Source organism: Carcharodon carcharias, chromosome 24, assembly GCF_017639515.1.
Source record: "Carcharodon carcharias isolate sCarCar2 chromosome 24, sCarCar2.pri, whole genome shotgun sequence".
In the NCBI taxonomy this organism is placed as follows: Eukaryota; Metazoa; Chordata; class Chondrichthyes; order Lamniformes; family Lamnidae; genus Carcharodon; species Carcharodon carcharias.
The window spans coordinates 20,025,414-20,150,674 of NC_054490.1; the positions used below are offsets into that span (position 1 = coordinate 20,025,414).

The 125,261-nt window shown below is 47.9% G+C and overlaps 1 protein-coding gene and 8 non-coding genes across 9 annotated transcripts; 6 read left to right on the forward strand and 3 right to left on the reverse strand.

Moving 5' to 3' along the window:
• Positions 1 to 4,693: 4,693 nt before the first annotated feature.
• On the reverse strand, positions 4,694 to 54,864 carry patl1 (PAT1 homolog 1, processing body mRNA decay factor). The gene is made up of 19 exons (XM_041173978.1): positions 54,698 to 54,864; positions 44,617 to 44,719; positions 43,005 to 43,168; positions 42,740 to 42,823; positions 37,841 to 38,035; positions 34,529 to 34,636; positions 33,198 to 33,275; positions 30,552 to 30,727; positions 28,681 to 28,776; positions 25,774 to 25,954; positions 22,257 to 22,380; positions 20,749 to 20,846; positions 19,146 to 19,205; positions 16,452 to 16,603; positions 15,949 to 16,108; positions 12,942 to 13,085; positions 11,366 to 11,457; positions 6,587 to 6,736; positions 4,694 to 4,886 (listed from the first exon to the last, which is right to left on the reverse strand). Exons 1-19 carry the CDS (start codon positions 54,749 to 54,751, stop codon positions 4,865 to 4,867), a joined length of 2,241 nt encoding a protein of 746 aa, XP_041029912.1. The 5' UTR covers positions 54,752 to 54,864; the 3' UTR covers positions 4,694 to 4,864.
• Positions 54,865 to 58,795: 3,931 nt separating this feature from the next.
• Positions 58,796 to 58,868, reverse strand: trnav-uac. Its single transcript has one exon. It is a non-coding gene; the product is annotated as a tRNA-Val (tRNA).
• A 443-nt stretch (positions 58,869 to 59,311) lies between these two features.
• Positions 59,312 to 59,384, forward strand: trnak-uuu. The gene has a single exon. It is a non-coding gene; the product is annotated as a tRNA-Lys (tRNA).
• A 12,491-nt stretch (positions 59,385 to 71,875) lies between these two features.
• trnan-guu lies at positions 71,876 to 71,948 on the forward strand. The gene has a single exon. It is a non-coding gene; the product is annotated as a tRNA-Asn (tRNA).
• An 8,687-nt stretch (positions 71,949 to 80,635) lies between these two features.
• Positions 80,636 to 80,708, forward strand: trnak-uuu. The gene has a single exon. It is a non-coding gene; the product is annotated as a tRNA-Lys (tRNA).
• A 9,138-nt stretch (positions 80,709 to 89,846) lies between these two features.
• trnak-uuu lies at positions 89,847 to 89,919 on the reverse strand. Its single transcript has one exon. It is a non-coding gene; the product is annotated as a tRNA-Lys (tRNA).
• A 3,960-nt stretch (positions 89,920 to 93,879) lies between these two features.
• trnav-uac lies at positions 93,880 to 93,952 on the forward strand. The gene has a single exon. It is a non-coding gene; the product is annotated as a tRNA-Val (tRNA).
• Positions 93,953 to 95,001: 1,049 nt separating this feature from the next.
• Positions 95,002 to 95,075, forward strand: trnak-uuu. Its single transcript has one exon. It is a non-coding gene; the product is annotated as a tRNA-Lys (tRNA).
• Positions 95,076 to 123,430: 28,355 nt separating this feature from the next.
• Positions 123,431 to 123,503, forward strand: trnak-uuu. The gene has a single exon. It is a non-coding gene; the product is annotated as a tRNA-Lys (tRNA).
• Positions 123,504 to 125,261: the final 1,758 nt, after the last annotated feature.

Genomic DNA, 125,261 nt, shown 5'->3' on the forward strand with positions numbered 1-125,261 from the left:
GGAAACTGAAGAAAAAGAAAATGAGATCCCAGCACAGGCTGTGTGTGTTTGAGGGCATAACAAATATCGCCCTAGGTTTAACCAATGTCACCTTCACACACACAGGTAAGAGGTTAAGGATTCATTACCAGCTAAACCCTACATCTTTCTAACCCGTCCATAAGGTACTTAAAAAGGCAACTTGTTAAAATATATTTTAATGATCTTTTCTCTTATAAAGTGAGAGTTCACATTCCCGATAAAGAATCAAGTGTACAGTCACTAGGAGTGGACTAACCTGGCGGGGCGATTGTGGTTGGGGAAGGAGCCAAGAGATTAGAGTCTCGTCTTTTCTTCTCTCCTTCCCCCTCAGAGGTTGCTTGAGCAAATCGTCTCCACATCTGAGTCAGGCCACTTTGAGGTGGGAGGACCCTGGAAAAGTGGGTAACAGCCACCCCAGTTGGGGTTCGAGAGAGAGAGTTGGTATGGGGACATAGTGACGGCGGGTGCAGAGGGACAGAACACCTGCCAGGTTGGGACGGGGAGGGATGGCGAGAATGTGTGTATGTCCGAACATGGTATGCCACAAATAGGCAGAGTGCAAGGCCAGCTGCTACTGGAAGGGCACTGACAGACAGACAGGGAGTTATGGGAATGGAAGGTCACTGTTCGAGTTAGCGCAGGAGGGAGTGGGATGGGCCGCTGCCAGCTTCAGTTGCACGACCTGCTTGCCTGGGGTTACCTAGGGCGTCAGATGATGGCAACCGGGTAAAGCATCCGTAACTGACCTAGCTCACACTCCCCCACCCACCCAGGCAGTGGGACGATCACATCGCCGGCAATGGCAAAGTGAGATGTTACCATTCTCGGCAGCTCTGCAGCCTTCCATGCCCCCCACCCAACAATGCATCGAGTGCTGGGCAATGCTACAGTGGGGCATCGGGGGGGGCACCTGCCCCCTATCAAAGTGAGCAACCCCCCATCTGGGAGTGGCTGCAGCACAGGCTGTCAAGAAGGCACCATTGTTAATGACTGAAACTCTACTGATGTTAATCCAGCTCCCCTTCACTGTCACTGAGTGACCCCTCTCCCCAGCCACCTGTTACTGACTATCTCTACTGATGTTAATCCAGCTCCCTCATACTGTCACTCAGTATCCCCTCTCCCCAGCACCCTGTTACTGGCTGTATTTCTACTGATGTTAATCCAGCTCCCTCACACTGTCACTCAGTAACGCCAGCACCCTATATTACTAACTGTACCTCTGCTTTGGTTAATTCAGCTCCTTCAGACCGAGCCCAAGCCAGAAACTAGATCGGTGCATCCCCCACGCCCCTCCCCGAACTGGCTCCGAGAGGCTGAGGATTGTTCGGGGTTATTGGGAATGCGCTATGCAGGAGACAAACAGGCTGTGCTTAAGCAGCAGTCCCTTTAAAATTTGTGCAGCGCAAGGAACAGGCTGCACTCAGCGAAGCAAAACTAGAGAGAGCATTATTCCTTGAGGCCTGTTGATATTCAACACAGGCCCGGATTGGAGCCTGGGCCTTTCTTAGGTCTTGGCCTGATTCTGAGATGGTGGAAACAAAGGCTGGACAGGCCAGTTTTTGAGGTGGGTGGGTGAGGGGGCAGGGGAGGGAGTGACATTTGGTAACACTTAGGATTCCTGGCCACTGAGAAGTCCAAGTACAAACTCGATAGCAGATTTCAGACATTCCCGGGTCAGAAGATGCAATTTCTTCAGCAAGTGACACAATGTCACACTGAGTAAAGTCCAAAAGGAGATATATAATAGATTTGTGTATTCATACAAGCAGCCCAGTGACATATAATCCCAATAATACAACGCCTTATCAATCGGAGCCAGTTATACAACTCTGACCTTGAACAAGCCCAATGTAACATAGCAGCCTACGTAACAAATCCACCTGCCGACCAAATCGCAAAATGCTTTATCCCAGAGCAACAATCTGGAAACCTGCACCGCCCTGTTCACCACCCCAACTGCCCCCACCCCACCAATAACACCCCCCGCAGGTCTCCCCATCGGTTTGACTTCCCCCCCGCCGCAGCCCCCATGGAACTCGGTCGATTCGGGGAGACGTTACGAAGCTGAACCCAGTGGGCGCCCTCAGGCTCACTGGCCACTCTGCCCGGTCCGGGGAGGTGGGTACGAGACTCTCACGGTGCTGAAGTGGTTGCCCACCCATCCTACCCCAACAACCTCCCCACTTCAATCTGCAACGCCCACCACCACCACCCTCCCCCCAACCCTGAATCCAGCTCCCGCTGACCTCTGCAGTACCACATGTCTGCGGTGAGATCAAGCATCCCCAGATTTCTGCACCTAGGCTCTACACAATGGCAGTGCGTTGGATCACTGGGATCATGGCACCCGCACAATGGGAAGGATGGGGGGTACTAACTGTTGGTTTTGTGGGGGGCGGGGGTGCGGGCATGTTTGTTACTCAGCAATCATGAAGCCGGAATGCTTCCTACAATCAAACCCCAAAGACGCCAGGACAAATTGCAGCAGTCCACCACCGCAACGACCATGCCCCCCCTGGGTACTTGAGACTGCCCGAGTCCCGCTACTTCACTACCAAGCTGAGACTGGCACCTACCATGTATGGCAGTGGGAAGGCAGTGGAGCGGGGCGGGGGGGTGGTTGGGGAACAGGGGAACGATGGGTAGACGAGTTTCAGAGGACCCTTCAGCCTTACCCGATTCAACTGAGGCGAGAGCAGCTTTCGAAAAGGGAGCTGCCCCCTCGTCCCCAATCGGACGTGTCTGAACATTTGTGGGTGCAGAGGCTGCCGTGTGCAGCGAGTTAAAGATGCTGTGCGGATTATACCTGCAGGAATGCAGCGGGTTAATGGGTGTCCGCTTAAAAAAAGAAAAATCGCTTCATATATATAAATATATATAAAAAGCAGCTCAAGTATCATCACTGCTTCATATCCTGAAGACACATGACTACCCAAAACAGCACAGCGTCGGAGGGGGTGGGGTGGCGGGGTGGGTACGTGTTCCAATCCAAAGACCTCCGATCAAGCTGACACGCCCGTCTTGCAATGTCTCGAGCGACAATCTCCCACGTGCCCGGCTTCGGGTTCCCCGCTGCATAATCCAGCGCCTAACCGAGCTGTGCCCCGGCCGCACCCCACCCTCTTCACCTCAAGTGCGAATTTCATTATTTACAACACCGCCCCCCCCGACCCTAACCCCACCCCACCCCACCCCCCCGCTTTTAATTAAAAAGACAAACAGCTTAGAACTGGCCGAGTACCAAGTGACTGAAAAGGTCCCCCCAGCCCGATTGAGGGAATGAACGCAAAGGAGGCCAAGCACCGCGTTTTTCACTGCGTCTGGAGCCGGCCGGGACAGCACAGCTTCTGTCTGCGGGTGAATCCGTTGGCACTGTGAGCGTTTGCCAATCAGGCAAATACACACACACACACAGACACCCTGACTGACAGAGCCCTCTTGTGACTGCACCAAGACTGGCGCCCACCCTTGGCATCGGCAGAAATCCAACCAGGAGGTTGGTTGGGGCGGGGGGGGGGGGTGTTGAGGGATTAGATGGAGGGGGCGGGGGGGGAACAGAAAACTCCCATTTCTCTCTCTCTCTCTGCCTCCAGAGCGGCTTAAACCCCACCCCCCCTCCCCGCCGCTGCTCTGTTTAAAAATGACGAACGCAGGGTGGGGCGGGAACGAAAAAGGCAAGGAAACTGGGAGGGAAAAAGGCCGAGAGGACAGGGAAGTTACACACGTCTCCTCCTCCTCCATGCCCCTTGCTCCTCCGCCCACAAAGCACCTGCGACAGATTATACCCCGCCCAAGATTTTTGGCGCCATGTCAGGGAGCACGACATTCGGGCTGGTGCTCCGGGAGAGGCTGACAATGTGAAGGCCGCTGGGGTTTCACCGCACCAGCCTGCTGCCGGTCGTGATTCAACGGGAGCCGAAACGAAGGGCGAGCCGGGCGCCAACGTGCTGTGAACTGTTACCGACGGTGACGTGTGTTTGCTGGGGTGGGGGCGACAGTTCATTCCCACCCCCCTTGGAAACTCATGGTGAACCGGACGCAAAGTCGACGTGAACGGATATGATACGCAGGTTAAAATTCCTTGCGGATTGGATATGAATCCAATGCGAACTGAAGTTCATTTGCGGATTTGGCTGCGAATTCAACGTGAAAGGGGCGTGAATTCATTGGCAACCGGAATTCCATGCCAGCCGGGCGCGAATTCGGAGCTCGCGCACTGGCGCGAGTGAACATGGCGTGGGGGGTGGGGCGCTTTTCGTGGTGCCTTAGCTCATGGCCTGCGGCTATCGGCTTGGCCACCTGCTCTTCGCCTCTCACTGCCGCACCCAACAACCCGGATTCGCACGTCCCTCCCTCGGCTCCCAAAAGCCATCTCGCCCCATACATCTCGCCTTAAAGGGGGCAGCGTCCCCATTCCGCGAGCTGCCAACTCCCTTCTGAAGCCAGGCCTCACCGCAACACTCGAAATACGCCGCCGGTCGCTTACCCACGACCCGCCAAACCCACAACGCATCACCACGCCCCACACCCCCACCAAACTCCTCTTCCACACCATGTCAGCACTGGGGAGAGGGGGAGGGGAGAGGGAACAAGCCTCCTCCCTCCATTCGCCGACACCACCCTCTCCCCACCCCCGCCCGCCCACCCGCCCACCCACCCACCCGGGATCTTAGAAAAATAAAGTAGGAAAGTTCGGTTTAACTGGAAGCCGCTCGGCGCTTGTTGCCTGCTCCTGGTCGCCGGTGAAGACCATGCGCCCGGGGTGCCATGGCAGCTGGTGGGAGGGAGGGGCGGGGGGTGCCCCACATCGACTGGAGGGGCACCCGTTCTGTGCCCTCTTCTACCGTGGCTTTCCAGAGAGCCTGCCGGGTGGGGGAGAAAGAGAGAAGAGAATGAGTGTCAGAGGCGTTCGACCGAGTCAGGCGATCAACAAGCTGAGTCAAACAGCTGCCATTTTACAATGCGCGAGGAGTGGGGGAAACAAGGGCCCACTTGCTCTCTGACCTTTCACCCCCTGGGGCCTGGAGGGTCAACTCAGACAGAGGGGAGGAAGGGCTCCTTTTTCTGATGGTGGGAGGGGGGTTTGGGGGGTGGGGCCAGGGCGGAGGCACGTTGGGAATAGGGTCGAGCAGTGGGTCAGCCAACAACGTCAACAAGTGTCTATCTATACAGCAGCTTTAACTGAGGAAAACATCCCAGGAAGAAAATGTCAAGCAAAACAAAGACCAAACTAAATAAAGAGACAAAAGCAAAATACTCCAGATGCTGGAGACCTGAAATAAAAAAAAGTGCTGGAAAAACTCAGCAGGTTTGGCAGCATCTGTGGAGAGAGAAACAAGAGTTCATGCTTTGTCTCCAATGCAACTACTCTTCAGTACAAAAGGCGGCGGTGGGACATAAGAGTCAAACAGGTTTTAAGGAGCATCTTAAAGGGGGAAACAGATTGAAGAGGAGAGGTTTAGGGGGGGAATTCCAGAGCTTAGGGCCCAGGCAGCTGAAGGTACGGCCGCCAACAGCGGAGCGTTTAAAATCAGGGGATGAGTAAGGAGCCACAATTGGGGGAGTGCAGAGATCTCAGAGGGTTGCAGGGGGCTTGAAGGGATCACAGAGATAGGAGGGGGGGTGACGCCATTGAGGAATTTGAAAATAAGCACAGAATTTTAAAACTGAGGTGCTGCTGGGCTGGCGGCCAACGTTGGCCACCAAGCATGGAGTCTTGGGGTGGTGAGTTAGGGTTAAGGTGGTGCTGAAGGGCGAACAAGACTTGGTGCGAGTTAGAACATGAGGCAAAAAGTTTTTTTTGACAAGAGTGGAAGATGGGAGGCCAAGAGAGCAATAGAGTAGCCAAGAGGTAACCAAGATGAGAATGAGGTGATGAGGCTGAGCACCTGTGCCAAACAGCTGCCATTTAATAACATGATTAGGTCAGGTGTTTCTCACATGTCGGCGCAGACTCGATGGGCCGAAGGGCCTCTTTTGTGCTAAGAGATTTTGTGATGGCGCAGGGATGGGATTGGAAGCTCATCTTGAGCGCAAACAGGACACCAGGGGTGCGGCCGGTCTGGTCTTTCAACCTCAGGGTGGTTGGTTCATTCCCATCGAGCAAAATCCCCAAATGGCCCAAAACCTTCCTCATTCTTTACCTTTCACACTCACGTGATGAATGGATGCTTCAACCCAAGTGGCCACTCAGGGTTGTGCGCATTTTTGGAATTCCCAACCCAGCAGACTGTGAATATACTCAGCGGCTGGGTATATTCAAAGAGTGAGTGATAGATTTAAGGGAATCAAGAGACATGGGGATAGGGCGAGAAAGTGGAGCTGATGCAGGTCAGCCATGATCTTAACTAATGATGGCACCGGCTTGAAGGGACAAATAATTTACTCCTGCTCTGGTTCCTTGAGTCATAGTCTCCATGAAGTATTTGCAGCTGGGAAATGCTTTGGGACGACCCAAGGCTGCAAGGGGCGCAGTTTGAAAAGACAGTCCCCTCCTTTCTGTCCGCAGCCAGTTTGCATCGCCAGCAATTCTGGTGCTCTCTTGTCCTTGCCTGATACTTACTGTAATTTGGACTCCAGCACATTCAGCGTCTGCCTGTCGACATAATGGGAGAACAGCGCCAGGAGATTCGTGGGCATGAACGAAGGTTTGGCCAGCGATGCCTGTGGAACCTTCAGCAGCTCCCGGGTCACGGCAAACACCAATTCAGTCCTGAACAGTGGGAGAAGAGAGCGATCAGAAGAACAAGTCCACTGAGGCTAAACTCGAAAAGATCATACATTCACCAGCCGCCAAGAACGCAGCCCTCTGAAAGACTCCCTAGGACAGGTACCACATGGGTTAGATACAGAGCAAAGTTGTTCCCTCTACACTGTCCCCATCAAATATCCCAGGCCAGGTATAGCACGGGGTTAGATACAGAGTAAAGCTCCCACTACATTGTCCCACCAAACACTCCCAGGCCAGGTACAGCACAGATTGAGATACAGAGTAAGGCTCCCCCTACACTGTCTCATCAAACGCTCTCAGGCAGATACAGCACAATGTGAGATACAGAGGAAAGCTCGCTCTACATTGTTCCCATGAAACACAGGGCAGGTACAGCATGAAGTTAGGTACAGAGTAGATCTTCCTCTGCACTGTCCCCATCAAACACTTGCAGGACAGGTACAGCACGGGGTTAGATACGGAGTAAAGCTCCCTCTACACTGTTCCCATCAAACACTCCCAGGACAGATACAGCACTGGGTTCGATATACAGTAAAGCTCCCTGTACATTGCCCCATCAAATACTCCTAGCACAGGTACAGCATGTGGGGGAAGAGTTTTTTTTATTCATTCATGGGATGTGGGCTTTGCTGGCTAGGCCAGCATTTATTGCACGTCGCTACTTGCCCTTGAGTGTTGGTGAACTACCTTCATGAGCCGCTGCAGTCCATGAAGTGTAGGTACACCCACAGTGCTGTTAGGAAGGCAGTTCCTGGATTTTCATCCAGTGACAGTGAAAGAACGGTGATGTATTTCCACGTCAGGATGGTGAGTGACTTAGAAGGGAACTTCCAGGTGGTGCTGTTCCCATCTATCTGCTGCTCTTGTCCTTCTAGATGGTACAGGTCATGGGTTTTGGAAGGTGCTGTCTAAGAAGCTTTGGTGAATTCCAACAACCACAGACGTCTTCCTTTGTGCTAGGTATGACTCCAACCGGTGGAGAGTTTTTCCCTGATACCCATTGACTCCAGTTTTGCCAGGGCTCCTTGAAGTCACAGTCAAATGCAACCTTGATGTCTAGGGCAGTCACTCTCACCTCATCTCGTGGGTTTAGCTCTTGTCCATGTTTGACCAAGGCTGTAATGAGGTCGGGAGCTCAGTGACCTTGGTGGGACCCAAATTGGGCATCAGTGAGCAGGTTATTGCTAAGCCGCTTGGTAGCACTGCTGATGACCCCTTCTATTACTTTACTCATGATCAAGAGTAGACTGATTGGGTGGTAAATAGTCGGGTGGATTTGTCCTGCTTTGTGTACAGGACATACCTGGGCAATTTTCCACATAGCTGGGTAGATGCCAATGTTGTAGCTATACAACAACAGCTTGGCTAGGGGCGTGGCAAGTTCTGGAGCACAAGTCTTCAGTACTATTGCGGAATATTGTCAGGGCCCATAGCCTTTGCTCTATCCAGTGCCTTCAGCCGTTTCTTGGTATCATACAGAGCGAATCAAATTGTCTGAAGACTGGCATCTGTGATGCTGGGGAGCTCCGGAGGAGGCTGAGTTGGATCGTCCACTCAGCACTTCTGGCTGAAGATTGTAGCAAATGTTTCAGCTCTACCTTTCGCACTGATGTGCTGGGCTCCCCCACAGTTGAGAATGGGGATATTTGTGGAACCTCCTCCTCTGGTGAGTTGTTTAATTGTCCACCACCATTCACGACTGGATGTGGCAGGACTGCAGAGCTTTGGTCTGGTTGTGTGGTCGCTTAGCTCTATCACTTGCTGCGTATGCTGTTTGGGGTGCAGGTCGTCCTGCATTATAGCTTCAACGGGTGGACATCTCATTTTTAGGTATGCCTGGTGCTGCTCCTGGTATGCCCACCTGCACTCTTCATTGAACCAGGGTTGATCCCCTGGCTTGACAGTAATGGTAGAGTGGGGGATATGCCAGGCCTTGAGGTTACAGATTGTGTTCGAGTACAATTCTGCTGTTGCTGATGGCCCACAGCGCCTCATAGTTTTCCAGACTTGAGCTGTCAAATCTCTTCGAAATCTATCCCACTTAGCAAGGTGGAAGTGCCGCACAACACAATAGGCGGGACTTCGTCTCCATAACGACTGTGTGGTGGTCACTCCTACCGATCTTGTCATGGACAGATGCAACTGCAGCAGGATGAGCTATATTCTTCCCTCCTGTTGGTTCCTGCACCACCTGCTGCAGACCCAGTCTAGCAGCTATGTCATTTAGGACTCGGCCAGCTCGATCAGTAATGGTGCTACCGAGCCACTCTTGGTGATGGGCATTGAAGTCCCCCGCCCAGTGTACATTCTGTGCCCTTGTTATCCTCAGTGCTTCCTCCAAGTGGTGTTCAACATGGAGGAGCACTAATTTGTCAGTGATTTTCGATGCTGGGTGGTCTGTCCGGTTTCATTTGATACAATTGAGCGGCTAGACCATTTCAGAGGAATTTAAGAGTCAACATTGCTGTGGGTCTGGATCACAGGTAAGGACAGCTGATTTCCTTCCCTCAAGGACATTAGTGAATTCCAGATTTTTATTTCATCTGTCGTGGCGGGATTTGGACCCAGGTCCCCAGGGCATTACTAATCCAGTGACAATACCACTGTGCCATCGCCTCCTTCTGCACTGTCCCCCATCACACACTCCCAGGGCAGATACAACATGGGGTTAGACACAGAGTAAAGCTCCCTCTAAACTATCCCCATCAAACACTTCCAGTTAAGGTACAGCATGAGGTTAGATACAGAGATAAGCTCCCTCTACGCTGTCCCCACCAAACACTCCCAGGTAAGGTACAGTACGAGGTTAGATACAGAGATGAGCTCCCTCTACGCTGTCCCCATCAAACACTCCCAGGGCAGGTACAGCACAGGGTTTAATATAGAGTAAAGCTCCAGCCCACTGTCCTGTCAAATTTCCCAGGGCAGGTACAGCACAGGTTAGAAAAGTTTCATCTGCACTGTCCCTTCAAACATCTCAGAGAAGATACAACATGGGTTGGAGACAGAGTGATACTCCATCCACACTTGCCCAGCAAAAGCTACCAGGGCCGTTCTAGCACAGGGTTAGATATAGATTCAAGCTCCCTCTACACTGTTCCATCAAACGTCCCCAGGACAGGTACAGCACGGGGTTAGATACAGAGTAAATCTCCTTCTACACTGTTCCATCAAACTCTCCCAGGACAGATATAGCACAGGTTGGATGGAGTAAGATTCCCTCTACACTGTCCCACCAAATACAGACAGATACAGCAGTTCTGAAGAAGAGTAATATTTAAGTTAAAACTTTAACTTCTCTCCACAGATGCTGCCAGGTTTGCTTTTTCCAGAACTTTCTACCATAGTATGTTTACAGTGTAGGAGGCCATTCGGCCTATCAAGTCTGCACTGGCTATCTGAAAGATCATTTCACCTTGTCCCACTCTCCTGCCTCATCCCCATAACCTTGCACATTCTCTCCCTTCAGATAGCAATCCAATTCCCCTTTGAATGCTTCATTTGAACCTGTCTCCATCACCCCTTCAGGAAGTTTGTTCCAGACTCCAACCATCCTTGGGGTGAAAAACTTTTCCTCACATCACATTTACTCCTTTTACCAAATATTTTGAATCTGTGCCCTCTTGTTTTTTTTTCTGATTTTATTTCAGACACACCATGTTAGATACAGAGCAAAGCTCCCTCGACACTGGCCCATTCAACACTTCCAGGGCAGAAATCGCATGGTTACTAAGATAAAGAGTAAAGCCTCCTCTACACTCCCATCAAACACTCCCAGGACAGGCAAAGCACAGGGTTAGATACAGAGTTAAACTCCCTCTATCGTGTCCCATCAAACACTCCCAGAGCAGATACAGCTGGAGTTAGATGTGAAGTAAAGCTCCCTTTACACTGTTGCAGTTTTTAAGTCACTGCTGCGTATCTTTTGTATGAATGCACGAATACGAATTAGGAGTAGGTCACTTGGCTCTTCGAGCCTGCTCCGCCATTCAATAAGATCATGGCTGATCTTAATGTAGACTCAACCCTACATTCCTGCCTACCCCCAATAATCCTACAACCACTTGTTAATCAAGGATTAACAAGGGGGTGAAAGGTTATGTAGAAAGGTTGTGCAGATTAACCACCTCAAAATCTTGATTAGGTTCCAGCTTTTTGTGCACTCATGAGGCTGACATAAAACTTCGAAATGTAGTAAACAGCGAGGAACGGGATGATATGGAGGTGGAAGTTGGGACTCTTGCTAATGCAGTGGTTAGCAGCTCATCACCTGGATGTTCTGCTCAAGACCAATCACCATCCCGACTTGGAAATATATTGCCATTCCTTCACTGTTGCTAGATCAAAATCCTGGAATTACACCCCCTTGCACACCCCCACTCCCAACAGCACTGTTGGTGTACCCACGCCCCATGGACTGCAGCAGTTCAAGAAGGCAGCTCACTACCACCTTCTCAAGGGAAATTAGGGATGGGCAATAAATGCTGGCCTAGCCAGTGACGCCCACATCCTATGAATGAATAAGAAAAAAACCTGAGGTTGTGAATAGTCTGATCCAGTATCAGGCAGTGGAAAGAGATGGAGTCGGTAAAATTTCTGGCTGAGACTCACCACCTGTTGTCCTGCATAAGTTCGCTGGCTGCCTCTGAGCTCTGTAACCTCTCCCCTTGGCTCAGGATCATGTAGAACAATGTCAGTCCGAACTGGCAAAAACAATTCGAGAAACACACTAAAATGAAAAGACCGAGTACTTCTGTCAACACGGCAACTTTCAGGCCCACAGGACATCCCAAAGCACTTTGCAGCCAATGGAGTACTTTACTGAAATGAGTCACTGTCGTAATGGAAGAATTAGCACACAGCAAAGTTCCACAAACACCAATGCGAAAATGACTGGATAATCTGTTGTTTTTAAAATTGATAATGATTGGAGGATAAATATTGGCTAGGGCACTGGAGTATCATTGATTCAAAACTCCTTCAGTCGCACCCCTCCTGGTGTCCCTTTACATGGGTGAATATTTGTCCCTTCCACGTCTGTTAAGTGCTTTGGTGGGGGTGGCACGTCCTTTCCACATTAGAACACAATACAAGTATCACCAAAACATCACTGCCCCATAGCTCAACTCGCACCCTCAAACTGTGGGCCAAACCAGGCTGTGATACCTCGATTCCAAAATTCTCCATTCCTGCGTCTACATCCCTGCATGGCCTCAAACTTCCCTATCTCTGTGACTGATTCCAGCCCCTACAACCCTCTCTATCTCTGTGACTGATTCCAGCCCCTACGAACCTCTCTATCTCTGTGACTGATTCCAACTCCTATGACCCTCTCTATCTCTGCGCCTGATTCCAGCCCCTACAACCCTCTCTATCTCTGCGACTGATTCCAGCTCCTACAACCCTCTCTACCTCTGTGACTGATTCCAGCCCCTACAACCCTCTCTATCTCTGTGACTGATTCCAGCTCCTACAACCCTCTCTATCTCTGTGACTGATTCCAGCCCCTACAACCCTCTCTATCTCTGTGACTGATTCCAGCACGTACAACCCTCCTGATCTCTGTAACCCACTCCAGCCATTACAACCCTTCCTATCGCTATAACCCCCTCCAGCCCCTACAACCCTCCCTATCTGTGACTGATTCCAGCACCTACAACCCTCCCGCTCTCTGTAACCCGCTCCAGCCCCTAAACCCCTCCCTATCTCTGTAACCCCCTCCAGCCTCTACAACCCTCCCTATCTCTGTAATGTCCTCCGGCCCCAACAACCCTCCCTATCTCTGTGACCTCCTCCAGCCCCTAGAATCCTCCCTTTCTCTGTAACCTCCTCCAGCTCCGACAACCCTCTGAGTTCCTCTAGCTGCTGCACCACTCCCTATTTCTGTAACTTCCTCTCGCCCTACACAACCCTCTCCCCATCTGTTACTTTTTACTACACATCCTATCCTTCCCCATTATACTGCCAGCTCACCCTACCCTCTGTCCCCCATTCGCCTTTGCTTCCAATACCCACTTATTCCCCCATTTCACGCCCAACCCCCCACTCATCATTCCCACCGCCACCCCCCCCCCCCCCCCCCCCCGCAAACCATTCCCATCCGTGGACCCCCCCCCCCCGAAACATCACCCCCTCCGCCACCGCCTCCAGCAATTCCCACCCATTTCTCTCCGCCAATTCTTGTTACCTTGTTCTGCAGGATGGACGGGAAGTGGCTCCCGGGTTGGCCGGAGTGAGCCGAGCCGGTCAGCTGCTGAAGGAGCTCGGTCAGCGCACTGGACGGGAGCCGATTGACCAGCAGAGAGCAGGGCTCGGTCAGGCAGGGCAGCGCCTGCAACAAGACAGGACAGCAGCTTGACGGCACAGCGCCAAATGGTATAAACACATGCTCAGATACATGACCCTGACCCCACCCCCCCCCACCCCAAGCCCCCTGCTCTCTCTCACAACTTCAATCCCTCGCACTGAGGAGACGATGAAGGCACCTCTGCATCGAGTCGCTGGGTAAAGCAGCCAACAAGCCAGGATCTCGTCCCAACGTATCTCATTGCCACCCGGCTGCCTCACCCAGCCACATTTCCCCCACCGCCCAGGTTTCCAGCTGTATAGCTCTCAGCCGTTGTTCAGTTGCACCCCTCCCGTCCCCTGCAGGGGTCACTGCACAGGCATCAGAGAGCAAAGTCTCCCGCAGCACCGTATTCGCTCCTCACACAGTCTCAGGGTTAGATACAGGCAAACCAACTCTATACTGTTCTCATCAAACACTCTTAGGACAGGTACAGCACCAGGTTAGATACAGAGTAAATCTCCCTCTACACTGTCCCCATCAAACACTCCCAGGACAGGTCCAGCACCGGGTTAGATACAGAGTAAATCTCCCTCTACATTTTCCCATCAAACACTCCCAGGGCAGATTCAGCACGGGGTTAGGTACAGAGTAAAGCTCCCTCTACACTGTCCCAATCAAACACTCCTAGGACAGGTACAACACAGGGTTAGATACAGAGCAAAGCTCCCTCTACACTGTCCCCATCAAACACTCCCAGGGCAGATTCAGCACGGGGTTAGATACAGAGTAAAGCTCCCTCTACACTGTCCCAGTCAAACACTCCTAGGACATGTACAACACGGGGTTAGGTACAGAGCAAAGCTCCCTCTACACTGTCTCCATCAAACTCTCCCAGGACAGGTACAGCACGGGGTTAGGTACAGAGTAAAGCTTCCTCTACACTGTCCCCATCAAACACTCCCAGGACAGGTACAGCACGGGGTTAGGTACAGAGTAAAGCTCCCTCTACACTGTCCCAATCAAACACTCCTAGGACAGGTACAACACAGGGTTAGGTACAGAGCAAAGCTCCCTCTACGCTGTCTCCATCAAACTCTCCCAGTACAGGTACAGCACGGGGTTAAGTACAGAGCAAAGCTCCCTCTACACTGTCCCCATCAAACACTCCCAGGACACATACAGCATGGGGTTAAATATAGAGCAAAGCTCCCTTTACACTGTCTCCAACAAATTCTCCCAGGACGGATACAGCACGGGGTTAAATACGGAGTAAAGCACCCTCTACACTGTCTCCATCAAACACTCCCAAGGCAGGTGCAACATGGGGTTAGATACAAAGTAAAGCTCCTTCTACCTTGTCCTCATCAAACACTCCCAGGACAGGTACAGCACGGGGTTAGATACAGTAGAGACAAGCTGAGGTCAACAGGGGCTCTGACTGTGATTAACTCCCTTCCCAGAATGTGGTAAATTTATTTTGTCTGGGGCAGCATCCACTCACAATCAGGCAGTTCAGAGAGAGGCCTGTTGGCTGTGTCGCCAGAAGTCAAAATCATGCAACAGGCTTCGACGACTCGCATACAGTCATTACCCCTCAAACTTGTGGCGAATTTAGGGAAACAGGCACAAGTGATGGAATTGAGATGATAAAGGGTGAAATGGGGACTCCAGGTTGCACAGACCAGGCTTGTATGCTCCAAGATTAAGAGGTGGACGAACCCAGGTGTTTAAAGAGATTAATGAAGTCGATAGTGAAAGGCCATTTGTCCAGAACGGGATGCAACCGTAAAATTTCAGGGCCGATTCCAGGAAGCACTTCTTCACACAAAAGGTACTGGGAAGTGGAAACTCTCTCCCCCAAAAACCTGTAGAGGCTGGGGGTGAATTCACAATTTTAACACTGTGACTAACTGACTTTTGTTGGATGTGGTCATTAAGGGTTATGGGAGCAAGAGGATGGACAGAATTAAGATAGCATGCAACCATGATTTATTTGAATGGCCGGACAGGCTCAAAGGGGCTGAATGGCCACCTCTCGTTCCTGTGTAACAGGCTGGAGGGGTTAAATGGCCTCCTCTTCCTACGTAGCTGGCTCGAAGGGCTGAATGGCCTCCTCCTGGAGCTACATCCTTGAAGAAATATTTCCAAATCTTTTGATGTTTGCTGAGGAAGGGAATATTGGCTGACACACTTGAAGAATGCAATGTTCTTCATCCAATAGTGATACAGGGTCTGACGGATAGTGGAAACAGGTTCAATCGTGACAGGAACCAGAGGGGATAGATTTAAGGAGATTGGCAAAAGAACTAAGGAGATGACGAGAAACATGTTTTCCGCAATGAACTGTTTTGATCTGGAAAGTGCTGCATGAAAGGGTGAAGGGAGCACATTCAACATTAACTTTCGAAAGGGGAATTGGAAGAATACTTGAAAGAAAAATATCAAAAGATAGGATGGGAAAGTGGCACTGGGATAAAAGATTAACTATGATTTTACTGACTGGCAGAGCAGACTTGAGGTGACATCTGACTCAATCCTACTCCCAGTTATTATGTCATGAGGAAGGGAGGGGAATAAATTGAAGAGCTCTTTCAAAAGGACCAGTCTGGGCATGATGTGCGGGGTGGTCTCCTCCTGCACTGTGGGTTCTGCACAACCTCAATCCATGAGAAAAGGAAATGATGGCTTGGAATTTAATATTTCACTGAGAGGAATGCCCTTTGGAGTCTCATTTGCGTAGTCACCCCACAGGACGACCCTTGACCCCTGACCTGAAAGCACTGGGTCGCCCCCCCCCCCCCCCCCCCCCCCCCCCCAAACCCCACACCCCCAAACGATTGAGCCACGGATGCCCCATGGTTCACCCCCGAATGCTGCCCGCTCCATCCAGTGGGCAGCCACTCACCTCATCCTGACTGTCCTTCTTGACCAGGTAGGGGAGGTTCCGGGCAGTCGCCAGCACCACATTGGCAGCCTGCTCTGTGCTGAGGAGGAGCAAGACCTTAGCAGCCAGTCGCTTGCCCTTACGTATGCACATGATCTGTACAAAGTGGTCGTCGGTGACTCTGTGAACAGAGGGAGGCGGTTACAACACCTGCCATGGCTCCCCGAAAAAAGAACAACTCCCACCCATCCTCAAGGTTTCCCAACGCCCTTAGTTACTCAGCTTAAACCCCATATGGCCAGCGCCCAGATTCCCTCTCCAGAACACGTCCAACCCTAACCACTATCACCTCCTCTATTCCACGCCCCAATCCCTGCCCCACACACGCATGTACGGAAGCTCCCCCCTCACACACACACACGCGCGCCTTTCCACGCTCGCACCACCCCCACTCCCCACACCCGCACCCCCTCCAGGCCCCACACTCACACCCTCACTCCCAAAACTCACTCACACACACCTACCTCTCCGTGCCGTGAGCCTGCTTCCCTCGCAAATTCTCGTACATCTGAATGATCTTGGCCTTCCTGTGCTCCAAAACGGCCGGCCGCTCCTCCTCACTCACTTGCAGGAACTTCTTCTCCAAGTCCTGCACATCCAGCACCAAACTGTACGTCTGAAGAGAGGGGTGGGTAAAGAGAACGAGACAGGGGGAGGCAGGCAGACAGAGAGGAGGAATCAGTATAGGTTACAAGCAAGAGCCACACCGGGCTGCATCTTTCGGAGCACTAACAATTTTACACAGCCCCCAACCGCACTCTAACCCAGTACTGGAGGGGGGACAATGTTGTAAAAACTGGAGCCGTGGGTCAGGCTTTATCGACCCACAGAACCCCAACCAGGAATCTCTGCCACCGATGCACAGTGGCTGCAGTGTGCACCATGTCCAAGATGCACTGGAGCAACTTGCCAAGGCTCATTCGACAGAACCTACCAAACCCTCAACCTCGACCACCTAGAAGGACAAGGTCAACAGATGCATGGGAACGCCCCCACCTGCAAGTTCCCCTCCGAGCCCAGCACCATCGTGACTTGGGACTGTACCACTGACCTTTCGCCCTCCGCACCCCCCGATCTCTCACGGCCTGGGCGTTGTATCCAGATCCGTGCGTGGGTGCGAAGGCAATGGCATCAGAGACTGACCATGCACCCTGCGTGGCAAATTCAAATCTGACCCGAGAGGTACTGACTGAATATCGTGGACTCTCTCTTTCCGATGCTTCCACAGCCCAGAGAAGACAATTCGCGCTGCAGCCGAGTGGAGGTTTCTAACCAACACTGAAACACTTTAAGGCACAGAAAGGGGTTGCGCGACCCTGCAGATGGTGTCTGTGCCACACACAAGGCTCCCCCGAGACCGACTCTTCTGCCCCTTTTCATTCTCGTGTGTTTATTTAGCTTCCCCTTAAATGCATCCAAGACTTTAACATTGTCATTTCTTAACACAGCTGGCTACATGGAGGAAGAGGGACTGCATCCAATTTGAGTCATCACTCACCTCAGACTGGGTGAGATGACAGTGATCAGCAGCTGGACTGATATCAGTAGGGATATGCTCAGTAACACAGAGTGCTGGGGGAGAGGGATTACTGAGTGACAGTGTGAGGGAGCTGGATTAACATCAGTAGAGATACAGTCAGTAACACAGGGAGCTGGGGTGAGGGGTTACTGCGTGACAGTGTGAGGGAGCTGGATTCACATCAGTAGAGATTCAGTCAGCAACGTAGGGTGCTGGGGGAGAGGGGTTACTGAGTGACAGTGTGAGGGAGCTGGATTCACATCAGTAGAGATTCAGTCAGCAACGTAGGGTGCTGGGGGAGAGGGGTTACTGAGTGACAGTGTGAGGGAGCTGGATTAACATGAGTAGAAATACAGTCAGTAACATAGGGTGCAGGGGGCGAGGGGTTACTGCGTGACAGTGTGAGGGAGCTGGATTCACATCAGTAGAGATTCAGTCAGTAACGTAGAGTGCTGGGGGAGAGGGGTTACTGAGTGACAGTGTGAGGGAGCTGGATTAACATCAGTAGAGATACAGTCAGTAACACAGGGTGCAGGGGAAGAGGGGTTACTGAGTGACAGTGTGAGGGAGCTGGATTAACATGAGTAGAAATACAGTCAGTAACATAGGGTGCAGGGGGAGAGGGGTTACTGAGTGACTGTGTGAAGTAGCTGGATTCATATCAGTAGATATACAGTCAGTAACACTGGGCGCTGGGCATGGAGGGGTTACTGAGTGACAGTGCAAGGGAACTGGATTGACATCAGTAGAGATACAGTCAGCAACACAGGGTGCAGGGGGAGAGGGGTTACTGAGTGTCAGTGTGAGGGAACTGGATTCACATCAGTAGAGATACAGTCAGTAACACAGGGTGCTGGGGGAGAGGGGTTACTGAGTGTCAGTGTGAGGGAACTGGATTCACATCAGTAGAGATACAGTCAGCAACACAGGGTGCAGGGGGAGAGGGGTTACTGAGTGACAGTGTGAGGGAGCTGGATTAACATCAGTTGAGATACAGTCAATAACACAGGACGGGGTAAGACTTGAGGACTAAATTTAACTTCAGCATTTATACCATCTGATCAAAATTCCAAAAATTTTCACAAAAGAGGTGAGCATCCCATCCACCGGGGCGTCGGGATGCAGGTCACCGGGATGTCGGGAAGCAGGTTTCCGGGATGTTGGGACGCAAGTCACCGGGAATTCGGGACGCAGGTCACCGGGGCGTCGGGCGCAGGTCTCCGGGGCGTCGGGACGCAGGTCTCCGGGGCGTCGGGACGCAGGTCTCCGGGGCGTCGGGACGCCGGTCACCAGGATGTCGGGACGCAGGTCTCCGGGGCGTCGGGACGCAGATCTCCGGGGTGTCGGGCGCAGGTCTCCGGGCTGTCGGGACGCAGGTCACCGGGATGTCGGGACGCAGGTCACCGGGATGTCGGGACGCAGGTCACCGGGGCGTCGGGACGCAGGTCACCTGGGCGTCGGGGCGCAGGTCACCTGGGCGTCGGGGCGCAGGTCACCGGGGCGTCGGGGCGCAGGTCACCGGGGCGTCGGGACGCAGGTCACCGGGGCTGTCGGGACGCAGGTCTCCAGGGCGTCGGGACGCAGGTCACCGGGGTGTCAGGACGCAGGCCTCCGGGATGTCGGGACGCAGGTCTCTTACTTGTTCAATGGCAAAAAGTGTCTGCCGCCTCTTGTCCCGCACTTGCTTCTCTTTTGTTTCCTATGGGGAGAAAGGGCAGAGGATCAGAGACTGTAACGAAACTCACCACGGACTTCCAAATATACCCAGGAAGATCAGCCTCAACCTTCCATGATACAACCACGCTTAGTCACAACCAACTTCTTACAAGAAAACAGCAGCTGGGGCTATGACACAGGGGACAGTAGTCTCCAGGTACACAGAAGCCCTTGTTGCTTAGCGTCAGCGTGAGGAGTGGTCTCCATATACACCTGTAATCCTGGTCTCCCAGCATCAGTGCGAGGGGAGTGGCCTCCATATACATCTGTAACCCTGGTCTCTCTGCGTCAGTGTGAGGGGTGTGGTCTCCATATACACCTGTAACCCTGGTCTCTCTGCGTCAGTGTGAGGGGAGTGGTCTCCATATACACCTGTAACCCTGGTCTCTCAGCGTCAGTATGAGGGGGCTGGTCTCCATATACACCTGTAACCTTTGTCTCTCAGCGTCAGTATGAGCGGGCTGGTCTCCATATACACCTGTAATCCTTGTCACTCAGCGTCAGTACAAGGTACGTCTACAGGTACAGCTGTAACCCATGGCCGCTTCCCCATTGTCAGTGCGACAGGGATCTCCAGAAACACTGCAACCATCAGTCCATCTCTCAGTATCACTCCGGGACAAGATCTCCAGGTACAACTGTAACCCCCATCTCCCAGTGTCAGTGCGAGGGGTATCTCCAGATACACCTGTAACCCTCATTTTTAAATTTTAACAGGATGTGGATGTCACTGGCTGGGCCAACATTTATTGCCCACCCCAAGTGTTTTCGAGAAGGTGGTGGTGAGCAGCCTTCTTGAACTGCTGCACTCCATGTGGTATTGGTGCACCCATCGTGCTGTTAGGAAGGGAGCTCCAGGACTTTGACCCAGCAACAGTGAAGGAACAGTGATATATTTCCAAGTGAGGATGGTGAGTGACTTGGAGGGGAACTTCCAAGGGGTGGTGTTCCCATGTATCTGCTGTCCTTGTCCTACTAGATGGTAGTGGTTGTAGGTTTGGGATGTGCTGTCGAAGGAGCCCTGGTGAGTTGCTGCAGTGCATCTTGTAGATTGTACATTGCTGCTACTGTGTGTCGGCGGTGGAGGGAGTGAATGTTTGTGGAAGGGGTTTCAGGGCGAAGGGAGAGCTCCAGAAATACCCTCCCCTCCCTTAGTGTCAGCGAAGGAAACCTGTTGAGCTTGGCCTCTATTTTACCCAATGATGACTTTAAATTAGCCTGGTGCACCTGCACACACACCCCCTTGAACAGTGCAGCACTCTCTCAATGCTAGCAACAGGGGAATGTCCCCCTGGGTTCTGAGGGCTTGAATCCCTGGACTGGGGCCTCCCATAGACAAGGGCCTCTGAGTCAGAGCAATGGAACAATTCCATCAGCTGAGCCACGGATGAAGTAGCGTGGAACTGCAGAGGGAAAGCGAGCTCTTTGTTACAGAGAATAGTCAGTGCCCAGGGACCATGGTGCAATGAAGGTTCAAAAGGAACAAAGAAAAATAAATAAGACAATAGACAAATTTTAGTGCTTACGTCATCATCTGTGCGTGTTGTCACCACGGCGTCGATCATCTTCCGAGGGTTGTTCACACTGGATACGGTGAGTTTACCCAAGGACCCCTCGAACTGCACTGTAAACCAACAAAGGAGCCGTCAGCACCAGCAGGTTTTTTTGGCACGCAAGTGTCGCTCCTAAGCCCAATATTTATTGCCATCCCTTGCTGCCCTCGAGGTGACGGTGAGCTGTTTTCTTAAACCACTGCAGTCCATCTGCTGTAGGTAGACCTACAGTGCTGTTAGGAAGGGAATTCCAGGATTTTGCACCAGACATAGCGAAGGAAGAGTGATATATTTCAAGTCAGCATGGTGAGAGGCTTGGAGGGGAACTTGCAGGTGGTGCTGTTCCCATGCATCGGCTGCTCTTGGATGAGGGAACCAAATGCAATGTTTCCAAGTTTGCTGACGACACAAATCTGGGCAGGGTTAAGATTTGACAGCAGGATGCAAGGAGGCTTCAGGGCGATTTAGATAAATTGTGTGTGTGGGGAAACACATGGCAAGATGCAGTATAACGTGGATAAACGCTTAAACGCTTCGGTGTGAAAAACATAAGGCAAAGTATTGTTTAAATGGTGGTGTATTGGGAAATGTGGATGCACAAAAGAATCTGGGTGTCCCAGTCAATGAAAGCAAATAGGCAGGTGCAGCAAGCAATTAGGAAGGCAAATGCTAAGTTGGTCTTCATTGCAAGAGGACTCGAGTTCAGAAGTAGGGATACCTCACTGCAGTTATACTGGGCCTTGGTGAGACAACACGTGGAGTATTACGTGTAGTTTTGTTTTCCCTACCTAAGAAAGGATATACTTGCCATAGAGGGAGTGCAGCAAAGGTTCACTAGGCTGATATTGGGGATGGTAGGACTGTTGCATGAGATTGGTTTGACTAGGCCTGTAATCACTAGAGTTTCAAATAATGAGAGGGGAATCTAATTAAAACATATAAAATTCTAACAGGGCTACACAGACTGGATGCAGGGATGACGTTTCCCTTGGCTGGCAAGTCTAGAACCAGGGGCCACAGTCTCAGGGTACGGGGCAGTCCATTTAGGACTGAGATCAGGAAAAATTACTTCACTCAGAGCGTGGTCAATCTGTGGAACTTTCTACCATAGAAGGCTTTGAGGCCGGGTCACTGAGTATATTCAAGAAAGAAATTGATACATTTTTAGATATTAGGGGCATCAAGGGGGTATGGAGAGAAAGCGGGAATATGGCGTTGACTTAGAAGATCAGCCATGATCATATTGAATGGCGGAGCAGGCTCGAAGGGCTGAATGGCCTGCGCCTGCTCCTAGTTTCTACGTCCTTCTAGGTGTTGGAGGTCAAGGGTTTAGAAGGCAGCAGGGGGCAGGGAGCTGTGGGCGCTCCCCACAGGTCATGGCTGAGAAAGTAGAGGTCCATGAGGGCCAAGCGTCGGCCCGCTCCAATGCTGACCCTTGACCTGAGCCCGCACTTTGCGTGGAGGCAGCCATATGGAATTACCTGGCCGGTAGGTGTGCTCCAGCTTCGCCACCTGCGGCGTAATCAGCTTTGTCCGCTCCTTCTTGGGGCCCTCATTGTTCAAGTCCAGAGCCGCTTGCTTCTTCTCCAACCTCTCAAAGTAGTTCTATGTTGGGAGAAAGCAATGGCGACAACAGGTGAGCAGAGAGACCAGTGTCCTTAAGCACATGGGGGCAGGGTAAGTCAATAAGGTGATTAAAAAAGCACATGGGTTATTTGGTTTTTAATAATTGGCGGCATAGAATATAAAAGCAAAGAGACTAGTACTTGAATTTCATAAATCACTGATTAGGCTTCGGCTGGAGTATTGTGGACAATTCTGGGCACCACACTTTCAGGAAGATGTAAAGCAGGCTTGTCCAACTTTTTCGCGGTGGGGGTGGGGGGGGGGGGGAATGCCACATGTCAAAATCTTTCTCACCCAAAGGGCTGCTGATCAAATTTTAGATTGGTAAACATTGGCACAACATTAAACATGAATTTAAAAAAAAACCTCTGAGGTATGGAAAAAAAAAACAACTTGCTGAGCAAAAAAGAAACCATGAGTCACAAATGGGGATACAGAGGGGGGTTTACCAGGGATAAGGAACTTCAGTTATGAGCAGAGGTTGGGAACATAGGACCGCGCCCTCCTGGTAACAGAGAGGATTGAGAGGTGACCTGAAAGAGGTTTCACAGTTAATAAAGGGGTTTTTAATGAAGCAGAGATGGAAAAACTATTCCCTCAGGGAAGTAGGTCAATAGCCAGAGAACAGAGGTTTAAAAATCATCGGCAAAGGAGCTAGAGGGGAGATGACACATTTTGTTTCACACAGAAAAGTCAGGGTCTGGAACACTTAACCTTAACAAAAAATGATCCATTTAATAATCCTAAAAGGAATTTGGGCGGGGACTTGAGGATCAGGAACCTACAGGGTTAGGGCAGATGTGGGACGAATTATGACTGCTCTTTCAAAGATCTGGCACAGGCAACCAGGGCTGATTGGCCTCCTTCTGTGCTGTAGGTTTCTATGCAGTTTCCATGGCTGTGGCTACTAGCCTGGAGAGGAGATTGGCTGGCAGAAAACGGAGAGTACACATATATGGGCCTTTGTCCAATTATAAGGATGCGACTAGGAGTCCCACAGGGATCTGTGCTGGGGCCTCAACTTTTTACAGTTTACATCAATGACTTAGATGAGGGGAGCGAAGGCTTGGTTGCTAAGTTTGCAAACAACACAAAGATAGGTAGGAAAGTATGCTGTGAAGACAACATAAGGAGTTTGCAGACAGATATCGATAGCTTGAGTGTGTGGCAAAAACCTGGCAGATGGGGTAGAATGTGGGAAAATGTGAAGTTGTTCACTTTAGCAGGAAGGATAAAAAAAGCAGAGAATTACTTAAACGGGGAACGACTGCAGAATTCTGAGGTGCAGAGGGATCTAGACGTTCTCGTGCATGAGTTACAAAAAGTTAGTATGCAGGTACAACATGTAATCAAGAAGGCTAATGGAATGTTAGCTTTTGCTATGCGAGAAATTGAACATAAAAGTAAGAATGTTACGCTTCACTTATACATGGCATTGGTGAGACTGCACCTCGACTACTGTGCGCAGTTTTGGTCTTCTTACTTAAAGGTGTAAATGCATTGCAGGCGGCTCAGAGGAGGTTTACTAGATTGATACCTGGAATGAGCGGGTGGTCTTATAAGAAAAGGTTGGACAGGCTGGTTTGTTTCCACTGGAGTTTAGAAGAGTGAGGGGTGACTTGATTGAAGAATATAAGATCCTGAATGGTCTTGACGAGGTGGATGTGGAAAGGATGTTTCCTTTTGTAGGTGAGTCCAGGACCAGGGAGCACTGTTTTAAAATTATGGGTCATTCTTATAGGGCAGAGACGAGGAGAATTATTTTCTCTCTGAGGGTTGTGTGACTTTGGAACTCTCTGCTGCCAAAGGCGGTAGACAAAGTAGGGGAGGGCGGTCACTGAATCTTTTTAAGATGGTGGTAGATAGATTTTTTTTTTGTTTTTATCGTAGATAGATTCTTGTTAGGTAAGGGAATCAAAGGTTATCAGGAGTAGATTGGAGTGTGGAATTTGAAACACAAACAGATCAGCCATGATCTTATTGAACGTCGGAGCTAGCTCGAGGGGCCGAATGGCCTACTTCTGCTCCTATTTTAGCAGGTCTGGCAGCATCGGCAGAGAAGAAAAGAGTTGACGTTTCGAGTCCTCATGACCCTTCAACAGAACTTGTAGTTCTGTTGAAGGGTCATGAGGACTCGAAACGTCAACTCTTTTCTTCTCCACCGATGCTGCCAGACCTGCTGAGTTTTTCCAGGTAATTCTGTTTTTGTTTTGGATTTCCAGCATCCGCAGTTTTTTTGTTTTTATCTCTGCTCTTATTTTGTTTGTTTGCGGCTGGAACACTGCCAGAGATGGGGAGAAGCCTCTTGCATTTCCGGGCTTCAGTTTCCAGCCAGGATAGTCAATTTGATCGATCGAGCCGGACGGAATCGGGGGTTTCCTCCCATCACGTTCTCTGCAGGCCTCTGGGTCTCATTGCCCCACCTGCTGGACTGGGAAACGAGAGGGCGTTCCGCTAAAGATCCAGACTGTTGACGTCTGCCCCCTTGTGCGTGAGTGTACACAACACGGGAACAGGCCATTCTACCCACCAGTCCATGGAAGCAGTTGCCTTTCCTGTGAGCTCTCAGTCCAAGTCACATTGAAACGGAATTACACTGAATTTTACCACACAGGAATAGGCCATTCAGCCCAACCGGTCCATGCCAGCATTTTTGCTCCACACCAGCCTCCTCCCTCCCACTCCATTTCATCTCACCCATCAACCGATCCTTCGCTTCCTTTCTCTTTCATGTGCTTATTTAGCTTTTCCTTCAAGGCAACCAACACTATTCACCTCAATTACTCCCTGTGGGAGTGAGTCCCACATTCTCACGGCTCTCTGGGTAAAGCAGTTTCTCCTGAATTCCCAACTGGATTTATTAGTGGTTATCGAACACTTATGGACCCATGCCCTGGTCTCACCCATGACTGTGAACATCACCTCTACATCTACCGTCTCAAACTCTTTCATAATCTGAAATGTCCCCATCAGGCAAAAAAGATCCCCAGTGTTCAATCTTCCCTGATGGGTCTAACTGCTCAGTTCTGGCATCCTACCTCTAAGCCTCTTTGCATCTTCACCAATTCCTTTTTATCTCTTTGACAAAGTGGAGGCCAGTAGTGTGCAAAGTACTCCAACTGCGGCCTAAGCAAGATTCTGCACAAGTTTAACGTAACTTCTCAGGTTTTGAATTGTGCGCTTGGGGCTCATTACCACACTGGATGAGATTAACTATCACAGGAGTTGTGCGCGCGCGGGTGAGAGAGAGAGACACTCAGTACCACGCCTGGTGCATCAGGCTAGTGTAGCACCAGGCCAGGGTTTGAGCCTGGGTCCTGTCTGTTGATGCGGCCTGAACCGCCAGCGACAACCGCCCCCAGCCCTACCTACCTGATAGTAGTAATCATCCAGGTAGGGGTCTGCGCTCTGTAGCTGCATCATTTGGATCTTGCTGACCCACTCCTTCTCCCGCTGGGTCATCAGGTTGCTGTAGGGGTCCTTCTTCATCTGCTCATGATAGCTGCCCCTGCTGTGCCTGTCTCCTCCAGATCCATTCTGCCCTCGGTGTTGGCTGAGCGAGAGAGAAAGAAAGAGAGCGAGCACGGGGAGGCGCGAGAGAGAGAGGGAGAGAAGACGCGAGAGAGAGAGGGAGAGAAGGCGCAAGAGAGGAAGGGATAGAAGGCGCGAGAGAGGGAGAGAAGACGTGAGAGAGAGGAGGAGAGAAGATGCGCGAGAGAGGGAGAGAAGGCATGAGAGAGAGCGGGAGAGAAGGCGCGAGAGAGAGAGAAGGCACGAGAAAGAGGGAGGGAAGGCGCGAGAGAGAAAGGGAGAGAAGGCACGCGAGAGAGAGGGAGAGAAGGTGTGAGAGAGAGAGGGCGCAAAAGAGAGAGGGAGAGAAGGTGTGAGAGAGGAAGGGAGAGAAAGCGTGAGAGAGAGAGAGAAAGTGCGAGAGAGGGAGGGAGAGAAAGCGTGAGAAAGAGAGGGAGGGAGAGAAGGTGCAAGAGAGAGGGAGGGAGAGAAGGCGCAAGAGAGAGGGAGGGAGAGAAGGTGCAAGAGAGGGAGGGAGAGAAAGCGTGAGAGAGAGAGAGGGAGGGAGAGAAGGTGCAAGAGAGAGGGAGGGAGAGAAGGCGCGAGAGAGGGAGGGAGAGAAGGCGCGAGAGAGGGAGGGAGAGAAGGCGCGAGAGAGGGAGGGAGAGAAGGCGCGAGAGGGAGAGAGAGAAGGCGCGAGAGAGAGGGAGGGAGAGAAGGCGCGAGAGGGAGAGAGAGAAGGCGTGAGAGAGAGAGGGAGGGAGAGAAGGCGCGAGAGGGAGAGAGAGAAGGCGTGAGAGAGAGAGGGAGGGAGAGAAGGCGCGAGAGAGGGAGGGAGAGAAGGCCGAGAGAGAGAGGGAGAGAAGGCGCGAGAGAGGGAGAGAAGGCGCGAGAGAGAGGGAGAGAAGGCGCGAGAGAGAGGGCGAAAGCGCGAGACAGGAGGAGAGGGACAGGGAGAAAAAAAAATAAGTGCAAAGAGTGAGGGAAAGCGTGTGAGACAGGCAGTGAGAGACACAGAGACCAATCATTGCTCTCTCGGTCTTGTGATTGAGGTATGATTCCACACCGTATCTGTAGTATTGAGATAGACTGTATGTTCTGCTATTTATCTGTGCCACTGCTCTCACGTTCTGCAATGCTCGGGGCCAGGCGCAGGTACATGGTGGTGTATTTGTAATGTCACTGGACTCATGATCCAAAGGCCCAGGGTATTGCTCTGGGGACATGGGTTCAAATCCCACCATGGCTGCGAGCAGAATTTAACTTCAGTTAATAAAGCTGGAATTGAAAGCTCGTCTTAGTAATGGTGACCATGACAACTATCACTGATTGTCATAAAAACCCATCTTGTTCATTAACGCCTTTTAGGGAAATAAATCTGCCACCCTCACCCGGTCTGGCCTACATCCGAGTACAGGCCCACCGTGATGTGGTTGACTCTTAATGGCTCTTAAGTGCTCATTTCAAGGGCAATGAGGGATGGGCAACAAACGCTGGCTTTGCCAGCGACGCCAACGTCTTATGAATAAACGAAGGAGAAAAAAACACTATTGTGTCAAACGTTCCCCGGGCTGGTTCAGCACGGTTTCGATATGGAGTAAGGCTCCCTCTATTCCTTCAAACACTCCCAGGGCAGGGACAGCACAGGGTTAGAGAGTAAAGCTCTCCCTACACTGCCTCCTTCAAACACTCCCAAGACAGGTACAGCACGGGGCTAGATACAGAGTAAAGCTCCCTGTACATTGTCCCGATCAAACACTCCCAAGCCAGGTACAGCACGGGGTTAGATACAGAGTAAAGCTCCCTCTACACCATCCCCATCAAACACTCCCAGGACAGGTACAGCACAGGGTTAGATACAGAGTAAAGCTCCCTCTACACTGTCCCCATCAAACACTCCCAGGACAGGTACAGCACGGGGTTAGACAGAGAGTAAAGCTCTCCCTACACTGTCCCCATCAAGCACTCCCAGGAGAGGTACAGCACACAGACACAGGGTAATGCTTGTTCTGCAATCCCCTGTCAATGTGCCTCAACGTGAATCTAAGAACCACCCCAAAATCAATCAACATAACACTGCTGTTCTCTCACCAGCACAAGCACTTTCGGCTCCTCTGCCTGAGACTGGTTTGATCGAAAGTCCCCAGGGAGGCGAGGAGGCAGTTTCTGACCCACTAGCAAACCCCGACCATCGCTCATTCCCACAAATTTCCACATTTCATGCATTTATCCAAGGGTCTTTCAGAAGTCAGTATTGAATCAGTTTCCACTATCCTTTCAGACAGTGCATTCCTGATCGTGACGACTGGCTGCATTTAAAAAGAATTCGCACCTTCCCTCTCTGATTCTTTTTGCCAATCATCTTAAATCTGTGTCCTCTGTTAGCTGACTCTTCTCCTACTGAAAACAGTTTCTCCCCATTTAACCTATCCAAATCTCTCATGATTTTGAGCATCTCTGTTAAATCTCCCCTTTAACCTTCTCTGCCCTAGGGAGAACATTTCCAGCTTCTCCAGTCTCAACACGTTAACTGAAGTCCCTCAATCCCTGGGACCGCTCTGATCAAGCTCCTCTGCACCCGCTCCAAGGACCCATGGCAACCTCCTGAAAGTGTGGTGCCCAGGATTGCGCACACACCCCTCTAAGCTGCAGTCCCTCATCCCCAGTGCTATTTCCAGTAAATCCCCTTCTGCACCTTCTCCACGATCCTTGGCTGCCTTGCTAAAGTCTGGGGCTTGCAATAGGACGCCAAGGGAAGGAGCCACTTACTTCCTGGAATTCTGCAGCTGGAGCCGCTGGTTGAGGAGGCGTCGATGCTGGGGGTGGAGGTGGGTCGTGTCAGCTCGGAACATGGGCTGGGAAGACCTGAAAAAGGTGAGAAGTTGAGCAAACGTCTCAAAATAGCGAGCATTGATTCTGCATCATTCAACACAGTAGAACCGAGGCATTTCGCAGGAGTGACTGTGGGCCGGAGTGAGAGGGTGGGCGGCGGGCCAAAGAGAGGGGGGCTGTGGCGGGCCAGAGAGTGGGTTGGGGGGGGCGCCCAGAGGAGCGGGCCAGGGAGGGGCAGAAACTGCGGCGGGCCAGAGAGGGGGTAGGGGGCAGGCCAGAGAGGGTTTGGTGGGAGAGAATGAGGTCCAGTTTAGGGAGGGAATTCCAGAGATGAAGGCTGAGATTGCGGAAGGCATGGCTACCAAGGGTGGAGTGATTGAAAACGGTGGTGTGCACTGGGGTCAAGGTCAGGGAGCAAGGCTGAATAAAGTTAGAGGGGTAGGAAGCGATGAGGCTAGGCAGAGAATTGAAACAAGAATGAGAAGATTAAAAGTGAGGCGCTGATCAGGGCCTTGGTGCAATTTAGTGCAGTAGAGTTTGAATGAGGTCATGAAGGGCAGAGGTGGGAGGCTGGAAGGGAGAGTGTTGGAGTAGTCCAGGCTGGATCCGTCTAAGGCATGACGAGCAGTCTTTAAATATTCCTCTGACCAATGGGGCTCAGAATAAATTGCACACAAACTAATGTCGTTACAATTCCAGACCAGACCGCCGCCCTGCCAAATGTCAGTACAATCCTGGGCGAGACCCCCAAATCTAGGTTCGATCTGGTTCGGGGCCAGTAATCGTTTTTTTTTGTTGAATTAGATGAAATTTGAAATCTCAGTTACTCACTAAGAGAATAAAGCCACGAGATTCCATGGTTTTAAGCCAACAGAAGAAATCTTACTGTACATGAATTGACAAAGCAAACAGTCAATAATATTTATCTTATGCTCTATAACATGCAGACTTAAACATGAGGTAAACATGAATTAGCCAGACAAACTGTGGTCGGACATACCACAAACTGCACATGAAACGGCAGAGTCAACTAAGACAGGTCCCATACATTTCTCAGCAACCCAACCAGACATCAGTCATCGCTGCATGCCACAAAAATTCTCTAAGGCTGTCTTCCTCATGAGGGATTTCAACTCCTCTCTTTCAAAGAGCTGGGTCTGAGCCACAGCCGACAGCAGGTCTACCGTTTCATGGGTACAATCTTAACTCAAAAGGTGAACTAATCTAGATTTCTCTCAAATCTGATTACAGGGCCAGCCTTTTCGTTCTCGTGCTTAGCTGACCTGCTACCGAGATCGTGCTCCTCTGTTGGCTAAGCTACACTTCAGCATCTGAACAGGGCTATGCTCTCAGCTTCTCAGCCATGCCACTGCCAGCAACTGCTTCTGGGCTTTTCTGAGCACCAAGGCTTAGCAGCAGGGAACCACCGAACAGCTCCCAGGGTTTGTCTGAGCCTCAGCCCCTACAGCATCACGGAGCTAACAGCAGCCCTAGTTACGTGGAGCCGACCTTCCCCTTCGTCTGCTCTTGACTAACTGTTCGCTAACCGCTGCTCGCTGATCCTCGAACTGACGTGTGACATCTCCCAGCAGGGGTTCAACCCCCACCTGCCCTGAGGCAGAGTCAAATGGATCAACCCTTGGTATATTCTGTATTCTAAATGTTACAATCGCCAGTCAACCGAAGCTCACTCCCCCACAGTTGCAAATTTACAAAAAGGCAGATCCAAAATATCCACAAAAAAAAGATTTTATCACAGTGCCCTCAGCAGACTGTCACAGACCCCGCCTTCTCCAACCCCAAGGTACCTGATATTCTGCAGGTGTCCTGCTGCAGTCGGGCTGAAGTACGGCCGGAAACCGGTGACGGGCGGTATTATCTGTCCCATCCTGCTATGCAGCAGGTTAGCGTTCATGGCCGTCAGCTGGCTCCCTACCAGACCTGGGACTCGGGCAAAGTGACTGGGGGACATCCTCCCTGTTTGCTGTTGTGGGGGGTAACAAGGCACAAAGTCAAACACACAGACACCTTTGGGTGGGGGGGGCGGGTCTTGTCTGCTCGGCGTCAACAACAGGCAAGGTCAAACACACACCCCAAGGATTACATCTGCAATGAATTGACAAGGCACAAGGTTTTACACACACAGGCACACACGTCTACCCACCCCAGCCCCCGATAGTCCTGTCTGCGAGAGGTCAACAAGAAACAAGGTCGAAAACAGACTGAGGGCCTCATCTGCTCGGGGTCAGCAAGGTCCAAAAACACACAAACACACACTGCGAAGAATCAGTAACGTGTGCCAAATACATGAGGGTTTAGCCGCTTCAGCAGAGGAGGCCGCGCAGGTTTGGTGATCCCACCAAATCAGGTCCAACTGACAAATGATCCATTGGGTCAGCAAGTTACGTCAAGTTCCCACTGCAATGTCCCGATCAAACACTCCCAGGACAGGTATAGCACGAGGTTAGATATAGAGTAAAGCTCCCCTTACACCGTCCCCATCAAACATTCCCAGGGCAGGTACAGCACGGGGTTAGATACAGAGTAAAGCTCCCCTTACACCATCCCCATCAAACATTCCCAGGGCAGGTACAGCATGGGGTTAGAGACAGAGTAAAGCTCCCCTTACACCGCCCCCATCAAACATTCCCAGGGCAGGTACAGCACGGGGTTAGAGACAGAGTAAAGCTCCCTCTACACTGTCCTCATCATACAATCCCGGGACAGGTATAGCACGGGGTTAGAGACAGAGTAAAGCTCCCTCTACACTGTCCCCATCAAACAATCCCAGGACAGGTACAGCATGGGGTTAGATACAGAGTAAAGTTCTTTCTACACTTTTCTCAAACACTCCCAGGACAGGTACAGCACGGGGTTAGATATAGAGTAAAGCTCCCCTTACACTGGCCCCATCAAACATTCCCAGGGCAGGTACAGCATGGAGTTAGATACAGAGTAAAGTTCTTTCTACACTTTCCCCAAACATTCCCAGGACAGGTACAGCACAGATTATATGTGGAGTAAAGCTCCCTCAACACCATGGTGCTTGGTGGCAAAGCCCCCATCACAGCATGCAGGCAACAGTGTAACTCCTACATACTTCAAACCTTGAGGGTGGATTGGGGTGGTGGGAGCAGTGAATTGCTCACCGGTCTCGTGTTTGATGACGACCACCGCTCAGGTTGCAGGTGACAGTATAACTCCAGACGGGCTCTGTGGCATCTGAAAGCAGGGGCCATGAATTGGAGAGCCTTACAACTCTCTGGCGGCACGCAGGTGACAATATAACCCTGCTCTGCTGGAACTCGGGCATTTTACAGGGCCCTGTGGTGAAGTGCTCATCTAACAGTTTCATTTGCACACTCTGCACCAGCAATCTGATCCTCTCACCATTTCAGGCCAGGAAGAAACAGTACAACCGGGTGGCAGTATAACTCTAGTCTGAGTGCAAAAGGTGCCAGGCTTTCTCAACCAGAACAATACAGTGTTCATGAAGTGCACTGTACAAGTTCAAAACACCCAAAGCACATGGCAGCCAATGAAGTACTTGTTTTATTTTCAAGTAGAGTCTCTGTTGTCTCACGGGAAACATAGCAGTCTACTAGCGCACAAGGCTTTAATGCCCAGGGAATCTGGCTCAGTGATGGTGATTGAGGGATAAATATTGACCTTAGCATTGACATTGGGATAACCTCTCTGCTCTTCTTCCAGTCAGGACTGAGGGAAGTTTTATGTCTACCTTAAAAGGGCAGATGGGACCTCTGTTAAACATATCAACCAAAGACAGGACTTCTGACAGTGCGGTACTCCTTCAGTACTGCCCCTCTACAAACTACAGCTCCCTCATGACTGACCCTCCGATTGTGCACTGCTCCATCTGTACTGACCCTCCAACTAGAGTTCTGTCATTACTGACCCTCTGACAGTGCAGTGATCCCTTTGTACTGACCCTCCAACTAGAGCACAATCAATACTGCTCTCCAACAACTAAAATGCTCTCATCACTGACTGACAGTGGAGCATCCTCTCAGTGCTGATCTACCAACAACTAGAGCTCCTTCATTACTGACCCTCCAACACTTGCGCTCCATCAGTAGTGCCCCTCTGACAGCACAGCACTCCCTCAGTACTGCCCCTCTGACAGTGCAGCACTCCCTCAGTCCTACCCCTTCAACAACTGGAGCTCCCTCATTACTGACCCTCTGGCACAGAGGGGGTGTCAACCTCCAATTTGGGGTTCAAGTATCCCAAGTGGGGCTTGAACGCATGACCTGGTGACCCAAGAGGACAGGAGAGTGCCCCCAGTGGCTAACACCTGCTCTGTATTATAAGCCCTGCACCGTGCGAGAGATGGGAGACACAAGCTGAACATGAGCGATAGCAGTCAGGAGTTAAGGGAAATACTAAATCATGTTGCCCATTCCAATCATCCTTTCATTCCCAACATGTTGTACCTGTGCCGTTCCAAGTAGAAGTGGGTTCAGCACTTGTGTGACGCCGCCTTGGAAATGGTGGGCACGCAGCGAAGAATTCTGGAGGAGTGGGAATGGGGTAGTGGAGAAAATAAACAGCCAAGTAAATGACACAGTCCAAAGACATTCCCACAACAGTTCATCCAGAGGAATCAGTTCCCGGAGAGATCGGGGTGGCAAGAGCAAAGGTCAGGCCCATGATAGGTCCATCCAGACAGCGCCCGCAGTTGCTCGGACGAACCCTGCGCCACCCTGTCATGATCATAACCCACCTCTTCCTGACCCAAAGCTGAACACTCGCCACAAACCCAGTGCTGCCACCTCACCACCCTCGACTCCGACCACAATCGCTCCCTCTTTCTCAACTGTCTCACTTCCACACCCGTGCCACACACTTTCTCTCTTCCCCTCCCTCCGTGTCTTCCCCTTCTCCTTCCCAACCCACCTCCCTCCGTGTGACAGCCCCTCTCCTCCTCGTCCCACCTCCCTCCGTGTCCCCCTCTCCTCCTCGTCCCGCCTCCCGCTGTGTCCCCCTCTCCTCTCGTCCCTCCTCCCTCCTTGTCCCCCTCTCCTTCTTGTCCCGCCTCCCTCCGTGTCCCTCTCCTCGTCGACCCACCACCCTCCGTGTCCCCCTCTCATCGTCCCGCCTCCCTGTGTCCCCCTCTCCTCCTCGTCCCACCTCCCTCCGTGTCCCCCTCTCCTCATCGTCCCACCTCCCTCCTCGTCCCGCCTCCCTCCGTGTCCCCCTCTCCTACTCGTCTCGCCTCCCTCCGTGTCCCTCTCTCCTCCTCGTCCCACCTCCCTCCGTGTCCCCCTCTCATCGTCCCACCTCCCTCCATGTCCTGCTCTCCTCCTCGTCCCGCCTCCCTCCCTGTCCCCCTCTCCTCCTCGTCCCGCCTCCCTCTCTCCTCCTCGTCCCGCCTCCCGCTGTGTCCCCCTCTCCTCCTCATCCTGCCTCCCTCTCAGCCCCCTCCCCGTGTGTCCCCCCTCTCCTTCCCGACTCCCCCTTCCTTCTCGACCCCCTCCAGCCATGCATCCGCCCTCTCCTTCTCGACCCCCTCCCTCCATGCGTGCCCCCTCTGCTACTCGGCCCCCTCCCTCAATTTCCCCCACTCCATTTCCCCCCTCTCCATCTTGCGCCCCTCTCTTTTTCTCCCCCTCCCTCCTTATCCCCCTCTCCTTCTCGCGCTCCCCACATGTACCCCAGCCTCGATGTCCCACCCTATCATTCCCTCCTCCTCCATGACAGCACCCCTCCCCATCAGTGTGCTCCGGAGCCCCGCCCCCCTCCCCCCCCTTGGCACCCTCCTCACCGCAACATTCAACAGCTGGGTTGGCGACATCCTCTCGTTGAAGGGGGCTGAGTATCGCTGGTGAATGGGAGCTCGCACGTGAACGGGGGTGGGGCACAGAATGGACGGCTGAAAGAGTGGAAAGAGCACAGTTACACTCAAAGTCCAGTCCAGAGGGGAATGGATACAGCAGCCTGCATTTAACATTGCAAGGGTGTAAAGCCATTATACTTCAGTGATCTCTGTGTGCATGGCACAGTGGATCTCTTTAGGTTGCCCAGGTTCCTAGCTTCTCAGTAGTTTAACCCTCCTGACCTGCGCTTTATTGGTCCAAAATGGATGATCTTTCAATCAGCTACACCGAAATCCATTTGTCACAGTTTTGCCCGCGTGTTTATCAATTTTGTAGTTTTACGCTCTTGTTTGCACTGCTCACTGCGCTGCCAAATCCTTACACCATTGGCAAACTTGGAAATGTGGGCAAAGCTGAGGAAGTTGGATGAATTGGGTACCGTTTTTAAAAATTGGCAAAGGTACAATGGGCCGCAGGGTCTGTATAATGTCACAAGGGCCTAAATGCAAGGATCAATCCAAATTAGACAGGCCATGCAATTTCGTAACAGCATGAATTTACATGGTGTCTGCAATGCCATAAGACAACCAGGGTAATTCAGAGGAGCGATTAACAAATGATATTGGCGCTGAGCCACATAAGGAAATGTCAGGAAGTGTTAGGCCAGAGGGCAAGGTTTCAAGGAGCGTCTTGAAGGGGGAGGGAGAGGATGAGGGAGGGGGCTCCAGAGCTCAGGGCCCATAGCAGCTGAAGGCACGGCTGCCACTGGGGAAGCCATTAAGATCATAGCTGCGGCAGTGGCTAGAGCTCGAGGAGCGCAGGACGGGGTTACAGAGATAAGGGAGGGTTGTCGGGGCTGGAGGAGGTTACAGAGATAGGGAGGTTGTTGGGGGCTGGAGGAGGTTACAGAGATAGGGAGGGTTGTAGGGGCTGGAGGAGGCTACAGAGGTAGGGAGGTTGTAGGGGGCTAGTGGAGGTTACAGAGGTAGGGAGGGTTGTTGGGGCTGGAGGAGGTTACAGAGATAGGGAGGGTTGTAGGGGCTGGAGGAGGTTACAGAGATAGGGAGGGTTGTAGGGAGCTAGTGGAGGTTACAGAGATAGGGAGGATTGTAGCGGCTGGTGGAGGCTACAGAGGTAGGGAGTTTGTAGGGGGCTAGTGGAGGTTACAGAGGGAGGGGGGAGGTTACAGAGGGAGGGGGGGTTGTTGGGGCTGGTGGAAGTTACAGAGAAAGGGAGGGTTGTTGGGGCTGGGGGAGGTTACAGAGATAGGGAAGGTCGTTGGGGCTGGAGGAGGTTACAGAGATATGGAGGGTTGTAGGGGCTGGAGGAGGTTACAGAGATATGGAGGGTTGTAGGGGCTGGAGGAGGTTACAGAGATATGGAGGGTTGTAGGGGCCAGAGGAGGTTACAGAGATAGGGAGGGTTGTAGGGGCTGGAGGAGGTTAGAGATAGGGAGGGTTGTTGGGGCTGGAGGAGGTTACAGAGATAGGGAGGGTTGTAGGGGCTGGAGGAGGTTACAGAGATAGGGAGGGTTGTAGGGAGCTAGTGGAGGTTACAGAGATAGGGAGGATTGTAGCGGCTGGTGGAGGCTACAGAGGTAGGGAGTTTGTAGGGGGCTAGTGGAGGTTACAGAGGGAGGGGGGAGGTTACAGAGGGAGGGGGGGTTGTTGGGGCTGGTGGAAGTTACAGAGAAAGGGAGGGTTGTTGGGGCTGGGGGAGGTTACAGAGATAGGGAAGGTCGTTGGGGCTGGAGGAGGTTACAGAGATATGGAGGGTTGTAGGGGCTGGAGGAGGTTACAGAGATATGGAGGGTTGTAGGGGCTGGAGGAGGTTACAGAGATATGGAGGGTTGTAGGGGCCAGAGGAGGTTACAGAGATAGGGAGGGTTGTAGGGGCTGGAGGAGGTTAGAGATAGGAAGGGTTGTTGGGGCTGGAGGAGGTTACAGAGATAGCGAGGGTTGTAGGGGCTGGAGGAGGTTACAGAGATAGGGATGGTTGTAGAGGCTGGTGGAGGTTACAGAGATAGCGAGGGTTGTAGGGGCTGGAGGAGGTTACAGAGATAGGGAGGGTCATTGGGGCTGGAGGAGGTTACAGAGATAGGGAGGGTCGTTGGGGGCTGGAGGAGGTTACAGAGATAGGGAGGGTCGTTGGGGGCTGGAGGAGGTTACAGAGATAGGGAGGGTCGTTGGGGGCTGGAGGAGGTTACAGAGATAGGGAGGGTCGTTGGGGGCTGGAGGAGGTTACAGAGATAGGGAGGGTCGTTGGGGGCTGGAGGAGGTTACAGAGATAGGGAGGGTCGTTGGGGGCTGGAGGAGGTTACAGAGGGAGGGGGGAGGTTACAGAGGGAGGGAAGTTACAGGAGCATTTGGACACAAGGGTAACAACTTGGAAAATTGATGATTTGTCAGTGAGCATGTGATAGGTGAGCAGGATTTCCTGTGAGCTGGGCCAATTGAGTCAGATTGCCTCTCCGCTTGTAACTACTTAGCTTGAAATGCAGCTGCTCCTCTCTCGCCCAATTCAGGCTGGGTGATCTCTGTGTTGCAGCAGATTCCGGAGGCGACAGTTGAGGGCAGCTCCGTCGGAGGCAAGTAAGCCATGCACCCCTTTTTACGGTGCTAGCCGGGCTGGCTCAGGCCTGGGGTAGTGGGGATGGGGGCTTACGGTGGAGTCCTGTGGTGGCTGGGCTGGCCGGAGTGGAGTGGTGGTGGGTTGGCGGCGGGGGGTGGGGGGGGGTGGTGTGGGGGATTGCGGGCGATGGGGGGGTGGTGGTTGCAGTGGGCTGTTGGGTGAGGCCAGTACAGTAGTTGCCCAGCAGCTAAGAATGGTTTTAATTCTTCTAACTTTTCCTGGGTAATTGTTGCTGTATCACAGCCCAATGTTTGCGAGTTAACTCACATTTTCAGATGGTTCTCAGAGCACGGCAATTGCCCAGGGGAAGTTTGAACTTCCCGGCCAATTGCTGTGCAATCCTTACCTGTTAATATCTGGCCGGGGAGGGAGGTGGGTGGATTCCCCAGTGCATCTTTGTGGTGGACGACCACCCCCACAGCCCCCCCGCCCCCCCAACCCAGATACACTGAAATTCGGGCCCAAGGAAGCAATGTTTTGGGATGAGCTCAGGCTTATGTAGCATTCAATGTGAGAGGTCAACTGAGGAAATATTGCAGTACTTAAGTTTGGGGTTACAGGAGCCAAAAACAGAAGCAGGCACAAGAGTTTCAGTGGCGGGGGAGCTGGAGGGTGGAGAGGCAACGTACCTGCTGGTTGGTGATGTGGCCCATGTGTTTGGGGGGTGTCCCGATGGGGGCAGTCCGCACGGGAGGGCTCCCGATCACGGGGGAGGAAGACCTGGGAGGGGGCGCTCGGTCTGACAGGTCTCGTTCTTCATCATGACCCATGGCTGGCCTCTTGGGCAGGATGGAGTCCTTGGATCCAGACAGCATCCGATTGTCCTGTAGGAGGGAGGGAACACAAAACAGCTTAGCCAGAGAGCATCACACATTCAGAGCTGCAGTTACACGGGAACAAGAGGAGGCCATTCAGCCCCCTTGCACCTGTTACATAGGAACAGGAGGAAGCCACTCAGCCTCAATGAGTCTGTTTCACAGGTACAGGAAGTGACCATTCAGGCCCTCAAGCCTGTTACACAGGAACAGGGAGAGGCCATTCAGCTCCCTGCAGCCTATTACATTAAGAGAAAAAGCAGATCACTCAAGCCCTTGAGCTTGTCATATTAGGAATAAACTAGACCATTCAGTCCCATGCATCTGTTACATAGGAAAAGGATACAAGGGCATAAGGACATGAGAAACAGGAAAAGATGACAGCACCAATCAAGCCTGCTCCAATATTCAATATGATCATGGCTGATCTTCTGTTCAACTGTACGAGCCTGCCCCTACCCCATATCCTTTGATCCCTTTGGAGACCAAAACCCTGTCTATATCAGATTTAAATATACTCAACAAATGGAGCATCCTCAACCCTCTGGTAGACAATTCCAAAGATACACAACCTTCTCAGTGTAGAAATCTCTCCTCATCTCAGTCTGAAAACATTGGCCCCTTATCCTGAGATGGTACCTGTGATCGAAAATCCCCCAGCTGAAGGAAACAATCTCTCAGTGTCTAACCCCGTCAAGCTCCTTCAGAATCTTGTGGGTTTCAATGAGATCACTTCTCAACCTTTAAAATTCCAGGGACGATCAGCCCAACTTACTCAACTTCTCACTGTGGGACAGAGGTCCCATCTCAGGGACCGATCACGAGTATAACATTCCTTAAATATCAAGACTAAAACTGTACACAATAATCCATGTATGGTCTCACCAAGGCCCTACACAGCGGTAGCAAGACTTCCTTACTCTTGGAAACCAATCCCATTGCAATAAAGACCAACATGTCACTTGCCTTCATAACTGCTCATTGTGCCCGCATGCTAACATTGTGTTTCTAATACTATTACATCCAAGTCATCAGGGAGAATGCCATTCAGTCCTTTGAGCCTGAGATCCCCAGGAGTATGTTAGGGTATCATGGGTATGTCTCAGTAGGTACAGAAGGTCCCTGGGTGTGTCTGAACGTTCAACAAAGGGGGCTGCAGGGCATTCCTCCGGCTGTCAAAATGTAAGGAGGGGAATGGAGGAGTGGGGGCTTGTCCTGGGAATGTGCCAATGTTTATGACAGGGGACAGAGCACTCTCTAGAGTTGCCAATATTTATGTGACAGGGTCAGAGGAGGGGGTGCTACAGGGAGGGAGGAAGGTGTCCTGGGAGGAAGCCAATATTTACAACTGTTAAAATGCTTGTACCCTGCCCTGTCCATTCCTTGTAACTGTCTACAGCTGAGGAACACTGTTCGCAACCTTAGTATTGCATTTTACTCCAAGTTGAGTTTCCGACCACATATCAACACCAACACTAAAGACTGTCTACTTCCGCTACTGTAAGCCGCTCGACTTAGACTAGCTCAGCCCCTGAAACCCACATCCATGCCTTGGTTATCTCTGGGCTCAACCAAACTAACGTTCTCCTAATCGGTCTCTCATCTTCCACCCTCCCTAAACGTGTGTCCATCCGAAACTGGCAGCCTTCTCGATTGGTCACAACAAAGGTTTAAGTTTAGTTTTCATGAGGACATGCCTTTTCCAAATCAGAATGTATTTAACTAATTAAGCTGTGAGCAATAAGGGGCCAAACAAACAAGACTTTCTTGAGTAAAGGAGAGAGAAAATTTATGAATGCGACGTCAAACATTTGGCCCTCATGCAAGCATTCGGACACACACACACACACACACACACACACACACACACACACACACATACACAAAAATAAGGGAGTTAGCTTCCAGTTAAAAAAAAAGTAAACAAATATACGGTTGAGCGTCCTTTGATTGTCCTTGAGGTATATATTTTAAATGGCGAGGCCCATTTGGGTTAGCTGGTTTCTTGGGTGCGGCCAGATGTAGATGTTGCTGCGATTATCACGAGATCTCGATTTGCTGGTAGGTTTCTGGTAGAGTTGGCTTCTCAAATGAGGCGACACTCATATTCCAAAAGAGAGAGAGAGAGAGAGAGGTGGGGGGGAGAGAGCAGCCTTCAGCCCGTTTCCTCTGCTGAGGACTTCCTTTACACACCACCTGTGTCACTTGCAATCTCTTTCTAGCGGCTGGGCAGTCCTGCCTTAAAACATTTCATCCATTGTGTACTTCCAAGATGTTTTGGGTGTCTATGTCTGCGGCAGCCATTGTTTCAGTATCCAGAACTTTGCATTTTTAATGTCTCTTCCTTCGATACGGGTTTTGATGGGTGTCTGGAATATAGGAAATGCCCCTCTCTTCACACTCCCCTGAAGGTGACTTGTTTGTTTCTCACCTTCACGTTGCAATGCGGCCTTGCATTTTTTAAGCAGTTTGCTCCGTCTCAGTTCAAATTGCAAAATTTCCAGTCAGTTGAAAAATCATATTTTCAAAAACAAAGGGCCAGAGCCTAATCATTCATCACCCTTGCTGACTTTCACTGGTTCCCAGCCTATACATGTCTCCATTTTAAATCTGCACACTTGTTTCCAAATCTCTGTATGGCTTTGCTGCTTCCAATTTCTAATCTCCTCTAGCCTCATAGCCTTTGGAGATCTCTGCACTACCCCAATTCTGGCCTCCAATGAATCCCTGGTTCAACTGATCCACCATTGGCAGCTGGGCTTTCAGCTGCCAGTGCCCAAAGTATTGAAATTCCCTCCCTAACCCTGTCTGCTTCTCTCTCTCTCTCTGAAGATGTGCCTCATAATAGAACTCTTTGATCAAGCTTTCGGTCATCTTTCCTGATTTCTCCTCCTGTAACTTTGTGTCAAAATAATTCTTTTTCTTTGCGGTTATTGCTTTGAAACGCCTTGGGACATTTCACCAAGTTCAACACGCGTAATAGATGAACGCTGCAAATCCTGCAGGCGCAAACAGGGAACGGAAATCAGGAAGTCAGCTCCTACTCTGGCACATTGGCGGTTTTATCAACCGCTTTGTCATCTGAAAACTCAGTGCCGGATCCCACCTGACTTCCCTGCTCCACCGCTCTATTCGCACCCACCGCTGCTCTGACCGCCGCCTCGCCACACTCCTGCTGACCACTTCCCGCCGCCCCGCTCCTTGTTCCCGCTCCCCACTGCCGGCACTCTCCCCCACAACACTACCGTTCTCCGTGCTCCTGCTTGCTGCCGCCACTCCCCGCCCCCACTCATGCTACCCTCTGCCGCTGCCCCAGCTCCCGCGGCCAGCCCACCCCTCCCTTCCTGCTAACCCCCGCCCCACCCCACCATTACCCCAGCTCTTGCTCAGCCCTGCCGGTGCTCCTCCCCCCGCCGCTGCTTCTCCCGCTTCCCCCCTGCAGCCATTCTCCTTGCTTCCCCTTGCCGTCGCCCTCCCAGTTCTCCCCCACTGCCGATCCTGCCCGGTGTCACTACCCCCACTACTGCGCACCCCCCCCCCCCACCCCCCCCAAACCCCGCGCTCAGCCCAGCCTCCACCGCTCTCTCCGCACTCCCCGCGCCACTGCCGCCCCACCCGCTCCCCCTCGCCGCTGCTTTCCTCGCTCCCCCTTGCCGCTCCTCTACCCAATCCCCCTCGCCGCTGCTCTCTCCGCTCCCACTGCACCCCCTCGCCGCTGCCGCTCTACCTGCTCCCCCTCGCCGCCGCCGCTCCCCCCACTCCCCCTCGCTGCTGCTGTCTCCGCTCCCACCGCTCCCCCTCGCCACTGCCACTCTACCCGCTCCCCCTCGCCGCTGCTCTCTCCGCTCTCACTGCCCTCCCTCGCCACTGCCGCTCTACCCGCTCCCCCTCGCCGCTGCTCTCTGCTCCCACTCGCCAATGCCACTCACCCTCGCCGCTGCTCTCTCCGCTCCCACCACTCCCTCTCGCCGCTGCCGCCCTACCCGCTCCCCCTCGCCGCTGCTTTCCTCGCTCCCCCTTGCCGCTCCTCTCCCCACTCCCCCTCGGCACTGCTGCTCTCCCCACTGTCCCTTGCCGCTGCTCTCCAAGCTCCCCATCGCCGCCGCCGCTCTCCCCGCTCCCCCTCGCCACTGCCGCTCTCCATGCTCTCCCTCGTCGCTGCTCTCCCCGCTCCCCCTCACCGCCGCTCTCCCCGCTCCCCCTTGCCACTGCTCTACCCGCTCCCTCGCCGCTGCTCTCCCCGCTCCCCCTCACCGCCGCTCTCCCCGCTCCCCCTTGCCACTGCTCTACCCGCTCCCTCTCGCTGCTCTCCCCACTCCCCCTTGCCGCTGCTCTCCGTGCTCCCTCTCGCTGCCGCTCTCCCCATTCGGCCCGGCCGCCGCTGCTCTCCCCGCCGCTTTCCTCGTCCCCGCTCTCCCCTGCTGCGGCTCTCCTCACTCCCTCTCCCCCCCACCGCAGCTCTCCTCTCTGCTCCCTCATCGATTCCCTCGCTAACCCGCCCCAACACACTGCTCACTTCCAGGCAGTATGGAACCTTCTTTATTCATTTTCTCCTCATTCTTGATGCCAAAATGCACCACCTCACACAACCAACTGAAATGAAACTACTTTGCAAATTACACACCCATTCTGCAACTTTACTCATGTAGAGGGGGCAGCCAAGTTCAGTTGAAAGAAATGAAAGCGAACTCAAGAACAGGTGAATGCACATACCTCTAAGTGGGAGAGGAAGGGATTTCCAATTCCTCCAAACACCATGGGCCCTTCCCACATACTGGGGTTCAGTCGAGGAGGTGCCTGTGAGAGAGATGCAGGATCAGTGGGTGAGGTTTAAAACAGGTGGGGACCGTACAGTTGACAAAGCAGCCTGTCCCTTGCAGTGTCAGCATTCTCCCCAAGAAATCCAAAGCAGGACAAGAGTACAATCTGGTCAGAGCCGGTGCTGTGGGGCATTTGGAAGAGGCTAAGTTTGGCTCACCTGCAGCGGGGCGTTGGAAGGCACAGCCCTCATGATGGCAGGATCCTCCAGGTCGCTGTCAATGACCAGCTTGCTGATGCTCTCCGCCAGGTTGTTCTCCTTCAGCAGGTCGTCTGGGTCCCCGGTTTGATCGTCCAGACCCTCATGCTGCTCCTCCCAGTCCTCTGCCAGACCAAAGTTCAGAAGGGTCAGATGGGCCATTGACTTTCTTAGCTAGCTACCTGCCGCGTTAGGTGGAGAATCAAACAGATGTATAATCGCACCTCCCAATTCCTTGCCAACCACTTGCTGAAGGACACTCACCCGTACCATCAAGCAAGTGCCCAGACAGCGATTGGCCTGGAAGCCACAAATCCCTTACTCACTATTGAAAAACTAACGTGACATGAGTATTGGCCAGACCCAAGTGAGAGCCAGGACTATCAGACATGATAACATGCAGGTACAGCAAGCAACTAAGGCAGCAAATGGTATGTTGGCCTTTACTACAAGAAAAATTGAGTACAGCAGTACAGATGTCTTGCTGCCATTATATGCAGCCTTGGTGAGACTGTGCCCGCAGTACTGTGTACAGTTTTGGTCACCTTAGTTCAGGAGAGAAACCATTTGTCTGAGAGCAAGTGCAACAAAGGGTCAGCAAACAAATTCCTGGGATGGAGGGATTGTCCTAGGAGGAAAGATTAAAGAGACTGGGCCTTTATTCTCTGAGGTTTAGAAAAATGAGAAGTGATCTACAAAATTCCTACAGGGCTCAACAGGGTTGATGTTTCCCCTGGCTGGAGGGGGCTAGGACCAGGTCGGAAATAGGGGGCAGGCCATTTAGGACTGAGATGAGGAGGAATTTCTTCACTCAAGAGGGAGGTGAATCTTTCGAATTCTCTGCCCCAAAGGGCTGTGGAGGCTCAGTCGTTGAGTGTGTTCAAGACTCAGATAAATAGATTTAAAGATATTAAAAACAGCAAGGGGTGCGGGGATAGTAAGATGGTGTTGAAGTGGATCAGCTTTGACATCGAATGGCAGAGCAGGCTCGAAGAGCTGAGTGGCCTATCTTACAGAATCGCAGAGTTCAGAAGAGGCCCTTCGGCCCATCGACTCTGCACTGATATGTGAAAAACACCTGACCTACCTACCTAATCCCATTTACCAGCACTCAGCCCATAGCCTTAAATGTTATGACATGCCAAGTGCTCATCCAGGTACCTTTTTAAAGGATGTGAGGCAACCCGCCTCCACCACCCTCCCAGGCAGTGCATTCCAGACCGTCACCACCCTCTGGATTAAAAAGTTTTTCCTCACATCCCCCCCTAAACCTCCTGTCCCTCACCTTGAACTTATGTTCCCTTGTGACTGACCCTTCAACTAAGGGGAACAGCTGCTCCCTATCCACCCTGTCCATGCCCCTCATAATCTTGTACACCTCGATCAGGTCGCCCCTCAGTCTTCTGTGCTCCAACGAAAACAACACGTGTCTATCCAATCTTTCTTCTTAAATTTAAATGTTTCATCCCAGGCAACATCCTTATGTTCTTCGATTGAAAGAATGAGAGGGGTGGAACATCTACACATTAGCATTCAACTAGCACCCAAACAAACCACAAGGACCAAGACTTACCGACTGCTCCGGTCCCAAACGTGTCTTCATTGAACTGGTCGATATCGTGGTCTTCTTCTCGGAGGGCTTCTTCATCTTCCTCGCTTGGGCTGTCATCAAGGGACTGTGAGAAGGGAACATGGGTACAGTTAGAGGCAAGATTATACTTGGGAGTTACAGACTGTGCATAGCTCTGGTCTCTGTATCACACCAGGAGTCACTGTGCACAGTAATTCCCAGCCATACAGAGACCAGAACTCTGCACAGTAACTCCCAGTGATACAGAGACCAGAACTCTGCACAGTAACTCCCAGTGATACTGAGACTAGAACTGTGCACAGTAACTCACAGTGATACAGAGACCAGAACTGTGCACAGTAACTCCCAGTGATACAGAGACCAGAACTCTGCACAGTAACTCCCAGTAATACAGAGACCAGAACTCTGCACAGTAACTCCCAGTGATACAGAGACCAGAACTGTGCACAGTAACTCCCAGTGATATGGAGACCAGAACTCTGCACAGTAACTCCCTGAGTGATACTGAGGTCAGATGTATTTAAGGGGAAGCTGGATAAACACACGAGGGAGAAAGGAATAGGAGGATATAATGATTGAGTGAAATGAGCTGGAGTGGGCAGGGGTTCATGTGGAGCACAGACTAGTTGGAGTGAATAGCCCGTTAGTGTTGTGGACGCATTTTGCAGTCTGCATAGCCACCGTAGCTAGGGGTGGGGGTGGGGGAGAGTGTGGATAGAGTTGGTCTCTGCGACATCAGCTCTCCATTGTAAGCCAATTGGCATAGCAACAGCAGAGGGGAATGAAAACAGCAGGAGGCCATTAAGCCCTCCAGTCTGCTGCACAGGAACTGGAGGAGGCCATTCAGCCCCTCTGCCATTCAATGGCTGTCTGGTACCCTAATTCTGTCAACCTGCTTTTGCCCCATTTCCCGCAATATCTTTGGCAAGGAAAAGTTTACCCATCTCAAATTTAAATTTTTAAACCAACAAAAATCTACTTTTTTTTGGGGGGGTGGAGCGGGAAATGGTGGAACACACTTTTACAATTCTGTATTTGAAGAACTGTTTCCCAACTTCTCTCCTGAATGGTCTGGAATTCTTTGGGCTTCTCTGCGCCAGAGAGCTTTGGATGCTCAGTCGTTGAGTAGATTCACGGCTGAGATCAATAGATTTTTGCTCGCTCAGGGGATCAGGGGATATGGTGAATGGGTGGGAAAGTGCAGCATGTGTCGAAGATGAGCCATTATCTTACTGAATAGCGGAGCAGGCTTGAGGGGCTGACTGGCCTCCTCCTGCTCCTTATTCATGCGTGTTTATGATTCCTTCTCCTAGACAAGCCCCAGCAGAGGAAAAAGCTTCTCCCTAAAAATCCCATTCAAAATCACACAAGTCAAACAAATCACCCTTTAAGCTGCTGTACTCCTTATGTAATTGCTGCAATCGTTTTTCAGTATTCGTCACTCTAAGCTCTCAGACAAGATTATGGATCCTTTCCCTCACAGGTGCCAACTGTGGCTCAGTAGGTGGCACTCTTGCCTTTGGCTTAGCAGGCCTTGGGTTCGAGTCACACAAATTATCACAGAGTCTCGCAGTGCAGAAGAGGCCCTTTGGCCCAACGAGTCTACACCGACACGTGAGAAACATCTGACCTACCTACCTAATCCCATTTACCATTTCCAAAGTCCCTGGATGAGCACTTGACCCATAGCCTTGAATGTTATGACGTGCCAAGTGCTCATCCAGGGACTTTTCAAAATATGTGAGTCAACCCGCCTCTACCACCCTCCCAGGCAGCGCATTCCAGACCGTCACCACCGTCTGGGTAAAAAAGTTTTTCCTCACATCCCCCCTAAACCTCCTGCCCCTCACCTTGAACTTGTGTCCCCTCGTGATTGACTATTCAACTAAGGGGAACAGCTGCTCCCTTTTCACCTTGTCCATGCCCCTCATAATCTTGTACACCTCGATCAGGTCACCCCTCAGTCTTCTCTGCTCCAAAGAAAACAACCCAAGTCTATCCAACCTCTCTTCATAACTTAAATGTTTCATCCCAGGCAACATCCTGGTGAATCTCCTCTGCACCCCCTCCAGTGCAATCATATCATTCCTATAATGTGGCGACCAGAACTGCACACAGTACTCCAGCTGTGGCCTCACCAAGGTTCTATACAACTCCAACATGATCTCCCTACTTTTGTAATCTATGCCTCGATTGATAAAGGCAAGTGTCCCATATGCCTTTTTCACCACCCCACTAACATGCCCCTCCACCTTCAGAGATCTATCGACACACATGCCAATGTGAGGAAAAATTTTTTTACCCAGAGGGTGGTGACAGTCTGGAATGTGCTGCCTGGGAGGGTGGTGGGGGTGGGTTGCCTCACATCCTTTAACAAGTACCTGGATGAGCACTTGGCATGTCATAATATTCAAGGCTATGGGCCAAGTGCTGATAAATGGGATTATGCAGGTAGGTCAGGTGTTTCTCACGTGTCGGTGCAGACTCGATGGGCCAAAGGGCCTCTTCTGCACAGTGATTCACTCAACAGAAACACGGATTATCTGGTCATTTTCACACTGCTACTTGTAGGGAGCGCCCCGTGTGCACATTGGCTGTCCTGTATCCTATATGACCAACACAGGTAGCCAAGCCATGGCTCATGAGCCACATGTGGCTCTCTTGCTGATATGATGCAGCTCCCTGCTTTTACAGATTAAGCGGGATGGCTGTTGAGGCAGGGAGATTAATAAGGATCATTCTGAAGAACGGTGCATGGCCATATCCGCCAGCCAAACAGTAACCTGACTGGCCCCATTTTTGCAATTTGGTGACGCACAGGCAACACCGACACACAAGCGCCCCAGCACCAACCTCAACACCCCCCTCAACACCACCAGGAGCTGCTGCGCCGACATGCTGCCTGCAGAGAGCCTTCCTGCCACTGGATCATCTCTGCCTGTTGGTTGCTGCCTCAGCTGCTGGAGTCAATACTGCCATGTTGGGGTAAGAGTAGGGGCGGAGGTGGACTGGAAGTGAGGGCAGGGTGGGGAGGCTGAGAACGTGCCAAAGATAAAGAGGGATGGGCGAGCGGGGGTGGTGGAGGACAAGAGTTGGGCCGGTGGGGAGGGGCGGGGCATACAGAGAATCAGGGCCTAATGTTCGGGACCTGGCAGCCTCTTCGCTCCACTCCAGCTCTCCCACATCCGAGCAAGGTGGAGGCAGCACCTTCCAAACCCATGGCCTCTCCCACGTAGAAGGACAAGGGCAGCAGGTGCATGGGAACAGCGCCACTTGGAAGATCCTCTCCAAGCTGCACACCATCCCGTTCCCTCACTGTCGCTGGGTCAAAATCCGGGAACTCCATCCCTAACAGCAGTGCGGGTATACGTACACTCACGTGGACTGCAGCAGTTCAAGAAGGCAGCTCAGCACCACCTTCTCAAGGGCAATTAGGGATCGGCAAGAAGTGCTGGTCTAGCCAGCGATGTCCACATCTCATGGAAAAACTACATCCAAGTAGGGGAGAGGGTGGAACAGGAGGAAGAAGTCAATGAGTAGATGTGAGCGGGAGAAGGAGGGCTTGAATGAGTGGGGATGGGAGAGAGGGAAGGCACCGGTGAGGAGTGGGGGTGGGAGGGAAAATTAAGAAATAGAGATACTTTAAGTTAGTTATATTGGTATTTAAGGGTGTTAGGGATGAGTTTTAGCTTTAAAGTTTAAGTTTGATTTATATTTCTATATCTGTATGTTAAGAAAACACAAACGGAGTTTTAGTTTCACTTTAAAAAGGTGCTAGCATTTCTAAGGAGAAGTTTTGCGACCCCTAAAGAGAAGGCAAACATACAAGGGTAGAAGGATTGGACTGTTGCCTAGTGACAGCGGGGTCAGAGAGGCAGGTCCCTCCCACAGGCACACACGCAAGACGAGAACCATTAAGTTTTTTTGGAAGCTGTTTGAATGCATTTGATTCTGAAAGTTGCTGACAGGAGAGACTGGAGCAAAGGGGACAGGTCCCAAGTTTAAAAAAAACCAAAAATCGAGAGGAGTGGAAGAGGGGAAAGTCCCAAGCTGACCTTCTACTTAAAAGGAGGGCAGGAACCTGAGAAAAAGTCCTGTTATGTGAAGTTAAGAGTGAGGGGCAGAGAGAAAGGCTCCATGCTTCAGGCGTAAAGAGACATAAGCTGCAGAAAGTAGATTTAAAGTGAGAACAGCTTGCAAGAGGCAAGAAGGTATAAAGAGACAACTGAAAGTCTGTAACTCTTTGCTATGGGCATGTGGTGTACTGTTGACGGCTGAGCCAGAGAGCCAGGGGGTGTGAAAGGCAGCTGGAATGCATGTAGTGACCCAGGAGAGCGGAACATCAGAAGGAGAGTTTGAAACCCTGGAGGTAAACCCTTGCGCAAGGCATCTGAGAGAAAGCATCGGTTTGGGAGAAGATTCCAAGGCGAGGTCTTGGAGAGTGGAAACCCTCGTGTGAAAGACGGAATTCAGTGAGACCGTTAAGGTATGACAAGCGTCTGGGGGGAGTTGTGGAAAGATCCATAGCATCTGGTTGAGGTGGCATCCGTCACTTGATTTCAGGCTGTGGTGCCCCCAACCACAGGGTGCCATAGATTTACATGGACTGTGTACTATGAGGTAGCTTTTCTAACCTGTGTTATCCTTACAAATCCATATATACATGTAAAGGTACAGATGCGGGTAAAGGAGTATTGTAAGATAGTTCATATTTTCTTGTTGAATAAATATTTTATTCTTTTGTTAAAAGTTCATCAGCTGACCCCTGTGCCTCTGTTCAGTAGTTCCTCTCCACGTGTCTAAACAAACAAAGTTAGGGTCGATCAAGCTGGGTTCTATTCTAGGGTCACCTGGGATCGTACCAAAGTATGAATGAGTGAGTGCGGGCTGAGTGGGGAAGGAGAGCACATAAGTGTGCGTAACAGTAATAAAGATGCGTTTGTAAAGGTTGCCAGTGTCTTGCTGGCTCTTGAGGCTCTGGAGATGAGCGCAGGCAGCTCTAAGGTGCAGATGGTTTGGCCAACACCCCCACCCCCCCACCCCACCCCACCCCGCCTGCTATCACACTTCAAAAGTATTTCATTGCATGTCAAGTGCTTTCAGACATCCCGAAGTGCTGTCCTTTCCCACGATTCAAAATTCAGCCCAGAGGGAAATAGGTTGACAGCAATCGTCGCAACCAATTTCAGCACAGAAAGATCCCAGAGCGCATGTGTCCAGTCTTTCAGGGATATAGGTTACAGCACCAAGCAGCAGGCCCCAGTGCAGTGGTCGCAGTTTTTCACGAAATGCGCCCGATAGTCTTGGGATTGGCTGCTCCCAAGGGGGATGCCAGGTCCCCTATGGCCTGGAACACACCTTAACCTGCACAACATGCGCAACAATCCACATTTACACAGCATCTTTAATGCTGTGAAGTCGCAAGCTGCTCCACAGGAGCGATTATCAGACTAAAAGTTGACCTGGAGCCACGGAGAGAGATGCTGGTGTGGGGTGCCCAAAGCCGGGGTCAAAGAGGTAGGTTTCAAGGGGCATCTTAACAGTGGGGAGTTTAAGGAAGGGAATTCCAGAGCTTTGGGCCAAGGCAGCTGAAGGCTAAAATCAGGGACGCCCAACAGCCCAGCTCACAACGTTTCCCCACCATAAAATAATAACGGACGCCATTCACTCTCTCTCCAAACACACTCTCCTTCCTCCGCAAATTAGGCCAGTCTCAAATTGCTGATCATCACTATTTTCAGCAAACAATTGTTGCTGTTGTTTTGGGAAAAGGGCTGAAATATGAGGGGATCAATTACCCTGAGCATGGCAACAGGACATGTGGCCCTTTGAAGTTGCTCTGCTACAGAAGGTAGGCTGCCTTTTCCAAAATGACATTCAATCAACAGCCTCATGGTTCAACATGTGATAACAGAAAGCAAATCCTTGATCGTGTGCCCACGTCAACATTAGAAATCCCCACCCATCTCATCACGAGATCCTTGCCCCGACTGCACGTTACTGGGTCGTTAGAGAGCCTTACAACTACATACATCCTTCGTGCTCACAGAAAAGCACAATTAACTCCTGTGCATGATTTCTCACAGCAATACAAGACTCTTCCATTCTAAGCCCTCTCGCTCTGTCTCTCCTCCCCATCTCTTCCCTCATCTCGCATTCCACCGTCTTTAACCCCTCCAGCCTGTCTGTGGTTCTCGCTCCACCCCCAATCTCCAACCCCAACTCCCCTCTATCCTATCTGCTGCTCCTGCTCCTCTCTGTCAGCTGCTTCACCCCTCACCTATTTGTCGTCTTCTTCCTCCCCATTTCTCTCTCTACTGCAACCACCCCCTCAGTCTCTCTCTGCCTCCCCATCACTCTCTCTGCCGCTCTCCCTCAACAGCCTCATTCACCCTGCTTCACTGAAAGGTCCCTAACTCGCCCATCTCTCTCTCCAGTCCTGCCCAGTCTCTATCCTGTTGTGTCTTCACCTGTCGTTTCTCTCTCCCCTTTGTCACTTCTCTCCTCTTCTCCTTCCTCTATCCTCTCCAACTTTCCCCCCCTCTCCAGTCTGCATCAAACATGGAGCTTCCACCTTGCATTCTTTATTCTTCCCTCTCCTCAAACAGCCCTGACTGCCAGCACTCCAGAGCAAACCACCTCAAACCGCTCCAGGAATAAAACCTTCAACGTTAACTTCTTCTGAGCTTTAAGGATTTCATTTTTCGGGTCTGTGTATTTGCGGAATGTCTGTTATCAAATCTAACATTCCCAGGGCAGGGTCAGATATGAAGGAAAGGTCCCTCATCGAACATTCCCAAGGGACGGTCAGATATGTAGTGAAGGTCCCTCATCGACCATTCCAGAGCAGGGTCAGAAGCGTGGGGAAGGTCCCGCCATGCTGTCTCATCAAAGCATCGAGGGCACTTAGTTTTGAAAGCACCAACTGACCCCCAAGCACCCAAAGCCGTTTTGGGGGGAACGGGCCGGGCGTGAGGCTGGGGGAGGGGTGGGAGATTGGGGGGGGAGGGCAGGAGAGTGGGGGTGGGGGAACCTTGGCTGTCAAGGGACATAAAGGTTAAGATCAAGAAAAAAGGGAACCTTATGGTAGATATGAAGGGCTCAGTATGGCAGCGTCCCGACAGGAGTATAAAAAGTGCAGGGGGCAATTTAAGATTAGGAAATCTAAGGCAGTGCATGAGCAAGCGTTGGTGGGTAGAATAAAGGAAAACGCAAAGGGGTTTTTTAGATATATAAAAAACAAGAGAATAACCAGGGACAGTTGGAGAGGGGGTCGGGGAGGGGGGAAGAGTCGGGTTGGGTAGAGATCGGGGGGGGGCGATCGGGTAGAGAATGGGGAGGGGGGTGTCAGGGAGGAGAGATCAGGGAGGGGGGTTCAGGGAGAGATCGGGGGGGGGGAACGAGGAGAAATCGGGGGAGTGGGGTCGGGGAGAGATCGGGGAGGGGGGGTTGGGGAGAAATCGGGGGGGGTGGATGGGGAGAAATCGGGGGGGGGAGGTCGGGGAGAGATTGGGGAGGGGGGTCGGGGAGGGATCGGGGAGATATCAGGGAGAGATCGGGGGGGGGGTCGGGGAGAGATCAGGGAGGGGGGGTCGGGGAGAAATCGGGGGGGGGACAAGGAGAAATCGGGGGAGGTCGGGGAGACGGGGTCGGGGAAGGGGGGTTGGGGAGAGATTGGGGGAGTGGGGTCAGGGAGGAGAGATCGGGGAGGGGGGGGGGGGTCGGGGTGAGATCAGGGAGGGGGGATTGGGGAGAGATCCGAGGGGGGGAGGCGGGGAGAGATTGGGGAGGGGGGTCGGGGAGAGATCGGGGAGGGGGGGTCGGGGAGAGGGGGTCGGGTAGAGATCGGGGAAGGGGGGTTGGGGAGAGATTGGGGGAGTGGGGTCGCGGAGGAGAGATTGGGGAGGGGGGGTCGGGGAGAGATCAGTGAAGGGGGATCGGGGGGACGGGGAGAAATCGTGGGGTGGGGGGGACGCGGGGGGGGGGAGATCGGGGAGGGGTTCAGGGAGAGATCAGGGAGGGGGGGTGCGGGTAGAGATCGGGGAGATTTCGGAGAGGGGGGTCGGGGAGGAGGAGTCGGGGAGAGATCGGGGGGGGGGTCGGGGAGAGATCAGGGAGGGGGGGTCGGGGAGAAATCGCGGGGGGGGGACGAGGAGAAATCGGGGGGGGGGGGGTCGGGGAGAGGGGGTCGGGTAGAGATCGGGGAAGGGGGGTTGGGGAGAGATTGGGGGAGTGGGGTCGGGGAGGAGAGATCGGGGACGGGGGGTCAGGGAGAGATCAGGGAAGGGGGATCGGGGAGAAATCGTGGGGTGGGGGGGACGCGGGGGGGGAGATCGGGGAGGGGGGTCGTGGAGAGATTGGGTAGGGGGGTCGGGTCAGGGAGAGATCGGTGAGGGGGGGTCGGGGAGAGATCGGGGAGGGGGTTCGGGGAGAGATCGGGGAGGGGGGTCGGGGAGAGATCAGGGAGGGGGGTCACGGAGAGATTGGGGAGAGGGGGGTCAGTGAGAGATCGGGGAGGGGGGTCGGGGAGAGATCGGGGAGGGGGGTAGGGGAGAGATCGGGGAGTGGGGTAGGGGAGAGATCGGGTAGGGGGGTCGGGGAGAGATCGGGTAGGGGGGTCGTGGAGAGATCGGGGAGGGTGGGTCGGGGAGAGATCGGGGAGGGGTCGGGGAGGGGGGGGTCGGGGAGAGATCGGGGAGGGGGGGGTCGGGGAGGGGAGAGATTGGGGAAGGGGAGGTTGGGGAGAAATCGGTGAGGGGGGATCGGGGAGGGGAGAGATCGGGGAGGTCGGGGAGAGATCGGTGAAGGAGTTCGGGGAGACATCGGGGTGGGGGGGTCGGGTAGAGATCGGGGAGGGGGGGGTCAGGGAGAGATCGGGGAGGGGGGGTCGGGGAGAGATCGGTGAAGGGGAGTCGGGGAGAGTTCGGGGGGGGGTCAGGGAGAGATCGGGGAGGGGGGGTCGGGGAGAGATCAGGGAGTGGGGGTCGGGGAGAGGTCGGTGAGGGGCTGTTCGTGGAGAGATCGGGGAGGGGGGGTCGGCGAGAGATCGGGGTGGGGGGGTCGGGTAGAGATCGGGGAGGGGGGGTCGGGGAGAGATCGGGGAGGGGGGATCGGGGAGAGTTCGGGGAGGGGGGGTCGGGGAGAGTTCGGGGAGGGGGGGTCGGGGAGAGATCGGGGAGGGGGGGGTCGGGGAGAGTTCGGGGAGGGGGGGTCGGGGAGAGTTCGGGGAGGGGGGGTCGGGGAGAGTTCGGGGAGGGGGGGTCGGGGAGAGTTCGGGGAGGGGGGGTCGGGGAGAGATCGGGGAGGGGGGGTCGGGGAGAGTTCGGGGAGGGGGGGTCGGGGAGAGATCGGGGAGGGGGGGTCGGGGAGAGATCGGGGAGGGGGGGTCGGGGAGATTTCGGGGAGGGGGGGTCGGGGAGAGTTCGGGGAGGGGGGATCGGGGAGAGTTCGGGGAGGGGGGGTCGGGAAGAGTTCGGGGAGGGGGGTCGGGGAGAGTTCGGGGAGGGGGGGTCGGGGAGAGTTCGGGGAGGGGGGGTCGGGGAGAGTTCGGGGAGGGGGGGTCGGGGAGAGATCGGGGAGGGGGGATCGGGGAGAGTTCGGGGAGGGGGGGTCGGGGAGAGTTCGGGGAGGGGGGGTCGGGGAGAGATCGGGGAGGGGGGGTCGGGGAGATTTCGGGGAGGGGGGGTCGGGTAGAGTTCGGGGAGGGGGGGTCGGGGAGAGTTCGGGGAGGGGGAGTCGGGGAGAGTTCGGGGAGGGGGGGTCGGGGAGAGTTCGGGGAGGGGGGGTCGGGGAGAGTTCGGGGAGGGGGGGTCGGGGAGAGATCGGGGAGGGGGGATCGGGGAGAGTTCGGGGAGTGGGGGTCGGGGAGAGATCGGGGTGGGGGGTCGGGGAACCTGGTCCTCCCTCCACCACCGTAGGTGGGGGGGGAGCTTTAGGCGAGACCGAGGCCCCGGGTTTAGGCCGCGGCCTTTGGTGGCCGAGAAGCCCCGGACGAGGTGGAAGTTTATTGAGCAGCGACGGCTCCCTGGGGGGGTGGGGGGGGCAGAGAGGGGGTTCTCCTCACCTGGCGGCCCGCTCCTCCTCCTCCTCCTCCGAGGGCGAACATCTCCCGGGACATGGCGCCTTCCTCCCGGATCGCCGCCGCTAACTCATCTCGGGGCCGCCATGGCCGCGCCTGCGCGCATTGCCGGGCCCAGGCATGCGCGCTGGCTCCTCCGTCACTTGGCCTCAGACGGCCGACGGAGACGACGCCTGCGCGTTGCCCTCCGACAGCCTTCAGCGTGCGCACTTTGCTCCAGCAACCGCCCCCCCACTTTTCTCCTTCCGCAATCCGAGCATGCGCAGGTTTCTCCTCACCCACTCCAAACTGCAAGAACGCCGGCGCTCACCGCGCCTGCGCCAGCTGCTCCGCCAACCTTGAGCATGCGCACATGTGCGGGATGTGGATTGGGTGGATCTGCACACGGAACCTGAGCAGCTCAGCGAGGGAGCTAGGTGTGGTGGTTGGGTGGATCTGCACAAGGAACCTGAGCTGCTCAGGGAGGGGGGTGGGTGCGGTGGATCTGTACACGGAACCTGAGCTGCTCAGGGAGGGAGGCAGTGCAAGCTGATAGAAATGACTGTTACCAGCTCCGCAACACTGTGCCTCTATCATTGGAAAGGAAGGACGCAACCTGATGTGCTGGCTTTTTGGAAGAGTCCTCCAGTCATGCCCCTGTCATTTCCGCAGAGCTCTGCACGCACATTCCCTGCAGGCACTCACTCCATTCTCATCAAAGCTGGAATCCCACTCGGGCAGCTGCAGAATTTTAATTCGGTGAATTGAATAAATCTTTCCCCTTGTGGATCCCGAAACTCGCTCCCTAACAGCACAATGGGTTCATCTACACCACATGGAATGCAGCGCTTCCAGAAGGCGGCTCACCACCACCTTGTCGAAGGCAATTAGGGATGGGCAATAAATGCTGGCTTAGCCAGCGATGCCCACGTCCCAGATATGAATTTTAAAAAAGTAAGCTATTAATATGGTTTACAATAGAAAGCTTCCAGGTGCACTGCGTACATAAGATAAAAGCAAAATACTGTGGATGCTGGAAATCTGAAACAAAAACAGAAATAGCTGGAAAAACTCAGCAGGTCTGACAGCATCTGCGGAGAGAAATACAGTTAACTTTTCGAGTCTGTATGACTCTTCATCAGAACACTGCTTACAGTGTTGCTTATCTTTGTGTCATCGGTGAAGGTGGCAATTCTATCATACCACCTTAAATCATTAATAAACACAGTGAATCCCTCTCACACACACAAACGTATGTACACATGGGCTTTGCAGTAGCAGACAGGAGCGAATCATTCAATATTGGAGGGTTTTTCGATTGAAGACTCATTTATTTTTATTCTGAGAGAAAACAGAACTTTAATTCACAACAACCCAGTATGGCAATTACTGTAACATTTATTTCCTGAAACAAATTTGACACATTCCAAACCAGAGTAAGGCCTCACAATTTGGTGAATACCTGCCATCCCTCCTTTCGTATATTACAGTCTTTCTGCTTCCTTCATGTGCCTGAAATTTATGAAATGTCAGACATTACTGAAGCAATTCATTGTCTTGTAGCATTTACTCTAAAGAGCTTCTGCAAGGGTCACAATCAAATTCAAACCATAATCAACCAAAACCGGTATGTCCATTCAGACATCCCTGTATATCAATGCGTTAAGGGTCAAAGCTTTTGACCCATTTCTCCAATACAATGGCTAACACTTTTCAGAATGAAATTTTCAGAACAACGTTCAACTGACAGAACTTCAGCCCCAAATTGAAGCTTGAAGAAGTAGAAAGTAACAGAAATGAAACTGTAGGTTTCTCTGTTCCTGCAGCTGCTTTAACGTTTCACCATTTAGTTTATGTTGCCTTTCCTCAGTCTAACATCCAAAATTTATCACTTCATGTATCAGAGTATTCAAGTTATCTTGCCACTGCCCCTTTAATCCCTGAACATCAATTTTTCTTACTGTTCAAATATGAGACATTATGGCCTGTCCATGATGACATTGGTCCCAGACATACATTTACACTATACCAACAAAATTCCTGAGACAAGAGGAAACTCTCCTTTCACTCACTCTATCAAAACTTTCAGAATTTTGTCAATCTCTATTAAGTTGCATGCTACCCTTCATTTGTCAAGAAAGAGAGCCAGACAGTCAATACTTTCCTGATATGTATACCCACATACTTCTGGCTTCACCATTGTAAATCTTCTCTGCACCCCCTGCAAGTGCCTCCACATTACCTTGATGATATGATGACCAGAACAGTGTGTAGTACACAGTTAAATATAGCTTCAACATAATTTGCATACTTTTCCATCCCTGAGAGAAAAGTCCACATCTTTCTTTGTGGCCTTGTTGACCTGTAGTACAACTTTTAGTGATTGATGGATATGTACCTTGAGATCACTTTGTTTTTGTAGCTACCTAGACTTGCAACTTCCAAGAAATAAGTGAACGTCCCTAATCTTCCAAACAGAATATATTACAGGAGCCCCACTTAAAGCAAGTTATGATAACATTTTCAGTTTAGCACAATTTTTAAGTTATTTTTAATATTCTTTCAATGGACATGGATGCCATTGGCTAGGCCAGCATTTTTATTGTTCTTGAAAAGGTGGTGGTGAGCAACCTTCTTGAACCACTGCAGCCCATGTGGTATAGGAACACCCACAGTGCTGTTAGGGAGGGAGTTCCAGGATTTTGATCCAGCGACAGCAAGGGAACAGTTCCAAGTCAGGAAGCTGCGAGGCTTGTAGGGAAACTTGCATGTGGTGGTGTTCCCATGCATTTGCTGCCCTTGTCCTTCTAGGTGTTCGAGGTCATGGGTTTGGAAGGTGCTGGCAAAGGAAACTTGGTGAGTTGCTGCAGTGCATCTTGTAGATGGTTCACACAGCTGCCAATGTGCATCGGTGGTGGAGGGATTGGATGTTGAAGGTGGTGGATGGGGCGCTAATCAAGAGGGCTGCTTTGTCCTGCTCAGTGTCAAGCTTCTTGAATGTTGTTGGGTTGTTGGAGATGCACTCCAGGGAAGTGGAGAATGTTCCATCACATCCCTGACTTGTGCCTTGTAGATGGTGAACAGGCTTTGGGGAGTCAGAAGGTGCAGAATTCCCAACTTCTTACGTGCTCTTGTAGCCACAATATTTATATGGCTGGTCCAATTCAGTTCCTGATCAATGGTAACTCCCAGGTTGTTGATTATGGGAGTTTCAGAGATGGTTAAGCATTGAATGTAAAGGGCAGGTGGTTGGATTTTCCCTCATTGGAGATGATCATTACCTGACCTGAACATTACTTGCCAGTTGTCAGCCCAAGCCTGAATGTTGTCCTGGTCTTGCTGCATATGGACATGGACTGCTTCAGTATCTGAGGGGTTGTGAATGGTGCTGGACATTGTGCAATCATCAGCAAACATCCCCATTCCTGACCTTATGATGGAAGGAAGGTCATTGATGAAGCAGTTAAAGATGGTTGGGCCTGAGGACTCTACCCTGAGGAACCCCTTCAGTGCTGTCATGGAGCTCAGATGGTTGACCTCATCACCTCCCCCCACCCACAAACTTGCTCCTTGTCATCACCTCTCTTGACCCTCCGCCTCGCTTGCTTCCCTTTCCCGAATGTTCATTGCTATTCTCCTCAGATCTAGGGAGAGGTGGTGAGAGGGAAGAGAGTAAGTGGGAGAGGGGCAGGTGTTGGGAAGTAGGTGAGCCGGAAGGTTGGTTGAAGTGGCCAGTAGGAAGCAGTGATTGGGACAATGGGGGAAGGGAAGCTGTGAGAGGGAGTTGGAAAACTGAACAGGAAGCTAGTAGAAAGAGTTGGTAAGTTATTCAGATTTAGTTTGTTATTAAGACGTAGTAAGAGGATTTTTGGCTCAGTTAAGATCGAGGCAGCAGATTTCTTTAAGTTCACTGGTCATGAGCATAATGCACCCTTATTAAATGTTTTGTTTTGGGAAAGAGATTTCCAGTCAGCATGTTGGCTGTGAGGAACGCATTAAGAGGGCTCAGTGAAGACCAGCTGTTCTTCACAATAATCCTTGCTGAATTTCAATTTTACATTTGAAAATTTCAGCTGCCATTTACTTGGCCAAAATATTCGGCATTGGTTCCACTGGGGCTCGAACCCAGGACCTTCTGCGTGTAAAGCAGACGTGATAACCACTACACTATGGAACCTTGTCCCTTATTTCTTTACTGGCTATGTCAATGAAGTTTATGACTGTATTTTGCATTTGGAAGTATTTCCTAGGCGGCCAGCTCCTTGCTTGTTCCGCAAATGTTTGAATTTACTTTAAAGATGCGGGGAGGGGTTAGCTCAATAGTATCAATTTTTGTTTTCTATCATGGAGCCCCCAGCATCCTCAAACAAAAAAGAGGAAAAATGAGTGCGGGCCAGGAGTTGGCGTGAAATGGAAAAGTGAGGGTGTGTGGAGAGTAACTGTGGAGAGCAAGCCTTTGGGGGTGGTGAGGGTAGTGGTGGGGTGGGGGTTAGTGAGAAAGGATGTGTGGCAGAAATCTGCTGAACAGACTTGGGAAATTGCAGAAGGAAATACACAATTTGGACGATGCAATGTTCACTGTCAGCCAGTAAAGGTCGCTGTATGGGAGAATTTCACGAAGCCCGGATAGCTCAGTCGGTAGAGCATCAGACTTTTAATCTGAGGGTCCAGGGTTCAAGTCCCTGTTCGGGCGATGCTTTTAATTCCGAATTATAGTTTCTCATGCAAATTATTCTGTCTCCGTTCACTCACGCTCATCTCTTTAAGATATTTCAAAGATTTGCGAAAGGGAGAGTATTTTCTGATGCGATATTTTAAGGTACTTTTTTGATTTTGCGTTTTTTTTCGAAATTATCAATCACTATTTTCATCCAGCCCCAAGTGACACGGCTATGCGAAGCTGATTTTCCCTGCTCTCTTTTAATTCCATCCATGACACTTAATTTTCAAATATGATTTACTTTATAACATTTTCTAAATTTATTTTGGAACTTTGCAGGCAACTTGATGTTTTGAAGCGGCCGTTTATAATGACTTTGCTTTAAGATGTAAATTAATGTATTATTTTCAGTGACAAATTTTTCATTCAGTGGCCGTTGTGGTGTACCATCTACAAGATGCAATGCCGCAACTCTCCAAAGCTTCTTGGCATTTTCCAAACATTAAGACGGGTGGGGGGGGGGGGGGGGGGGGGGGGTATTTGCGGTTTTAGCGGGCTTAAAAGTGGACAATCCCCAGGCCCAGATGAGATGTATCCCAGGCAAGGGAGGAGTTGCAGGGGCTCTGACGCTAATTTTCAAATCTTCACTGGCCACAGTAGAGGTGCAAGAGGACTGGAGGACAGTGAACGTGGAACCATTATACAAAGGGAGTAGGGATAAACCAGGTAATTATAGGCCAGTGAGTTGAACATCAGTTGTAGGGAAACTATTGGAAAAAATTCTGAGGGACAGGATTAATCTCCACTTGGAGAAGCAGTGATCAATCAGGGATCGTCAGTATGACTTTGACAGGGGGAGATCATGCCCAATAAGTTCGATTGAATGTTTCCAGGTGGTGACTATATGTGTTGATGAGAGTAGGGCGGTTGATGTAGTCCAAAAGGACATCAATAAGGCTTTTGACAAGGCCCCGCATGGGAGAATGGTCAAGCAGGTAAGAGACCATGGGTTCCAGGGCAATTTGGCAAATTGGATCCAAAATTGGCTTAGTGGCAGGAGGCAGAGGGTAATGGTCAAAGGTTGTTTTTGTGATTGGAAGCCTGTGACGAGTGGTGTACCACAGGGATCGGTGGGATCTTTGCAGTCTGTAGCATACATTAATGATTTCAATGTGAATATAGGATGTATGATCAGTGAGTTTACAGAAAACTCGAAAATTGGTGGTGTTGTAAACAGTGTGGAGGAAAGCCTTAGATTATAGGATGATATAAATGGGCTGGCAAGAGGGGCAGAGCTGTGGCAAATTGTCTTTAATGCTGAGAAGATGCATTTTGGGAAGACTAACACAGCAAGGGAATACACAATGAATGGTAGGACCATACGAAGTACAGAGGATCAGAGGGACTTTGGTGTACATGTCCATATTTCCCTGAAGACAGCAGCACAGGTAGATAAGCTGGTTAAGAAGGCATATGGGATCCTTGCCTTTATTGGATGAGGCATTGAATATAAGAGCGGGGAAGTTATGTTGGAGCTGTATAAAATGCTAGTTTGGCCACAGCTAGGGTACTGTGTGCAGTTCTGGTCACCACACTATAGGAAAAATGTGATTGCACTGGAGAGGGAGCAGAGGAGATTACCAGGATGTTGCCTGGGCTGGAGCATTTCAGCTATGAAGAGAGGCTAGATAGACTTGGGTTATCTTCCTTAGAGCAGAGATGGCTGAGGGAGGGGGCCTGATAGAGGTATACAAAATTAAGAGGGGCATAGATAGGGTAGCTAGGAAGAAAAGTTTCCCCTTAGCAGTGGTGTCAATAACCAGGGAATATAGATTTACGGTAAGGGGCAGGAGGTTTAGAGGGGATCTGAGGAAAACATTTTTCACCCAGAGTGTGGGGGTGGTATCTGGAATTCACTGCCTGAGGGGGTGGCAGAGGCAGGAACCCTCACAGCATTTCAGAAGTATTTAGGTGAGCATTTGAAATGGCATAGCACACAGAGCTACTGGCCAAGTGCTGGGAAACTGGATTAGAATAGATAGGTGCTTGATGGCTGGCATGGACATGGTGGGCCGAAGGGCCTGTTTCGGTGCTGTATAACTCTATGACTCTGTGACCATGCTAACTTGGAACTACATCACTGTTTCGTCACTGTTGTTGGATCCAAGCCTCTGTTCAGTCTAAATCCTGGAACTCCCTTCCGAACAGCACTATGGATGTACCTAAACCCACATGGGCTGCAGTGGTTCAAGGGGGTGGCTTAACACCACCTTCTCAAGGGTACTGGGGATGAGCAACAGATGCTGGCCCAGCCACTAGTGCCCACATCTTTATTTTGATTGACAAGCTTACTCTCCACCCACTGACATTGCTTAAAGTTGTAAACTTGGTACTGCCTTTTTTTGGTGAAAGATGTGTGAAAGATCCCACAGCACCATTGTGAAGAGGGGCGGGGGATTAATGCCTGGGGTTCTATGTATATCTACCCTGTACACTTCAAAATAGTTTAATTGCCTGCAAAGAGCTTTGGGATACCTTAATGCTGTGAAAGGTGCTACACAAATGCCAGCTTTTCCTTCACCTTTAACAGAGCATGAGGCCAGATGGTGAAATGCTTGTGCAAAGAGATAGGGTGAAATGGGAATTTGAAAGGAAGGAAGAGATGTGGAGAGGCTTTGGGAGGTCATTTCAGAGTTTGGTCCCAGGCCGATGATGGTATGGCCATCAGCGTTGGAGCGATTAAAATCTGGGCTGCTCAAACATTCAGAATTAGATGTGTGCAGATGTCTTGGAGTATTGAGGTTTTGCTGGCATTGTGGAAAATTACTGCCTTAGGGAGTTGTGATTTATTTGAATAACTTTTTTTAAAGGAATTTAAAAATCTGCTTTAAGGGGAACCAACGTAGGTCATCGAGTACATGGGACAAGATTTTATGGGACATGGGCAGCGGAGTTTTGGATGACCTCAAATTTATGGAGGGCAGAATATGGGCGGTTGGCGAGCAGTGCATTGGGATAGTCAAGTCCAGAGGTAGCAAAATCATTGTTGAGGCTTCCAGCAGCAGATCAGTCGAAGCAGATGGGGTGTCGGGTCACTGTTAAATACCAGAGAAAAATAATATTTAATATTCCTGTCATCTCTCTATCGTTTCCTGGGCTAATATCCTTCTATCCCTTCATGGTTTTATTCTCATCACTGCCCTCCATATTATAGGGACATAGCAAATAGGGGCACAAGTAGGCCATCCGGCTCATTGAGGCTTCTCCAGAATTCAAACAGACCATGGCCGATCATCTTTCTCAACGCCATTTCCCCCCACTACCCTGATATCCTTGATGTCATTAGTATCCAGAGAGCTACCAATTTTTGTCTTGAAGATACTCAATGTTTGAGCTTCCACACCTCTCTGGAATAGCGAATTCCAAAGATTCACCAACTTCTGAATGAAGAAATTCCTCCTCACCTCGGTGCTAAATGGCTTGCCCCTCATTGTGAGACTGCGTCCCCTGGTCCTGGAGTCACCAGCCAGGGGAAACATTCTATCCACATCTACCTTGTCACGCCGTGGAAGAATTTTGTAAGTTTCTATGAGATCACTTCTCATTCTTCGAAATTCTAGGGAATAGAAACCTAGTTTCCCCAATCACTCCTCAGAGGGCAATCCTGTCATCCCAGAGATTAGTCTGATGAGCATCCACTGCAATCCCTCTATAGCAAATGCATTCTTCCTTAGATAAGGAGAAGAAAATTGTGCACAGTACTCCAGCTGCAGTCTCACCAAGCATCTACACAACTGCAGTAGACATCTTTACTCCTGTACTCAAATCCCCTTGCAATGAAGGCCAACATGCCATTTGCATTCCTAATTGCTTGCTGCACCTGTATGCTAGCTTTTGGTGACTCATGAGCAAGGACACCCAGGTCCCTTTGGACATCAACATTTGCCAAGCTCTCTCCATTTAAAGGCTACCCTGCATTTCTGTTTTTTTCTACCAAAGTGGATAACTGCACACTTATTCATATTATATTATGTCTGCCATGTTCTTGCTCATTCACTTAATCTGTCCAAATCCCCGTATGCCTCATTGCATCTTCCTCACAACTCACATTCCCACCTAGTTTTGTGTCATTAGCAAACTTGGAAATATTACATTTGGTCCCTGCATACAACTGATTTATATAGATCATGAAGAGCCGTGGCCCCTGCTCAGATCCTTATGGTACCCCACTAGTAACACCCTGCCACCCTGAGAATGGTCAGTTTATTCCTACTCTCTAATTTCTGCCTTTTAGCCAATTCTTAATCTATACCAATACACCACCCCAATCGCATTTTACAAGGCCACAAGGCCATAAGACAGAGGAGCAGAAGTAGACCATTTGGCCCATTGAGTCTGCTCCGCCATTGAATGAGATCATGGCCGATCTGACAACCCTCAGCTCCACTTTCCTGCCTTTTCCCCACAACCCTTGATTCCCTTACTGATTAAAAATTTGTCCATCTCAGCCTTGAATATACTTAACAACCCAACCTCTACAGCCCTTTGCGGTATAGAATTCAACAGATTCACTACCCTCTGAGAGAATAAATTCCTCCTCATCTCTGTCTAAAATGAGCGACCCCTTACTCTGAGATTATGCCCTCTGGTCGTAGACTCTCCCACAAGGGGAAACAACCTCTCAGCATCTACACTGTTATGCTCCCTGAGAATCTTATATGTTTCAATAAGGTCATGTCTCATTCTTTTAAACTCCAATGAACACAGGCCCAAACTACTCAAATTCTCCTCATAAGAAAATCCCTCCATGCCCGGGACCAACCTCGTGAACCTTCTCTGGACTCCCGCCAATGGTAGTATATCTTTTCTTCAATAATGGGACGAAAATTGCTCTCAGTATTCTAGGTGTATCCTAACTAGTGCCTTGTATAGTTTTAGCAAGCCTTCCCTATTTTTATACTCCACTTCCTTTGAAATAAAGGCCAATGCCAATTTGCCTTCCCTGTTACCTGCTGAACTTGTATGTTAGCTTTTTGGAATTCATGCATGGTGATCCCCAAATCCCTCTGGTTGTAAATTTCTGCAGTCTTTCTCCATGTAAGTAACATTCAGCTCCTCTATTCTTCCTGCCAAAAAGCATAAGCTCACATTTTTCCACATTATAATCCATCTACCAAGTTTTTGCTCATTTACTTAACCTGTCTGTATCTCTCTACAGACTCTGTGTACTCCTCACCACTTACTATCTCAACTATTTTTGTGTCATCCACAAACTTGGCAATAATACATTCACTTCCCTCATCTAAATCATTTATATACATTGTAAATAATTCAGACCCTAGCATTGACCTCTGAGGCACTCCACTAGTTACAGATTGCAATCCTGAAAATGCCCCCCATCCCGCTACTAACCCAACTCCCTGTCTTCTATTAGTTAGCCAATCCTCTATCCATGCTAATATACTACACCAAACACCATGGGGTCTTAGCTAAAAGCAAAACACTGCGGAAGCTGGAAATCCAAAACAAAAACAAAAATACCTGGAAAACTTCAGCAAGTCTGGCAGCATCTGCGGAGAGGAACACAGTTAATGTTTCAAGTCCGAATGACCCTTCAACAGAACTAAATAAAAATAGAAGAGAGGTGAAATATAAGCTGGTTTAAGGGGGGTGGGACAAGTAGAGCCGGATAGAGGGCCAGTGATAGATAGAGATAACCAAAAGATGTCACAGACAAAAGGACAAAAAGGTGTTGAAGGTGGTGATGTTATCCAAGGAATGTGCTAATTAAGAGTAGAAAGCAGGACAAGCAAGGTACAGATAGCCCGAGTGGGGATGGGGTGGGGTGAAGGAATCAAAAAAGGCTAAAAAGTAGAGATAAAACAATGGATGGAAATACATTTAAAAATAACGTAGATAGGTGTGAAAAGAAAAATCTATATAAATTATTGGAAAAAAAGGGGTGGGAGAATCGGAAAGGGGGTAGGGATGGAAGAGAGAGTTCATGTTCTAAAATTGTTGAACTCAATATTCAGTCCAGAAGGCTGTAAAGTGCCTAGTCAGAAGATGAGGTGTTGTTCCTCCAGTTTGCATTGAGCTTCACTGGAACAATGCAGCAAGCCAAGGACGGACATGTGGGCATGAGAGCAGGGTGGAGTGTTGAAATGGCAAACGACAGGGAGGTCTGGGTCATGCTTGTGGACAGACCAAAGGTGTTCAAACACAGACTGCGTGATCAGTTTGTAGAACACCTTCTGGAGGAACAGCACCTCATCTTCAGACTAGGCACTTTACAGCCTTCTGGACTGAATATTGAGTTCAACAATTTTAGATCATGAACTCTCTCCTCCATCCCCACCCCCTTTCCGATTCCTCCCCCCTTTTTTCCATCAATTCAGATAGATTTTTCTTTTCCCATCTATTTACATTATTTTTAAATATATTTCCATCCACTGTTTTATCTCTACCTTTTAGCCTTTTTCAATTCCTTCACCCCACCCCACCCCCACTAAGGCTATCTGTACCTTGCTTGTCCTTTTTTCTACCCTGTCTGTGACATCTTTTGGTTATCTCTACTTATCACTGGTCCTCTATCCAGCTCTACTTGTCCCACCGCCCCCCTCCCTTAAACCAGCTTATATTTCACCTCTCTTCTATTTTTACTTAGTTCTGTTGAGGGATCATACGGACTTGAAATGTTAACTGTGTTCCTCTCCGCGGATGCTGTCAGACTTGCTGAATTTTTCCAGGTATTTTTGTTTTTGTTTACCATGGGATCTTATCTTATTAAGAAACCTCATGTGTGGTACCAAATTGAACGACTTTTGGAAATTCAAATATATGTCATCGGCTGGTTCCCATTTATCCATCCTGCTTTTTACCTCCTCAAAGAATTCTAATAAATTCATCCAGCATGATTTCCCCTTCATGAAGCCAAGGTAACTCTGCTTGATTATATTATGCATTTCTAAATGCCTTGCTATTGCATGCTTTATAATAGTCTAACATTTTCCTAATGACGGATGTTAAGCTAACTGGCCTATATTTACTTGTTTTTGTCTGCCTCCATTTTTGAAGAAGGGCGTTACATTGGCAGTTTTCCAGTCCTCTGGGACTTTTTCAGAATCTAAGGATTCTTGGAAGATTACTACCAGTGTATGCACTATTTGTGTAGCTACTTTGTTTAATATCTTAGGATGCAACCCATCAGATCCAAGGACTTATCGGACTTTAGCCCCATTAGTTTCCTGAGTACATTTTTTCTAGTGATCATTGTGATATATATTTCCTCTCCTCCTTTTGCCCTTTGATTATTTTGTATTTTTGGTATGCTATTAGGGTCTTCTACTGTGAAGACTGATGCAAATTATTTATTCAACTCCTCTGCCATTTCCTGTTTCCCCAATATTATTTCCCCAGCCTAATTCTGTAAGGGCCCTATGTTCACTTTTGCCTCTCCCTTCCTTTTTACATCTTTAAAAAAGCTCCTACTGACCGTTTTTATACTACTTGTTAGTTAACCTTCAAAGTTTATTTTCTCCCTCTATTATTTTTTGGTCATCTTTTGTTGGTTTTAAAACTTTCCCAATCCTCTGGGTTACCACTAACCATTACCATATTGTCCTCACCCTGTCCATGAGAGCATTCACCACCTACACATGCAAGGCATACTTATCATCTGGCATGGCAGGCATCCTGCTTTTAATCTCTCTATCTCTATTCATGCAGGGCAAGCAGGCACACAACAAAAGGGAGAGGTTGCGGACTGGTGGAGGAATGCCTGAAATCTCGGTTCTCATGGACATTGAAAATAGAGCTACCTAGCTGTCCAGCGAGGATCTGGTCCATTCCTGTGCTAACGGTGAGGTCAGCAGTGCTCTACCAAATGAAGATCCAGCAGTGCAGCATCCATTGGACAACCATGCTGTGAGTGACGTTTCCTATTTTGCAGGACACTGCCATGCACTAATTATCTTGTTTACTAATGTCCCATGTGGCCTTAACAAAAATCCTTCCAAAAACCTAAATGCACCACATCCACTGCTCTCCTTTCTCTGTGCTACAGGTAACATCTTCAGAAACCTCCATCAGGTTTGTCAAATATTATTTCACTTTCATATATCCGTGCTGATTCTTCTTAATCATATCATTATTTTCCTAATATCTAGCTATCACATTCTTTATAATAGATTCTGACATTTTCCCTGCTACTGAAACTAACTGGTCTGTCATTTCCTGCTTTCTCTCTCTCCTCCCTCCTTAAACAGTGGGGTTACATTTGCTATTTTCCAGTCTGCAGGAACCTTTCCAGAATCTGTAGAATTTTGAAAGATAATCACCAATGCATCCAGTATCTCTCAAGCCACCTCCTTCAATAAGCTGGGATGAAGGTCCTCTGGCCCTGGGGATTTATCAACTTTCAATCCAATTAATTTTTCGAGTACTACTTCTTTGTTAAAATTAATTTCTTTCAGTTCCTCATTTTCACAAGCCTAGGTTCCTTAGTATTTCGGGAAGATTTTCTATTTCTTCCTCCGTGAAGATAGGCATTAGTTTCTTCGCCATTTCCCTATTCTCTATTATAAATTCTTCTGCCTCCGCCTGTAATGGATACAGATTTGTCGAAGCTATTCTTTTCCTTTCTGAAAAACCTAAAGATGCTTTTACAGTCCACCTTTATGTTCCTTGCTAGCTTGTGTTCATATTGCTTTTTCCCTTTCTCCATCAGTTTCTTCGCCATCTTTTGCTGGATTCTAAATTGCTCCCAGTAATCAGATTTCTGACAACATTATGAGCCACTTCCTTTGATCTGATGCAATCTGTATCCCCTTTTGTTAGCTGCAGTTGATTCACCTTTCCTGTTGGCTTTTTGTGCCTAGAAGAATGTACATTTGTTGTAGACCATGTAATACATTTTTAAATACTAGCCATTGCCTGTTTACCATCAAATGTTTTCATGTATTTTCACAATACACAACTTGCCCCTCATACTTTCATAATTTCCTTTGTTCAGATTTAGGACCCTAGTTTCGGACTTAACGTTGTCACTTCCAACCTTAATATAAAATTCCATCAGATTAAGATCACTATTTCCTAATGGCTGCTTTAAAGCAAGATTATTAATTAGCCATTTCTCGTTAGATAATCCGAAATATAAAATAGCCGGATCCAGAGTTGGTTCCTCTATATACTGCTCCAGAAGCCCATCCCCAAACACTCCAGGAATTCGTCCTCGGCAGCATTAGTGTTAATTAAGTTCACTCATCTGTAAAAGCGAACCTACGCCATTACAACTGTGTCATGGAAGCAACTAAGAAATGTTTTAAGATTTTCTATCGTGTTCCTAGATTATTTAATTTCAAGTTCCTCTTTGCCTTTGTGTTCTTCGGAGATTTCTTTGAAAGCAAAGCAAGAATCTGAACCCCAGTCACATAGATTCAAAGTCTCAGACGACATTATTGGATCTATTCAACAGTAAACAGTTTTTTGAGGTGGTGGGGGCGGAGACAGGGTGGCGGGGGGTGTCGGGGGGTGGGGGGAGAGCTATTACTCAAGGAGGAGATAGACAGCAGGCAAATCAAAGACATTGCCGCAAAAAAAAACACAGTTCATGTAGTACTCCGCACCAACTCCGTCCCAAGTCAACGTTGAGAGAGGATACAACGTAGAGAGAGGATAAGGCAATACGGCGAATGTTGAGTCAGATACAGAGAACTCCAAACCACTGAAAGACCAGATGAGTGTAGGAACTGGAGCGTTGATAGTGAAAGGGAAATTCTGAAAGCAAACAACAGCAGCAACAATCTGCATTCATGTGGCGCCTGAAGATAAGAGCATCCCAAACCGTGAGGAGTGATAACACCGGACATTGACTCCCACAAGTGCAAAACATGACTCTGTTGGGAGCACAGCTACCTATAACCACCCCTCAGCTGATGAATCATTACATCCGCTAATAAAGAGAGTTTGCAAAGGGCACAAAAGATCAATAAGAGCACAGAATATTCTCTGAGGGGCAGCGGGTGGTGAAGTTCAATGTCTGTCCCGAGAGTGACTTGTTCGTCCAAAGCTGCCCCGAGTCCCGAAGGACACGGATATAAGCCTGGAGGTGCATATGTTCATGACAGTGTTGGTCGGAGTGACAACCAAATAGTGCCGGGGTGAAGGCAGCCTCCCACCTTCACACTGAGGACTCCTTCTTTCATCTGTTTTCAAATGAAGTTACATTGTTTCATAGTTTGCCATTGTGAGATTTGAACTCTTGATCTTGGGGTCACAAGCCCAGTACCATAACCACTTGGCCATTTAGGCCACTCCTTCTTTCATAGTGCGTGGCCCAGCCGCTGTGCTAAATTGGTCAGAGTAACCGTTCAAATCTGGGCACCCATGTGGAGCTGGGATCCATCAGTAGCCGCACAAACCAATATATCCACCACTCACCATAACTCGCCTTCGCATCCATATCTCCTCCATCGGCGGCTGTCAAAATTTCATTACATTTCCTCTGCTCTTCAGCCCCGAAGTCGGGTCATACGGACTCGAAAAGTTAACTCTGTTTCTCTCTCCAGAGTTGCTGCTCTAGACCTGCTGAGTTTTTCCAACACTTTCTGTTTTTGTTTCAGATTTCCATCAACTGCAGTATTTTGCTTTTACCTTAGTGTTGAATTCGCTGCCATTTCTCTACCAGGAATATCTGCCTTGAGATTTCCAGCATCTGCATATTTTGCTTACATCCTTCTTTTTGGGGAAAATATACTTTATTCGTAAAATATCTGAAAGAACATACAGACCATTTCACAATCGCCATCACAAAGCGTGCAATCATATCTAACTTTTCCACATAGAGCATAAGGCGCTTCAATACAATTGATGAATAATACAGGCATCTCAGCATGGCCATTACAGACAGTCAGACAGAGTAATGGGATTCACATTTACTACATAGATCATGTTGCACTCTCAGGTGCTTCAATGCAATTATTATACACTTAAGTATTCGCTGCATACATTCCTGCGGAGTCATACAGTCTGAGGGGTCTATACAATTCCCATCCCCTCGGTGCACTATGGCAGAAAGGTCTTAGACAGTGACCTTTCCCCATTGTGCCTTTGCAGTAGCTGCCCCAAACTTTAGTGAGTCCCTCAATATGTAGTCCTGGGCATTGGAATGTGCCAGTCTGCAAGACACTGTCCGAGACAACTCTTTGGACTGGAAGACCAACAAGTTTCGGGCAGACCAAAGAGCGGCTTTCACCAAGTTGATGATCCTCCAGCTGCAGTTGATCTTTGTCTCGGTGTATGTCCCTGGGAACAGTCCGTGGAACACAGAGTCCTGTGTCACAGAACTGCTCGGGATGAATCTTGACCAAAACCAATGCATCTCTATCCAGACCTTCTTTGCAAAGGCACAATCCACAAGGAGGTGAACAATGGCGTCTTCCCAACTACAGTCACCTTAAGGGCAACGTGCAGAGGGGGTGAGACTTCGGACCTGTTGGAAGGATCTGACCGGGAGGGCCTTTCTCACCACCAGCCAAGCTACATCTTGGTGTTTGTTGGAAAATCCTGGCGATGAGGCATTCTGCCAAATGGCTTTGACAGTCTACTCGGGGAACCATCCCACAGGATCCACCCTCTCCTTTTCCCTCAGGGCCTCTAAGACGTTACGTGCTGAGCAGTGCCCGAAGGACTTGTGGTCAAAGATGTTTCTCTGCATAAATTGTTCCATGAGGGACAGGTGGCGCGTACCAGTCCAAATACTTGGAGTGTTCCGCGGCAGCGTGGCCAGACCTATCCTTCACAACCAGGGACAGGTTTTGCTTATATCCACCACTCCACCAGGCCCAGCGAGCCATGGATGCCGGATGCCCGTCATCCATTTTGGTGAAGGTGTGCCTTACCCCGTGTCCTTGTTTGGTTTTCCTCGTCTGCTTTCCAGCGCTGACAGTTGGAAGGGTCTCCTGAGAGGCCCAACTCTTTACATGTCTCGTTAAACTTTGCAAGCATGTTAAATGCTAGGCTGAGGTGACCTCATCTTTCTTCGGTGATAACCAGCGCAGAATGGAACCCGGGCTGCCACCTTCCAGTGGCTGCGTGACTGGACCTCTGTGTTAATGCTTCTTCTGGCACACCCAATCCCCATCGCATGCATTTGGAAGGGTTTCCTAAGCGGACACTCTTTTGGTTCTTGTGCACATGTTTGCATTTACCTTCAATGAGGAGTTAGCTGAATATGATCAATTTTGGCTTTCAATGAACAGCCCCCATTCGCCCATCTCACCACCATCCGCCCCCCTTCCCCCGCCACATAACCACTACAAATAAAAAAAAGAAAATACGAAAGAGCGTTTACTTGGTGCAGGTTGGGAGCTGGCGGAAAGTGTAAGGATTAAGATTTGTAGTGTGTGTGTGTGTTGGAGGTTTGGCGTGTAGAGGTGGGTATGACAGTGATAATACAAATATCAGAAAAATAATCATGTTCGCTGTCAGCCAGTAAAGGTCGCTGTTCCCCCTTATTCCTTGAAGCCCGGATAGCTCAGTCGGTAGAGCATCAGACTGTTAATCTGAGGGTCCAGGGTTCAAGTCCCTGTTTGGGCGGTGCTTTTAGATTCGATTGATCGATTCTCATCTCAATCATGCAGTCGCAGGAATTACGATCGCTTCACGCTCATCCCTTGAAGCTATTTCAAACATGCCTTTCCTTAAAAGTTCTGACGTCGGTGTTTTAAGGTACTTTAAAACTGATTAAATTCTAAATCCTTTCGTGACCCCTAATTTTCAACTAAAATTTATTTTATAATATTTTCTGAAATTATTTGGAAAATTTGCAGAGAACCTGATGTTTTGAAACGGTGGTTTGTAATGACTATTTTAAAGTGCAAAATGAGTGTTATTTCCACTGGCAATTTTTTATTGCCAGTTGTAGCAGTGCGTACCATCGACAAGGTGCACTTTAGCTACTCACCAAGGTTTCTTGGCACATTCCAAAGTCACAAGCTCTACCACCGAGAAGGACATTGGCAGCAGATACATACGAACATACGGACCAGGCGCAGGAGTGGGCCACTTGACCCTTCAAGCTTGCACTGCCATTCAATAAGATCATGGCTGTTCAGATTGTAAGTTCCAACCTAGCCCTCCTCCCGCCCCCCCCTCCAGCGCACCCCCGCTGATAACCTTTCACGCCCCCCCCCCCCCCCCACCCCCGTTAATCAAGAATCTGCACCGGTCAGTGGACATCAGGCTACACTAATCCCATTTTCCAGCGTTTGGACCATGGCCCTGGAGGCTATGGCAACACAATTGAGGAAGAGAGTTCCAAAGACGCACGACCTTCAGAGAGAAAGATATTCCCCTCGCCTCTATCTTAAATTAGCAACCCCTTATTTTTAAACCATGACAACTGGTTCTAGATTCTCCCACAAGAGGAAACATCCTCTCCACATCCACCCTGTCAAGGCCCTCAGGATCTTAAAGATTTCAATCAAGCCGTCTCTTACTCTTCTAAACTCCAGTGGATACAAGCCCAACCTGTCCCCCCTTCCCTCATAAGATAACGGGCCCATCCCTGGTATTAGACTAGGTAACCTTCTCTGTACTGCTTGTAATACATTTACATCCTTCCTCAAATAAGGTGACCGACATTACACACATTACTCCATGTGTCCCCTCACCAGTGCCCTGTACAACTGAAGCATAGCCTCCCTACTTTTGCATACAATTCACCCCGCAGTAAATGTTAACATTCTATCAGCTTTCCTAATTACTTGCTGTGACTGTGACTGCTGTGAATCACCTTTTGTGATTCATGCACTAGGACACTCAGATTCCTCTGAATCTCAGGGCTCTGCAATCTCTCACCATTTAGATAATATGCTTCTTTTTTACTCTTCCTGCCAAAATGGACCATTTCACATTTGCTCACATTTTACTCCATTTGTCAGATCTTTGCCCACTCACTTAACCTATACATGTCACTTTGTGATCTCTTTGCTCCCTCCTTACAACTTACTTTCCTACTTATCTTTGTGTGATCAGCAAATTTAGCAACCATGCCTTCTGTCCCTTCATCCATGTCATTTACATAAATTGTAAAAAGTTGAGGCTCTAGTACTGAACCCTGTGGCACACCACTTGTTACATCCTGCCGACCAGAAAAAAGACCCATTTATGCCTACTCTCTGCTTCCTGTTAGTGAGCCAATCTTCTTTCCATGCCAACGTTACCCCCTACACCATGAACTTTTATTTTCTGCAATAACCTTTGATGTGGCACCTTATCAAATACCTTCTGGAAATCTAAGCACAGCACATCCACTGGTTCCCATTTATTCACACCACATGCAATACCTTCAAAGAACGTGGATAACTTGAATTCACGTTCACAAAACCATGTTGACTCTGCCTGTTTGCCTTGAACTTTTCTAAGTGACCTTTTATAACATCTTTAATAATAGCATCTAACATTTCCCCTATTACCGATGTTAGGCTAACTGTTCTGTAGTTCCCTTATTTCTGTCTGCTCCTCTTTGAATAAAAGAGTTACACTTGCTATTTTCCAATCTAATGGGACATTCCCAGAATCTAGGGAATTTTGAAAAATTAAAACCAACGTATCAACTATTTAACTAGGCACTCCTTTCAAGTCCTTAGGATGAAGTCCATCAGAACCCAGCGATTTGTCAGCCCACAGCTCCAACAATTTGCTCAATGCCACTTCTCTGGTGAAGTGATTCATAGACTCAGACGTTTACAGCACAGAGGGAGGCCATTTGGCTCATTATCTCCGCACTGGTCAATGGAGATCAGACTACACTAATCCCATTTTCCAGCGCTTGGACCATAGCCCTGGAGGCTATGGCAACACAAGTGAATATCTAAATACTTCTTAAATATTACGTGAGTTTCTGACTCAAACACCCTTTCAGGCACTGGGTTCCAGGCTCCCACCACCCACTGGGTGAAAAAGATTGTTGAGGATGCGGGCTGTCAAAGCCCCTGGTCCTGATGGGCTTCATCCATAGGAACACCACCTCCTGAAAATTCTTCTCCTGACTTCCCAAAGCCTTGCCACCATCTACTAGGCACAAGTCAGGAGTGTGATGGAATGCCCTTCATTTACCTGGATGAGTGCAGCTCCAATAACACTCAAGAAGCTCGACACCATCCAGTACAAAACAGCCCTCTTAATTGGCACCCCTTCCACAAACAGTCACTCCCTCCACCACCGCCAACAAACAGTAGCAGCAGTACATCTACAAGATGCACTGCAGGAACTCACCAAGGCTTCTTGGACAGCACCTTCCAAACTCACAACCACTACCATCTAGGAGGGCAAACGCCACAGACGCATGAGAAGACCACCACTTGGAAGTTCCCTTCCAAGCCACTCACCATCTTGACTTGGAAATATATCGCCGCTCCTTCACTGTTGCTGGGTCAAAATCCTGGAACTCCCTTCCTAAAAGCACTGTGGGTGTACCTACACCTCATGGACTGCAGCAGTTCAAGGAGGCAGCTCACCATCATCTTCTGGACAACAAATGCTGGCCCAGCCAGCGAGGCCCACATTTTGTGATACAATTTAGAAAGTTCATTTTCGTTTACAAGCTTATTTTCCATCCAACGACAGTGCATATGGATGTATAGTGGGTGTGGCCTTTTTCGATGAAATATCAATAAAAGATCCCATAGCACCGTTTTGAAGAGGAGCAGGGGAGTAATGCCTGGGTTTATCCTTCAATTAACAAAACAAAAGCAGATTATCAGGCCATGATCACCTTGCCCTTTGTGTGAGCTTGCTGTGTGCAAACTGACTGTTGAGATTCTGACATTGGTATGGTACGTACACTTCAAACTAATTGAATTGCCTGAAAAGGGTTTTGTGATATCCTAATGCCGTGAAAGTTTCTACAGCAATCCAAGCCTTTACTTCTTCACCAACGTTGGATGAGTGCAGGTGGTGAAAGCTTGTCCAAGGAGATGGCATTTAATGAGCATTTGAAAGGACGGAAGAGCTGTGAAGAGAGAATTCCAGAGTTTTGGTCCCAGGCCAGAGATGGCACTGTCATTGGTGCTTGAGTGGTTAAAACCTGCGACACTCAAGAAGTCAGAATTCAATGAGTGTAGATATCTTGGAGTATTGGAGTTTGGTGGTGTTGCGGGAAATTATTGGTTTTAGGAAGTGCAATGGATTTTAAAAAAAATAGTTTTTTTTTAAAGTTAAAATCCAGGAATGGCTTCCAGGGGAGTCAATGTAGCTCATAGAGGACGTGAGATCTGCCTGTGCCTGACACTGCCAAATTTGTCAATGGAAATAACATTCAGTATACTCTTTAAAGCAAACTCTTTGAAAGCTGCCGTTTCAAAACATCAGGTTCCTGCAAATTTTCAAAATCAGTCCTGAAAAATGGTTGCAATATAAGTGCCATTGATGGAATTAAAACTACATTGGATAAGATTTGTTTGAACAGCAGGAAGGATCAGTTTGAAATAGCCGTGATGTTTGGGGCTGTATGAAAATCAGAATTGATCATTTCGAAAATACAATTACAGATACCTGGAAACATGGAAATCAGAAAATGCCTTCCCCTTCAAATAGAATTAGCCTGTCACAAATGTTCAAAGCATCTTAAAGAGGTCAGCATGAATTGCTTGTGATCCCTGGGATACCAAGATTCTTCATAAGCAACCATAATTACAATTTAAAAGCATCAGCTAATCAAGAACTGAACCCTAGACCTGCAAAATAAATATAGAATGCTTTACTGACTAACTTACCCAGCATCACAGCTGCACATAAGGCGTTGACCTTTGCAGTATGATGTGAACATTGCATCATTCAAATTCTGCATTTCTTTCTGCAGTAATTTAGTCTGCTCAGCATATTTCTCTCTCACACATCCTGTTGGGAAATTGAGGCAGTTTAATAAGTTATATTGGTATTTGTAGGTGTTGGGGAGTGAGTATTAGCTTTGGTGTATGGGCTTGATTTGTATATCTGTATCTCTGTGTTAAGAAAGGTCAAATTGAGTTTTAGTTTTAATTTAAAAAGGTGCCTGCATTTCTAATGAGGTTTACGACTCTCAAAGAAAAGGTAAACAAACAAGGGTGGAAGAATTCGGTTGTTGCCTAGCAACATGGAGCCCGAAAAGAAGGTCCCTTACGCAGAGACACATAGAAGAAGAGAAGCAGCAGTTTGTTTTGTAAACTGTTGGAATTCAGTTGGTTTGGAAACTGCTGTGAAGCAGAAGCAACATAGAAGGGGCAGATAGCCAGCCCCAAGCTAAAATTGGTTGAAAGTAGCTTCTAGAGAGAGACTGAAGCCAAGAAGGGGTCAGATAGCCAGTCCTAAGCTAAGGAAAACCCCAATATCCAGGGCAGTGGAAGAAGGCAAAGTCCCAAGACGACCTTCTAGTCAAAGGAAGGACAGGAACGTGGAAAAGGTCCTGTTAAGTGAAGTTAAGAGTGATAGGCAGAGAGAAAGGCCCCAAGCTTCAGATTTAAAGAGGAAAAAGCTGCAGGAAGCAAATTTAAAGCAATAACAGCTGTCAAGAGGCAAGAAGGCCCAAAGAGACAACTGAAGGTCTATAACTCTTTGCTATGGGCATGTGAAGTAGTGGCAATGTTGACAGCTGAATCAGTGAGAGAGAGTGCGTGGAAGGTGGCTTAAATGCATGTGGTGAGCCAGGGAAGCGGAACATCAGAAGGAGAGTTTCAAACCCTGGAGGTAAACCCTTGCACAAGGCATCTGAGAGAAAGTGTCAGTTTGGGAGAACATTCTAATGTGAGGCCTTGGAGAGTGGAGATTGGAAACCCTCAAGTGAAGGACAGAGTTCAGTGAGACTAGTTGGCTCATGGTGTGGCAAGAACCTGGGGGAAGGTGAGGGGACATCCAAAGAATCTGGTTGAGGTGGCATCAATCACTTGGTTTCAGAGTGTGGTGTGTCTGATCACAGTGTGCCTATTAGTACATGGACTGGGTACTTACTGTGAACATTAGGCTGAGATAGCGTTTGTAACTTGCGTTATCCTTACAAACCTGCATCTATCTGTAAAGGTATAGTTGTAGGTGAAAGAGTATAGTGTATCTTTTCTTGTCAAATAAATGTTTTATTCTTTTGTTAAAAGTTCATCAGCAGACTCCTGTGACTCTTCAGTAACTACTCTCCACGTATCTAAAATAAAAATAAAAGTTAGTATCTATCAAGCTGGGTTCCAGTCCGGTACCAATCTTGTCCAAGGGTAACCTTAGCTGCGATCGTGTCAATCCACGCTTAATATCTGCATAGGTTTCATTCACAATTACTCTTCACGAACCCAAACCATTCCACTTCTGACCAGCTCTCGGCTTGAACCAATTAAACACCCTTTCTTCTTTTCTGTTTTGCTTTGGGGGCAGTGGGTGGGGAGTGGGTCGGAGGGGCAGGGGATCCTGATTTGATAAAATTGATCAAACGGCTGCTTTCAGGTAAATGCAAACAGATGCACAAGAAGCTTGCAGCTGAGGCAATCCTTGCTGCCTGAGGGAAGCTGCTTCCAATGCGTAGTGCTCAATACCTTCGTCTTGCACTCATAATAATATACTGGGTTTGGACCCCACTGATAGACAATGCTGTCACTGGTCAAATAATTGACAAGTGAAATTCAGCACGGATGCTTAGAGCTCTTAACGTGTTCTGAAAAATGATGTTCTAGGTTAAAATATCTTGCCCAAAAGGAAACATTGAACGTGAGTAGGTTATGTTCATGAGATGCAATTTTTAAATGAAAAGCCAATTGGTTGCTTTGCACCCAACCCTCCAAAAAAAATCCTCTTTCTAATGGAGGAAATGTAACTCACTAATCTCACTGCTTCTAACCGAGCAACTCCTTCTCTTGGATTCTGAGCTAAAGGTCATTTTAGGCTAAATACAAACATGTGCACAAACGAGCACTGAGAATCATTCCAAATGCATGCACCGGGAATTGGATGCACCAAATGATACTCAGCCATAAAATCCATTCATGTAGCCACCAGAGCTGCAAGCAACTTGTTCCATGCTGCAACAGAAACAAAAAAGCTGGAAAAACTCAGCAGGTCTGACAGCATCTGCGGAGAGGAACACAGTTAACGTTTCGAGTCTGTATGACTCTTCCTCAGAACGCATACTGTAGTGGTTATCACTTTAGCTTTGAAAGCAGAGAGTCCTGTAATCAAGCCCCAGGGAACCATTGTGAATCCCGCGGGTAAAACTGACAGCAGAGATCAAAGTGAGGCTCTCATGTGCCACATTCAGTGATCTTAATATCCTCCTAAAGAACAACACATTCAACGAAAATTACTCTGACTCACAACTTCCCTTGTATTTTCCGCTATTGCCAAACTATCAAATGGCTTTTCCAGCATCTGGCGCTGAATGAAACAAAATTGCCACCTTGTCTTTGGTCCCTGCTACAAACTGACCAGCGGCTAACTCCCTCCTTCTCCCTGGCTCTCTGAGCTTGAAACAGACTATTCATGCACTTGGAATCGCATTCACCTGCTGAATGAGTTATGAGAATATGAGGTGCAGAAGGGTGTGATTGCACTGGAGGGGGTGCAGAGGAGATCCACCAGGATATTTCCCGGGCTGGAGCTTTTCAGCTGTCAAGAGAGACTGCAGAGGCAAGGGTTGTTTTCCTTAGAGCAGGGAAGGCTGAGGGGGGACCTGATAGAGGTATACAAAATTATGAGGGGCATATATAGGTAGACAGGAAGAAACCTATCCCCTTTGTGGAAGTGTCAATAACCGGGGAGGGGGGCGGGGGCATAGATTTAAGATAAGGGGCAAGAGGTTTAGCGGGGATTTGAGGAAAAATCTGGCCCTTTGACCCATTGTGCCCGTGCCTGCCTTCAAGCACCTATCTATTTTAATCACATTTCCCAGCACTTGGTCCATAGCCCTGTGTGCTATGGCATTTCAAGTGCTCATCTAAATACTTCTTAAACGTTGTGAGGATTCCTGCCTCTACCATGCCCTCCAGCAGTGTGTTCCAGATTCCAACCACCTTCTGGGTGAGAAAATGATGCTCAAAACCCATCGGGCCCTTACCTTAAATCAATGCCAAGATAAGAGCTCACATGCCCACATGTTCATTCTTGGACTGCTGCATTTCTCCAATGAAGTCCAATGCAAACTGGAGGAACAGCACCTCATCTTCCAACGAGGCACTTTACAGCCTTCCGGGCTTAACATTGAGTTCAACAGCTTCAGATCATGAACTCTGTCCTCTATCCTCACCCCCTTTTTCTAATCCCCTCTTTTTCTGCATTCATTTTTACTTTTTATCCACTTATTTTCATTTTTATTCATGTATGTGTGGTTTTATCCCTTTTTATCTCCCCCCCCCTTCTATCTCATTTTCTATCCTTTTTCCCCCCACCACTACCGCCTCCCATCACCCCATCCCCTACAGGCCCACCTGTTATTTGTTCCATGTTGTTCTTTCACACAATGCCACCCTTGTTCTGCTATTATCACATTCTGCTTTCTGACCTTTATACCACGATCAGCACCTTTTTTTCCAGCACTAACCACTACCATTAACAGTCCCTTTGTCCTTTAGTTCATGACATCTTCGTCAATCTCTCCTTTGCCCCCAGATATCGTTGGCCTTCTATCCTGCTCCACCTGCGTCACCCAACTTAAACAGTATAAATCTCGTTACATTTTTACTTCTCTTCAGCTCTGAAGAAGAGTCATGCAGACTCGAAAGGTTAACTCTGTTTCTATCTCCACAGATGCTGCCAGACCTGCTGAGCTTTTCCAGCATTTTCTGTTTTTGTCTTAAATCTATGCCCTCTGGTTATTGACACTTCTGCCAAGGGGAAAAGTTTCTTCCTATCTTCCCTATATATGCCCCTCATAATTTTGCGTATCTCTATCAGGCCCCATCTCAACCTTCTCTGCTCTAAGGAAAACAACCCTAATCTATCCAGATTTTCATTGGGCACATGTTTGCACTTACCGAAAAGTTAGCTCAATATGATCATTTTTTTCATTCAATCAGTCAGCACTCCCCCAACCAAAATTTAGAAATAAAAATGAAGGAGAATTTAATGGATGGGAAGCGGACTTTGGCGGGAAATGGACAGGTTAGGATTTGTGAAGAGCAACTGTGATTGGATTTAGCGAAGGTATTGGGAATGGGTGCGTGAGAGGAACCTGTTGAACGGATGTATCACTACAGAAAGAAATGCAGAATTTGACCGATGCATTGTTCGCTGTCAGCCAGTAAAGGTCGCTGTGCAGAGTACTGCTCAGAGCCCGGATAGCTCAGTCGGTAGAGCATCAGACTTTTAATCTGAGGGTCCAGGGTTCAAGTCCCTGTTCGGGCGTTGCTTTTAAACCCAGGTTATCGTTTCTCATGGAAATCATGGTATCTCGGAAACATTTCGTGCTGATGTCTTTGATATAATTTAAAGATTTGCGGTATGCCGATTCTATTTTAAGTGGAAGGTTTTTTTTTGATGTTTTAAGGTACGTTGAATGGTATTTTTGAAATTATCAATTTTTATTTTCATCCAGCCCAACACACGCGGCTATTTCAAGCTGATCTTTCCTGCTGTCCAAATAAAACTCATTAACATGTTCCATTTTATTCCATGACGCTCAAATGTCAAGTATAATACATTTTATGATACTTTCTGAATTCGTTTTGAAACTTTGATGTTTTGAAACGGTAGCTTTTAATGAAATTAAAAACAGAAAATGCTGGAAAACTCAGCAGGCTTGACAGCATCTGAGATAAAAGCAAAAAAAAAACTGCGGATGCTGGAAATCCAAAACAAAACAGAATTACTTGCGTAAACTCAGCAGTTCTGGCAGCATCTGCGGATATGAGCACAGTTAACGTTTCGAGTCCGAATGACCCTTCATCTGTTTCCAGTTCGTATGAATCCTGAGTTTTTCCAGCATTTTCTGTTTTTTATTTCATATTTCCGGCACCCGCAGTACCTTGCCTTTATCTGAGCTTTTAATAACTTTGCTTTGAAGCGTAAGTTGCGTTTGTTTTATTGACAAATTTTGCATTGCCAGTGGCAACAGATAACTCCACCATTACCTGCAATTAAAAACAAAAAAACTGCGGATGCTGGAAATCCAAAACAAAAACAGAATTACCTGGAAAAACTCAGCAGGTCTGGCAGCATCAGCGGAGAAGAAAAGAGTTGACGTTTCGAGTCCTCATGACTCTTCAACAGAACTGGGTGAATCCAAGAAAGGAGTGAAATATAAGCTGGTTTAAGGTGTGTGGAGGGGGGATTTTGGGTAAGGGGAGAGAAGTGGAGGGGGGTGGTGTGGTTGTAGGGACAAACAAGCAGTGATAGAAGCAGATCATCAAAAGATGTCACAGACAACAGAGCAAAAGAACACATAGGTGTTAAAGTTGGTGATATTATCTAAACGAATGTGCTAATTAAGAATGGATGGTAGGGCACTCAAGGTATAGCTCTAGTGGGGTTGGGGGGAGCAAAAAGATTGAAAAATAATGGAAATAGGTGGGAAAAGAAAAACCTATATAATTTATTGGAAAAAACAAAAGGAAGGGGGAAGAAACAGAAAAGGGGTAGGGATGGAGGAGGGAGCTCAAGATCTAAAGTTGTTGAATTCAATATTCAGTCTGGAAGGCTGTAAAGTGCCTAATCAGAAGATGAGGTGTTGTTCCTCCAGTTTGCGTTGGGCTTCACTGGAACAATGCAGCAAGCCAAGGACAGACATGTGGGCAAGAGAGCAGGGTGGAGTGTTAAAATGGCAAGCGACAGGGAGGTTTGGGTCATTCTTGCGGACAGACCGCAGGTGTTCTGCAAAGCGGTCGCCCAGTTTACGTTTGGTCTCTCCAATGTAGAGGAGATTGCATTGGGAGCAACAAATGCAGTAGACTAAGTTGGGGGAAATGCAAGTGAAATGCTGCTTCACTTGAAAGGAGTGTTTGGGCCCCTGGACGGTGAGGAGAGAGGAAGTGAAGGGGCAGGTATTATATCTTTTGCGTGGGCATGGGGAGGTGCCATAGGAGGGGGTTGAGGAGTAGGGGGTGATGGAGGAGTGGACCAGGGTGTCCCGGAGGGAACGATCCCTACGGAATGCCAACAGGGAGGCTGAAGGGAAGATGTGTTTGGTGGTGGCATCATGCTGGAGTTGGCAGAAATGGCGGAGGATGATCCTTTGAATGCAGAGGCTGGTGAGGTGATAAGTGAGTCCAAGGGGGTCCCTATCATGTTTTTGGGAGGGAGGAGAAGGCGTGAGGGCAGATGCATGGGAGATGGGCCGGACACGGTTGAGGTGCCTGTCAATGACCGTGGGTGGAAAACCTCGGTTAAGGAAGAAGGAGGACATGTCAGAGGAACTGTTTTTGAAGGTAGCATCATCGGAACAGATGCGACGGAGGCAAAGGAACTGAGAGAATGGGATGGAGTCCTTACAGGAAGCGGGGTGTGAGGAGCTGTAGTCGAGGTAGCTGTGGGAGTCGGTAGGTTTGTAATGGATATTGGTGGACAGTCTATCACCAGAGATTGAGACAGAGAGGTCAAGGAAGGGAAGGGAAGTGTCAGAGATGGACCACGTGAAAATGATGGAGGGGTGGAGATTGGAATCAAAATTAATAAATTTTTCCAAGTACCGACGAGAGCATGAAGCAGCACCGAAGTAATCATTGATGTACCGGAGAAAGAGTTGTGGAAGGGGGCCAGAGTAGGACTGGAACAAGGAATGTTCCGCATACCCCATAAAGAGACAGGCATAGCTGGGGCCCATGAGGGTACCCATAGCCACATCTTTTATTTGGAGGAAGTGAGAGGAGTTAAAGGAGAAATTGTTCAGTGTGAGAACAAGTTCAGCCAGACGGAGGAGAGTAGTGGTGGATGGGGATTGTTCAGGCCTCTGTTCGAAGAAGAAGCTAAGGGCCCTCAGACCATCCTGGTGGGGGATGGAGGTGTAGAGGTATTGGACGTCCATGGTGAAGAGGAAGCGGTTGGGGCCAGGGAACTGGAAATTGTTGATGTGAGGTAAGGTGTCAGAGGAATCACGGATGTAGGTGGGAAGGGACTGGACAAGGGGAGAGAGAAGGGAGTCAAGATAACGAGAAACGAGTTCTGTGGGTCAGGAGCAAGCTGACACGGTCAGTATACCAGGATAGTTCTGTTTGTGGATTTTCGGTAGGATGTATAAGCGGGCCGTCCGAGGTTGGGCTACTATCAGGTTGGAAGCTGTGGGAGGAAGATCCCCAGAGGAGATGAGGTCAGTGACAATCCTGGAAACAATGGCTTGATGTTCAGTGGTGGGGTCATGGTCCAGGGAGAGGTAGGAGGAAGTGTCTGTGAGTTGACACTCAGCCTCCGCGAGGTAGAGGTCAGTGAGCCAGACAACAACAGCACCACCCTTGTCAGTGGGTTTAATGACAATGTCAGGGTTGGACCTGAGAGAATGGAGGGCAGTAAGTTCAGAGAGAGAGAGATTAGAATGGGTGAGAGGAGCAGAGAAATTGAGATGACTAATGTCACGCCAACAGTTCTCAATGAAAAGATCAAGAGAAGAATCCAGATGGAGGGGTCCAGGTGGAGGGAGAATATTGGAGGTGGGCGAAAGGATCCATTGAACGGGGAGAGGACTCCTGCCCAAAGAAGTGAGCCCAGAGACAAAGACGGCGGAAGAAGAGTTCAGCATCATGTCGAGCCCGAAATTCATTGAGGTGAGGGCCTAAGGGTATGAAACTAAGTCCTTTTCTGAACACTGAAAGTTCAGCATCGGAGAAGGGAAGGTCAGGGGGTATAGTGAACACACGGCTGGGGCTGGGATTGGAAGATGGGGTAGGGACGGAGGGACAGGCAGGGGTGGAGGGTCCTAGATGGGTGTTGGTGTCTATGAGTTGTTGGAGCTTGTGTTCCTTAGCACTTGAGAGAAGGAGAAAAAGTTTCTTGTTGAGGCGTCGGATGAGACGAAGAATAAAATGAAACTGGGGGCATGCGCAGCTTTGAAAAAGGGTACAGCGATGCTGCTGGAGGGAGGGGGCAAGTGTGTTCATATGGCGGCACATGGCACTGAGTGTGGATCTCAGAATGTGACGGGAACAGCAATCCGAGGAATGCCCGGCCAAGCCACACACACCATCTTCACTTGGAAGTGCGTTGCTATTCCTGCACAGTTGTTGGGTCAGCAGCCCAGAGCTCACTTCGGAACAGCACCATAGGCATACCTATGCCACAAGGACTGCAATGGTTCAAGAAGACGGTTCACCAGCAGCTTCTCAGTGGCATTCAGGGAAGGGCAGCCGACACCCGCATCCTTTGAAACAACTAAAAGAAAAAGCTCATTTTGGTCGACAAGGTCAGTTAGTTTTTTTGATGAAAGATTTGCAAAATGTCCCATGGCGCCATCCTGTTGAGGAGCAGGGGAGTAATATCTGATGTCCTGAGTTTGTTCCTCAATTAACATAACAGAAGCGGATTGTCAAGCCAGGATCACATTGCTCTTTGTGGGAGCTTGCTGTGTGCAAATCGGCCGCTGTGCCTCCAGCATTACTACAGTAGGCACACTTCAAAATCATTAAATTACCGGTATAGAGCTTTGGGATATGCTCATGTCGTGAAAGGTGCTAAACCAATTCAAACCTTTACTTCTTCTTCACCGCAGATGGTGAAAAGCTTGTAAAAGGAGGTAGGAGTTGGTGAGCATTTCAAAGAACGGACGAGATGTGGAGATGTTGTGGGAGGGTTTTCAAGAGCTTTGATCCCAGGCAGGTGATGGCACGGCCATCAGAGTTAGTGTGATTAACATCAAAGATACCCAAGACCTCAGAACAAGATGGGGATTGTTTTCGTATTCACGGGACATGGGCACCACTGACTAGGCCAGCATTTATTGCCCAACCCTAATTGCCCTTGAGAAGGTGGTGGTGACCTGCCTTCTTGAACCATTGCAGTCCATGTAGTGCTGTTAGGGAGGGAGTTCCAGGATATTGACCAGGCTACGGTGAAGGATACATTTCCAAGTGTGGATGGTGAGGGGTATAGAGGGGAACTTCCATGTGGTGGTGTTCCCATGTGTCTGCTGCCCTTGTCCTTCTAGATGGTTGTGGTCGTGCATTTGGAATGTGCTGCATAAGGAGCCTCTGAATTTCTGAAGTGCATCTTGTAGATGATACATACTGCTGCTACTGTGCATCGGTGTTGGAGGTAATGAATGTTTGTGGATGTGATGCCCATCAAGCGGGCTGCTTTGTCCTAGATGGTGTCCAGCTTCTTCAGTGTTGTGGGAGCTGTACTCATACAGGCAAGTGGGGAGTATTCCATCACATTCCTGGCTTGCAATGATTTATTTTTAGGTGGTTGGCAGGCTTTGGGGATTCAGCAGATGAGTTCCTTGCTGCAGGATTGGTAGCCTCTGACTTGCTCTTGTCGCCACACCATTTATATGGCTAGTCCAGTTCAGTTTCTGCTCAATGGTAACCCCGAGGATGTTGATAGTAGGGGTTTCAGCGATGGTAATGCCATTGAAGTTCACGAGGCAATGGTTAGATTTTCTCTTGCTAGAAATCGTCATTGCTAGGCACTTGTGTGGCATGAATGTGGCTTGCCACTAGTGAGCCTAAGCCGAGACAGTCCAGGATACTTGGACAAGGACTGTTTCAATATCTGCAGAGTCACAAATGGTGCAGAATAATCATCAGCAAACATCTTCACTTCTGACCTTATGATGAAAAGAAGGTCATTGATGAAGCAGCTGAAGATGGCTGAGCCTAGGACACCATCCTGAGGAACTCCTGCAATGATGTCCTGGAACTGAGATGATTGACTTCCAACAATCACAACCATGTTCTTTCGTGCTAGGTACGACCCCAACCAGTGGAGAGTTTTCTCTCTGATTCCTAATTACTACAGTTTTGATAGAGTTCTTTGATGCCACACTCTGTCAAATGTGGCCTTGATGTCAAGGTTAGTCATTCTCACCTCACCACTGGAATTCAGCTCTTTTATTCATGTTTGAAATTACTGACTTAGGGAGTTATGATGGATATAAGACCTTGTTTAAAAATAAATCATTGCAAAACCCAGGAATTTCTCCAATGAGAGCCAATGTAGGTTATAGGTAACATGGACAGTGATTTTATGGGATATGGGCAGCAGAGATTTGGATGATCTCTAATTTTGGAGGGTAGAGTATGGACGGTCGGCTAGGAGTGCACTGTGATAGTCAGGTCTAGAGGTAGTAAAATCATTGCTCAAGGCCGCAGGATCAGATGAGTTGCAGCGGATGGGGTGTTGGGCATTGCAGTGGAGGTGGAAATGGGAGGTCTTTGTGGTGGAGCAGATTCACAGTGAAAAGCTCATTTTGGGATGAAGTGCAAAATCAAGTGTGTGAACAGCCTGGTTCAAGCTCACACAGTTTTCACAGCGAGAAGGGTGGTGTCAGAAGCTGGACTTGTAGCAGAGACCAAAGGCAAGGAGCGAATTTCCTCTCATTCAGTACTGGATATTGGATAAGCAGTTTGACAAAGTGGCAATAGTTGTGGGGCCAGGAGAGTTAGCGAGGAAGAGCTGGGCATCATCGCTGTACGTGTGAAAAAATTATGATGTTGTTCAGGGCCAGCATCTCAATGACAAATAGGAATGGGTCAGGGACATGTCCCTGAGTGAACCCAGAGGCAATGGGGCGGGAATGGGAAGAGAAACCATCGATTTTGATACTTTGGATATGCTTAGATTGGTAAGTACGGAGCCATGCTGGCCAAACAATATTTTATTCTTCATTTTTTGATGTCCTTCCATCTTCTTCTTTAGAAAGCATTCCATTATTTCTCGTAACACTGATGTTCAACTGGCTGGTCCAGAATTCCCTGGACATGTTCTATCAAGCTTCTTAAAAATAAGAATTACATTTGCATCCGCCAGTTGTCTGGCACTACACCTCTGTCTAATGGATTGTAAAATATGAGTGGCAGGCCTGTGCTATCTCTTCCCGGGATTATTTTAAAATGTCTGAATGGAATACATCTGGATTGGGGGCTTAATCCTCTTTGTGTTTGTTTAAACTGGTCAATGCCAGTCCATTTCATTTTTAATCGCTTATCTCATTGATGGTCTCAACATTCAATATCATGTCAGCCTGTTTTACCTCACTGATAAATGCAAATCAAAAATAATTATTTAACATTTCTCCCATGTCGCTCTGGCTACTTCGGGTATTATCATTCCCATTCTGAAGCGATCTTATTCCAATCACCGCCCTCCATTTTATGGCTGCACATCCAAAACCTTTTAATATTTCCTTTTGTGTTGCTAGATAATGCGAATGTATTTGTGTAAATGCACCTCAGCCGTGTGAATGTCAGCTTTTTAACCTGAGGTGGCAAGGTAAAATTCCTTCTCTGCTGCCCTTGTCTTTCTCGTGGTGCTGAGAGAGAATAGATTAATTTAAGGGGACAAGCATATGAAGCAGAAAGGGAGATGGTTAGGGTAGTAGTTTCAGGTGAGAAAAGATGGGAGGAGACACGAGTGAAGCATAGGTGCTGGCAAAGGCTGGTTGGACAGAATGGTACAACATCCAGGCCAAAGCAGCCCGCTTGATTCGCATCCCAGTTGCAAACATTCACTCTCTCCACCACGGGTGAACAGTGTGTACCATCTACAAAACGCAATGCAAAAACTCACCAAGCCTCCTTAGACAGCACCTTCCAAACCCACGAGAACAAACCCATTCACATTATCGAGGAACACAAAAGGAAATAAAAAAGAGAGGAGTGATTGGAATAAGACCATGAAAATACAGATAGGATAATAGCCCCGGTAAAAGGACAGTGATATGACAGGAATATTAAATGTTTATTGTCCTTTGGTATTTACCAGTGGCTCGCCACCCCACCTGCTTCAACTGATTTGTTGCTGGAAGCCTCAGCAATGATGTTGCTACCTCTAGACTTGACTATCCCAATGCACTGCTCTAAAACCGTCCATATTCTGCCCTCCATAAATTTGAGGTCACCCAAAAGTCCGCTGCCAATTTCCCATAAAAACTCGATGACCTATGTTGGTTCCCCCTTAAAGCAACGCAGATTTTAAAATTCCTTTTAGAAACCAGTTCTTTAAATAAATCATACCTCCCGAAGGCAGTAATTTTCCATAATGTCACCAAGACCCGAATACTTCAAGAGATCTGCACTCATCGAATTCTGAACGCTTGAGCAGCCCAGATTTTAATCGCTCCAACACTGATGGCTATCACTGGCCTGGGGCCAAAATCCCGGAATGACCTCTCAAAACCTCTCCACATCACTTCCGGTTTTTCAAATGTTAATTTCAACCTATGTCTTTGGGCAAGCTTTTCACCAATGTTGTGTTAAATACGAAGGAAAGACTTGCATTTGTATAGCACCTTTCACAACACTAGGGCATCCCAAAGCTCTTTGCAGTCAATTAAGTTAATTTGAAGTGCACAGAGTGCTTACTGTGGTAATATAGGACTCTCTGCAACCAATTAGTAGACAGCAAGCGCCCAAAAAACAACAATATGATTATGGCCTGGTCGTCTGTTTTTGCTGCGTTACTCAAAGAGTGGACATAGGACCTCAGGTATTACTCCGCTGCTCCTCCTCACAATGGCGCTGTGGGAAATTTTGCACATTTTTCACATAAAAAACAAGTCCACATCTTTAAGCAATGTCAGTGGGTGGAAAGTAAAGTTGTCATTGAAAATAGTGACGCAGACGTCGCTAACTGGGCCAGCATCAGTTGCACATCCCCAATACCCTTGAGAAGGTAGTGCTGAGCCATCTCCTTGAACCGCTGCAGCCCACGTGGTTTCGGTACATCTGCAGGGCTGTTCGGAAGGGCGTTCCAAGGACATGCACTGAACAGGGACTTGAATCCAATAACGGCGAAGAAACGGCGATTGAGTTACAAACCAGGGAGGTCTCTGGTTTGGAGGGAAAATTACAGGTGCTGATGCCCCAATGCATTCACTGTCCTTGCCTTTGGTCGAGTTTGCGAGTTTGGAAGTTGCCACGGAACTTCGGAGTTGTTGCAATGCATCTTGTAGATGGTGCACCACAACTGCCACTGAATGAAAAATTTGTCAACGAAAACTACACTTAAACGAAAACTACAATTTAAAGCAAAGCCATTATGAACAACCGCTTCAAAACATCAAGCTGCCTGCAAAGCTTCAAAATAAATTCAGAAAATGTGATTAAACGAATCATATTTGAAAATTTGAAAAAGTTTCATGGATGGAATTAGAAGAGGTTAATGAGCTTTATTTGGGGAGCAGGAATGATCAGCTTCGCAGAGCCGTGACACCTGCAGCTGGATGAAGATAAGGAGAGATAATTTCGAAAAAAACGCAATTAAAAATAGCTTAAAATATCGCAGCAGAAACACTTTTCCTTTCACATAGAAGCAGCATTTCGCAAATCTTAAAGAGACGAAAGTGAATTAGCCGGGATACAATGTTTGACTTGAGAATAGAAAATTGAGATTTAATTGCTTCGCCCGAACAGGGACTTGAACCCTGGACCCTCAGATTAAAAGTCTGATGCTCTACCGACTGAGCTATCCGGGCTTTGACGCAGCCCCTACGGTACAGCGACCTTTAGTGGCTGACAGTGAACATTGCATCGTTCAAATTGTGAATTTCCTTCTGAAGTTTCCCAAATCTATCCAGCGGATTTCTGCCACACATCCTTTGTCGTTACCCTACGCCCACTCCCTCTCCCCCCACACAGACTTGCTTTATAATTACTCTCCACACATTCTCAGCTTTGCACTTCCCGCCAGCCCCCGACCCGCACTGTCTCATTTTGCCTGTTTTTTTGGAGGGTTTTTGGGGCTCCCTGATTGAAAGCAAAAATGGATAGTATTGCGCGAACCGCCAGTTTGAAGGTAAATGCAAACACTTCCGCAAACAAGCAAGGAGGTGGCCGCTTAGGAAATCCTTCCAAATGCTAACACTGAAGAAAGGGTGCAGCAGTCGGATCACATTGATAAACTCCATCATGGCTGCAACGCCCGGATCCATAGTGTAGTGGTTATCACGTCTGCTTTATACGCAGAAGGTCTTGGGTTCGATCCTCAGTAGAACTAATGCTACGTTTTGGCCACATAAATGGCGAGTGAATTCGAAATTCAATAAGAATGATTGTGAAGAGCAGCTGGTCCTCACTGACTCCTCTATTATGTGTTCCTCACAGCCAACATGCTAAATGAAAATCTCTTTCCCAAAATACAACATTTAATAAGGGTGCAGTATACTCACCCTAACGCGGTCCCATTCTGCTTCGGGCGCCGAATATATTTGATATTCTTCCATCTTCTTCTTTAGTAAGCATTCCACTATTTCTCGTACCACTGATGTTCAACTGGCTGGTCTATAGTTCTCTGGACATGTTCTATCGAGCTTCTTAAATATAGGAATTACACTTGCATCCGCCAGTTGTCTGATGTCTAATGATGTCTTTGTCTAATGAATTGTAAAATATGAGTGGGAGGCTTGTGCTATCTCTTCCCGAGATTATTTTAAAACGTCTGAATGTAATACATCTGGGTCGGGGGCTTAATCCCCTTTGAGTTTGTTTAAACTGGTCCTTTTCCTTTTTAATCGCTGATCTCATTGCTTGTCTCAACATTCAATATCCTGTCGGCCTGTTTTACCTCACTGATAAATGCAAATCAAAAATAATTATTTAATATTCCTGCCATGTCTCTCTGGCTACTTCGGGTATTATCATTCCCATTCTGAAGTGGTCTTATTCCAATCACCACCCTCCATTTTATGACTGCGCATCTAAAACCTTTTAATATTACCTTTTGTGTTCCTAGATAATGAGAATATGTTTGTGTAAACACACCTGTGCTGTGCGAATATCAACGTTTTAACCTGGGGCTGCAAGGTAAAATTCCTTATTTGCTGCCCATGTCTTTCTAGTGGGGCTGACAGAGAAGACATTAATTTAAGGGGACAAGCATATGAAGCAGAAAGGGAGACGGTTTGGGTAATAGTTTCAGTGGGTGAGAAAAGTTGGGAGGAGAATCGAATTGAACATAAACGCTGGCAAAGGCTGGTTGGACAGAATGGTACACCATCCAGGGCAAAGCAACCCACATGATTGGCATCTCAGTGGCAAATATTCACTCCCTCCACCATGGGCACACAGTGTGTACCATCTACAAAACGCACTGCAGAAAGTCACCAAGGCTCCTTAGACAGCACCTTCCAAACTATGAGAACAAACCCATTCATATTATTGAGGAACACGAAAGGAAATAAAATGGAGAGGGGTGATTGGAATAAGACCATGTAAGGATACAAAGGATAATAGCCCAGGTAAAAGGACAGTGATATGACAGGAATATTATATGTTTATTGTCCTTTGTTATTTAACAATGGCCTGACACCCCACCTGCTTCAACTGAACTGCTGCTGGAAGCCTCAGCAATGATTTTGCTACCTCTAGATTTGACTATCCCAATAGACTGCTCACCGACCATCCATATTCTGCCCTGCATAAATTTGAGGTCACTCAAAACTCCGCTGCCCATGTCCCATAAAAACTCGACGACCAATGTTGGTTCCCCCTGAAAACCATGCACAGCTTTTAAAATTCCATTCAAAAACCAGTTCTTTAAATAAATCACACCTCCCGAAGGTAGTAATTTCCCACAATGTCACCAAGACCCAAATACTCCAAGAGATCTGCACTCATCGAATTCTGAACGCTTGAGTAGCCCAGATTTAAATCACTCCAACACTGATGGCCATCACTGGCCTGGGACCAAATGGCATCCCAAAACCTCTCCACATCTCTTCCAGTTTTTCAAATGTTAATTTCAACCTATGTCTTTGGGCAAGCTTTTCACCAATGCTGTGTTAAAGATGAAGGAAAGACTTGCATTTTTATAACACCTTTCACAACATGAGATCATCCCAAACTCTTTGCAGTCAATTAAATTAATTTGAAGTGCACAGAGTGCTTACTGTGGTAATATAGGACTCTCTGCAACCAATTAATAGACAGCAAGATCCCAAAAAACAACAATGTGATCATGACCTGGTCGTCTGTTTTTGCTGTGTTACTCAAAGGGTGTACATAGAACCCCAGGTATTACTCCCCTGCTCCTCCTCAAAATGGCGCTGTGGGAACTTTTGCACATCGTTCACACACACAAAAAAACAGGTCCACATGTTTAAGCAATGTCGGTGGGTGGAAAGTAAAGTTGCCTTTCAAAATAGTGACACGGGGATCACTGGCTGGGCCAGGAACTGTTGTTCAGCCCCAATACCCTTGATAGGTAGTGCTGAGCCACCTCCTTGAACAGCTGCAGCCCACGTGGTTTAGTTACATCCACACGGCTGTTCCGAATGGAGTTCCATGGATTTACACTGAACAGGGACTTGAATTCAATAACAGTGAAGGAACGGCAATTGAGTTCCAAAGCAGGGAAGTCTGGCTTGGAGGAGATGATGCTCCAATGCATTCACTGTCCTTGTCTTTGGTGGAGTTTGCGAGTTTGGAAGGTGCCATGGAACTTCGGAGTTGCTGCAATGCATCTTGTAGATGGTGCACCACAACTGCCACTAAATGAAATAGTTGTCAACGAAAATACACTTAATTTACACTTTAAAGCAAGGCCATTATGAACAACCGCTTCAAAACATCAAGCTGCCTGCAAGGCTTCAAAATAAATTCAGAAAATGTTATTAAACAAATCATATTTGAAAATTAAGTTTCATGGATGGAATTAAAAGAATTTAATGAGCTTTATTTTGGGCAGCAAGAATGATCAGCTTCGCAGAGCCGTGTCTCTTGTGGCTGGATGAAGATAAGCAGAGATAATTAAAAAAACGCAATTAAAAATAGCTTAAAATATCGCAGCAGACAACCCATTCCCTTTCGCATAGAAGCAGCATATCGCAAATCTTAAAAATATCTAAAGAGATGAAAATGAATTAGCCGGGACAGAATGCTTAGCATCAGAATAGATAATGCAGGTCTAAAAGCAGCACCTGATTCAGGACTTGAACCCTGGACCCTCAGATTAAAATTCTGAGGCTCTATCAACTGAACTATCCGGACTCAAAAAGTACAGTGGAGCTGGCTGACAGGGAACATTGCATCGTCCAAATTGTGAATTTCCTTCTGAAGTTTCCCAAATCTGTTCAGCGGATTTCTGCCACACATACTTTGTCGCTACCCTCCGCCCATCCCCTCTCCCCCCACACAGACTTGCTTCATAATTACTCTCCACACATTCTCAGCTTTGCACTTCCCGCCAGCCCCCGACCCGCACTGTCTCATTTTGCCTGTTTTTTTGGAGGGTTTTTGGGGCTCCCTGATTGAAAGCAAAAATGGATAGTATTGCGCGAACCGCCAGTTTGAAGGTAAATGCAAACACTTCCGCAAACAAGCAAGGAGGTGGCCGCTAAAGAAATCCTTCCAAATAGTAACACTGAAGAAAGGGTACGTACAGCAGACGGAACACATTGATCAACTCCATTCTCAGGGCCAAAGTTGCAGCAGCGCCGGGTTCCATAGTGTAGTGGTTATCACGTCTGTTTTACACGCAGACGGTCCTGGGTTCGATCCCCAGTGGAACCAATGCTGCGTTTTGGCCACATAAATGGCAACTGAAATTCAACAATAATGATTGTGAAGAGTAGCTGGTCCTCACAGCCAGCCTGCTAAATGAGAACCTCTTTCCCAAAATACAACATTTAATAAGGGTGCAGTATTTTCACCCTAACGTTGTCCCATTCTGCTTCTGGTACCTGTCCGCATTACCCTTAAATTCATCTGCTCTCTCTCTCATGCTTCTTCTGACCCCAAAGCCACCTCTCCTCCCGCTAGATTCCCTCGGATCATAGCCCTGCTTTATCTCACTTGTAAATACCAAAGCAAACTGTTTATTCAATTTCCCCGCCTTCTGTCTCTGGTTATTTGGGAGTATTATCCTTTCTATCCCATCCTGCTCCCGTTCCCATTTGGTGCCTGCATTTAAATCGCCGCCTGTAAAATATTTTATTGTAATCTTTTGTGTTCCTAGATTATTTCATCTCAAGATGGAAGCAAAATTCTGCTGATGCTGGAAAGCTGATACAAAATCAGTACATTCTGGAAAAACTCAGCAGGCCTAACAGCTTCTAGGGAGAGAGAAATAAAGAGGTTCTCATTTAGCAGGCTGGCTGTGAGGATAAATTCTTCAGAATTTCAGTGTTATTTAACGTCAAATTCCATTTTGCTTTGCAGGTTAACGGCAGCTCGTGCCGTGAAAAAAGGTGGGAGGCGGCACAGGCTTGCACATACGTTTAGGGGGGCTTTCTATCCGGCCGGCTCCGTGCATATTGTGCACATGTTTGCATTAACCTAAATATAGCTGTTAGATTAATATTATCGTTTGTTTTCTTTCAATCAGGCAGACCCCAAATTTACGAAAAAAAATGGAAGAGCGTTTAATGGTCTTTGGGGTGAAGTGGACGGGTTAGTATTTGTGAAGAGCAATTGCGATTGAATTTAGCGATGGTATTGAAAAATGGGTGTGTAAGAAAAATCCGCTGAACACGCTGGATGACTGCAGAAAAAGTAAAGAATCTGAAGGTTTATGTGTTCGCTGGTAGCCACTTTAGGTCGGTGTGCAGCACAGCTATCAGGGCCCGGGTAGTTCAGTCAGTAGAACTTCATACTTTTAATCTGAGGGCCCAGGGTTCAAGTCCCTGTTCGGTCGCTGGTTTTAACTCTGAATTATTGATTCTTATATACATCCGGAAATTATGGCCATTTCATGCGTACCTTTCAAGTTGAAGGCATCCTTTGCTTTGAATTGTAAATAAATTGTTATTTTTATTGACGATTTTTGCACTGTCAGTGGCAAGAGATAACTGCACCAACACCTGCAATTTCCCCTCCAAACTACACACACCAACTTGCTAGTACATCACCTTTATTTCTATGGTGTTGAGTCCACATTCTGGAACCTCCTCCCTAACAGCACTGTGGGTGCACCAACACCACAGGTGCTGCAGCGGCCCAGGAAGACAACTCGCCACCACCTACTCAAGGGCAATTAAGGATGGGCAATAAAAGCAGGGCCAGGTAGCTGATGCCAACATCCTTTGAAACCATTATTAAAAAAATGCTTATTTTCATCAACAAGCTGATTTTCCACCCAACGACACCACTTACAGACATAAATTGGGTGTTGCCTTTTTTAATGAACAGTCTGCAAAGGATTTCAAGGCACCATGTCAAAGAAGAGAAGGGGAGGAATGCCTGGCGCCCTGGGTTTATCGATTAATCAACAAAAGAATGCTAGGTTACCAGATCAAGAAAACATTGCTGTTTGTGTGAGCTTCTGGTTTGTATATTGGCTGTTGTGATTTCTACGTTAGTACAGAAGGAAGACTTCAACATAATTTAATTACCTGTATCGAGCTTTGGGATATCCTAATGTCGTGAAAGGTGCGATAACCATTCAAAACTGTCCTTCTTTCACACACCGTTAGGGAGGATGGTGAAAAGCTTGAACAAAAGGACAGGTTTACTGAGCGTTCAGAATACGTCATGAGATGGGGAGGGTTTCTGGGAAGGAATTCCAGAGCTTTGGTGCTAGGCGGGTGTTGGAAAGATGAAAATCAGGGATGCTCAAGTGAAATGAGTGTTGGGGGTGTTGGTGGCGTTTTGGGAAATTATTGACTGAGGGAGGAATGGTTGAGTTAAAGATCCTTTTCATATTTAAAAAATTGAAACAGTTTAACTCCAGGCATTTCTCCAAAGGGAGCCAATGCAGGTTAAAGATGTCATGGGCGGGTGATTTATTTAGTACACGGGCAATAGAGTTTTGGACCATTTTAAATTTCCGGAGGGGAGAATTGGAATGGTCGGCGAGAAGTGCATTGGTATAGTCAAGTCTAGAGGTAACAAAATCAGAGCAGATGGGTTGCGGCAGGTGGGGTGCTGGAGAATGCGGTAGAGGTGGAAATGAGCGATGTAATTGGTGATCCTGGGACATAGTCCGATGCTCATCATGGGGTCAAATACAAAATGAAGTTTACAAACAGCCTGGTTCAACTCACACAGTTTTCACAGCGGGTAGGATTGTGTCAGAAGCTGGGATATGGGAGCTAGAAGCAGAGGCCAAAGACAAAGAGGAAATGTCTTCTCATTCAGTGCTGGATAATGGATAAGCAGTTTGATAAAGTGCCAATAGTTGAAGGGTGGAGAGAGGTGTTGAGGGTGAGTTGAGTGTCATTACTGTACATGTGAAAAAATTATAATGTCGCTTCTTGTTATCATGTGCACGGACAGTCTATACATGGCCCAGCCAGAACTGGACACATTTTTGCATCTTGTTGTTGAATTTGGCAAGATCTGCAACAGTGCAGGGTTCCTCTAGCGATAGACTTTGCAGCAGATGTTGCATAGTCTGTGGCTCAGTTCCCCATACACAAGTTGTCGGGCAGGTTGTATATCCCCATTTATTTAGTGACACCTTTGAATGACCTACACCAGTCCTATGTGTGTTAAGGTACTTCCAGGTTGCCCAGTTGCAATTAGCTCCTGGGGGAAGGCTTTCATCTGGTAGAATTTCCATCACTGGGTGTTGTTTGAGACTGGTAAGCCGGTCTTTCCAGAAGGCGATGCGGGCTTCAGATGGGCTTGATTGCAATGGAATATCACTGTTCATGAAGCTCTTCCTTGACTTTAGGCGGCTGGGTGTAGGTGTACGACCATGTAGAGGGTGCTTCTCAGCTGATGTTTGACGGAGTCGCTCTTTCTTGCTGGCTACCATTATTCTTATATCAGGGGGACTGATACCTGCCAGGATTTATGCTGCTGGTGTTTGTTGGTTTTAAACGACCTGTGATAAGTTGGCAGCTTGCATTCAGGATGGCATCCATCTTCTTAGCGTGAGTACATCTTTCCCATGCAGGGCAGGCATATTCGGCAATGGAATAGCAAAGAGTAAGTGCACTGGTTCGCAATGTTTTCGAGCTTGCTCCCCATTTTGTGTTAGTGAGCTTATTCAGGATGTTGTTTCATGCTGTCACTTTTGCCTTTGTCTTTTCGATGTGGTTCTTGAAGGTGAGGCATCTGTCAAGGGTGACTCCTAATTAGATAGGGTGCTGATGGCCAGCATCTCAATGAGAAATAGGAATGGGCCAGGCCCAGGTGCGGGAATGGGAAGAGAAATCATTGCTTGTGATACTCTGGATCTGTTTAGATTGGTAAGTATGGAACCATACTGACTACTCAATATTTCATTCCTCATATTCAGATGGTTTTCTATCTTCTTCTTTACTAAGTATACCATTATTTCTCGCATCACTGCTGTTTGCCTGACTGATCTCTAACTCTCTGGGCTAATTCTGTCCACCTTCTTAACTGTGGGAATTACATTTCTTATTTTCCACTCCTCTTTCACAACATAATATTTTCAAACGAATTATTAAATATGAATAGCAATCACTGGGTTGTAACATGTCCAGAATATTTTCAAATACGTGGATAAATATATCCTGATCTAGTAACTCAAAACTAAGCAAACATGAGCCACTGTGTGCCATCAACAGGAGCAGAAATGTACTCAACCACTATCTGTAACCTCATGGCCCGGCATGTTCCCCATTCTTCCAATACCACCAAGCCAGGGAATCAGCCCTCGTTCAATGAAGAGTGCACGAGGGAATGCCAGGAGCAGTAGCAGGCATACCTAAAAACGAGGTGTCAACCTTGTAAAGCTGCAACTCAGGACTATTTGCATGTCAATCAGCATAAGCAGTGAGCGATAGATAGAGCTAAGTGATTCAACAGCCAACGGAACAGATCTGAGCGCTTCAGTTCTGTCATATCCAGTCGTGAATTTTAGTACACAATTAAATAATACACCAGAGGAAGAGGCTCCACAAATATCCCATCATCAATGGTGGAGGAGCCCAGCACATCAGTGCAAAAGATGAGGCTGCAGAATTCGCAACAATCATGAGCCAGGAGTGAAGGGTAGATGATCCATCTTGGCCTCCTCTGGAAGTCCCCAGCGTCGCATAAGCCAGTCTTCACCCAATTTGATTTACTCCACGTGGATATCATGAAATGGCCGATCGCACTGGAAAGTGTAAAGGCAGGGGGCGCTGATAGCATTTCGGCAACAGACTTCGGCTCCAGAGCTTACAACGCCCCTAGCCACGCTGTTCCAGTGCAGCTACAATTCTGGCATCCAGCCGAAAATGTGGATATTGGCCGAAGTGTGTCCCATCCACAAAAAGCAGGACAAATCCAACCCAGCTAATGCCGGCCCCATCAGTCTTATCTCGATCATTGGTAAAGAGATGGAAAGGGTCATCAGTAGGACTATCAAGCGACACTTGCTTTGCAATAACCTGCTCACTGATGCCCAGTTTATGTTCTGCCAAGGTGACTCAGGTTCTGACCTCATTACAACCTTAACTCAAACTTGGAGAAAGACTGAAACACCAAATGTGAGGTGAGAGTGACTGCTGTTGACATCAAGGGAGCATTTGGTCGAGTGTAGCATCAAGGAGTCCAAGCAAAACTAGAGTCAATGGGAATCAGGGGGAACTATCCATCAGTTTGAGTCATACCCAGCACAAAGGAAGATGCTTGTGGTAGCTGGCGGGAAATCATCTTAGTTCCGGGACATCACTGCAGGACTTCCTCATGGTAGTCTCCTAGGCCGAACAATCTTCAGCTGCTTCATCAGTAACCTTCCTTCCATCATAAAGTCAGAAGTGGGGATGTTCGCTGATGATTCCACAATGTTCAGTACCTTTCACGCATCCTCAGATACTGAAGCAGCCCATGTACAAATGCCAGTTGACCTGGGCAATAACCAGACTTGGGCTGACAAGTGTTAAGTAACATGCGCACCACTCAAGTGCCAGGCAATGACCATCTCCAACAGAAGGGAATCAAAGCAGCCTTACTTGATATTCAGTGGGATTACAATCACTGAATCCCCCACTATCACCATCCCGGGGCTTACCATTGATATGATACTGAACTGGTCGGTCACATAAAAACTGTGACTACAAAGCTAGGAATCCTGTGGCAAGCAAATCACCTCCGACTTCCCACCACCTGTCCAACATCTACACCATCTACAGGGCCCATCATGAGTGCGGATAAATACTTTCCACTTGCCTGGATGAATTCGGCTCCCACAGCACTGAAGAAGCTTGGTCCCATCTAGCTTGACTGGCACCAGAACCACAAATATTCACTACCTCCACCACAGACGCCCAGTAGCAACAATGTGTACCACCTATGAGATGCAGTGCCAGAATTCACCAAGGCTCCTTAGACAGCACCTTCTAAACACATGGTCAATACCATTTAGAAGAACAAGGGTAGCTGATAGATGGGAACAACACCACCTGGAAATTCCCCTCCAAGTCATGCTGCATTCTGACTGAGAAATATATCGCTGTTCCTTCATGTCAATAGGTCAAAACCCTGGAACTCCCTTTCTAACAGCATTGTGGGTGTACTTGCACCCCATCGACTGCAGTGGGTCAAGAAGGCAGCTCACCACCACCTACTCAAGGGCAATTAGGATTGGGCAATAAATGCTGGCTCAGCCAGCGAAGCCCACAAATGGTAGATGAATAAAAATATCAATTTATTTAACACCCCTGTCACTTGTCTATCGTTAATTTGGGTCTTATTCTTTCTATCCCATTGTGCACCTTTCCCAATGCTGCCTCCATTTTAAGTCCCCGCCTGTAAAATATTTTAATGTTTTTTTTTGTGTTCCAAGATTATTTAATCTCAAAATAAAAGCAAAATACGGCTGATGTTGGAAATCTGAAACAAATTCTGGAAAAGCTCAGCAGGTCTAAAAACAGCTGTGGAGAAAGAAACAGAGTTAACGTTTCGAGTCATTGTGACCATTGCTCAGACTTTCATTGTTACTTAATCTCAAATTCCTCTTTGCTTCACAGCTTTACGGCAGCTGGTGCCGTAAAAAACAGGAGGGGGCGAGGTTGGAGGCATAGCTTCAGTTGCCGCTGCTGAGGGCCCACGGAAGGCGCTGCGGAGCGGATTTCTCACCCTGCCCCAGTCGGAAGTTGGCCGAGAAGTGTGCAATCAGATGATTGCAGTTCGTCAGAAGTTCTGGTTGGATGGCAAACAGCGAACATGTGGATATATAAAATAAAAGCAAAAAATTGTGGATGCTGGAAATCCAAAACATAAACAAAATTAGCTGGAAAAACTGAGCAGGTCTGGCAGCACCCACGGAGAGGAATGCAGTTAATGCTTCGAGTCTGAATGACTCTTCATCAGAACTAAGGAAAATTAGAGAAGAGATGAAATATAAACTGGTTTAAAGGGCGGGTGGGGGGGGGGTGTGGGGTGTTGGTGGTGGAGGCCGGCGGGGGGGGTGTTGGTGGGGAGGTGGTTGCTGGGTGGGTGGGACAGGTAGAGCTGGATAGAGGGCCAGTGATAGGTGGAGATTGTCAAAAGATGTCATAGACAAAAGGACAAAGAGATGCTGACGGTGGTGATATTATCTAAGGAATGTGCTAATGGTGACATTAAGGGTAAAAAGCAGGACGAGCAAGGTACAGATAGCCCTAGTGGGGGTGAAGGAAACGAAATAGGCTAAAAGGAAGAGATAAAACAATGGATGAAAATACATTTAAAAATAATGAAAATAGGTGGGAAAAGAAAGATCTATATAAATTCTTGGAAAAAGGGGGATCGGAAAGGGGGTGGGGATGGAGGATGGAGTTCATGATCTAAAGTTGTTGAATTCAATATTCAGTCTGGAAGGCTGTAAAGTGCCTAGTCGGAGGATGAGGTGCTATTCCTCCAGTTTGCGTTGAGCTTCACTGGAACAATGCAGCAAGCCATGGACAGACATGTGGGCATGAGAGCAGGGTGAAGTGTTGAAATGGCAAGGGACAGGGACATCTGGGTCTTGCTTGCGGACAGACCGAAGGTGTTCCACAAAGTGGTCAGCCAGTCTGCATTTGGTCTCTCCAATGTAGAGGAAACCGCTTTTTTTGTTTTTGTTATGGATATATAAAATTCCAGTTGCTACCCTGGGGAGCGCACTCGGCAGAGCATCAACCATTTAAGCCGAGGGCCCAGTGTTTAATTCCCTTCACAGCTGCTTTTTCTGTTAAATTCTCAATTCTCATGTGAATCATCCAATTTAGTGACACATCAGCAACCCACGCTGAATGGACTTTGTGATTGTGTTTCGTCCGGCACAATCATTTTCCTGTACATTCGTTCAGGAGGATTTTCTATCTGCATGGCTCCTTGCCTATTGTGCGCATGTTTGTAACTAGCTAAATACAGCTGTTAGATGAATATTATCATTTATTTCTTTCAATCAGGCGGCCCCCCAAATTTACAAAGAATAGTGGAAGTGCATTTAGTGGGTGCAGACCTTTTGGTGAAGTGGACAGGTTATGATTGTGAAGAGCAATTGTGATTGAATTTAGTGATGGTATTGAGAAGGGGTGTGAGGGGAATGCGCTGAACACACTGGATGTCTTCAGAAAAAGTACAGAATCTGAAGGATGCAATGTTCGCTGTCAGCCAGTAAAGGTCAAAAATAAAAAATAAAAATACCTGGAAAAATTCAGCAGGTCTGACAGCATCTGCGGAGAGCACAGTTAACGTTTTGAGTCTATATGACTCTTCAACAGAACTAAGTAAAAATAGAAGAGAGGTGATGTATAAGCTGGTTTAAGGGGAGATGGGACAAGTAGAGCTGGATACAGGGCCAGTGATTGGTGGAGATAGCCAAAAGATGTCATTGACAAAAGGATAAATGTGTTGAAGGTGGTGATATTATCTAAGCAATGTGCTAATTAAGGGTAGAAAGCAGGATGAGCAAGGTACAGATAGGCCTAGTTGGGGCGGGGTGAAGGAATCGAAATAGGCTAAAAGGTAGAGATAAAGCAATGGATGGAAATACATTTAAAAATAATGGAAATAGGTGGGAAAAGAAAAACCTATATAAATTTTTGGAAAAAAGGGGGCGGGGAGATCAGAAAGGGGGTAGATGGAGGAGAGAGTCTATGATCTAAAATTGTTGAACTCAATATTCAGTCCGGAAGGCTGTAAAGTGCCTAGTTGGAAGACGAGGTGCTGTTCCTCCAGTTTGTGCTGAGCTTCACTGGAGCAATGGAGCAGGCCAAGGACAGACATGTGGGCATGAGAGGTGGGTGGAGTCTTGAAATGGCAAGCGACAGGGAGGTCTGGATAATCCTTGTGGACAGACCGAACATGATCCGCAAAGCGGTCACCCAGTCTGCATTTGGTCTCCCCAATGTAGAGGAAACCGCATTGGGAGCAACAAATGTAGTAGACTAAATTGAGGGATGTGCAAGTGAAATGCTGCTTCACTTGAAAGGAGCGTTATGGCCCTTGGGTGGTGAGGAGAGGGGAAGTAAAGGGGCAGCTGTTGCACCTTCTGCGGTTGCATGCGAAGGAGCTGTGGGCGGGGGTTGAGCTGTCAGGGGTGACGGAGGAGTGGACCAGGTTGTCCCAGAGGGAATGATCCCTGCAGAATGCTGCCGGTGTCGGGGGGTGGGTGTGGTGGGTGGCGGTGAAGGAAAGATGTGTTTGGTGGTGGCATCATGCTGGAGTTGACGGAAATGGAGGAGTATGATCCTTAGAATATGGAGGCTTGTGGAGTGATAAGTGAGGACAAGGGGGACCCTAAAATGTTTCTGGGATGGAGAGGAAGGTGTGAGAGCGGATGCGCGGGAAATGGGCTGGACATGGTGGAGGGCCCTGTCAACCACGGTGGGTGGAAAATCTCGGTTAAGGAAGAAGGAAGACCTGTCAGACGAACTGTTTTTGAAAGTGGCATCATCAGAACAGATGCGACAGAGGCAAACATTCCTGTCTCTGATGCTGAATGTTCAGTGCTCAGCAAAGGACTTAGTTTCATACCCTTATACTCTCATCTCAATGAATTTCGGGCTCAGCACGATGCTGAACTCTTCTTCCGCCACCTACATCTCCGTGTTCACTTCTATGGGCAGGACTCCTCTCTGCGCTCAATGGATCCTTTTACCTGCCTCCAATATTCTCCCTTCACCTGGATGCCTCCCTCTGGATTCTTACAATCTCTTGATCTTTTCATTGAGAACTGTCGGCGTGACACCAGTGTTTTAATTTCTCTGCTCCTCTCACCCACTCTAACGTGTCTCTCTCTGAACTTGCTGGACTCCGTTCTCTCAGGTCCAACCCTAACATTGTCATCAAACCTTCTGACAAGGGTGGTGCTGTTGTTGTCTGGCGCACTGACCTCTACCGAGCAGAGGCTGATTGTCAACTCACAGACACTTCCTTCTACCTCCACCTGGACAATGACCGCACCACTGAACATAAAGCCATTGTTTCCAGGATTGTTACTGACCTCATCTCCTCTGGAGATCTTCCTTCCAGAGCTTCCAACCTGATAGTCTCCCAACTTTGGACGGCCCGCTTCTACCTCCTACCCAAAATCCATAAAGAGGACTGTCCCGGCAGAACGATCAGGTCAGTCTGTTCCTGCCCCATGGAACTCATTTCTTGCTATCTTGACGCAAATCCCTTCCCACCTACATCTGTGATTCCTCTGACACCATATACTATATCAACATTTTCCAGTTCCCTGGCCCCAACTGCCTCCTCCTCACCATGGACGCTACACCTCCATCCATCACCGGGATGGTCTGATGGCTCTCCATTTCTTCCTCGAACAGAGGCCCGAACAATCCCCATCCACCAGTACTCTCCTCGGTCTGGCTGAACTTGTTCTCACACTGAACAATTTCTCCTTAAACTCCTCTCACTTCCTCCAAATAAAAGGTGTGGCTATGGGTACCCATATGGGTCCCAGTTATGCCTGTCTCTTTATGGTGGATGTGCACATTCCTTGTTCCAGTCCTACTCCAGCCCCGTCCCACAACTCGTTCTCTGGTACATTGATGATTGCTTTGGTGCTGCTTCATGCTCTCGTCAGGACCTGGAAAAATTTTTAAATTTTGCTTCCAATTTCCACCACTCCATCATTTTCACATGGTCAATCTCTGACACTTCCCTTCCCTTCCTTGACCTCTCTGTCTCAATTTCTAGTGATAGACTGTCCACCAATATGCATTACAAGCCTGCCGACTCCCACAGCTACCTCGACTACAGCTCATCACATCCTGCTTCCTGTAAGGAATCCATCCCATTCTCTCAGTTCCTTCGCCTCCATCACATCTGTTCTGCTGATGCCACTTTCAAAATCAGTTCCTGTGACATGTCTTCCTTCTTCCTTAATCGAGGTTTTCCACCCACGGTAGTTGACAGGGCCCTCAACCGTGTCCAGCCCGTCTTCCGTGCATCCGCCCTCACACCTTCATCTCCATCCCAGAAGCGTGATAGGGTCCCCCTTGTCCTCAGTTATCACCCCACCAGCCTTCACATTCAAAGGATCATCCTCCAACATTTCCACCAACTCCAGCATGACGCCACCACGAAACACATCTTCCCTTCACCTCCCTTGGCGGCATTCCACAGGGATCATTCCCTCCGGGACATCCTGGTCCACTCCTCCATCACCCGCTACACCTCAACACCCTCCCACGGCACCTTCCAATGCAACCGCAGAAGGTGCAACAGCTGCCCCTTTACTTCCCTCTCGTCACCGCCCAAGGGCTCAAACACTCCTATCAAGTGAAGCAGCATTTCACTTGCACTTCCCTCAATTTAGTCAACTGCATTCGTTGCTACCAATGTGGTTTCCTCTACATTGGAGAGACCAAATGCAAACTGGGTGACCGCTTTGCAGAACACCTTTGGTCTGTCCATAAGCATGACCCATACCTCCCTGTCGCTTGCCATTTCAACACTCCACCCTGCTCTCTTGCTCACATGTCTGTCCTTGGCCTGCTGCATTGCTCCAGTGAAGCTCAACACTAACTGGAGGAACAGCACCTCATCTTCCGACTAGGAACTTTATATCTTCTGGACTGAATATTGAGTTCAACAGTTTAGATCATGAACTCTCTCCTCCATCCCCAACCCCTTTCCGATCCTCCATTTTTTCCAATAATTAATATAGATTTTTCTTTTCCCACTATTTGCATTATTTTAAATGTATTTCCATCCATTGTTTTATCTCTACCTTTTAGCCTATTTCGATTCCTTCACCCCACCCCAACTAGGGTTTTCTGTACCTTGCTTGTCCTGCTTTCTACCCTTAATTAGCACATTCCTTAGATAAGATCAACACATTCAATGCCTTTTTGTCCTTTTGTCTATGACATCTTTTGGTTACCTCCACCTATCACTGGCTCTCTATCCGGCTCTACTTGTCCCATCTCCCCTTAAACCAGCTTATATTTCACCTCTCTTCTATTTTTACTTAGTTCTTTTGAAGAGTCACACGGACTCGAAATGTTAACTGTGTTCCTCTTCACAGGTGCTGTCAGACCTGCTGAGTTTTTCCAGGTAATTTCATTTTTATTTCTGTTTTGGGTTTCCATCATCTGCAGTGTTTTTTCTTTTAGTCAGTAAAGGTTGCTGCACAGCACGTTTACTCGAGCAGGAATAGTTTAAGTTGGTAAAGCATGAGAATTTTAACCTGAGAGTCCAGGGTTGAAGACCCTGCTCAGGCGTAGCATTTTAACTGCGCATTATCGATTCTTGCGAAATTCCAGAAATCATGACGAATTCCTGCACATGGCTTTACGATATTTCCAAGCTTTGCGATGTGCTGATTCTATTTGACGTGCAAAGTATTTTCTGATGGCAGTGTTTTCGCTTGTATTGAATGTTACTTTCGAAATTATCTTTGGAGCACTCTTCCTCAGAAGGCAGTGGATATTGGTGACGTTTTTGGAAACTAACAATTTAGCGAGGTACAACAGATTTAAAGGTCCCTTTAATCTTTGAAAATAAAAACATTTAAAATACAGGCATTTCTCCAATGGGAGCCAACATATGTTATAGATTCACTGGCGATGATTTTTTGGGGCATGGGACATACAGCTTTGACCATTTCAAAGTTATGGAGGCGACAACATGCAGAGATAGTGAGGAGTGCATTGGGATTGTCAAGTCCAGAGGGAACAAGATTGCTGCTCAGGAATCCAGGAACAGATGAGTAGAAGCTGATGTGGTGTTGGGCATTTTGGAAATTGGTGAAGGCGGAAACAGGCGATTTTAGTAGTGACACAGATACATAGTCAGAAGCTCATCCTTGGGTCAAGTAAGAAATCAAGTATGTGAACAGTCTGGTTCAAGCTCGCACAGTTTTCACACTGAGTAGGATGGAGTCAGGTGCTGGGATAGTGGAGCTTGTAGCAGAGACCAAAGAAAGGAAGGAAATATCTTTTCATTCAGCACTGGATATTGGATAAGCAGTTTGATAAAGTGGCAATGGTTGTGGGGTGGAGAGAGATCTAAGGGAGAGCAGTGTGTCATCAATGTATATGTGAAAAAAATATGATGTCACTGTGGGTCAGCATCACAATGAGAAATACGAATGAGTCAGGGAGGGGACACCAAGGGAATCCAGAGGTGCTAGTGCAGAAATGGGATGAGAAATCATTGCTTCTGATACCCTGGATCTGTTTAGATTGGTAAGTAGGGAACCAAACTGACTACTCAATATTTCATTCCTCATATTTCGATGGTTTTCTATCCTCTTCCTTAGTAAACATTCCATTATTTCTCGCAGCACTGATGTTAACCTGACTGGTCTATAATTCTCTGGGCATATTCTGTCCACCTTCATAACTGTAGGAATTGTATTACTTATTCACCAATCCTCTTTCACAACATATTTTTTCTAACGAATTATTAAATATAAATAGCAATCCCTATGCTGTAACATGTCCAGATTATTTTTAAATAGGTGGATGAATGCATCCTGATCTAGCAACTCAAAGACTCGACAAACATCAGGTGCTGTTTGCCATTAGCAAGAGCAGACTTGTGCTGAACCTTTATCTGTAACCTCATGTCCCGGTATATTCCCCATTCTACCAATCTCACTAAGCCAAGGGAACAACTCTCATTCAATGAAGATTGCACGAGGGAATGCCAGGGGCAGTAGCAGGCATACCTAAAACGGATGTGTCATCCTGTAAAGCTGGAACCGAGGACTACTTGCTTGCCAATCAGCATGAACAGGGAGCGATAGGCAGAGTTCACTGATTCCACAACTAACGGAACAGATCTCAGCAATGCAGCCATGTCACATCCAGTCGTGAATTGTGATTGGAAGTGACACAACTCCCCGGAGGAAGTAGCTTCACAAATACCCCATTCTGAATGATGGAAGAGCCTTGCAAATCCAATGATAAGGCAACAGAATTCGCAACAATCATCAGCCCGAAGTGGAGAGTGGATGATCCATCTCAGCCTCCTCCAGAGGCCCCCAGAATCTCAGAGGCCAGTCTTAAAGCAATTCGACATATTCCACGTGATACATTGAAACGGCTGAAGGCATTGGATAGTGCACAGGCTGGAGTCACTGAAAGTCGGCAACCGACTTTGGCTCTTGAACTTGCACCGCCCTGGCCACACCGTTCCAATGCAGCTACAATTCTGGCATCTGTCCAAAATACGGAAATTGGCCGAAGTGTGTCCATTCGACAAAAGTCAGGACAAGTTCGACCCAAGCAATGACTGCCCCATCAACCTTCTCTCGATCATGTGTAAAGTGATGGAATTGGTCATCAACAGTAGTATCAAGCAGCACTTGGTTAGCAATACCATGCTCACTGACACCCAGTTTGGGTTCCGCCAAGGTGACTCAGGTTCTGACCTATTGCAGCCTTAATTCAAATAAGTGCAGAACTTCAAATGTGAGGTGACAGTGACTGCCGTTGATATCAAGGCAGCTTTTGGCTGAGTGTGGCATCATGGAGTCCTAGCAAAACTGGAGTCAATGGGAATCAGGGGGAACTATCCATCAGTTGGAGCCATAGCCAGCACAGAGGAAGATGGTTGTGGTAGTTGGCGGGAAATCATCTCAGTTCTAGGACATCATTGCAGGACTTCCTCAGGGCAGTATCATAGGCCCAACAATCAGTTACCTTCCTTCCATCATCGGGTCAGAAGTGGGGATGTTCGCTGGTTATTGCACGATTTGCAGCAGCTTTCGTGCATCCTCAGATACTGAAGCAGTCCATTTCCAAATGCAGCAAGACCTGGGCAATATCCAGACACGGGCTGACAAGTAAGTAAGATGTTCACCACACAAGTGTCAGGCAACTACCATCTCCAACAGGAGAGAATCTAAGCAACTGTACGTGACATTCAATGGCATTACCATCGCTGAATCCCCCACTATCAACATCCTGGAGCTTCCCATTGACCTGATTGAACTGGTCGAGCCACATAAATAATGTGATTACAAAGCTCGGAACCCTGCGGTGAGCAAATCACCATCTGACTCTCGACAACCTGTCCACCATTTACAAGATCCAAGTCATGAGTCCGATGGGATGGTCTCCACTTGCGTGGATGAGTGAAGCTCCTACAGCACTCAAGCAACTTGATGCTGTCCAGTTTGAAACAGCCCGCTTGATTGGCACCAGATACACAAACATTCACTCCCCCACCACAGACCCCCTGTAGTAGCATTGCATCCTAGCAACAAGATGCACTGAAGCAATTCACCAAGGCTGCTTTGAGAGCACCTTCCAAATCCACGACCAATACCATCTAGAAGGACAAGGGTAGAAGATAGAAAAACTCAGCAGGTGTTACACAGATGAAGGGTCATGAGGACTTGAAACATCAACTCTTTTCTTCTCTGCTGATGCTGCTAGACCTGCTGAGTTTTTCCAGGTAATTCTGTTTTTGTTCTGAAGGATGCATTGTTCGCTATCAGCTAGGAAAGGTCGCTGTCTGGCAGTGCTGTCAGAGCCCAGAAAGCTCAGTCAGGAGAGCATCTGATTTTTAATCAGAGGGTTCAAGTCCCTGTTCGGGCGATGAATCCTTACTGCTACTTATCAATTCTCGTGTAAATCTCAGAAATCATGAGCAATTTCTGCAAATGCCTTCAATATGTTTGCAAGATTTGCCAACGGCTAATTCTATTTGAATTGAAAAGTGTTTTCTGATGGCAGTGTTTTCACTTGTATCGGATGGTATTTTATAAATTATCTTTGGAGCCCTCTTTCTCAGAAGGGAGTGGAAGAAGAGGCTTTGAATGTTTATAATGCTGATAGATTCTTGATTGACAAGGGGTGGGTGAAAGTGTATCGGGGTAGACGGGAGGTTGCAATCAGATAGGCCATCACCTTATTGAATGGCAGAGAAGCCCCTGCTCCTGGTTCGTATGTATCTCATACATACGGGGCGTGTCGGGAGATCGCGGAATATTTTCCGGTGACCTTCTCGGAAGTAAAGCCTCGGGGAGGCTGTGTGAGAAGAATAGTGCAGGCTGCACTATTGGAAAATGAGGTCCAGGAAATGAGGCGGTGAATGTGCCGGTGTAAAACAGAATTGAGAACATGGATAGTTGAGCTGGGAATGCATCAGATCTTTTATAAATCTGAGTGTTCGAAGTTAATGTCCTTGCTTCTGAATTGGTTTTAATTTTCACCCGCATTTTCATAGCGTTCTGCGGAATCACGGAATTTTTATTCTCCAGAACAGAAATAATTACATGCGCTATATGGCACAGGAAGAGGCCATACCGAACAGCCAGTCCGAGCCATCTTTTTTTTGTTGCTTCGCTCGAGCCTCCTGCCATCTCTTTTAATCTGAATCTGCTATATCAAACGAGAATGTACTCCTTCTGCTCGACCTGCCTTGTTCGCACTGACATTTCAGCAGCGGTGAGTTCTTAATGAACATTTCTTCTTTTAGCTCCACTCGCGGAGCCCCAATACGATAGAAGCAAGGAAAGAGGATGTAGCTGGACGTGCTTTCAGTGAGGATTTGTGCACAGAACCCATGGGGCACTGAGAAAGGATGCATGAGAGATAGAATCTCAAGAGACTGGATGATTCCAAAGCAAAGAGAACGTGGGCGCTGTAATGTCCCATCGTCGCCGGCGGAGGTCGCTCCGCACTCACCTCTCTTGTCCAGACATCAGAGTCGGTAAAACCTCAGAATTTTAATATGAGAGGGCTCAGGGTTCAAAGCCCTGCTCGGCCACCGCTTCAAATTTGGAAATCACATTGCTGGTGCTGTTCTTGGAAGTAACCGAAAGTGTTGTCACCATCCCTGTTTTTCGTAAGTGGTATTTTTTTTCTGAAATCGGCGCCTTGAAAAATATTGAGCAAAGGTTCAGGGATCCTCAACTCCTATTTTCATTCAGTCCCGTGCTTCACGGGAATTTCAATCTGATTTTTTTGATGTCTGAATAAAACAAACATGTTAGAATTCAATCCACGGCAGCAAACCTTCAAATATGATTCATGTTCGTACATTTTCCGAATGCAGTTTAAAATTTTGCTCGGAGACGTGATGTTTTGAAGCATTTTAAGTTAAAAAATTGCATTGGTTTACTGAAGCTATGATTTGGACAAGTCTGATGTTTTCATCAATAAATTTGTTTTCTACCCACAGGTACTGCTGTAAAGTGAGTATTTTACAAAGTGTTCATTCATTGGCAAAGCCAAATCAACGAACGATTCCCGGGCCTCAGTGTAAAAGTTTGATTGTCTATCACTTATTTGGTTCAACATTGAACTGATTTGCTATGGGTAAGCTCCCAAAAAATAACCATGTGATCCATCCCTGATCGTCTGCGTTTGCTATGTTAATCAAATGATATACAAAAGCCCTCAGGCGTTACTCCCCTGCTCCTCTTCACAATGGGGCTGTGGGATCTTTTGAACATCTTTCACCAAAAGAAGGCAATGCCCAGTTTACATCTTTAAGCAGTGTCAGTGTGTGGAAATAAGCTTGTCAATCAAAATAATGACGCGGGCATCGCTGACTGGGCCAGCATCTGTAGCTCATCCCCAATACCCTTGAGAAGGCGGTGCTGAGCCACTTCCCTGAACCGGCGCAACCCATGTGGTTTAGATAGATCCACAGTTCTATTAGGAAGTGATTTCCAAGGATTTAGTCAGAACAGGGAGTTGAATCCAACAACAGTGAAAAAACTGCGATAGAGTTCCAAACTAGGACTGTCTGTGCGTTGGAGGGGAAATTTCAGGTGTTGATATTCCCATGCCTCTACCTGCCCTTGTCTTTGGTGGAGTCTGCGAGTTTGGATTGGGCCAAGGAATTTTGGAGAGCTGCTGCAGTTCATCTTGTAGATGGGACACCACAAATGGAGAATGAATGAAAAAATGCTACCTGAAATAACTACTTAATTTAGTCTTTAAAGCAAAGTCATATTGAACGACCGCTTCGAAACATCAAGATGTCTGCAAAGTTTGAAAATAAATTCAGAAAATGTTATAATGTAAATTATATTCCAAAATTAAGTTTCATGGATAGAATTAAATGAGATTAAAGAGTTTAATTTAGTGAGCAGGGAATATGAGATTCGCATAGCCGTGTTACTTGGGCTGGATATAAATAATAATTGATAATTTCGAAAGAAAACCCTATTTATAATACCTTAAAATATTGCATCAGTTAATATTCTTCCTTTGACAAACAACCAGCATGTCGCAAATCATTAAAGTAACTTAAAGAGATGAGAGCGAATTCGCGGGGATGAATGATTTGCACCAGAATCGATAATTCAGGTTGAAATACATCAGAGGACAAGGGCTTGAACACTATGCTCAGTCCTAACGAACAGTCATACGGGCTCGAAACGTTAACTATATCCCTTTCCCAGATGCTGTCAGACCTGCTGAGCTTTTCCAGATATTATTGTTTTTGTTTCTGATGTTAAGAAGCTGATGCTCTACCGACTGAATTGCACGGGACCCCAGTCTGGTTTGACACAGCGACCTCTGGTCGCTGACAGTGAACATTGCATCGTCCAAATTGTGCATTTCCTTCCCAAGTCTGTTCAGCGGATTTTTGCCTCACATCCTATCTCATTACCCTCCGCCCACCACCACCGCCCAACCCCACAGACTTTCTTCACAATTAATTTCCAGACGCCCTCACCTTTGCAATTCCCGCCAGTCCCCGGCCCGCACTCATTAAACGCTGCCTCATTTTTCTTGTTTTTTTTGAGGGAGTTGGTGGCTCTCTGGTGGAAAGCAATAAGTAATATTGGGGGAACCCACTTTAAGGCAAATGCAAGAACGTGTGCAACCAGCAAGGAGGTGGAGTCTTAGGAATTAATTCCAAATGTAAACGCTGAAAACAGAATTTCACAGGCTGAATCTACATACAGCCTAAGCCGGGGTTCTACTTCATAGTGATTATCGCGTCTGCTTTACGCGCATCAGGTCCTTGGGATCGTTCCCCAGTAGAACCAATGCTGTCTTTTGGCGAAAAAAATGGCAACTGAAATTAAACAGCGATGATTGTGAAGAGCAGCTGGTCCTCACTAAAGGCCCTTGATGTGTTCCTCACAACCAACATGCTGAATGTAAATCTCTTTCCCAAAATACTACCTTTAATAAGCGAGCAGTACAATCACCCGAACCCTGACCCTCTCTGCTTCGTGTGCTTCTCTAGCTAGCCCATAAATTAATCTGTTCTCTCTCTGACTCGGTCTGACCCACTCCGCTGATTCCCGAGGATCATAGCCCTGCTTTATCTCGCTGTAAATGCCAGAGCAAAGTATTTACTTAATATCGCTGCCGTCTGTCTCTCGTTATTTGGGGGTATCATCCTTTCTACCCCATCACGCTCCTTTCCCAAAGCTGCCTCCATTGTAAGTACTCGACTGTAAATTATATTAACGTGGTCTTTTGCGTTCCTAGATTATTTAAGCTCTAGGTAAAAGCAAAGAACTGCTGATGCTGGAAACCTGAAACAAAAAGCGAAATTCTGGAAAGACTCAGCTGGTCTAACAGCATCTGTGGAGAGAGAAACAGAGTTAACGTTTCGAGTGTGTATATCCCTTGTTCAGAGTTTCAGTGTTATTGAATCTCAAACTCCACTTTGCTTTATTAGTTTAGGGTAGCTCGTGCCTGAAGAAATAGGTGGGATGGAGGTGGAGGTGGAGGTGGAGGCTTCGGGGGCGTGGCTTCAGTCTCCCGCTGCTGAAGGTCCGTGGAAACCGCTGCTGTGCGGATTTCTCGCCCTGCCCCTGTCGATAGATCGGGCGAGAAATGTGCAATCTGAATGTGATTGCAGTTCCTCCGAAGTTCTGGTTGGATGGCAACCAGAGAACATGGATATATAAAATTCCGGTTGCTGTCCCGGAGAGCCCACTGGACAGAGCATCAGTCATTTAAGCTGAGGGCCCAGTGTCTAATTCCCTGTTTGCTCTCCTTTATTATTTAAATTCTCGATTCTGATGCGAATCATCCACTTCAGTGAAACATCAAATGCCTTTAAGATATTTCCAAGATTTTACAACTGCCGATTCTATGTGAATTGAAGAGTGTTTTCTGATGGTAGTATTTCACTTGCATTGAATGGTATTTTCGCAATTATCTTTGGAGCCCTCTTCCTCATAAGTTAGTGGAAGAAGGGGCTTTGAATTTTTTTAATGCTGATAGATTATTGATTAACAAGGGGTGGGTGAAAGTGTATCGGGGTAGATGGGTGGTTGCAATCAAATAAACCATCACATAATTGAATGGCAGAGCAGTATTGAAGGGCCGAGTGGCCTGCTCCTGCTCCTGGTTCGTAAGTATCTTATATATACGGAGTGTGTTTGGGTGGTCGCGGAATATTTTACGGTGACCTTCTTGGAAGTAAAGCCTCGGGGAGGCAGCACTTGTGGCTGTGTGAGAAGAATACAAAGGGCAAGCTGCAGTATTGGGAAATGAGGTGCAGGATGTCAGGCAGTGAATGTGCCGGTGTAAAACAGAAATGAGAACATGGACGGTTGAGCTGGGAATGCATCAGCTTTTTTAAAAATCTGAGTTTCCAAGGTTAATGTCCTTACTTCCGAATTGCTTTTAATTTTCACTCGCATTTTCATACCGTTCTGCAGAATCACAGAATTTTTATTCTTCAGAACAGAAAAAATTACATTGTTATATGGCGCAGGAAGAGGCCATACTGTACAACCAGTCCGAGCCATCTTTATTTTGTTGCTTCGCTCGAGCCTCCTGCCATCTTTTTAATCTCCATCTGCTATATTAAACGAAACTGTGCTCCTTCTGCTCGACCTGCCTTGTTCGCATTGACCTTTAAGCGGTCGAGAGATCATAATTAACATTTCTACTTTTAGCTCCACTCGCGGAGCCCCAATAAAACAGAAGCAAGGAAAGAGGATGTAGCTGGTCGCGTTTTCAGTGAGGATTTGTGCACCAAAGCCATAGGAGCACCGAGAAAGAATGTGTGAGAGATAGAACCTCAAGAGACTGGATGATTCCAAAGCAAGGAGAATGTGGGAGCTGTAATGTCCTATCTTAGCCGGCCGAGGTCGCTGCGCACTCACCTCCCGTCTCGTCTAGACATTTGAGCCGGTAAATTATCAGAATTTTAACATGAGAGGGCTCAGGGTTCAATGCCTGCTCGGCCACCGCTTCAAATTTGGAAATCACATAGCCCATGCTGTTCTTGTAAGTAACCGAAAGTGTTGTCACCAACCCTGTATTTCGTAAGTGGTATTTTTTTTCTGAATTCACGCTTTGAAATATATTGAGCAGAGGTTCCGAGATCCTCAATTCCTATTTTCATTCAGTCCCGTGCTTCACGGGAATTTCAATCTGATTTTTTTGATGCCTGAATAAAACAAACAAGTTTCAATTCAATCCAGGGCACCAAATCTTCAAATATAATTGATTTTCGTACATTTTCTGAATGTAGTTTAAAATTTTGTTTGGAGGCGTGATGTTATGAAACATTTCATGTGAAATAATTGCATTGGTTTATTGAAGCGATTATTGGGACAGTCTGATGTTTTCATCAATAAATTTATTTTCTTTCCACTGGTACTGCTGGAAAGTGTGCATTTTACAGAGTGTTCATTCATTGGCAAAGCCAAGTCAACGACCGTACCTCGGGCCTCAGTTTAAAAGTTAGTTATCACTTAGTTGGTTCAACATTGAACTGGTTTGTGATGGGGAAGCTTCCAAAAAATAATTATGTGATTCATCTCTGATCGTCTGCTTTGCTGCGTTAATCAAATGATATACAAAATGCCTCAGGCGATACTCCTCTGCTCTTCACAATTGGTCTGTGGGATCTTTTGCACATCTTTCATCAAAAGAAGGCAATGCCCAGTGTACATCTTTAAGCAGTGTCAGTGGGTGGAAATAAGCTTGTCAATCAAAATAATGACGCGGGCATCGCCGACTGGGCCAGCATCTGTAGCTCATCCCTAATACCCTTGAGAAGGCGGTGCTGAACCACGTCCTTGAACCGGTGCAACCCATGTGGTTTAGATACATCCACAGTGCTATTAGGAATTGAGTTCCAAGGATTTAGTCAGAACAGGGACTTGAATCTGATGCTCGACAGACTGAATTGACCAGGACCCCAGTGCGGTTTGACACAGCGACCTCTAGTCGTTGACAGTGAACATTGCATCGTCCAAATTGTGCATTTCCTAACCAAGTCTGTTCAGCGGATTTTTGCCTCACATTCTATCTCACTACCCTCCGCCCACCCCCACCGCCCAATGCCACAGATTTTCTTCACAATTACTTTCCAGACGCCCTCACTTTTGCACTTCCCGCCAGTCCCCCGCCCACAATCATTAAATTCTGCCTTATTTTTCCTGTTTTTTTGAGGGAGTTGGTGGCTCTCTGGATGAAAGCATTAATTAGTATTGAGGGAACCAGCACTTTAAGGCAAATGCAAGAACTTGTGCAACCAGCAAGGTGGTGGAGTCTTAGGAATTCCTTCCACATGCAAGCACTGAGAACAGAATTTTGCAGGCGGAATCTCCATTCACAGAGCCAAAGCCAAGGTTCTATGGCATAGTGATTATGGCGTCCACTTTGCGCGCAGCAGGTCCTTGGGATCGATGCCCAGTAGAAGCAATGCTACATTTTGGACAAATAAATGGCAACTGAAATTAAACAAGGATGATTGTGAAGAGCAGCTGGTCCTCACTAACCACCCTTGATGTGTCCCTCACAGCCAACATGCTGAATGTAAATCTCTTTCCCAAAATACTACCTTTAATAAACGAGCAGTACAATCACCCGAACCCTGACCCTCTCTGCTTTGTGTGCTTCTCTAGATAACCCATAAATTAATCTCTGACTCGGTCTGACCCAGTCTGCCGATCCCCTAGGATCATAGCCCTGCTTTATCTCGCTGTAAATGTCAGAGCAAATAATTTACTTAATATCCCTGCCGTCTGTCTCTCGTTATTTGGGGGTATCATCCTTTCTACGCCATCGTGATCCTTTCCCAATGCTGCCTCGATTGTAAGTATTCGCCTGTAAAATATTTTACCGTAGTCTTTTGTGTTCCTAGATTATTTAAGCTCTAGGTAAAAGCAAAATACTGCTGATGCTGGAAACCTGAAACAAAAAGGGGGAATTCTGGAAAAACTCAGCAGGTCTAACAGCATCTGTGGCGAGAGAAACAGAATTAACGTTTCGAGTGTTTCCTCTTCAGAGTTTCAGTGTTATTGAATCTCAAACTCCACTTTGCTTTACTGGTTTAGGGTAGCTCGTGCTGGAAGAAATAGGTGGGCTGGAGGTGTAGGTGGAGGTGGATGCAGCGGGGGCGTGGCTTCAGTCTCCCGCTGCTGAATGCCCCTGGAACCCGCTAGTGTGAAGATTTCTCGCCCTGTCCCTGTCGGCAGATCGGGAGCGAAATGTATAATCTGAATGTGATTGCAGTTCCTCCAGATTTCTGGTTGGATGGCAACCGGAGAACATGGATATATAATATTCCAGTTGCTGCCCTGGAAAACGGTCTGGACAGAGCATCAGCCGTTTAAACTGAGGGCCCAGTGTCTAATTCCCTGTTCGCCCGCCTTTTTTTATTTAAATTCTTGATTCTCATGCGAATCATCCACTTCAGTGACACATCAACAACCCACGATGAATGGACTTTGTGATTGTGTTTCGTCTGGCACAGTCATTTTATCGTACATTCATTCAGGAGGCTTTTTTATCCTTTCGGCTCCTTGAATATTGTGCATGTGTTTGAAATAACCTAAATGTGGTTGTTGGATGAAGACTATATATTTTCATGTTTCAATCAGGCAGCACCCCAAATTTACAAAGAAAAATGGGAGGCGTTTGACGGGCATGAGCCGGACCTTGGGGTGAAATGGACGGGTTATGATTTGTAAAGAGCAATTGTGATTGAATTTAGCGATGGTATTGAGAGTGGTTGCGTAAGAGGAATCCGCTGAATACAATGGATGACAGCAGGAAAAGAACAGAATCTGAAGGATGCAATGTTGGCTATCAGCCAGTAAAGGTCGCTGTGCGGCTCCCGTGCCCGGTCCCAGATAGCTCAGTCAGTAGAGCATTAGACTTTTAATCTGAGGGGCCAGGGTTCAGGTCCCTATTCGGGCGATGAGTTTTTACCGCTACTTATCGATTCTCATGTAAGTCACAGAAATCATGAGCAATTTCAGCAAATTCCTTTAAGATATTTCCAAGATTTGCCAAATGCTGATTCTGTTTGAATTGAAAACTGTTTGCTGATGGTAGTGCGTTCACTTGCATTGAATGGTATTTTCGAAATTATCTTTGGAGCCCTCTTCCTCATAAGGTAGTGGAAGACGAGACTTTGAATGTTTTTAATGCTGATAGATTCTTGATTAACAAGGAGTGGGTGAAACTGTATCGGGGTAGACGGAAGGTTGCAATCAGATAGGCCATCACCTTATTGAATGGCAGAGCAGTATTGAAGGGCCGAGTGGTCTGCTCCTGGTTCATATGTATCTTATACATACGGAGTGTGTTCAGGGGGTCGCGGAACATTGTACGGTGACCTTCTGGGAAATAAAGCCTCAGGGAGGCAGCACTTGTGGCTGTGTGAGAAGAATACACAGTGCAAGCTGCACTATTGGGAAATGAGGTGCAGGATGCCAGGCAGTGAATATGCCGGTGTAAAACAGAAGTGAGAACATCGATAGTTGAGCAGGGAATGCATCAGATTTTTTAAAAATCTGAATGTTCAAAGTTAATCTCCTTGCTTCCGAATTGCTTTTAATTTTAACTCGCATTTTCATACCGGTCTGCAGAATCACGGAATTTTTATTCTCCAGAACAGAAATAATTGCATGCGCTATATGGCGCAGGAAGAGGCCATACTGTAAAGCCAGTCCGAGCCATTTTTTTTTGTTGCTTCGGTCGAGCCTCCTGCCATCTTTTTTAATCTGCATCTGCTATATCAAACGAAAATGTGCTCCTTCTGCTCGACTTGCCTTGTTCACATTGACCTTTAAGCGGTGGAGTGATGATAATTAACATTTCTACTGTTTGCTCCACTCGTGGAGCCGCAATAAAACAGAAGCAAGGAAAGAGGATGTAGCTGGTCGTGTTTTCAGTGCGGAATTGTGCACCAAAGCCATAGGAGCACTGAGCAAGAATGCGTGAAAGATAGAAACTCAAGAGACTGGATGATTCCAAAGCAAAGAGAATGTAGGCACTGCAATGTCCCATCTTAGCCGGCGGTGGTCGCTACGCAGTCACCTCTTGCCAAGTCCATACATCTGAGTTGGTAAAACATCAGAATTTTAATATGAGAGGGCGTGGGTTCAAAGCCCTGCTGGCCACTGCTTCAAATTTGGACATCACATAGCCCGTGTTGTTTTTGTAATTAACCGAAAGTGTTGTCACCATCCCTGTTTTTCGTAAGTGGCATTTTTTTTTCTGAAGTCGGGCTTTGAAATATATTGAGCAGAGGTTCCGGGATCCTCAATTCCTACTTTCATTCAGTCCCGTGCTTCACGGGAATTTCAATCTGACTTTTTTGATGTCTGAATAAAACAAACATGTTTCAATTTCATCCAGGGCACCAAACCATCAAATATGATTCATGTTCTTACATTTTCCGAATGCAGTTTAAAATTTTGCTCGGAAGTGTGATGCTTTGAAACATTTTAGGTATAAAAATTGCATTGGTTTATTGAAGCGATTATTGGGACAAGTCTATTGTTTTCATCAATAAATTTACTTTCAACCCACCGGTACTGTTGTAAAGTGTGTATTTGACACAGTGTTCATTCATTGACAAAGCCAAATCAACGAACGATCCCCAGGCCTCAGTTTAAAAGTTTGATTCTCTATCACTTAGTTGGTTCAACATTGAACTGATTTGCCATGGGTAAGCTTCCGAAAAATAACTATGTGATCCATCCCTGATCGTCAGTTTTTGATGCGTTAATCAAATGATATACAAAAGCCCTCAGACGTTACTCCCCTGCTCCTCTGAACAATGGGGCTGTGGTATATTTTGCACATCTTTCATCAAAAGAAGCCAATGCCCAGTGTACCTCTTTAAGCAGTGTAAGTGGGTGAAAATAAGCTTGTCAATCAAAATAATGACCCGTCCATCGCTGACTGGGCCAGCATCTGTAGTTCATCCCCAATACCCTTGAGACGCCAGTGCTGAGCCACGTCCTTGAACCGGCGCAGCCCATGTGGTTTAGGTACATCCACAGTTCTATTAGGAAGTGAGTTCCAAGGATTTAGTCAGGACAGGGACTTGAATCCAGTAACAGTGATAAAACTGCGATAGAGTTCCAAATTAGGACTGACTGTGGGTTGGAGGGTAATTTGCAGGTGTTGACATTCCCACGCCTCTACCTGCCCACGTCTTTGGTGGAGTCTGCGAGTTTGGATTGTGCCAAGAAGCTTTGGAGAGTTGCTGCAGTTCATCTTGTAGATCGGCCACCACAACTGGCGAATGAATGAAAAATTTGCTACCGGAAATAACGCCTTAATTTAGTCTATAAAGCAAAATCATCATGAACGACCGCTTCGAAACATCTAGTTGCCTGCAAAGTTTGAAAATAAATTCAGAAAATGTTATAATGTAAATTATATTCCAAAATTGAGTTTCCTGGATGGAATTCAGTGAGACTAATGAGTTTAATTTCGAGCGTAGAGAAGATCCGCTTCGCATAGCCGTGTTACTTTGGGCTGGATGAAAATAATAATTGATAATTTCGAAAAAAAACTCAATTCATAATACCTTAAAATATTGCATCAGAAATATTCTTTCTTTTACAAGCAACCAGCATGTTGTAAACATTTGAAATAACTTAAAGAGATGAGAGCGAATTCGCCGGGATAGAATGATTTGCAAGAGAATCGATAATTCAGATTTAAAAACATCACAGGAGCAAGGGCTTGAAAACTATGCTCAGTCCTGACGAATAGTCATACGGGCTCGAAACTTTAATTGTATTCCTTTCCGCAGATGCTGTCAGACCTGCTGAGCTTTTCCAGATATTTTTGTTTTTGTTTCTCATCTTGAGAATCTGATGCTCTACCGACTGAGTTGCCCAGGTCCCCAGTGCGGTTTTGCACCACGACCTCGAGTCGCTGACAGTGAACATTGCAACGTCCAAATTGTGTGGTGAGCTCATAATTAACATTTCTTCTTTTAGCTCCACTCACGGAGCCCCAATAATACAGAAGCAGGGAAAGAGGATGTGGCTGGACGTGTTTTCAGTGAGGGTTTGTGCACCGAACCCGTAGGGGAACTGAGAAAGAATGCCTGAGAGATGGCAACTCAAGAGACTGGATGATTCCAAGTCAAAGAGAATGTGGGCGCTGTAATGTCCCATTCTCCGCCAGCGGAGGTCGCTGCGCACTCACCTCTCATCTAGTCCAGACATCAGAGTCGGTAAAACATCAGAATTTTAACATGAGAGGGCGCAGGGCTCAAAGCTCTGCTCGGCCACCGCTTCAAATTTGGAAATCACATAGCCCGTGCTGTTCTTGTAAGTAACCGAAAGTGTTGTCACCATCCCTATTTTTCGGAAGTGGTAGTTTTTTTCCTGAAGTGGGAGCTTTGAAATATATTGAGCAGACGTTCCGTGATCCTCAATTCATATTTTCATTCAGTCCCGTGTTTCACGGGAATTTCAAACAGATTTTTTTGATGTCTGAATAAAACAAACATGTTTCAATTCCATTCAGGGCACGAAACCTTCAAATATAATTCATGATCGTACATTTTCTGAATGCAGTTTAAAATTTTGCTCGGAGGCGCGATGTTTTGAAACATTTTAGGAGAAAAATTTGCATTGGTTTACTGAAGCGATTATTGGGACAAGTCTGATGTTCTCATCAATAAATTTATTTCCTACCTACCGGTACTACTGTAAAGTGTGTATTTTACAGAGTGTTCATTCATTTACAATGCCAAATCAACGAACGATCCAGGGCCTGAGTTTAAACGTTTGATTCTGTATCACTTAGTTCGTTCAACATTGAACTGATTTGCCATGGGTAAGCTTCGAAAAATTAACTTGTGATCCATGCCTGATTGTCCATTTTTGATGCGTTAATCAAATGATATACAAAAGCCCTCAGGCATTACTCCCCTGCTTCTCTTCACAATGGGGCTGTGGGATGTTTTGCACCTTTTCAGTAAAAGAAGGCAATGCCCAGTTTACATCTTTGAGCAGTGTCAGTGGGTGGAAATAAGTTTGTCAATCAAAATAATGACGCGTGCATCGCTGACTGGGCCAGCATCTGTAGCTCATCGCCAATAACCTAGAGAAGGCAGTGCTGAGCCACGTCCTTGAACCGGCGCAGCCCATGAGGTTTAGGTAGATCCACAGTTCTATTAGGAAGTGAGGTGTAATGTTATAGTCAGGACAGGGACTTGAATCCAACAACAGTGAAAAAACTGCGATAGAGTTCCAAACCAGGACTGTCTGTGGGTTGGAGGGGATATTGCAGGTGTTGATATTCCCACGGCTTTAGCTGCCCTTGGCTTTGGTGGAGTCTGCGATTTTGGATTGTTCCAAGAAGCTTTGGAGAGCTGCTGCAGTTCATCTTGTAGATGGGACACCACAACTGGCGAATGAATGGAAAATTTGCTGCCGGAAATAACGCCATAATTTAGTCTTCAAAGCAAAGTCATTATGAACGACCGCTTCGAAACATCAAGTTGCCCGCAAAGTTTCAAACTAAATTCAGAAAATATTAAAATGTAAATTATATTCCAAAATTAAGTTTCATGGATGGAATTCAATGAGATTAATGAGTTTAATTTGGAGAGCAGAGAAGATCCGCTTCGCATAGCCGTGTTATTGGGGCTGGATGAAAATAATAATTGATAATTTCGAAAAAAACTGAATTCATAATACCTTAAGATATTGCATTAGATAATATTCTTCCTTTTACAAACAACCAGCATGTTGCAAATCTATAAACTAACTTAAAGAGATGAGAGCGAATTCGCCGGGATACAATGATTTGCAAGGGAATCGATAATTCAGATTTAAAAACATCACAGGAGCAAGGGCTTGAAAACTGCTTAGTCCTGATGAATAATCATACGGGCTTCAAACACTAACTGTGACCCTTTCCGCAGATGCTATCAGACCTGCTGAGCTTTTCCACATATTTTTGTTTTTGTTTCTCACATTAAGAATCTGATGCTCTACCGACTGAGTTGCGCAGGAAACCCAGTGCGGTTTGACACAGCGACCTCTAGTCGCTGACAGTGAACATTTCATCGTCCAAATTGTGCATTTCCTTCCCAAGTCTGTTCAGCGGATTGTTGCCTCGTCATTTTATCGGCAGCGTCATTTTATCGTACATTCGTTCAAGAGGTTTTTACATCCGTTCGGCTCCTTGCAATATTGTGCATGTGCTTGAAATAACCTAAATGTGGCTGTTGGATGAAGATTATATATTTTTTTCCTTCAAGCAGGCAGCACACCAAATTTACAAAGAAAAATGGGAGACGTTTGATGGGCACGGGCAGGACTTTGGGGTGAAATGTACGGGTTAGGATTTGTGAAGAGCAATTGTGATTGAATTTAGCAATGATATTGAGAGTGGGTGCGTGAGGGAAATCCGCTGAACACAGTGGATGGCCGCAAGAAAAGTACAGAATCTGAAGGATGCATCGTTCGCTGTCAGCCAGTAAGGGTCACTGTCCGGAAATGGTGCCAGGGCCCGGATAGCTCAGTCGGTAGAGCATCAGACTTTTAATCTGAGGGTCCAGGGTTCAAGTCCCTGTTCGGGTGATGAGTTTTTATCACTACTTATCGATTCTCATGTAAATCGCAGAAATCATGAGCAATTACTGCAAATGCCTTTAAGATATTTCCAAGATTTGCCAACTGCTGATTCTGTTTGAATTGAAAGGGTTTTGTGATGGCAGTGTTTTCACTTGCATTGAATGGTATTTTCGAAATTATCTTTGGAATCCTCTTCCTCGTTAGATATTGGAAGAAGAGCCTTTGAAAGTTTTTGATGCTGAAAAATTCTTGATTAACAAGGGATGAGTGAAAGTGTATCGGTGTAGACGGGAGGTTGCAATCAGATAGGCAATTACGTTATTGAATGGCAGAGGAGTATTGAAGGGCCGAGTGGCCAGCCCCTGCTCCTGCTTCGTATGTATCTCATACATACGGGGCGTGTCGGCGGGTCGCGGAATATTTTACGGTGACCTTCTCGGAAGTAAAGCCTCGGGGAGGCAGCACTTGTGGCTGTGTGAGTGGAATACACAGTGCAGGCTGCACTATTGGGACATGAGGTGCAGGATGTCAGGCAGTGAATGTGCCGGTGTAAAACAGAAGTGCGAACATGGATAGTTGAACTGGGTTTGCATCAGGCTTTTTAAGTTCTGAGTGTTCAAAGTTAATGTTCTTGCTTCCGAATTGCTTTTAATTTTCACTCACATTTTCATACCGTTCTGCAGAATCACAGAATTTTTATTCTCCAGAATAGAAATAATTACTATGCAATATGGCACCGGAAGAGGCCATACTGTACAGCCAGATCGAGCCACCTTTTTTTCGTTGCTTCTCTCGAGCCTCCTGCCGTGTCTTTTCATCTCAATATGCTAATTTAAACGAAACTGTGCACCTTCTGCTCGACCTGCCTTGTGCGCATTGACTCTTAAGCAGCAGTGAGTTCATAATTAACATTTCTGCACTTCGCTCCACTCACGGAGCCCCAATAAGACATAATCAAGGAAAGAGGATGTAGCTGGACGAGTTTTCATTGCGGATTTGTGCATAGGGGCACTGAGAAAGGATTCTTGAGAGATAGAAACTCAAGCGACTGGATGATTCCAAAGCAAAGTGAATGTGGGCTGCTGTAATGTCCCATCTTAGCCGGCAGTGGTCGCTGCGCACTCACCTCTCGTCGAGTCCAGACATCAGAGTCGGTAAAATATCAGAATTTTAATATGAGAGGGCGTAGGGTTCAATGCCCTGCTCGGCCACCGCTTCAAATTTGGAAATCACATAGCCCGTGCTGTTCTTGACAGTAACCGAAAGTGTTGTCACCATCCTTGTTTTTCGTAAGAGGTATTTTTTTTTTCTGAAATAGGCGCTTTGAATTCTATTGAGCAGAGGTTCCGGGATCATCAATTTCTATTTTCATTCAGTCCCGTGCTTCACGGGAATTTCAATCTGATTTTTTTGATGTCTGAATAAAACAAGTATGTTTCAATTCTATCCAGGGCAACAAACCTTCAAATATAATTCATGTTGGTACATTTTCTGAATGCAGTTTAAAATGTTGCTCGGAGGCTGGATGTTTTAAAACATTTTGGGTAAAAAATTTGCATTGGTTTATTGGAACGATTACTGCGACAAGTCTGATGTTTTCATCAATGAATTTAAAGAAGGCAATGCCCAGTTTACATCTTCAAGCAGCGTCAGTGAGTGGAAATAAGCTTGTCAATCAAAATAATGACGCGAACATCGCTGACTGGGCCAGCATCTGTAGCTCATCCCCAATAACCTTGAGAAGGCGGTGCTGAGCCACTTCCT

Excerpts from the sequence above, each read along its gene's own strand:
- patl1 (XM_041173978.1), bottom strand. The coding sequence starts at position 54,751 with ATGTCCCGGGAGATGTTCGCCCTCGGAGGAGGAGGAGGAGGAGCGGGC. Across the intron at positions 20,847-22,256 it reads GGAGCACACCTACCGGCCAG|TGCAGTTCGAGGGGTCCTTG; the intron begins GTAATTCCATAT and ends GTTGGTTTACAG. Across the intron at positions 11,458-12,941 it reads CGTCCATCCTGCAGAACAAG|TTCGGACTGACATTGTTCTA; the intron begins GTAACAAGAATT and ends TGTTTTTGCCAG.